This window comes from Leptosomus discolor, unplaced genomic scaffold (genome assembly GCF_034619465.1).
Source record: "Leptosomus discolor isolate bLepDis1 unplaced genomic scaffold, bLepDis1.hap2 HAP2_SCAFFOLD_49, whole genome shotgun sequence".
NCBI lineage: Eukaryota > Metazoa > Chordata > Aves > Leptosomiformes > Leptosomidae > Leptosomus > Leptosomus discolor.
The window spans coordinates 546,685-685,252 of NW_028237886.1; the positions used below are offsets into that span (position 1 = coordinate 546,685).

Genomic DNA, 138,568 nt, shown 5'->3' on the forward strand with positions numbered 1-138,568 from the left:
TGTTTGCGCTGCTTCTTTCCCAGACTCATCCCAGAAGGGTTTGGGCTGGAAGGGGCCTCCAAGGCCACCCAGTGCCACCCGCTGCCCTGGGCAGGGACACCTCCCACCAGCCCAGTCGCTCCCAGCCCCGTCCAGCCTGGCCTGGAGCCCTGCCAGGCAGGGGCAGCCCCAGCCGCTCCGGGCAGCCTGTGCCAGCGCCTCGCCGCCCTCCCGGGAAGAGTTTCCTCCCCGTATCTCACGGGAGGGAAGCGCCCCGCAGCCCCCGGCCCCGCCGCTGTCCCGCAGGGCAAACGCCCCCGCAGCGGCCCCGGCCCCGCGCCCGGCGCCCGGCGCCCCGCTCCGGTCGGAGCCGTTTCTGCCCGCGCTGCCGGTGCCGCCGGGAGCGCGGCCGCGCGGTTCCCTCGGCTCGGGGCCGGCGCCGTCGGGCCCCGGGGGGCCGCGGGAAGGGGCTGCCAGGCCGGGCGGCGGTGCCGCCGCGGGGGAACCCCCAGAGCGCCCGGCCCGGCCCCGGCCCGCCCGTGCCTTGGCCGAGCTGGGCTCTGCCCACGGGGCGGGGGGAGAGAGCCCGGGAAGGGGCAGTGTCCTCCTTCCCTCTCACGCCGCTTTCGCCGCTCCTGCTCCTTCCCCCGGCCCCTCCTCGCCCTCCTCCGGAGCGGCAGGACCCGGGCAACAGGGCCAGAGCCCCTTCCCGGAGGGGCCCGGATAGCGGGCACAGCGGAGCGGAGCGGGGAGGTCGGAGCGAGGGGGCGGGGAGCCGCGGGGCCGCCGGCTGCGGCGCGGGGGAGAGGGGAGAGAGGAGAGGGGGCCGACTGCTCCCCGCTCCCGCGGGGAAACTAGTGCCAGGGACACGAGGGGAGGAGGGGAGCGCCGCTCTCCCGGGCTCCGCGGCGGCAGTGGCCCCCGCGAAAATCAAGTCCCGGAGCTGTCTGGGGATCGGGCGCGCAGCAGCCCACCCACCTCCCGCGGCCCAACCCGGCCCCCGGCCGTTGCCCCTCCAGGCGTTTCTCGAGCCGGCCCGGGATAGTCGACGGCGGGGCCGGGAAGAGGGGACGAGCGGGCGGGGAAGCGCCGCTGCCGCTAGAGCTCGTCACAGCGGAGCGCCGGGTCGGCACGACAGCGCCGGCGAAGCGCTGCCAGCGGGAGGGGAGAGCTTCGGCCGGCAAGTCGCGGCCGGACGGGATCGGGCCCCTCGCCGGTCCCGGCGAGGCCAGCGGCCGACCGGCAGCAGTCGCCTCTCGCTCGGGGGCACCCGCGCCCGTCCCCGACGCGCCCCCTGCAGAGCTCCGCCTTTTACGGCGGCGCCGGGGGGGGCAAAGAAAAGAGGGGGTTTGCGGGGGGTGCAGGGGCGAGAGCCCCCCCGCCCCGGGCACGGCGGGACCGGGGCGCGGCGGGAGCATCCCCGGCACCGGGCAGCCCTGGCGGCGGGTGTCCGTCCGCCCCGCAAACGCCCGGGGAGGGCAGGGTGGGCAGCAGCGGCAGCCCCGAGACCGCCCGCAGCCGTCCCGGGGCGGGCGAGCCCCGCCGGCGCTGCCCCGGGACGGGGAGGCGAGGACGGGCGGGTCCCCCCGCGGGAGCTCGGCCGCCGCCGGCCCCGCCGCCCCCCTCCCTCCCCCCGAGCGGCGGGGACAGCCCGGCCGCCCGCCCAGAGCTCGGCTCTCCCGGGGGGCTCCGGGCCGCCCCTGGCAGCGGGGCTGGAGGAGCAGCGGGGCCCCGGGCGGGCTCAGGGAGAGCATCTCTCCGCTCCGCACCCGGCCCCCGGCCCGGTCCCGAGGAGCGGCGCCGAGGGCTGCTTCCCCCGCCTCGGCCGGAGGACTCGGGTCTCACCGCGCCTCGGAAGGGGCGGCGGATTCCGCCGCCGGAGCCCGCGCGCGGTGCCGGCCTTGCCCGGGACAGCGAGCCGGCAACGGCCGTGGGAGCCGGGTCCCGCCACCGGCAGCCAGAGGAGCCGCGGGGGAGAGCGGGAGGCCGGGCCGGGAGGGCGCGGGCTGCGCAGGGGGAGAGAGCGCAGCGGCTGCCGCCCGCCGGGGCTCCTGCCGGCCCGCCGGGAAAGGAGCCCCGGAGCCCGGACAGCGCGCTGGGTGCGCCTGACGTCACCCCGCCGGGCTGTTCGCCCTTTTTTCCCCTCAATCTGGCCAAGCTCAGCAGCAGCTCGTACACAGGAGTTACCCTTTTCCTCCAGCTGTCGAACAGTCGAATACTGTTTTGTTGTTACCTTTGACATTGCACTACGAATTCCCGTAGATCAACGGCCAGAAAGTCAGAAGAATTGGTGATTCGGGACTTCAGTACCCTTGGGGAAAAAGGGAAAAGGCCGGTGGTTCAGCCCGGCTCTTCCCTGTCTGATTCGTTACTATTATTCTATCTGGTGATGTGGATGGACGGAGAGACTCACTCTGAGCCCAGACGAGCCGGTTTATAAACACCACCGCCTGAAGGGCTCCGTTTATACTTTGTCAAAACGACAAAACGGTGGAGACGTGCGGGGACAGCGCGATGGCGGGACCGCAGGAAAGGTCCTGTAAGAGCATGACCGGCTTGTTAATCGATTAATGTTTATTGAGTGTAAATATTTGGTAAAGTTTTTAGGAAAACAGGCGATTCTAAATGATTAGACCAGTCAGCAGGGCTTTTGAATAACGCATCCCATTAAATACATCTAAATATCTCTGTAGCGATTGCTTTATTCGCAGGGCATCCCCCGCACCTTTCTCTCCCGTTCATTTGTTCTTCCGCCGCCGGCAGCTGGTTTCTTCTTGGCGCCTTCGCCTGAATATCAGGATCCCCAAATACGTGTTTCTCCCTGTACTTATAAACCGAACGTTTACAGAAAATGCTCTTTCAGCCTTGACATCGGGAGCGGTAATCACTTGGAAATTTCGAGTCGGAAGCAAAACTATGAAACTAAGGGGAAACCGAACTGAGCGCGTATACATTTTGCTGGTTGGTGACTTCTGGTTTGTAGACAGCATTTAGTTTAGAGAGATTTGATTAGAGACGTATTTTTCCCAATAAAAGCCTTTTCTTTCTGTTTCAAATTACAAACGCTTTTCTCCTCCCTCCTTCCCTCCCCCCCGCCCCCGCGCCCCAGTGCATGCTTTTCACGTTTCCTTATTTCCACCGGAAAAAGGCGATTATTTCCCATCGCTTTCACCCATCCATCCTCAATCTCGCTACAAAAAGAATGGATATTATTATCACTAATGACGCACCCGAAAGGCGCCTGCGGGGCGCGGGGTGCCGGGGAGCCCGCTCCGCTCCGTCCCCGGCCGCGCTCCCGCTCGGGGGGGGCCGAGGGACGGCCGAGCTCAGGGGACACGCCGAGGGGGCAGGGCCGAGGGCTCGCACCCCGAGGCGCGAATCCTTTTAACGGCAACGACTGACGTGAATCAGCGAGAGACCGGGCCTTCTCCTCGCCCGGCTCCGACCTGGCAGCTCAGCATCGCCCACCGTCCCCAAACCCTCTCCCGGTCCCTGCGCCCGGCGGAGACCAGCCGGGAGCCGGGACCCCCGCAGCGCCCGGGGGACAGAGCCGCGTCCCAGCGCCCGCCCCGGCGGCAGCGCTCAGCCCCGGCCTCGCCGTCACCGCCGCGCCCCTCCCCCGGGACGGTGCGGCTCGGCAGTGACCGACTCCGGCCGGAGCGGCTGCCACCTCCCCCCAAACCGCGCTCGGCCCCTCACAGACACCCCGCTCTCTGCCTGTAAACCGCCCGCGCCAGCGCGCCCCGCGGAGGCGTGCGGAGAGCAGAGCGCTCACGGCAGCCGCTCCCGCCGGCCCCTCCCGCGGACGCGGGGCTCGGGGAGTCCCGCTGCCGTCCCCGCCTCCCGCCCCCGCTCCCCGCCGTTCCCGGGGCCGGTCCGCCCGCGGCAGAGGCGAGCCCGGCCGGCGGCTGAGGGCGCCGGGCGGGACGTGCCGAGCGCCGGGCGAGTCCCCGCCGGCTGCGGCTCCGCTGGGAGCGCGGGGGCGGGCGGGGCAGGGCAGGAGGGAGGAGACCGGCAGGGCGGGGGCTGGGCTGCGGGGGCTGGAAACGCCCCCGACCAGACCGAGGCGCCGCAGGAGCGTTCCACAGCCACGACCCCCTGTCACTCCTCCGGCCGTTCGGCACCCGAGGCCCGTGCTCAGCCTCCGGCCCGGCAAGGCTCCCCTCGGCGGAGCGGGGACGGTCCCGCAGCTCCACCGCGGCGGGCGGCAGAAACCAGCACCGGAGCGCCCCGGGGCAGCACAGACAGCTACCGCGGCCCTCGCTCCGCACCCTGGAACGCAACAGCTCCGCTATTTCAGTCAGAACTGCTGACAGTGAGGGAGAGTTCAAATCCCTGACAGACAGAGGTGCCTCTCTCAAACGGTCCTTCGCCGGCACAGCCCGGCTCACGCACGGGCAGACCAGGCGCCAGCAGGGGCTCCCCGGGGGCCCGCTCTGTCCCGGGAACCGCGCTGCGCACCCCTCTCGCTCAGACGGACACGACCAGCGGCAGCACCGCGGGGGCCGGGGCGTCTCTGCGCGTTCGCCGCGGGGAAAGGAGGTTCGTCAGCGCCTGGGCTCTGCCCCAGCCGATGCTGAACCAGACCCGACGGGACCTCCTGGGCTGCAGCATCTCCCCCCGCAGCGAGGAGCAGGCGAGGCGCAGCGGCTCCCGGCCGGGCTCTCACGCAGAGGGTCGCGGCGAGCGGCTGCAGCCTCCCCCTGCCCCGCGGGGAGGAACTTGCCCAACTTTCGCAGTGTCGCAGCCCGGGGCTTCTTCCAAAGCGCCCCCACCCTCCTTCTGCCCTCGCAGTCATAACCCCTTCGTTATCCTTGTCTGCACTTTGAACAGCAAAACCAACAGCCCGCGCCTCTTCCACACCTAATCCCCTGCCGGCTTTTCCTCTGGGCAGGAACAGCAGCCGTCGGCACAGTTGCCGTTTAACCGCCGCCGGGAGCTCAGCCCCACACAGCCGCTGCTCACTTTCCCCCGGTGGGACGGCGGAGAGAATCGGAGGAGTAAAAGTGAGAGAACTCGTGGGTGGAGATAAAGGCCGTTTAAGAGGCAAAGCAAAAGCTGCGCACACAGGCAAAGCGAGACAAGGGCTCCAGTCACCCCTTCCCATCGGCAGGCAGGCGTGCAGCCCCCTCCAGGAGAGCCGGGCTCCACCACGCCTTACGGGTACTTGGGCAGACAAACGCCACCGCTCCCAACGTGTCCCCCTTCCTTCTTCTTCCCCCAGCTCTTTACTGCCGAGCATGACGTCACACGGTACGGCACAGTCCTCCGGTCAGCTGGGGCCCGCTGTCCCGGCTCTGTCCCCTCCCAAATTCTTCCGCACGGCCGGCCTGCTCGCTGCTGGGGCAGTGGGAGAAGCAGAAAAGACCCGGACGCTGTGCGAGCACTGCTCAGCGGGAATGAAAACTTCCCGGGATTATCGGCTCTGATGCCAGCACAAAGCCATCGTCCTTTGGTCATCAAAGAAAAAAAAAAAAAAAAAAAAGAAAAAGAAAAAAGCGCGGGACAAGCTGTTTTTTCCCCCACAAGGCTCCCAGGCGGGGAGAGCAGGACGGGCTGACCCAAGCTCCAGCCCGGCCATGTCGGAGCCGCCTCACTCCTCGCCACGGCCCGTCCCGACCCTGACGCGAAGCCACCGGAGCCCCAGGGCGCACCCCTGGGGGCCCTGGCTCGGGAGAGAGCGGGGCCGAGCCGGAACGGCTCCCAGACCGCCTGGCCCGCACGGACGGGGCAGCCCCGCGGAAACCTCTACCGCGCCCTTCGCTCCACACCCGCAGCGAAACCGCTCGCCACCCGGGGGGCCCCTCCCCTCCCCGCGCCCGGGCCGGGCCGGGCGGCTCCCGCACAGTCACTGCCGCCGCCTGCCGCCCCCCCCGCCGCTACCCGAGGCCCAAAGACGCCCCTGCCCCGGCCCCGCCGCGGGCACCGCGGCCCCGCCTGCCCCGGTCTCCGGCGCTCCCGCTCGGCCGACGGCTCCTCCTGCCCCGCGGGCACCGGCACCCGCGGCCCGGCCGGCCCCGCGCGGGTCCGCGCTGCGCCTGTGCCGCCCCGCGCCCCGGGCAGCGGAGTCCGGCACCGCCCGCCCGCCGGGAGCCCCGCGACGCCGCCGGGGCCGGGGCCGCCGCTCCCCAGCAGCCCCCAGCGAGCAGCCGGTGGCTCCGCCGCTCTCCGCCGCCCAGCCCGGCCGCCAGCCCAGGCCCGGGCCGGCCCCGCGCTCCCCAGCGGCGGCCCCCGCCGCGGCAGCGCCGCCCCGCCCCCGCCGGCCCTCCTCCAGAGCCATCAGCACCGCTGGCACCGCCCGTGACGTCAGCTGTAAATTCCAGACCCGACTGCCGAGCTGCAGGCATTCCAGTCACAGCCTTGTCAGGCTCATAAGCCTTCACGGGCTGTTTCACCGCCGTCCTGGGCTCCAAGATCCCTCCCAGCACTCCCGCCAGCACACCCTTTCTTCTTGAAGGCTGCCACAAAGGGAACCAAGGAAAAAATCACGTTCAAAAGCCCAACCTAAAGAGTGAGGAGTAAAAGCAAAACCCAGAACTGTTAAGATAATCGCTGTTCAGAGGACAAATTAATGTGCAAGGTGCCTCAGGCACCAACGGTTTGGCTCTTCCCACAACTACCAGGAGCAACCCCGAATGCAGGCAAAGCTCTCAAGGGCAGGGTAAACAGTTTGTTGTTCTTTGTTCTCCTCAGCCCCACTCACCCACTGGTTAGATACCCTTGTTAACTGAAACGGGAGTTCAAGACTTACCTCTTCATTCTCAAAATGTTAAATGCTAAAGGAACATTGTTTAAAAATTCTGCAAATATTCTTTACTTGAAGTTTGTGGTTTACGTTAAATAGATGTACGCTGGTGATTGGCTAATTATTTGAAAGAGTTCCAGGCCATATTTATTACTTCCTTACCAAGCAGCCAGCAGACACCTCATATAAAACGAGAACAACAGAAAGCAGGTCAGGGAGTTTCATCTCCCAAACCACGACACTTTGTCTAGGAAAACATTCTGCTCTACAGGCAGAGGAAGAATGAAGTGTTACACACAGATAATTACTGTTTGATCCCCAAACTGCACAAGTAAAACACAGTTGAATTATTGATGAAATGAGCCTTCAGGGTACATGAAAGCATAAAGTGTAAATATTGCCTGAACTGCCAGAAGTTCAGCCATCTGACAAATACCAAAAAACATGGGGAAATGGGAGACTGAACCTCCCCCCCTTCTGTCTGCTCGTAATGCAGCAAAAGAGAAACTACAAGATCAAGTTGATGTTCAGCTGCTCGGCCAACAGGAAGGGAAAGTGCCTGTCACAGAGCCCTGATAGCGTCACCTTGACAAAAGATACTCCACTGGGTGACACTGGGGTATCATCTCTAATCTGATACAGTCAGTCAAGAAGTGCTCTGAGAGATGCACGGCCAGATTGGAATGCATCCTGTCTGATAGAGAGGAAAATGAAATATGAAGACAATTCTTTCATTTACAGCCCGAGCAAGGAAACCCACCAACTCACATTAAATGCTGGTAACACTACCAAGGATACAGTCACAATTATAATCTCAGCTATAAACAAACATACTCTCATTCAAAATTTCTTAGCTACGTACAATTACAAATAACACGTTATAATGACCCATGAGATTTCCAATCAACAGAATCGCTGTTAAGCTCCATCAGAGAGGCCACACAGAGTAACCCATTGTATCTTTCCATTTTGCATAGTTAAGACCAGAATGAACTACAACTGTTAAAAGAGAACAACAATCATTTATTAACATACAGCCGAATAATACCAGTCCAGTTTGGAAAACAGGGAGTAGATTGATGTGACATTCTAACTTATTCTGAAGCAATAGGAAAAACCGGCCTCTCCACAAGAATGGGACAGCCCTACACACATGGACATACAGAGTTGATTTTTTTTTTTTTTAACAGAACAGTCTAATTCTCGGTTTAATTAAAAATACCTATTGATGTGCATAGGTATGTGTGTGTGCATGCACACACCCACAGGGTAGATTTTTATCATCTCTATTGTGTAGCAGAAAATGGTGCTATTCACACCTGCCCATGGTTTCCAATGACACCCAAGGGTTCTCAGTACCTCTGAAAAGATGCTAAAGTCTCCAGGGAATTCAAGTTTGTGAGAAAAGATGAACCACTCACTTCCCTAAGCTTTCAACTTGTCCCAGGCAGGCTGAAAACCAGTAGCTGTGCGCTATCCCAGCGGAAGGCTCTAACGACTGGAAGGCTCACATGAGAACAGCACTGCCGTAGGAGCGGGATTCTGGCTCCGGTACTGAGGGAGCACATTGCAGGGCTTTCCCTTGAGCTCGCTGCTGGATGCTGGGTGTCCCAGGAACACAATTCGTTGGCTTTGCAATACACAGCACCAGGGACTCCACACGATACTGCACAACAGGTTGGATACAGTCACTGTAATTTCAGAAATGCAGAGTAAACACGGCTGTATCCAACTGTGCGAGTACACACTCACATTTCCTGAACTTAAAGGACGGACAACCAGTTTTCCAAAATAAACAGCCACGCTCTCGCTTTTAAGGTACATTTTCTATCACATACAGTGGAATTTTTCCATGTGTTTCTTCATCATTTAGCCCTAATAACTGAAAATCAAGTACTTCTAATTTTTACCTATGAAAAAATAAACACCCAACAGGCTGCAACAACATGTGCGGATGGCCATGCTGCAGTCAGGGAACAAGCGTTTACTAAACTGTATTTTTGTTGGACTTGCAGAACACTGAAGAAAACACAGTATAACATGCAGCTGGTGAGCATTTTCCCGGTCATCATTCCAGGAATGAGGCACTGCATTATTATTTCAACATCTGGGAAAACAGAGAAATGACACGGGAGCTGTGTCAGCTGGTAATTGTGCCTCCAAGCTTTTAACCGTGAGGAGTAACTAGAACGTGCTTTGCAGCAAGAGAACTAAGGGAAGAATCCAAGTTAGCCCAGTTCAAAAGTCTGCTGCTTTGCTCTGGGTATCGTGCTTTCTCCCTGAGGATGCCACAAGTAGTACAGGAAGCATAAAACCCCCAAAAGTTTAAGAACTGTCACCTTGTTCGAGACATCACAAAATGTTGCATCACAAAACGTAGCAACACGATTAAAAACCAGCCCTATTTATTTATTATTCAATGCTTTAGTAAGGCTTTAAAAGCACTGATAGCCAGGTATTCACTGTGTCCATTCACAATAAAAGCCAAAATAGCTGAAAATTACACACATGGGTGGCAAAGGACTGAAAATCCCAAAATATCAAAGAACAGCCCCATGTAATCCTGATTCTGTTCTTTGTAAGCAACTCAATCACGGCTCAAAAGCCCTCTGCCTCACGCACTACACATTCAAGTATTGTACTGAATGGCTTCGGTCTAATTTCTTTAACTCTGACGTTATCAATGAACTCAGAGAACCAACAGCTTTAACCAGACCCTGCTACCTCACAAACAGGTTGGTGCGGGAGCTGCGTGAGGACACTGGCACGATCAATGTGATCTAACAAGTGAACCTTTATTTCCGTGTTTCCAGTGCAATTTATAACCCTCGACCACACCCAATAAATACTGATTGGCTTCATCGCAAATAACAGCCCATAGTCCAACCTGATTGGCCACATTGCGAGTCATGTTCAAGTCACGTTCACAGATGTTCACACCCATCTTCTTCAAGAATTAAAACTGCGTCATTAATGGGGGCTGTCTCTACTTCTGCACCTGTAAGATGTTGATGCCCCCTGCACTGGAAGTTGTTTATGCTTTCCGCAGTTCCGGTACGTCCCAGCCCAGGCTCTCTGAAAAGGCTGGATTGTTCACATGTCCCTTATTTCATAAATGTCCTCCCACAAATTTGGTTTACAGTTTTAGAAGTAAAAGATGCCTTCTTTTGCCTTCCTCTCCATGAAGCCAGTCAGAAAAGTTTTGCATTCAAGTGGGAAATCCTTAAGAGTGGTTTGAAGACCCAGCTCACAGGGACGGTGTTGCCACAAGGTTTCAAGAACAGCCCTACCATCTTTGGGAACCAACTAGCGAAAGATTTGGAATTACGGGAACCACCATTGGAAGAAGGAAAAATACTACAATACGTGGATGACATCCTCATTGCAACTAAACCCAGAGAAGCCTGTGTCACCTGGACTGTAAGTTTATTAACTTTTCTTGGGCTTCAGGCATACTGAGTGTCCCGAAACAAGGCACAAGTGACTTTGCAGCAGGTTACATACTTAGGGTATGAGATCAGTGCAGGGCAACGGTCCTTGGGGCAAGCCCGGAAAGAAGCCCTATGCCAGACCCCTCGGCCACAGACTGTAAAAGAACTGCGGACCTTCCTGGCAATGATGGCGTGGTGCCGGCTCTGGATACATGACTATGGCCTGCTGGCCAAACCACTGTATTCCCTGATAAAATCCAGTTAAAGTCACCTCCAATGGGATGCTGAGTCAGATCGGGCATTCCATCAGCTGAAGAAGGCCCTGATGTCAGCACCAGCACTGGGACTCCCTGATGTGAGTAGACCATTTCTCCTATTTTCCCATGAAAAGCAGGGAATAGCGTTAGGAGTACTGGCACAAGACCTGGGACCATACAGATGAGCTGTGGCGTACTTCTCCAAACAATTGGACGCTGCTGCCAAAGGGTGGCCTGGCTGCCTAAGGGCGGTAGCAGCAGTCATCCTGAATGTTCAGGAACCTCAGAAGTCTACCCTGGGTCAGAAAATGACTGGTTTCCTATCTCACACAGTGTCTACAGTCCTTGAAGTGAAAGGGGGACATTGGCTCTCCCCACAGAGATTCCTGAAATATCAAGCTATCATGGTCGAGCAGGATGATGTTGAGATTGTGACCACTAACATTGTCAACCCAGCTTCATTTCTTAGTGGGAAGGCTGGAGAACCAGTGGACCAAGATAGCTTCACGACAATTGAGGCCAGGTACTCTAGCCGCATGGACCTAAAGGATACCCCCATGGATGGGGCAGGGCACTGGTTCACAGATGGGAGCAGCTATATCCTGGGCGGAAAACGACATTCTGGGTACGCCATCACCACTGCTGAAAAGGTAATAGAATCTGGACCACTACCGGCTGACACCTCAGCACAAAAGGCTGAGATCATAGCCCTCACTTGAGCCCTGGAGAGGGCCGAAGGAAAGGCTGTGAATATTTGGACTGATTCTAAATACGCCTTTGGAGTGGTACATGCCCACGGAGCAATTTGGAAGGAGCGAGGACTGTTGAACTCCCAAGGAAAGACTATCAAGCATGCAAAGGAAATTTTAAGACTTTTGAATGCAATCCAACTTCCTGAAAAAGTGGCAATTATGCACATCAGGGCACACCAGAAAGCGAGCACTGAATTGGAAAGAGGAAACGAACTGGCGGACAGAGCGGCAGAACAGGCAGCTAAAGAAACAGTACAGGTAGAGGGAGCACTAGTCCCAGACGGACAGATAACCCTAGAAGGTAAGCCAGAATACAGTAAGGAGGATCAAAAGTTAATCACAGATTTGGAAGGAACAGACAATGAGGATGGGTGGGCTGTAACATCACATGGGAAACTCATAGTCCCCTCTTATACGGTTTGGCCATTGGTCCGGGAGGAACACAAGAAGGGACACTGGGGGGCGGAGGCATTACACAAATACCTTATCAGACACGGGACAGCTCGATATTTATACATCACTCTCAGACAAGTGACTCAGCAAGGTGACCTTTGCCTCCAGACTAATCCAAAAATTGTCCCCAAACCAGAAATGGGCCAAATTGGGAAAGGGAATTGTCCAGGACAACATTGGCAAATTGATTTCTCAGAACTTCCTAGAAAAGGGGGGTATAAATACTTGCTTGTACCAACTGATACCTTTTCAGGCTGGCCAGAAGCCTTCCCATGCAGAACAGCTAAAGCTCGAGAGGTGACCAAGGTGTTGCTACAAGAAATCATACCCAGGTTTGGAGTCCCAGCGATGATGTCCTCAGATAGAGGGCCGCACTTCATCTCCAAAGTTGTGCCAAAAATAAACCACCATCTAGGGACAGATTGGCAACTACACACTCCATACCGGCCACAATCCAGTGGCCAGGTGGAGAAAATGAATCACTTGATTAAACAACAGATTGTTACATTAGGACAAGAAACCAATTGGGCCTGGCCACAATCTCTACCCCTAGCAATGCTACGGATACGAACTAGACCCCGAGCTAAAGAAGGGCTAAGCCCATTTGAAATCCTATATGGGCGACCCTATGGGGTACAAAAGGGAACCTCTTCACAAATTGGTGAAGAATTGATGACTTCCTATATGGTGGCATTAGGGAAACAGCTTCGTAAATTTGAAAAACAGGTGTTTGGAACCCGATGCAGGGGTTTGGATGGGCCAGTGCATAACATACAACCTGGAGACTAGGTGTATGTTAAGTCTCTTACAGAGAAAACTGTGGAGCCACAGTGGGAAGGACCATACCAAGTGCTTCTTACCTCTTTCACGGCAATCAAGATCAGGGAACAAAGCGCCTGGATTCACCACTCCTGAGTGAAGAAAGCTCCTAAAACTCCTTGGAAAGTAACACAGGGTGAGGATGAACTGAAACTAAAGCTTTGCCGAGCGAAATGAGTATATTGCACCCAGAAGTGTTTAGTAACTCGTCCTGCCAAGACTTAGTCAGGAAAATTGTTGTATTTGTAGTTATCATAACCCAAGGGTTGAACAGTAACACCCCAGAATGGCCATGGACCCAAGCTCATATTGAATATACTGGGAACATGGGACCGCTCTCTGATAGAAAAAGCTTAAGCCTTGCCGCCGTGGTTGTGCATAAAAATGAAGTATACCCCAAAAATTATTGGAGCACAGACCTTCAGAGAATGATGCCTCAACTGCAGGGAATGCTGGGTCAAAACATAAGCGTAGGATGCCGAGGAATTAACGGAACTTCCTACAAAAGGGCAAACCAGATAGCTGTATCCAATATAATAACAAACACAACAAATAGAAAGCCGTGCAGTATCTTGGATTGTTGGCATAATTTTACTCTAACACAACCTGTCTTTGTAACCTGGGTCTGGGCACGTGGTGAAATAGGATTACCATTGAAATTGAAGATAGATGCTGTACCGTCTACGACAGCGGGGCCCCGCACAACCTATACAGCTGATACCAGCACTCAATCAGTCCGAACCCAAACTAAACTTGAATCTAAGATTTATGAGATTGGTCCGTACGTCATCAGAAATACAGGTCAGCTACAAGTATTATTTAACCCAGAGTGGTCTCTAAAAAGGGTGGAACTGATGATGCAAATTAAGGTTTCAGAAATATAACCATTGTGTTCCCCTTTCTTACGGACTTCCTATGAAGGGTGGACCACTTGGCTATGCAGGAGAACGGGTATTTTTCAAAGGCGAATACTGACGGATGTAACTGGGGTGTTAGGGACAGGACTTGGGGTTCTACATATCACAGATTCAGAAGTGATAATGAACAAATTAGCTGCCTCTACCGCTGATCTGTCCAAATTACAACAGCCATCACAATCCTCCCTATTAGCTCTAGGAGCTCACCAATGGTTGGTGTCAGAAGTTCTACCCGACTGGGAACGGACAAACATAAGGGATCATAATATCATTATAGCTGCAATTGGAGGGCTCCAAAGGAATATCTCATTGGCCCTGAGCTGTATCCAGGCCCAGCTGTAGAAGCAATCAATAACTGCACCTATTGTAAGGGAAGGAGAGGAAGGGGTCTTCCCCACAGAGATACGGAAGATAGTTTGGGATAGTGCCACCGATACGGAAAGAGGGCTCCAGTCCTGCTGGGAAGTGGTAAACTTTACCTATAACCCCACCACACACACAGTCACTGCCCTCGTGTTAACTATCCACAATGCATCAGTGACTGTAATATATCCCATAATAGCCTTGGGAATAAATCACGGTCAAAATTTGCTTTATCCTTTGGAACATAGGACATGGGCCCGAAAGAGAGAGAACAAATGGCAAACAGTTGATTTAGAATCCTGTATTGTACGGGAGCAACAGGGATTTCTCTGCGAAAGCAATACCATGAGGGCACAAGACATTTGCTGGATACCGACCAAAAGGTCTGTCACCTTGAAACTCGCCCGAATGCCAGTCCAAAACCGGTTGTCGTCTATGCAGGAAAAGGTTGTGCTTGTTTAAGAACAACATGTCGCTTTGTGTCTGTAGAAGGAGTAGAAATAGACACCAGGAATCACTCGAATTTCTGTATTTGTAATTTTACCACCATCACAGGATGTGACTTTAGCTACTTTGCTCCTGTGGTTTCTCATCAAATCCTGAGATCAAACTATACGTTGATTTCTGAACTAGAACCCACACCTACAGGGATGGATTTAGCAGTGACAAAAAGGTTGTTGAAACACCCAGACTTAATACGGATATTAGAGGAAGCCAAGAATAATGGACAGGAAACTCTAATAACTGTTCATCATGAGGCAAATGAGGTAAGTAGGGTCTTGAAAAGGGTCAAAAAGGACGGAGAACACAAATGGTGGGATACACTTTTGGGGTGGTCACCTTCAGACACCGGACTTTTTCAACGTCCTAATGCATCCAATAGTAGTGTTGTTGATAGCTACCGCTATTTTGTTATTCTAGTAGTGACCCTATATATGTGGGTTTGGCGCATAGTTAGAAGAATAACTTCAATGTACGAAGCATTGTACCGATCAGATAGAACAGCCAAGTAAAAGAATTCACTTAACTCAATAGAAAAGGGGGGAATTGATAGAGGGACATATGGAAAATATATTTTATAAGCGAAGATATATAGCAAATATTAATAGGGAGCTACATAGAAAAAAGCTAAACCTATTAAAACTTGCTTCCCAGACCTAACATGCATGCAAGTAGGCAATTAGTCACTAACCCCCGCAAATTGCTTGAAAAAGAAGCTGATAAGGGAAACAGAAAAGACAGAAACAATGACCTAATTCATGACTCAAAGGCGTCAAAGGCAGGAGGAGCTAAGGGCTAAGGAGGGCTCACTAACATCCATCTCTAACCAAGAACAAAAAGGAGATAGCCAGGTGTGCACACAGGGACAGACCAGGCTGAAACCAGTCTGGGACTGCAAGCTCAGCCAAATTAGAGATTCCAGGGGAGAGGGGAGGAGTACAGAGCGAGGAAGAACTACGGCCTTCATCCCTGAAGACCCCTGCCCAGGACCACCAGGAGGAACTGCGCAAGCGCCCCGAGGAGGAGCCCGAGGCGGAGATTATGGAAATGGAGTGACAGGAAGGAATGGCCTTTTTGGGGACAGGTCATGAATATGTCTAGGCATTTTGAAATAGGTGATGTTTTAACTGGGTAAATACTGGAGAAGCGGCCACAGTGGGGATGCACGTTTGTGGTGGAGCGATCCCCCGTGCATCTGCGCGCAATAAACACACCTACTGTGTAACCTTTCGGGTTGTAAATTCTTTTCCGCACGTCAGGGTGTCACAGGCCTGGGGGACACAGGATCACCCCGGGGGTGGTGGTGGTGGTGGTGGTGTGTGTGACAGGGCCTGGGGACACAGGATCACCCTGGGGGGGGGCAGCAGGTGGCAGGGCGAGCATGAGGGGCACAACAACCGAGCTGGGGGTGCCCCCCCACCACACACCACTGTCCCAGTTGTGGGACCCCACGGTCACCCCACCATCCCCACCCCTCCTCCTGCCCCACACACAGCCCTGAGGGGGTCGGTCCAGCTGTGACCCCAGCCCCACAGGGCAGCCATCACCCCTTTAAACAGCTCTCCTCTTCCCCCAAGCGCCCCAACCCCACCCTCAAAGCAGGGGGGGACCCCCCGACCCCCCTCAGATTCGCAGCGCAGTCACAGACCAGAGCCAAGGCTTTCCCTCCTCACAGAGTTATCAAACAGAAATGTTTAAAAAAACAATAAAAACAGACAAGACATGGGGGCACAGGGGCCATTCCCCCCTCCCCAGCACGTGGTGCTTTGGCAGCAGCCACTCTGGGGTGGGGGTGAAGCCCCTCCTGCCCCCCCAAAGTTAACCAACGGGGTGGCAAAACACCACAACAACAAGGAACTCCCCAAATAGTGACCGGTACAAGGGGCACCCCCCAGCCCCACCCCCTGCAGCACCCCCTGGCTGCAAAGGAGGTTTAAGCGCTTTTCTGTAACAGTTCTGCCAATTAAGCTTTGCTGACAGGGGGGTCGCAGCCCTCAGGGACGGGGGTCCCCACCTTCCCTGTGGACACCCAGCCTCCCAGAGAGGGTCTGCCCAGCTCCATGGCACCCCCCAGGGCTCGGGGGGGTGGTGGGGGGGACGTGCTGCAGCCCCGTGGCTTTCCCAAAGCTGGCAAAGCCACCCCCCACCCAGCCCAGGGTGCAAGGGGAAGGGGGGCACTGGCTTGGGGGGCTGCCCCACAGCCCCCGAGCCCCATCCCTGATGCTGGGGAGGGGAGGTAGCCTGACCCCCACTCCCAGAGGAAGATTCAACCTGGCAGGGATTGAGCCCCCCTAGGCATTCCCCACCCACATGCTACAGCCCCCAGCCACCATTTGGGGTAAAACCTAAACACCTTTTAGGGTAAAAAAGGGGTAAAACCCCACAACCATGGCCCCCTGCCCCGCGCTGCTGAGGGGGGCGATGCTGGGCAGGGCACCCAGCACAGAGCTGGGAGGGCTGGGGGGGGGGGGGGGAGGCGGGGTGGTGACCAGGTTTTGGGCTGGGCGATGGTGAGCACCGGCAGCCCCGGGTAGGGGGTGGGCAGGGGGCTGCGAGGGTCCCTCAGAAGTTCTTGAGGCGGCTGTAGAGCTCCCGCTTGCTGCGCTCGCCCGCCCAGCTGCGGCTCTTCTGGCGGAACTTGCGCAGGTCCTCCTTGAAGTCCTCGTGCTCCATCGGCCGGTAGTCCTGGGGCTCGCAGTGCATCTGGGCACCCACAGCTCTGTCAGCACCCACAGACCCCCCTCCCCACCCCCTGGGGCAAACCCAGCACCCCCCAGGACCCCCAGCACAACCCCCTTCCCCTGGAGGTACCAACCTCATGGAGGATGCTCAGAGCCAGACCCTTTCCCCTCACAGGGCAGGGTTTTGGGGAGCGGAGAGGGTGTTTTCCCCCCACCCAGCACTCTCACCCTCCTGACAGGGACCGCCCCCCCTCCCACACAGGGGGTGAAAGTTAGGGGGGCTTACCTGGTACTGGGGGAAGAACTCCCGGTACCCCCCCTTCAGGACATAGAGCTCGGGGTAGTGGAGGTGGGGGTACTCATTACAGGCTCGGTCCTTCTCCCTGATGAACCGGCACCTGCGGAACAGGGGACAGGATTGGCATCCAGATAGGATCCTGCCATGTCCAGGGGGTCCGGCAGAACCCAGCGCCCACCCCACCCCCCCCAAACCCCCAAACTCACATCCTGGGCCCCCTCTCGGAGGAGAACTCGCAGTGGAAGATGACGATCACCCTCTTGCTGGCGTTGAAGGGCACGATGGGCTTCTTCAGCAGGAACTCCTCCACGTCCTGCGCCAGCGGCAGGTTGACGGCGCCCTGGCGAGGGAGAGGGGCCCCTTTCAGCCCCCCCATCCTCCCATTTCATCTCGGGGGGGGGGGGGGGTGTGGCCCTCCATACCCTGCCCCCCTTCTGCCCCATCTGCTGGGAATGCCTTCACCCCCCTCCTCCTTCCAGCTGGGGCTCAGCACCTCCGGGGGTGCTCAGCACCTTTGGGGAGGCTCTCAACCCCTCCAGGGGGTTCAGCACCTTTTGGGGGGGGGCATCAGCCCCTCTGAGGTTTGACAGGTTTGTGTCTCCCCCACCCATGACCACCCTGTCCCCAGCCCCGAGGGGCGCAGCGGCGGTTCTGACCTTGATGTGGCCTCCCTCGTACTCGTAGGGGTACCTGCAGTCCACGATCACGCAGCTCTCGATGAGGCTGCTGAACTGCCCCGTCAGCACTGCCACCATCTGTGGGGGGAGCCCGTCACCGGGGCGGGGGGGGGGGAGGGGTGTGGAGCAGGGAGGCAGCCCTGTGGGGGTGTTTTTTTTGGGGAAGAGGTCACTGCTCCCTTACCATTTCGGGAGAAATGTACTTCAGGTCCGGGTGCTTCCCCTCTACCGTCTGCAGAAGGTAAGGCTGGAGGAGAGGCGGGTGCTGGGTCAGGATCTGTCCCCGGGTAGACGTTCTGGCTGCCACCCGCTCCCCCCAGCCCAGAAGACCCCCCACCTGCGAGGTTTGCTCCCTCCCAAGAGGGACGGCGCTGCGGCACTGGAAGAGCAGCGGGTCAGGCTCTTCGGGCTGGAAAGTCTCAGCCCCAAGTCCCCTTGGTCCCAAACAAGGGCCACCAGCTGTATTGGGGCTCTGGCACCAGCGCAGGGCTCCACTGATGGTCCCCTTTGTTTCAGGAGAGGGGGGCAGGCGGCACCCCCAAGCCTGCAGCACCCCCAGCAGCCCTACCTTGGAGAAGTCCCCGATGAGCTCCTGATGGTCGTTGGCCAGCAGGTTCTCCATCTCCTCGTGGCAGAAGGACCTGGAGCACAGCAGCCGCGCTTTCTGCGGGGACATGAACCAGAGACACCCCCCTCGGCGTTAGCGAGGGCGCCGGCAGAGCCGTGGCACCGGGCAGTCCCACCTGGGATGGGCAAGGACGCCTCACCCCGAGGATTCCCCATCACCCACCGGCTCCGCCGCTGCCGCCTCCTCGCCAGGGCTACCGGCCACACTCCTCCGTCGCTTGGTCTTGACGGGGGTGTCCCGGTCCTGGGGTCGGTCTATCTGCTTCAGGATGGGCCTGGTGACGCTGCTGGGCATCGAGGGCGAGCAGAAGAGCTGCCGGCACTTGCCGCGCTTCACCGGACACTGTGTGGGGAGAGAGCCCGTGTCGCTGCCCAAGGGTCCGGCTTTCCCCCCACATACACCCCCCCCCCCAGCACCACGAGAACAAAGGCAAAAGGGTCCCTCTCTAGTGGCTGCACACCACCCAGGACAAGCCCAAAGCCCTGGGGGGTGTGTGCTGTTCGCCAACCAGTGACCCTCACCCCCAGACCCCACCCTGGAGACCCCAGGAAGGGGGAGCCTGGGGCCCCATCCACCCCCCGAGACACCCAACGTACCGGCTCAGCCTCCTCCTTCCTCACCAGGGGCGCAGTCAGTAGGTTCTCCATCCCCTGTGGCCCGTCGGTATCGCTCTTCTGGGGGGGCACCTGGGGGGGCCACAGGGGAGAGACAGAGGAGAGCATGAAGGGAACGAGTCCCACTGCTGCTTCGCACCCCCCGGGCAGGGACGGAGCCCCTGGCCAGGGTCCATCCAGCTGTCCAGATGGAGGAGCCCTCCCTACTTTCATCTCCTCCTCATCCAGGATCTCCACAAAGCCATCATCTTCCTCTTCAGACATGGAGGAGGTCAAGGAGCACCGGCGCAGGATGATGGGGCTCTCGCCCTGGGCGACGTTTTCCTTCTCGGGGGTGTCGAACTGGGGAGGGGACACGACACAGCCCATGGCTCAGGAGTGGGGCCAGCCCCACACCAGCCCTGTTTGCAGACACAGTGACCCCAATCCCCCCAGCTCCCACACCCACAGGTCTCCAGTGCAAACAGGGAGGCTGGAGCAGCAGGTCCCGGCTCAGCAGCCCCTGCAGCAGGACCACCCACCCTCGGTGCCCCCCTCTCAGCGCCCCCAGCCCCTCTCACCAGCAGGCCGGGTGCAGAGCCGAGTCTCTGGCTGAGGGGGTCCCTCCCCGCAGCCCCATCGCTGGCGGGCAGCCGGCTGCGCTGACTTGGCCTCTGCAGCTTCTTGAAGACAAACCCCTCCTGCAGCAGTGGGGGAGGGGGCGGGTGGGCATGGCATCCCCCTGCCCCTTCCCCGGTCCTGCCTCCCTCTCCCCAGCCTTGCTGTCCCCCCTCACCTTGTCCTCGGGCTTCCTTGGGCCCCTCTGCTCCCTGGCCCCGTGGCTGTTGAACTCCCGGCAGTGGGTGATGTTCTTCAGGACCGGGCTGGCCCCCAGGAGCTGTGGCTGCAGGGTGGGTTGGGAGGGGTGAGAGGTGCTGCACAGCCCCTGCGCTCCCCAGCTCCATCCTCCTCCTTCTCCTCCTCCTCCTCCCAGCTCAGCCAGGGGCACAGCAGGATCCAGCTGCCCTCAGCTCAGCCCTGTAGAGCCCCCGGGACTTACCGGCAGTGAGTGGATCCTCCGGATAAGGAGCTTATTGCTGCAAAAAGAAAAGGATTGAATGAGTGAGAAGATGCCCTGGACCAGCAGCGTCCCACCCCCCCCTGCCCCGAAGCTGGCATGGACCCCCTTGTCCCCTGGGTCCCCACAGTGGGGTGAGACCTCCCTGGAAGGACCCCAGGGCAGCAATTCCTCCAGCCACTGAGCAACACCAACAGCTTGATCCAAACCCCAGGGAAGGGCAGACGCACAGCCTGGCTTTCGGGTCTGGGCACAGGGACAGAGCCCCTTCACTTACTCTTTGAGAGCTCTCCTGGATTCTAGGATCGCTGTCTCGAAGCTGCGGGAAGAGAGGAGCCAGGGTTAGGGGGGATGGCACCCCGTGCCCCAGCCTGAGCAGCCCAGAAGCCCCTGGGATGGGCAGCCGCAGCCCTTACAAGGCCCCCACCCCACACAGGGGTCATCAGCCCCCCCAAGGGGAGAACAGCTGAGCGGCTTTCAGCCCCACAAAGGGTTAAAACCCCATCTGGAAATCACTGGTTTCAGATGGGGGGACCCCAATCTGGGCTGGGGGGTTAAGCAGCACCCTGGGGTGGTTCAGGGCACCCCGCTGACCCCGCTCGGGGCCCAGATGTAGCTGGTGGCAGTGGTGCCCGCTCTCCACCTGTATGTAAATCCGGCAGCGGGGATGCTGGGGATGCTGGCCGTCGGCCATATGGCCATGCAGCTGCACACTGCGACAGGACGAAGGGGGCACTGGCGTGTCCCCTGCAGCCCAGCCCACCCAGCCCCAAGGCTGCCCCAGCATCACCATCTGCCCCCAGTTACTCAGTCACCCGACATCTGCCAGAGAGGGGCTCTGCCAACGGCCCTGGGAGTGGGCGAAGCCACCGGCGTGGCACCCAGAGCCCCTCAGCCCCGCAGAGCTCGGCTCTCAGCTGATCCCTGCACCCCAAATCTGCGAGGCCTGGGCAGCAGCACCCCAAGGAGGCTGAGGCGGGGGTGCTGGGAGCCCAGGGAGGTGCTCAGCACCCTCACCCCGCTGCGTGGTGAGGCAGCGAGCCGTCTGCCGGCCGTCCCTGCCAGAGGAGGACTTGGCACGGCAGCACCGCAGAGGCTTCCTGCCTGCACCCGCTGCCAGACCCCTGCCTGCAGCAGGGCTGGGCCGAGCACCAGCACCAACACCCCCACTAGAGGTGGTTTCTCACACCACCCCCCACCAAAAATCAATTTTGGGGTGGAGGGCACAGCCGGAAGCACAGCCCCCCAGCAAGGCTGGGACAGGCTGAGAGTGGGCACTGCAGGCAGCCTGGGGAGGGTGAGCAGGGGGGACACAGTGGGCAAGGGTGGAGACCTCCTGGAGTGGGGGGACGCGGGGCGAGGGACACTCACACTTCCTCCAGTGCCGCGGGGTCCTCCTGCGTGGGGGAGTCCAGCCCCACTCCTGTGGGAACAAGGGGCAGGGGTAGCACCAGGGGGGGCGGGTGGGAGGCACGCCGTGCCCCTGGGACCCTGCTCCAGCACAGGTCCCCCCCCGCTCCTGTGGGGCGCTGGCAAGGTGCAGGGGAGCCCCCCCCACCCCAGCTGTGTTCCCTTCTAGTGCTGGGGAGGGGGCCACAGGGTCGGATCTGCTGTGTGCTCAGGCGGGACCCTCACCCAAAGCTTCTCCCATCCCCCAGCATGGCAAAGGGACGACCCTGGGACCACCCATCCTGGCCAAGATGTCCCACGTCACCCTGCCCAGGGACCCCCACTGGGGTGGTCCACAGCCGAGCCCCCCCCCGGGGTGCAGGCCTGGGCGGGTGGGGGGGCTCCCACCCATCATCCAGCACAGGGAAGGAAGTGCTGGGGAGGAAATCCCCGTTTAAAATCCCAGTTTGACTCAGAGCATGGCCAGGAGCTGAGACAGAGCGGGAGACCCGGCTCCCACGTGCACCCCCAGAAAGACCCTTCCCCACCCTCAAACCCCTCCCCTGCCTTCCCAGCCCCCTCCCTGCATGCAGTGACCCCCTGCCCAACGCCCACCCCCCCGGCACAGCTCCCCCTGCACACCCCCAGCCCCGGGGAGGAGGGGGGTCGGGGCAGGGGCGGGTGTGGCAACAGCACCCATCGCTCACCCGCGTCCGAGGACTCGGAGGAGACGGAGCTGCGGGGGGAGCCCAAGGCTGCCGACCCCCGGCACGGGCTGGCCCGGCGCCTCTGCAAGGACAGCCCCGCCACCCGCCGCTTCGGGGTGTCCCAGTGGCTGCGGGCAGGGCGGGGGCGGCGATCAGCCCGTGGGGACCCACCGGTACCCCTCGGGGTACCCCCCTCGGGTGGGGCGGTGGGTGGTGTCCCCCCCCTCCGCGCTCAGCACTGCCCTGAGCCGGCAGCATTCACGCGTGGGGGGGAGGGGGGTGCGGTGCGGGGCAGCCCCCCCGTCTCCACTCACCTTCCCAGTCCCACCAGCTTGTCCATATCCAGCGTCAGCGGGGTGACCGGCGACATGCCCGCTCGCCTCCTGGCCACTCCGGCTAGCCCACGGCCACCGGGGCCGCCCTGCGCCGCCATGGCGAGTGCAGGAAAGGAAGGGAGGCGTTAATGACACCCGTTGGAGCGACCGTTCCCGGCCCCGGCGGAGCGGAGCGGGGCCGCGCCGATGCTCCGCCGTCCGGTGCGCGAGGGGGGGGGGGCGCGCGCCCGCGGCCGCCCCTATTTATATTCGAAAACTACCAGGGGAGCGGCGCGGCGGGAGCCAATGGGGAGGGGCGGGGGGCGGGGCCACGGCCGGGGCGGGGGCGCGCGGGCAGGGGAGCGGAGCCCGGGGGTGCGGGCAAAGCACGGGGGGAGGGGCCAGCAGGGGTGCAGGGGCATGGCTGGAGGGGCTCAGGAGGCATCGCCCAAAATGGGGGGGGGGGCATGGCTGGGTGGGGGGACATGGCTGGGGAGCACAGGAGAGCTCGGCCCAAAGTGGGTGAGGGGCATGGGGGGGGCACGGCTGAGGGGGTAAATGGAAATGGAGGGGTGCGTAGTTGGGGTCTTGGGGGGCATACGGCTGGGGGGGCACGGAATGGTGCGTGGGTGGGGAGACATCACTGGGGGGCTGCACGTCGGGCGTGCGGCTGGGCAGGATGAGGGGTGGGTGTCTGTCAGTGATTGTGCAGCCCAGGGGGGAGCCCAGTGTTCGGACACTGCCCCCACCCCCAGCCACACGCCCCCAGCCATGTGGAAGTCTTTGCAGTAAAGATCTCCTGGCAATCCGAAAGCCCATCCGCTGTTCGCACCAGGGGGGAAAGCGCTGAACCCCTGCCAAATCTGCTGGGGCTGCTGACACCCACCTCTTGTCCTGTGGTGATGTCGAGTGCTGTATAGACAGTTCCAGACGCCCTAGAAACAAAAGAGCAGCAGAGACATGAGAAGTGGTTTAGACCCTGGAAGTGAAAGCCCTGACAGGAGCTCTCTGCTGCCTGTAGTGTTTCAAAAACACCTTGGTTCCTCCACTCCTTCAGCCAGCAGCGCACAGCGCAGCAGCCCAGAAGCCCCCTGCCATGCAGGCTATCCAAGTGAAAACTTAGGTCCAAGAGGAAGAAAAAGGGCTGGTGCAAATCTCCAGAGTTCATACTAAATTCTTTCAGTCCAAAACTGAAGGGCAGGGTGCCTACAGAGACTGGAAAATAATAGATTTCATTCTTTTCCCCTTTTCTCCAGTTTTGCTCTGTTGGGGTTTAGTTTTTTCCTTTTTCTTTTTCTTTTTTTTTTTTTTTTCTTGCGGGGGTGTGTGTGGTTTTTTTCCAGAGAATGTAACACACGCACAGTCTAGCTGTGCCTTCTTAGACCTCTTCTTTGGATCTATCTGCAAAACTCCGGCAACACCATGCAGTCATTCTGAGAGCCCTGAACACACGTGCCAGCCATCTGAGGAAAGGACAGTGCATTGACACTGCATGTATTACTGAATGGTTGGTTTTCACTACCTCTGCCAGAAAAGATATAATCCTGATCACTAAATACTTTTTTAAAGCAAAAGAGTGGCAAGAAATGTTCTTGAGAAGTGTTATTTACCTGACAGCTATCAGGTTCTAAGTTGCTCTTTCAGGCAATAAAGATTTTTCTCCTTTCTTTAGCGTGGCCGTATTATTTTGAGACACACAAAAATGATTTCCCCTAAGAAAACAAGCAAACGGGTGCTACAAACTTGAGGGACAGTAGATCTTCCAGGTCCTGCCCCTCGCTGCAGACAAGACGTTGCCAGCATCAAGTGCTCTTTGACGACGCCTTCTGACCACAGGCACCAATTCTGATCAGTACTGAGAGACAGGAGAATCTAAGCCCAGGGTCTGAACACGTTTGGAGCTTGCCCGACTTCACGCTTGATATCACACCAGCAAAATACCTGGCCCGTGATTTTGTAGCAGTAACTGTGACTGGACTTACCCTTGCCCGACTTGTTCAAATCGAGTGTATTTCTGCTTAGGATCTGCCACGCTCACAGTGCTCCCTGAAAGAAACAACATCAAAAATGGAGACACCCCCTTCCAGCAGATCAGAAATGCCGCCCCACTGTCTGGGGTTGGGAGCCGTTTGTAGGCAGCTGGGTGACAACAACGATACAGGCAGCTCCGCAGCACAGAGAGTCTCCACGAAGACTGATTTTTACAGTCCTCTGGAGAGTCACCTGGACAGGAAACCAAGAACTTGGAGAAACATTCACAGGAGCCGCAGATCAGAAAAGAACAAGTACCAGTGCAAGTGCTTGTTGTCTCGAAACACTAAGGACAGCTGGAACAACAGAGCCTTCATCTTCTTAGCAAGAAATAGTCTGTGCGATTCCCCAGAAGGTTTAAGACTTCTGGAGGTTAACTGCCCCTTGGGTTCTGGAATCCATTCTGATGAACAGGTGCCACTTGCAGACAGGAAGAATATTGCAGAGTGTTCCCAGGAGGGGATCTTCTCAGCGTTTCAGCGGCTTGCCAAAAGAATGCCGTTATGTTTTTAGAGAACAGTGTCTCCTGTTACAAACAAGAGAGAAAAAGCATCTCAGGCAAGAAGCCAGAGAGATTGGGAACATCAAGGAGGAATGCAGATTGGGACAAAGAGGCAGTGAATGAAAAACCAGCCATGCGCTGCAGGACAGAGACAGAGGAAGGAAAAAAGAGGGGCAGGGAGCAGGACAGAGGGAGAGCAAGGAAAACCAAAGGGGCAGGTAGAATAGCAGAACAAGAGAGGGGCTTGGAAAGCAGAGAGGGACGAAGAGGGAGCAGGGTATGAGAACAGACAGAAGAAGAAAGGTACAGGGAAGCAAAAGAGTGACGCCAGTGATGGAAGGTGGGAGGGCACAGGCACAGGGAGGCACCCGGAGCACAAGAGGGGTGACACGGCCCCAAGTGTGGACGGAGGGTCGCAATCACGACAAATTTATCTACACACTTGCAGATAAGCCGGCACATCTTTATTGCAGCGCTGGGAAGCACGGGGACAGCTCCACCCGACGGGCTTCAAAGTTACATCAAAAATTCAACATCTTATACCCTTTTTCTGCAAAGTCAGGATCTTTAACAGATTTTAACATAAGCATGCATCTTATGCCCGCTATTAATTTTGACAGTTACAATGATTGGTCCGCCCTATTCTATAACTTTCTTAATAGTCCTATCCTAACCTAATCATTGGTTATTTTACTGATCAAAATCTCTGATATACAAATTAGGATGGGGAGGACGGGAGAGTCTTCACAGCAACATTCCTTTGTTTCGATGGTTTCATCACATAAGAGAACTAGCTGAGAACGTACAATTTCACCCCTTGTACCTGCCTCCCTCCCTCCTCGTTCTGTGTTCTGTACAGTTTCCCAATCCACAGCACCTTCAGCTTTGGCCATCTTCCTAAGGCCTGCATCTGCTGTCTCTTAGCATAAGTGAGGTTTTGTCTACTCCTTACCATAATGTAAATTATTTGAATCAGGAAATAATTAACTATAAGAAATTAGTTGTTTATTCAAAACAATTAATTATCAATGAAATTCAAAATTCAGATCTGATTATAACACAAGGGCCCAGGACTCACTGCCGCTCCCGCTCTTGGTGCTGCTGGGAGGATTTTACTGTTGAGACACTTCTGTCTCTGCCTCTCTCAGCTCTTACAATATGAGGCTTCCTACATACACAGCCTCACTGCGCACACACACACACCCCCCGCCCCCACGGCTATACCGTGATTTGGTTACGCACACAGACCCCGCGGTGCATGTTGGTGACCAGCTCTGCTCAGGACTACTCACAGGGACCCTTCCTCACGCCGAGAGGCTGGCTGTCTCTTGTCTGCAGCTGGGGGCAGCTTGCAGCCGGATCCCCTTCGTGTCCTTCTCCGGCTGCTTTTCCTTTTGCCCATCTCTTCAGCTTCAGCCTGAGCTGGATGCAGCTGACGACATCCCCAGGGCAGGAACAGACCACCGAGCCCTGGCACGGCCTCTGGCAGAGGGAAAGAACCCTGACTGTCACAGCTGGCCCCAGGCTGGAGCCCCTCCTGCTGCAGCCGCTCCTGCAGACCCCGCTCCTTCCCCGCACTGCTGCTGAAGGCCCCTGGGTTAACAGAGCCCTGGGCCTGCCCGAGGCCCCGCTCGCCGCTGCCAGGACAGGCCGTGGGGCAGCCTGGGGCTGCGGGACAGGCCTCAGGGGAGGGGCTGGGGACGGGGCAGCTGCAGGGGGGGAGCGGGGCTGGGGGGGCTCAGGGGGGCTCTGAGAGTCGGCGTGTCTAGTGCCTGTGCTGGCTGGCTCCTTCCCCTCCCCAGCTCTCAGGTCACCCCCGGGGATGCCCCAACTGACCCGGCTCCGGTTTGGAGCTCCCACCCACCACCCCCGGGCAGCCAGCAGGCAGGAGACACCCCCTCCCCCGTGCAAGGGCCTCGCTCACCTCAGGGGCAGCCCCAGCCCTCACCTCAGACGGGCCATGGCTGGAGCAGAGCCTGCACCTCCCGGCACCAGCCCCTGTCCCAGGACTACAGCTCCCAGCATGCCCCGGGGCTCCTTCCTGCTGCCTGCCCCTGCAGGGACACTTCCCCCGGCCCTGCCCCGCCCCCGCGGGCCCCATGGCCCCTCCCCCAAGCCAAGAGCAGGGCGGGAAACATCCCCCAGAGCCTGAGGGCCAGCGGGAGGGGGAGTGTGGGGCAGGGCGGCAGAGAGGGACCGAGCAACGGTGGCCGCCGGGGTAGGGGAGCAGGGGGAGCACGAGGGGCCGGGGCAGGCAGGGAGGAGGCTAAAAAAGATGGGGACAAGGAGCCAGAGTGAGGAAGGGGAAGAGAAGCAGCACAACAGGCTTTAAGGCAGAAAGAGAACAGCTGGAAACCAGGGAGCCAGAGCCTGGGAGAAAGGGAGAAAGATCAAAAATACCGGCTGTGGGCACTGCTGCCATTGCTTGAGCACTGCCCAGGAACTGCACGGCCAGGAGCCTCAAAATAGGGGTGGCCTGTGAAAGCCCTGCCCCGGGCCCGCTCCTGCACCCTGCTGGTGGTGGTGAATGTCGCCTGGCAGGGTGGCCAGGGCCTGGGGGAGACAACCCGTTGCAGGGTGGAATTGCCCAGCTTTTTTTTTTGTTTGCTGGTTGCTTTTGCTTTTTTTAAAAAATAGCATTACAGCTCTGAATACAACCTGCAAGGAGAAAGGAACCAGGCGTACCGGGCTGGGCACATTGAAAGCCCAAACCCGTTCAACAGCCGCACAAACCACCGCTGGCTCCCGCTGTGCACACTCCACTGCCCGCCTGCAGGTACAGGCAGCCGCCGTTTCTTGAGCCCTCCCCAGGATCGGCACCACCGGGCAGCTCAACAAACCGGGTGGGCTGCAACCACAGGCCATCTGCACGACTGCAAGGGTCTCTCTCCTTTGCTCGTGAGCTAGTCCAGCTTCTGGTTTCCCTAGTGAATTGCACAAACACACAGCGCTCCGAACAGTAGCTGGCCCGAGACGCTCGCTCTTGCCCACCGCTGGGTCGCCGTGGCCTGTGTTCCCTTCTGCCCTTGCTGGCCGCCAGCCCTCTGGACCCACCCGTGCCCTGGGTGCAGAGTGGGGCCGCACACGAAGGAGTGAGAATCGCTCTCCAAGAGGAGGTAGGACGCACTGCGGTGATCACCTGCAGGGCTCAGTCAAACAAGTACACCAACCAGCAGTTTGCCTCTGTGGGGTTGGCTCCTTGATCCCCCCCTCCCCTCCTTTTTCCATGCCTATACATGCCCCTCAAATGCCTTGACTCCCCTCTTTCTCCGCCCCTGTCTCCTCCCAAGCAAGGGACCTCCCCGCGGGTATTTTTTCCCCCTTGCTCCCAGGTTTGCCACAGCCGTCCACAGGTTTGGTGTTTCAGGCGCTGTTAGCTGGGTCACCTCGGACTTCCACGGCATTACCGATGCAGTTTTTTCCTGGGTACTGCTGTCCCTGCCAGACTGCTCTCCCCAAAACCACCCCAGCTCTTCCTTCAGTTATCTGTCAAGTGTGGCCACCTCCCACACCAATCCCCCTTAACTACCTGTGAAATCCAGCTCTTCCTCATGGCACTCTGACTCCTGTCAGCTTCGCACTTGCTTTGCTACAGTCAGCAATAGCTCTTGGCATGCTCAGGCGTTTCCCACGGTGTGTTCAGTAAGCGAAGGCTCCCGGCAGGCCCTAATCTTCAGCTTGCGTGCCTTAAGGCATACCCCCAACGCTGGCTGCGTGTCACATCATTTCCTCCTCTCCTCTTGCTAGCCTCCCTCTAGCCAGTCTTCTCCACCCCACGGTGGCTCTGAGCACCCTCGTCTCAGACCGGGCACGGTTTCAGCTTTTGGAGTGACTCTTTGCCCGTGTGACCGACTTGTCTGCCTGCAGCCTCGTTCTGCAGGTGCTGGGAGTGGAAGTCCTTGCCTTGCACAGGGGACTGGACTGAAGCATGGTTAGCTGTGAAAATGGTCAACTTTATTTCAAGAACTAAGTCAAGAGCAGCAGTTGTGTGTGCCCTGAGAGGAGCGTGGGCAGGACCGAGCAGGCCACTGGCACTGAGGCTGCCTTTGGATCTCAGCAGGCATTGCCCCAGGAGGAAAGGGTGGTGCTACTCTGCAGCCTGCACTGGATCCTCTTCCTCTTGCTGCTCAAGCCTTTTTCCCCCTTAGCACCTGCAGGAGCTCCTGCACCCGAGTAAAGAACTCCACCAGCTTCTGGAGTGGGAATGGGCAGGAGCTAAACGTGCCCGACTGTGTTGGGATCGGCCTTGGCCTCTGCACGGGGGTGGAGGTGGTGAGAAAATGACTCCATGCCCGCGCCGTTGGAGCAGCCCGGACTGCTGGGTGCAGTCCCATCTGTACCAGGATCCAGTCGTAAAAGTGCTGCGTGGAGGTGTAGACTCCGGGCCGCCTGGCTCTGGCGCAGCCTATCCCCCAGCTGGTCACCCCCACGAGCCAGAAGTAGTCGGCGTGCTTGTCTTGGCAGACGAGAGGACCACCGCTGTCACCCTGCAGCGGAGCGGAGGAGAGTCAGAGGGTTCTGGTGGTGTTGGGTGGCCCCTGTCAGCACTGTGGCTGGCTCCTTCTCTCTCCTGGCACCTGCCAGAGCTGTACCCAGTGCCCAGCAAGGCTCTGCTCAGGTGCTGGAGCCTGCAGGACCTTGTCTGGGAGAGGGTGGTGGGCCTGCAAGGTAGGGCGCTCTCTCCTCTCTGCCCGCTGATCCTGGAGGTGTGGAAGGGGGACGTTCCAGGACTGGGATGCAGACCTCTGCGCTGGGGCAAGAGCACTGGGTGGCCTTTCTGGGCAGAGTGCCGGGGCTCTGGGACAAGAGGCGTGCTGGGCAAGGGCCTGCAGACGGGGAAGGGAAGGCAAGCCCCGACAGCGGTGGGGACCCAGCGGCAGGAGGGCGACTCGGCAGGCGCAACACGCGCCAGGGGATGTTTGGGCGCTGGCGACAGGGCTGCCTGTGCTGCTGGGGGCTGGCGCGGAGCACGCTCCTACCTGGCAGGTGTCGATACCGCCCTGCGGATAGCCGGCACACACGTTGTGGGGGTGGACGGCCCCTCTGTACCAGCGGCTGCTGTTGCAGACCTTGACATCGATGAGGTGGACCTGGGCCTCCTGCAGGACAGCGGTCGATCCTGCAGCTGTGAGCACAGGAAGGAGTTAGCAGCCAGCAGCCCTTCTGTTCCCACTTCTCCTCCCCTGTCTGGGCGAAGCCCTTCCCTAGGGCTCGCCTTTGCCCCTGCAGAGGCCTTGTGCCGGGCTTGCCCTTCCCTCTCGCTTTGGCTAATGGCTCGGGCCCATCTCTCTGTGGCCGTACGTCCCCGCAGCCCGACTCTGGTTTTCGCCGCCGCCGCTGCCCAGAAGCCCAGCCCGCCTCCCCAGCGTGCCGAGCTTACCCTCGGCACAGGAATACTCTTTGGGAACTCACCTCTTGCCATGGTGGCACCCCAACCGCTGACGTAGCAGCTCGTCAGCTCTGACACTCTCAGCGAGGCGTCGGGCACGCAGGCCAGCTGTACGTAGTAGCCGCACTGGACAGGCTGGTCCAGTTCCAGCAAGGCGATGTCGTTCCTCTCCGTGACGTTATTGTAGTGTTCGTGAAGTATCAGCCGATAAATACCGCGCAGTTGGGTCTCAGGGCCCGGCTGAGCCAAGTTGGTGGCCCCGATCACCACACGCCACATGGTGAGGTACCTGGAAGGCAGATGCAGAGAGGCCTCAGAGGGAGCGGAGCCACGTAATGCAGTAGCCCCGCGGTTCCCTGCCTTCTGCTTCCCAAGGCAGGGAGGAAAGCAGCGCTGCGGAGGGTGCCACTGCCCTAGCATGCCTTGGGCACCAGGAACGTGGAGCTGGAGGCTGCTAGGAAGCGGTGGCACGAGCCCAGCCTTCTGCGGAGCAGTCTCTCAGCTGGGCTCGCCAGTGCCCTGGCACCGGGCATACTGCAAGGCAGCGGGATGGCAGGAGCTCGTGGGGCTGCGGACGGGGCGCCTGCTGGTGCTGTGGGGATAGCCCCCTTCCCTGCTCCTCCTTACCTGGCCGCGTTGAAGCAGTGGGCTGCTGTGAGGACCCACTGCGGGCTGATGAGGGACCCTCCGCACACGTGGCCCCAGGGGCTCTGGATGCTGACGATCCAGGGCCAGGCCCCTGGCTGGGCACCCGAGCCACCCACGACGCGCGACATGCCGTAGCTAGCCGCCATGGGCCGGAGCCCGCAGGTCCTGGTGTAAGAAGAAACTCATGAGTGTGCTGCTGGACGGCTGTGCTGCTGTTGAGGCTGAAGGTCAGCCGTCTTCCCTCCCCCCGAGGGGCTGCACGGACGGCAGGGCCAGGGAACCCCGTGGCTGTGCCTCCAGCCCTCTGTCTGCTATAGCCCCGTAGACGGGTTGTGCCAGCAGCCTGGGTGCTGGCAAGGAGCTGAGGCTCCCACAGGGAGTTTGGGAAGCTGTGGAGTGGCCACAGGGGCCGCGCGGGCCCCCTCCAGTGAAGCCCATCAAGGGCTGCCCGAGCTCCCTCCCAGAGCCTCGGCCCACTTACCCACAGCTGTCCCACATGCCGTGCGCAGGCCGGCACACGGCCAGCAGGACGAGGAGGGCGAGCACTTTCATTGCTGCCAGCGGCACGTGTCAGCTGCAAGAAGGAGGTCTGGTTGCCTCCAGCGCAGCCGCCGACGTACTGCCCGCAGCAGTCTCGCTGCCTCTGATGGCCTTGGCCCTGGGGCTGATGTCACAGAGCCGCCGTTTCTGGGCGTGGGGCACGGTGGCCTCTCAAGGGGGGGTGGAGGTGGGGGTGTCAGCAATAGGGGGGGTTTCCAAGCAGGAGGGGAGGCGGAAGCTGGGATCGGACAGCCCTGACAAACCCCTGCTGAACACTCTGCCTGTGGGATGAGGGCATGCAGGCCCCGTGGCTGGCAGCGGCAGAGGCTGGGCTTTCTTTAAAAATGGATGCTGCCCAAAGGAAAAAAAAAAAGAAATGAACCATTACTTTCCAAAGTCAGTTACTGACGGGCTCAAGCAGTGTTCTGCTGGTTACCAGCAATATGCAGAAATGGGACATAGGGGACCACCTGCACCTGCGTCTGCAATTCCAGTCCCTTACTATCCCAGGCCAACATGGCCCGTCATTCGATTAATCCATTTATCAAGGTGTCTTCAGCTTGCTGGCAATTTTGCCCTGCCAGTGCTCTGGGAATGCTGCTTGCTGTCCCAGGGCCTTGTTCCTCTCAGGAACCTCAAAATGCTCACTTAGGTTCCTGTTTGCTACAGACACGGGCTCTTTTAGTGCTCAGAAAAGATGAGGGGCACAAGCCACACCTCAAGGAACTCCAGTACCTCTAGGAAATGTTTATCCCAGCAATATTTAGGCCCACGTGTTCTTCTGAAGGCCACTGAGGTCGAGAGAAGAGCAGGGAGACAAGTGACAGAGCGCTGATGCACTCAGATCTGGGTTGCAGGGACAGCAGTGTCTACCATCCCATGTCCTGCCCCTCCTGCGCTGGCTGGCACCTTCACAGCAGGGACAGTCAAGGGGCACACGGTGCCACCCCCTATCTCCCACAAAACCTAACACCAAACCTGCAGCAGTTTTCATCTACTCAACTATGCCAGGCAATAGAAGGAGTTGTGACAAGTCCTGCTCAGCCATCCCCGTTTCGCTGGCAGAAACCTCTACAAGTGGGGCAGGAGGGACAAGCCGGGGCCCCTCTGATGCTCACAGGGAGCACCCGCAGCCCCTTCCTTCCCACCGCCAAACCTCTGTCCGCTTGGCTGGGACTGACTTCACCGTGTACCTCCCTGCTCATCTCTCGGCATACACCAGTCCCCAACCCCATTTCAGGCCTCTGCGCCTGCTATCGTTCCACTGCAGTTATTTTGCCACCCTGTAAACCTGAACTTCCTACCAAAACACAAAAGAGGGCCACGAAAATGACCAGAGGGATGGAACACCTCCCCTGTGAGCACAAGCCGAGCGAGTTGGGGTTGTTCAGCCTGGAGAAGAGAAGGCTCCGGGAAGACCTTCTAGCACCCTTCCAGTGCTTAAAGGGGGCCTAGAAGAAAGATGGGGACAGACTTTTTAGCAGGGCCTGTTGCAATAGGACAAGGGGCAACGGTTTTAAACTAAAGAGGCCAGATTCGGACTAGATATAAGGAAGAAATTTTTTACGCTGGGGGTGGTGAAACACAGGCACAGGCTGCCCAGAGAGGTGGCAGAAGCCCCATCCCTGGAGACATCCAAGGTCAGGCTGGATGTGGCTCTGAGCAACCTGATGCAGCTAAAGATGTCCCTGCTCACTGCAGGGGGGCTGGACTGGATGGCCTCTAATGGTCCCTTCCAGCCCAAACCACTGTAGGATTCCACTGATTTTTCAGCTGAAAAGCACCCAGAGTGGAGACTAACACGAGGGGGCTCCATCTGATGCCTTCGAGTTCAGCTGATGAGAAAACCAGGACACAGCTCAGCTCTTTCACCTGCAGCCGCTTCGCGTTTTACCTGCAGAAGGTCCTTGGCAGACCCTCGCCTGCCCACGTCCACCTCCAGGTAGCAGCTCCAAAAGGCCCGAAACTCAGCGGACAGTTCCTCGGGGTTCTGCAGCTCTGGTGTCCCGTTGGTCGCTATCAGATCCATCGCCTAGAGTGACAAGAAACACAAGACTCCACCTGTTTCATTCTTACCCAGAACTGCTCATAGAGAGCCCATTTTTTAAGGCCCAGCCTCCAGTGCCATTTTCCTCCCTGGCAGAGGGTTAGAGATGATTTTTCTCTACCTACAAAAAACCTCTGATGCAGCCACAGCTACTCCAACATCAACGTGATCTTGCCTCGACAGCTGATTGCAGTGGCTGACCTAGTTAGGAGGAACTCCATCAGCAAAAGCACATTTGGCTTCTTTGTGCATCGACACCAGCTTTCCTGGCTATTTTAAAGAGTGAACTTGGTCCAGCTGTATTATTTCAAAGGATTCGGACATAAAACGCATCCCTGCAGTGCTCACTGCTCCCTAAAGTACAGCTTCCTTAAAACAAAGGTAGTCCAGATTTTCCCTCTGTTCTAGATAAAAATGGTAACTAGAGGATAAAAAAGTAGATCCATCAGCTTATTCCTTGGCTAAACAGAAACATTTGGAACCTCATTTTCAACACAGACATGTTAGCTGTGTGCACAAATACATTATGAAGAAAACACATAACTGGGCAGACAGGAGCCACCCGCAACTCTGTCTTTCAGCAGTCTCCAAATTCCAGATCAGCAAGTCTTCCTGACAGACCTCAGGCCAAGGAGTTAGAACGTAATTTTGCAAAACATGGGGTGAGCATTATCCGGGGCAGTTCACTTGGAACCAAGGTCTAACACGCTGCGAAGCTGGACAGATGAGTTCATTCTGCTTTTGTAAGACGTTCTTCAGAACGGCAAGACAAATATTTTGAACTGTTTGAACCTAAACTTGCAGAATATGTCCCAAATATACAGCAATAATAATAGAAATAGGCCTAGGAGTCTTCCATACAAATGTCCGCCATGACAAGAACAGCTCTGCGCTACTGGCATTTAAAGAGACGGTGGCCAAAGGGACTTTGCTCTTATCCTCTTAAACACAGAGGAAAAATTCCAGGCCTAAAAAGGCAAATGAACTATCCTAGAGGAAAAACAATAAAAGGAAGTTTCTCTACTTTTCCCACAACAGAAGTGTCACAAAATCAGTCCTGTCCCGTCCCTCTGCAGCTGACCTCAGGCACTGGGCAAAGCGGTGAGCTGGAGGGCCTGTCCTCACTGCGTTTAAATTGTGCTGCCCCAGGGACGTCCCTTCTCCTGCGGTAAAGGAACACAGCACCCATGTCAGCCTTGGGAATTTTATTCCGGCTACATTCGCCTGGCTGTGAAACAGGAATGCCTAGGATTTGGTTTGTTGGGTATTTTTAAAACTGAAACTGGGGAGGTCCAACCAGTGTTTCAAAGGACGTTTATCGCACCAATATTTGTCCCTCAGGCCCCAGGCGTATGCCTGGTGGAAGGAAATCCCAGTGAGAGAAAACAAACACTGTCACAGAATTATCCAGGCCACTCTTGGCTGGAAAATGGTTCATTCCTGTGAGTTCTGCATTGGCTGGAAAGAACGTGAGCAACAGGGGATGCATTTGCTCTACACGTGGAAAACAACAATCATATCTACATTCAGACTGGTGTTAACTCTTTGATCAACGATCCTTTAATGCCCTTAGAGTACATTTAGGTATTTCAACTCCTGTCAGGAACGGAAGCTGCTGCGTGCCTTGCACTGTTAAAACAAGCATTCACGAAAATGTGAAAGAACATCCTTTGGTTTCCAGGCTTCGCAGAACTCCCTGGATGGGGTCTAAATGTGACTATTAAACCCAACAGCTACTGTGTGCCATCAGCTAAAAACCTGACCTGTAAAGACGGGTCTTGCTTATCAGCTCTCCTGTTTGGATGCAGCTGAGAGCTCTCGCTGCACTCTGTGATTCCACACACAACAGCAGAGGGATCCTGTCCCTGTTGGGGCTGATTCACTTTCATAAAACCAGCTGGGAACTGGGGAACTTCAGGCGGTCCGTCACAAGCTGTTCACTGTTCCCAGCTCAGGGGCAACAGCCCCTGCCCAAGAGCCCAGGAAGTGAACACAGATGGGACCAACTCCAGGTGCCTGATTTTAACCTCCTGCAGTTTTACTCAGGCACCTGAAGACACCGTGAAGCTCTGAGTGCTCAAGCTGATCTCAACTCCCGCAGCAGATGAGGCATGTATGAAGAAAAAGAGCATCTCAAATAATCTGGGCAAGGGCAGGAATGGCTGAATGTGAATTTGATCAGAGAGAAAAAATCCAGTTCCCTTCCTCACAGTTGACCTGAGGCTTCTCCAGGAGCCCTAAGCAACCTTTGAGGTTAAGGAAGCTGGGAATTTTCAGCCTGCAAACCAGGGACACAGGCCTACTGCTACCCTGCCAGCTGCGGTGCACTCAGCTGACTCAGCATCAGGCTGAACCCAAACCTCTTTACTTCTTCTCCCCCCTCAGGAGGTGGCACAGTGCACACCGCTCCTCCTGTGTGCACTGGAACCAACAACCCCGGGCACCTACCAAACCAAAACAAGCCTTCCAAGAAAACTCAGGAATCTTTGTTCAAGCAGAGCGGAGGACTGACACTGGTGTAGTTGTTGTATTCCTTTCTTAAGTAGCCTGCCTGGGGGTATGTCCTGACCCTTCTGCTGTTTCTTCTCTCGGCCTGCAGCACACAGTCTGGGTGCCATAGACCAGAGAGAGCACAGCCTTATTGCTATGGGAAAAGCTACACGTCATGCTCTATTTCAATTCCAGCCTCAACACAAACGATCTATCTATACACATGGTCACAATTAATTTCCTCATACATTCCTGCATCCCTCTCAGGAATTCACTGTGCAGCACCTAACTTTGTTCCAGCTACCAGTCATGAGGTTTTATCTTGGTATACATGCCTTCACTATCACACACTCATTTGGGATAAGAGCTGGTCATTTCATTTTAAGGAATGAGGATGAAACGGAAAACCTCAAAACATTAAAAATACATTTGTTTACTCCAAGTTTCTGTGCTAAAACCCATTTTTAGAAAGTCATTTGCTAATGAGTAATTATGGCATTTCTACAAGCAGCAACACTGCTTACCTGAAAGGCTCAGGTGAGCCATCGGCACTGATCCGAGTTTGAAAAGACTTCTCTGCCTGCAGACACAGCTGGAATGCTTTTCAGAAAAAGTCGCCAACTGGAGAAACTTGCCACTGAAAAATCGCTGTCACTCAGAGATACAGCTCAAAGAGATTTCAAAAAGCATACAAGGTATTTCAAGCCCAGTTGAAGGCAGAGATGGCACATCTCTGACCTGGCTACAAGTCACGTCTCTGGAAGTCTTCCCCTTGATGTCACCAAAGCTACAGGAGATGCTGCTGTGCTGCTTTGTTCCAGCTACCAGTCATGAGGTTTTATCTTGGTATACACGCCTTCACTATCACACACTGCAGCTTTAGAAGCGGGCCATGGGGGAACTGGTTCCAGCTGATGCGGCTGGGTTTTTGTCTCACGGGGGACTAACAGGATAGATCTGAAAGACACTGGTATCTGATTTTATGTGCACCTTACCCTGAGAGGATCTTCATCAATAGAAGGAGGCTGTCCTTCCGCCATCTCTATTGCCACGACCCCAAGGGACCAGATGTCCACCTTGGGACCGTAGGCTTCTTTCGTCACCACTTCTGGTGCCAGCCAGTCTGGAGACCCGACCACTGTGCTCCGTCGACTCTGCTCAGGGCTGAGCCGAGCACAGACGCCAAAATCAGCTGAGGAGGAAAACAAGTGGTGTTAAAGGCAGCTCGAATTAGGAAAGCGAGCAAAAGAAATCCCCACTCTATGCCGGAGAACACGTCGTGGAATCTATCTGGAAAAGCGGCCGTGCTCTGTTTGCTCAGTGCTGTAGCCATGGAAATATTGTTGAATTGTCCACTTAAAACCCACCCCCCAAGTTCCTTGCAGTGGCTTTTGTTGACTTGAACCGTTAGACTGTAACTCCCTCCCTCTGGAAGGGCCACACACAAACCCAAGGCACTCTTCACACTTTTCTCCTTTCTGTGCCTCTCTGCACGTTGGAACTGTGCTCGGAGCTGGCAGCAGTGGTCAGCGCACTACCACAGGAATCCCTTCTGGGGAACTGGCTGTCAGTCAAAAGCAGCCCCATGCCACAGTCTGGGAAGGCTGTGCCTGACCAAGAATACCTACCCAGTTTGACAGTCCCATCCACTGCAAGCAGAATGTTGTCGCTTTTGATGTCCCTGTGAATCACTTGCTTTGAATGAGGGAAATCCAGGGCTTGCAGGCACTGATAGGTAAAAAGGAAACATGAGGGTAAAAATTAATGACCTGATTTCATCACTCAAGAAGGAAATGCCTCTAAAACATTTAATTTCCAGATGAATTGCGAGCAATGCCTGAATATTGCGCTGTCAAGAGGAATAGCTTGCTGCTTCAACACTATTAAAGTAACAACTTTCCAAACGAAGGCATATCAGGTTTGGGAAGAGAAATGTCCATTACTGTCACGGACTAGCCCCTGAAAGCACAGGCAGGATGGCTGCTGCCGCAATCAGTGTGCTATCTCCATCCATATGATAAAGTATTGTTTGCCAGAAATGAGAAAGTCCCTTCCTTCGGTGTGAAGTAGATCACTGTTGGGTGGGAGGTTGCAGGACAAAGACTTTATTGTCAGGCTCTACAGCAGATTTGGAAATAGCACCTTAGTCATTTTTCAGGAGCAAACCCCATTTTGGGTGGAATGCTATCCTTTTAAGCTGAGACTCTGACAAAAGAGTCTCTCCTTTGCCTTGCTGTTCTTTTAAAATACTGCCACCAGCATGTTTGCTTTTACAGGCAAGGAATGCAGTACAGACATGCTCCAGGCATGTGTTTAAAGAGGAAAAGTTGAGAAGAGTCAAATTAAAATAAAAAAAGTAAAAAAATGTAATGCAATAACGGTGTTTAAGAGTGTAATCACAGAGTACAGAAAGTGCAGTGACACTGTCAGGCAGTTCACTTAAGATGCCCTTTCTTCTCCATATCATAAAGCAAGGCAGAAACAAAGCTCTCAAGATGAAATCCCTCCTGTTCTTGCCACCTGTTCACCAGTACCATCCCGTCCAAGGGAGAGGAAGCACACGCGGGATCCCTTACCTCCCTACAGACAGCTGCCATCTGCCCTTCCTCCATACAAAACTGGGTAACATCTTCGGTTAAAGCGTCTCCGGCCATGTATTCCATCACCACCCGGAGCTCATCACCGACCAGGTAGCTGAAAGAAGAAAACAAGGGCACTGAGATGAAGAGGCACAGCTAAATTACCTCATCGAAATGACAGCTGGTGATAGGGGGCCACATAGAAAATATATTTTATAACCCAAGATATATCAAAAATATTAATAGGGAGCTACATAGGAAAAAGCTAAACCTATTAAAACTTGCATCCCAGAACTAACATGCATGGAAGTAAGCAATTAGTCACTAACCCCTGCAAACTGCTTGAGAAAGAAGCTGATAAGGAAACAGAAAAGACAGAAACAAGGACCTAATTCATGGCTCAAAGGCGTCAAAGGCAGGAGGAGATAAGAGCTAAGGAGGGCTCGCTAACATCCATCTCTAACCAAGAACAAAAAGGAGACAGCCAGATGTGCACACAGGGACAGACCAGGCTGAAACCAGTCTGGTGCTGCAAGTTCAGCCAAATTAGAGCTTCCAGGGGAGAGGGGAGGAGTACAGAGCGAGGAAGGCCTACAGCCTTCATCCCTGAAGACCCCTGCCCAGGACCACCAGGATGAACTGCGCAAGCGCCCCGAGGAGGAGCCCGAGGCAGAGATTATGGAAATGAAGTGAGAGGAAAGAATGGTCTTTTTGGGGACAGGTCATGAATATGTCTAGGCGTTTTGAAATAGGTGATGTTTTAACTGGATAAATACTGGAGAAGCGGCCACAGTGGGGATGCACGTTTGTGGTGGAGCGATTCCCCGTGCATCTGCACGCAATAAACATACCTACTGTGTAACCTTTCAGGTTGTAAAGTCTTTTCCCTACGTCAGTTTTGGCGAGCCAGCCAGAAGGCTCTCTGCTCGGCTGCGGGATCACCTGGGGAGCAGACGCCCCTGGGAGCGCCCCGAGCACTTTCCTTGGAGGAGCCTCCACTGCCAGCCGCTCACCGTGGGAGCAGACAACAACCTCCTGAAGCCGCGGATCAAACGGTATGTTTTGTGAGAGGGGCCTGTAAGTCGTACGCGTGGCCGGGGCAGCTGGTAAATCGAGCAGAGACATCTGGCGTGCAGCATAGTCCCCGTATGGGAGGAGGGTACCCTGCATGGTAACAGGGGGATTTGCTGACTGATAGGGCGGCCGCTAGCGATCTTGGCAGTAGATCGAGCAAATCCGAGGTTGCCGCTGCATCCCAACATCGGGAGCCAGGACGGACCTGCTAATGACTGGTATATAAGAAGCAGGAGAAGCGTAAGCGGGCCTCTCACAATCATGTCATCTTTCCAATATTTGCAGCTGCTTAGAAGGGTGTTCACTGGGAAGGCTAAACAACTAAACTTAAACCCCACAATCTTGCCAGGGGATATTGGTTATGACTCTTGTCCAGGGAAGTCGGTTTGCCCGTGCCCTGGATGAGTAGTTGGACTCCATTACCTGGCAACAAAAGTAGAGTTAGTTGTATGATTTGCCCGGGGATCAACGTGAGTCGTTTGTGAATGTCTTTATATGTTAGTTGAAGCTTCCTGCGATTATAATTCCTGTTGTTACTATCAAAACTGTCCGGACATTCTAAGTGTATGAGTGAGTGAGACGTACGAAGTGAGTGAGGAGCTCTATCCGTGGTTCCGAGCTGGGGCAACTGAGGCGGCCGGAGAAGAGCGAAACGAGTGTAATAACTTGAAGTATGAATAAGGAGTGCCATGCCCATCCTTGATACGTCTGTGTAACACGTGGATATTGATAAGTAGTAATGTTGGTCCATGGAAAGCAGAGTTGTGCGGAGAAGGAAGGAAAAGATAAGCGAAGGGTTCTGTCTTGGTTTGAAAGACAGGTGTCTGTGGAGGAAGGCAGGAGCCTCCCTTGAAATGGAAAGTGCAACCCCCTTCCCTCCAAATTATTATAATTTTGAAATTAACAGGCTTTCAGGCAAAGATATGGGGAATAGGAATAACAGTTATTTACTAATATATATATATATATAACACAAGGCAGGAAAAAAACAAACAACCCACTGGTTTACACTGACAGAGTCAGGAATACAACCTGACACCCTGTTAGGGTGGCAGTAGCAGTCCGATAAGATGCTGGCTGCAGTCCTCCTGAAGCGATGGATGTAGTTCTGTGGAAGCAGCAATCAGGTAAAAGAGTCTGGTCTTCCTCCGAAGGTCCAGTGGTCGGTAGGTAGCTCTTGTCCTCTGGAACTCCAGTGGGGGGAAAAACTCCTCTGGGAATCCAGTGGAAGAAGGCTGCTAGGGTGTTCAAAATCTCCGTTTTTATTTAGCATGGACAGCTTGGCTCCTTCCTTGATGGGCCATTAAAAGGAGATAGTCCAGGAGAGAGTTATCGATGGGTCAGGCGATAAGGCATTGTTGTGCTCATTAACAGGAGATAGTCCAGAGGGGGGAAGCAGGGAGCACCGCCCCACCTGGTCTCAACAGCTCCTGAAGATGGTAATAGAATATTTTTTTTTTTCCTTTGGCACATTTCACACTGTAACACAGGACAGGTCAGAAGATGCAAACGTGTTGGGGTTTGGCGTTGGGGTTTGGCGTTGGGGTTTGGCGTTGGGGGTTGGCGTTGGGGTTTGGCGTTGGGGTCAGAAGACGCAAACGCGTTGGGGTTTGGCATTGGGGTTTGGCGTTGGGGTTTGGCGTTGGGGTCAGAAGACGCAAACGCGTTGGGGTTTGGCATTGGGGTTTGGCGTTGGAGTTTGGCGTTGGGGTCAGAAGACGCAAACGCAATGGGGTTTGGCGTTGGGGTTTGGCGTGGGGTCAGAAGAGGCAAATGCTTTGGCGTTTGGCGTTGGGGTTTGGTGTTGGGGTCAGAAGACGCAAACGCATTGGGCTTTGGCGTTGGGGTTTGGGGTTGGGTTTAGCGTTTGGGTTTGGTGTTGGGGACAGAAGACGCAAACGCGTTGGGGTTTGGTGTTAGGGTTTGGCGTTGGTCTTTGGTGTTGGGGTTTGGTGTTGGTGTTTGGCCTTGTGGTCAGAAGACGCAAACGTGTTGGGGTTTGACGTTGGGGTTTGGCGTTGGGATTTGACGTTGGGGTTTGGCGTTGTGGTCAGAAGACACAAAAGTGTTGGGTTTTGGAGTTGGGGTTTGGCGTTGGGGTTTGGCCTTGGGGTTTGGCGTTGGGGTCAGAATCGCAAACGCGTTGGGGTTTGGCGTTGGGGTCAGAAGACGCAAACGCGTTGGGGTTTGGCGTTGGGGTTTGGCGTTGGGGTTTGACTTTGGGGTTTGGCATTGGGGTCAGAAGACGCAAACGCGTTGCAGCTTGGCATTGTGGTCTGGCGTTGGGGTAAGAAGACGCAAACGCTTTGGGGTTTCGCGTTGAGGTTTGGCTTTGGAGTCAGAAGATGCAAACGCCTTGGGATTTGGCGTTGGGGCTTGGCGTTTGCTTTGGCGTTGGGGTCAGAAGACGCAAACACGTTGGGGTTTGGCGTTGGGGTTTGGCATTGAGGTCAGAAGACGCAAATGCGTTGGGGTTTGGCGTTGGGGTCAGAACACGCAAACGTGTTCGGGTTTGGCGTTGGGATTTAGTGTTGGGGTCAGAAGACGCAAACGCGTTGGGGTTTGGCGTTGGGGTTTGGCGTTGGGGTTTGACATTGTGGTCAGAAGACGCAAACGCATTGGGGTTTTGCTTTGGGGTCTGATGTAGGCGTTTGGCGTTGTTTGGCGTTGGGGTCAGAAGACAAAAAGGCTTTGGGGTTTGGCGTTGTGACTTGGGGTTGAGGTCAGAAGACGCAAACGCGTTGGGGTTTGGCGTTGGGGTGAGAGGAAGCAAACGCGTTGGGATTTGGCCTTGGGGTTTGGCGTTGGGGTCAGAATATGCAAACGCGTTAGGGTTTGGCGTTGGGTTTTGGCGTTGGGGTCAGAAGACGCAACGCATTGGGGCTTGGCATTGGGGTTTAAAATTGTGGTCAGAAGACGAAAACGCGTTGGGGTTTGCGTTGGGGTCAGAAGACGGAAACGGGTTGGGGTTTGGCGTTGAGGTTTGGCATTGGGTTTTGGCGTTTGGGTTTGGTGTTGGGATTTGGCGTTGGGGTCAAAAGACGCAAACGCGTTGGTTTTGGTGTTGGGGTTAGACGTTGGGGTTTGGTGTTGGGTTTTGGCGTTGGAGTTTGGCGTTGTAGTCAGAAGACGCAAACGTGTTGGGGTTAGGCGTTGGGGTTTGGCGTTGGGGTCATAAGACGCAAACACGTCGGTGTTTGGCATTGGGGTCTGGCGTTGGGTTCAGAAGACGCAAACGTGTTGGGGTTTGACGTTGGGCTTTGGCATAGGCGTTTGGCGTTGGGGTCAGATGACACAAACGCTTTGGGGTTTGGCGTTGTGGCTTGGCGTTGTGGTCAGAAGACGGAAACGCGTTGGGGTTTGGCTTTGGGGTTTGGCGTAGGCGTTTGGCGTTGTTTGGCGTTGGGGTCAGAGGACACAAACGCTTTGGGGTGTGGCGTTGTGGCTTGGCGTTGGCGTCAGAAGACGCAAATGCGTTGGTGTTTGCCTTGGGGTCAGAAGACGCAAATGCGTTGGGGTTTGGCGTTGGGGTTTGGAGTTGGGGTGAGAGGATGCAAACGTGTTGGGATTTGGCCTTGGGGTTTGGCGTTGGGGTCAGAAGACGCAAACGCGTTGGTTTTGGCATTGGGGTTTGACGTTGGGGTTTGGTGTTGGGGTTTGGCGTTGGAGTTTGGCAATATGGTCAGAAGACGCAAACGTGTTGGGGTTAGGCGTTGGGGTTTGGCGTTGGGGTTTGGCGTTGGGCTTTGGCGTTGTGGTTTGGCGCTGGGGTTTGGCCTTGTGATCAGAAGACGCAAATGCTTTGGGATTTGGCGTTGGGGTTTGGCGTTTGGTCTTGGCATTTTGTTTTGGCAGTGCGGTCAGAAGACGGAAAAGCGTTGGGGTTTGGCGTTGGGGTTTGGCGTTGGGGTCTGAAGACGCAAACATGTTGGGGTTTGGCGTTGGGGTTTGCGTTGGGGTCAGAAGACGCAAACATGTTGGGATTTGGCGTTGGGGTTTGGCGTTGGGGTCATAAGACGCAAACGAGTCGGAGTTTGGCGTTTGGGTTTAGCGTTAGAATCAGAAGACGCAAACGCGTTGGCGTTTGGCGTTGGGGTTTGGTGTTGGGCTCAGAAGACACAAACACGTTGGGGTTTGGCGTTGGGCTTTGCCCTTGGGCCTTGGCGTTGGGGTTTGGCCTTGTGGTCAGATGACTCAAACGTGTTGGGGTTTGACGGTGGGGTTTGGCGTTGAGGTTTGACGTTGGGGTTTGGCGTTGTTGTCAGAAGACACAAAAGTGTTGGGTTTGGAGTTGGGGTTTGGCGTTGGGGTTTGGTGTTGGGGTTTGGCATTGAGGTCAGAAGACGCAAACGCGTTAGGATTTGGCGTTGGGGTTTGGCGTTTGGTCTTGGCATTTTGTTTTGGCAGTGCGGTCAGAAGAAGGAAAAGCGTTGGGGTTTGGCGTTGGGGTTTGGTGTTGGGGTTTGGCATTGTGGTCAGAAGACGCAAACATGTTGGGGTTTTGCATTGGGTTTTGGCGTTGGGTTTTGACATTGGTGTTTGGCGTTGGGGTTTGGCGTTGGGGTCAGAAGACGCAAACGTGTTGGGATTTGGCGTTGGGGTTTGGCGTTGGGGTCATAAGACGCAAACGAGTCGGAGTTTGGCGTTTGGGTTTAGCGTTAGAATCAGAAGACGCAAACGCGTTGGCGTTTGGCGTTGGGGTTTGGTGTTGGGCTCAGAAGACACAAACACGTTGGGGTTTGGCGTTGGGCTTTGGCCTTGGGCCTTGGCGTTGGGGTTTGGCGATGGGGTTTGGCCTTGTGGTCAGATGACTCAAACGTGTTGGGGTTTGACGGTGGGGTTTGGCGTTGAGGTTTGACGTTGGGGTTTGGCGTTGTTGTCAGAAGACACAAAAGTGTTGGGTTTGGAGTTGGGGTTTGGCGTTGGGGTTTGGTGTTGGGGTTTGGCATTGAGGTCAGAAGACGCAAACGCGTTGGGATTTGGCGTTGGGGTTTGGCGTTTGGTCTTGGCATTTTGTTTTGGCAGTGCGGTCAGAAGAAGGAAAAGCGTTGGGGTTTGGCGTTGGGGCTTGGCGTTGGGGTCAGAAGACGCAAATGCCATGGGGTTTGGCGTTGGGGTTTGGCGTTGGTGTCAGAAGACGCAAACATGTTGGGGTTTGGCGTTGGGGTTTGGCGTTGGGGTTTGGTGTTGGGGTTTGGCATTGAGGTCAGAAGACGCAAACGCGTTGGAGTTTGGCGTTGGGGTTTAGCGTTGGGTCTTGGCATTGTGTTTTGGCAGTGCGGTCAGAAGACGGAAATGCGTTGGGGTTTGGCGTTGGGGTTTGGCGTTGGGGTCGGAAGACGCAAATGCCTTGGGGCTTGGCGTTGGGGTTTGGCGTTGGGGTTTGGCGTTAGGGTCAGAAGACGCAAACATGTTGGGGTTTTGCATTGGGGTTTGGCGTTGGGTTTTGACATTGGTGTTTGGCGTTGGGGTTTGGCGTTGGGGTCAGAACACGCAAACGCGTTGGGGTTTGGCGTTGGGGTTTGGCATTGGGGTCAGAAGACGCAAACGCGTTGGGATTTGGCGTTGGGGTTTGGCGTTTGGTCTTGGCATTTTGTTTTGGCAGTGCGGTCAGAAGAAGGAAAAGCGTTGGGGTTTGGCGTTGGGGTCCGAACACGCAAACGCGTTGGGGTTTGGCGTTGGGGTTTGCGTTGGGGTCAGCAGACGCAAACGGGTTGGGGTTTGGCGTTGAGGTTTGGCGTTGGGTTTTGGCATTGGGGTTTCGCCTTGGGATTTGGCATTGGGGTCAAAGACGCAAACGCGTTGGTTTTGGCATTGGGGTTTGACCTTGGTGTTTGGTGTTGGGGTTTGGCGTTGGAGTTTGGCAATATGGTCAGAAGACGCAAACGTGTTGGGGTTAGGCGTTGGGGTTTGGCGTTGGGGTTTGGCGTTGGGGTTTGACGTTGGGGTTTGGCGTTGGGGTCAGAATACGCAAACGCGTTGGGATTTGGCGTTGGGGTTTGGCATTGAGGTCAGAAGACGCAAATGCGTTGGGGTTTGATGTTGGGGTTTGGCGTTGGGTCTTGGCATTGTGTTTTGGCAGTGCGGTCAGAAGACGGAAACGCGTTGGGGTTTGGCGTTGGGCTTTGGCGTTGGGCTTTGTCGTTGGGGTCGGAAGACGCAAATGCCTTGGGGTTTGGCGTTGGGTTTTGGCGTTGGGGTCAGAAGACGCAAACGCGTTGGGGTTTGTCATTGGGGTTTGGCGTTGGGTTTTGGCGTTGGTGTTTGGCGTTGGAGTTTGGCGTTGGGGTCAGAAGACGCAAACGCATTGGGGTTTGGCGTTGGGACTTAGCGATGGGGTCAGAAGACGCAAACGCGTTGGGGTTTGGTGTTGGGGTTTGGCGTTGAGGTCAGAAGACACAAATGCGTTGGGGTTTGGCGTTGGGGTTTGGCGTTGGAGTCAGAAGACGCAAATGCCTTGGGGTTTGGCATTGGGGTTTGACGTTGGGGCCAGAAGACGCATATGCCTTGGGGTTTGGCGTTAGGGTTTGGCGTTGGGCTTTGGCGTTGGGGTTTGGCGTTGGGGTTTGGCCTTGTGGTCAGTATACTCAAACGTGTTGGGGTTTGACGTTGGGGTTTGGCGTTGGGGTTTGGCGTTGTTGTTTGGCGTTGTGGTCAGAAGACACAAAAGTGTTGGGTTTTTCAGTTGAGGTTTGGCCTTGGGGTTTGGCATTTTGGTTTGGCCTTGGGTTCAGAAGACGCAAACATGTTGGTGTTTGGTGTTGGGTTTTGGCGCTGGGGTTTGGCGTTGGGGTCAGAAGACGCAAACGCATTGGGGTTTGGCGTTGGGACTTAGCGATGGGGTCAGAAGACGCAAACGCGTTGGCGTTTGGCGTTGGGGTTTGGCATTGAGGTCAGAAGACGCAATTGCATTCGGGTTTGGCGTTGGGGTTTGGCGTTTTTTCTTGGCATTTTGTTTTGGCAGTGCGGTCAGAAGACGGAAAAGCGTTGAGGTTTGGCGTTGGGTGTTGACGTTGGGGTTTGGCGTTGGGGTCAGAAGATGCAAATGCTTTGGGGTTTGGCGTTGGGGTTTGGCGTTGGGGTTTGGCATTGGGGTTTGGTGTTGGGGTTTGGCGTTGGGTTCAGAAGACGCAAATATGTTGGGGTTTGGCGTTGGGGTTTGGCGTTGGATTTTGGCGTTGGTGTTTGGCGATGGGGTTTGGCGTTGGGGTCAGAACACGCAAACGCGTTGGGGTTTGACGTTGGGCTTTGGCATAGGCTTTTGGCGTTGGGGTCAGAGGACACAAACGCTTTGGGGTTTGGCGTTGTGGCTTGGCGTTGTGGTCAGAAGACGGAAACGCGTTGGGGTTTGGCTTTGGGGTATGGCGTAGGCGTTTGGCGTTGTTTGGCGTTGGGGTCAGAAGACACAAACACTTTGGGGTGTGGCGTTGTGGCTTGGCGTTGGCGTCAGAAGACGCAAACGCGTTGGTGTTTGCCTTGGGGTTAGAGGATGCAAACGTGTTGGGATTTGGCCTTGGGGTTTGGCGTTGGGGTCAGAAGACGCAAACGCGTTGTGGCTTGGCGTTGAGGTTTGCGTTGGGGTCAGCAGACGCAAACGGGTTGGGGTTTGGCGTTGAGGTTTGGCGTTGGGTTTTGGCATTGGGGTTTCGCCTTGGGATTTGGCATTGGGGTCAAAAGACGCAAACGCGTTGGTTTTGGCATTGGGGTTTCACGTTGGGGTTTGGTGTTGGGGTTTGGCGTTGGAGTTTGGCAATATGGTCAGAAGACGCAAACGTGTTGGGGTTAGGCGTTGGGGTTTGGCGTTGGGTTTTGGCGTTGGGGTTTGGCGTTGGGGTTTGGCGTTGGGGTCAGAATACGCAAACGCGTTGGGATTTGGCGTTGGGGTTTGGCATTGAGGTCAGAAGACGCAAATGCGTTGGGGTTTGATGTTGGGGTTTGGCGTTGGGTCTTGGCATTGTGTTTTGGCAGTGCGGTCAGAAGACGGAAACGCGTTGGTGTTTGGCATTGGGCTTTGGCGTTGGGCTTTGTCGTTGGGGTCGGAAGACGCAAATGCCTTGGGGTTTGGCGTTGGGTTTTGGCGTTGAGGTCAGAAGACGCAAACATGTTGGGGTTTGTCATTGGGGTTTGGCGTTGGGTTTTGGCGTTGGTGTTTGGCGTTGGAGTTTGGCGTTGGGGTCAGAAGACGCAAACGCATTGGGGTTTGGCGTTGGGACTTAGCGATGGCGTCAGAAGACGCAAACGCGTTGGGGTTTGGCGTTGGGGTTTGGCGTTGGAGTCAGAAGACGCAAATGCCTTGGGGTTTGGCGTTGGGGTTTGACGTTGGGGCCAGAAGACGCATATGCCTTGGGGTTTGGCGTTAGGGTTTGGCGTTGGGCTTTGGCGTTGGGGTTTGGCGTTGGGGTTTGGCCTTGTGGTCAGTATACTCAAACGTGTTGGGGTTTGACGTTGGGGTTTGGCGTTGGGGTTTGGCGTTGTTGTTTGGCGTTGTGGTCAGAAGACACAATAGTGTTGGGTTTTTCAGTTGGGGTTTGGCGTTGGGGTTTGGCGTTTTGGTTTGGCCTTGGGTTCAGAAGACGCAAACATGTTGGTGTTTGGTGTTGGGTTTTGGCGCTGGGGTTTGGCGTTGGGGTCAGAAGACGCAAACGCATTGGGGTTTGGCGTTGGGGTTTGGCATTGAGGTCAGAAGACGCAATTGCATTCGGGTTTGGCGTTGGGGTTTGGCGTTTTTTCTTGGCATTTTGTTTTGGCAGTGCGGTCAGAAGACGGAAAGGCGTTGAGGTTTGGCGTTGGGGGTTGACGTTGGGGTTTGGCGTTGGGGTCAGAAGACGCAAATGCTTTGGGGTTTGGCGTTGGGGTTTGGCGTTGGGGTTTGGCGTTGGGTTCAGAAGACACAAAAGTGTTGGGGTTTGGCGTTGGGGTTTGGCGTTGGATTTTGGCGTTGGTGTTTGGCGATGGGGTTAGGCGTTGGGGTCAGAACACGCAAACGCGTTGGGGTTTGGCGTTGGGGTCATAAGGCGCAAACGCGTTGGGGTTTGGTGTTGGGGTTTGGCGTTGAGGTTAGAAGACACAAATGCTTTGGGGTTTGGCGTTGGGGTTTGGCGTTGGGTTTTGGCATTTTGTTTTGGCTTTGCGGTCAGAAGACGGAAACGCGTTGGGGTTTGGCGTTGTTTTTTGGTATTGGGGTCAGAAGACGCAAATGCCTTGGGGTTTGGCGTTGGGGTTTGCCGTTGGGATCAGAAGACTTATACGTGTTGGGGTTTGCGTTGTGGTTTGGCGTTGAGGTCAGAAGACGCAAACGCGTTGGGGTTTGGCGTTGGGGTTAGAGGACGTAAAGGCGTTGGGGTTTGGCATTGGGGTTTGGCGTTGCGGTCAGAAGACGCAACGCATTGGGGCTTGGCATTGGGGTTTAAAATTGTGGTCAGAAGACGAAACGCGTTGGGGTTTGCGTTGGGGTCAGAAGAAGCAAATGCGTTGGGGTTGTGGCTTTGAGGTTTGGCGTTGGGTTTTGGCGTTTGGGTTTGGTGTTGGGATTTGGCGTTGGGGTCAAAAGACGCAAACGCGTTGGTTTTGGCGTTGGGGTTAGACGTTGGGGTTTAGTGTTGTGTTTTGGCGTTGGAGTTTGGCGTTGTGGTCAGAAGACGCAAACGCGTTGGGGTTTGACGTTGGGCTTTGGCATAGGCTTTTGGCGTTGGGGTCAGACGACACAAACGCTTTGGGGTTTGGCGTTGTGGCTTGGCGTTGTGGTCAGAAGACGGAAACGCGCTGGGGTTTGGCTTTGGGGTTTGGCGTAGGCGTTTGGCGTTGTTTGGCGTTGGGGTCAGAAGACACGAACGCTTTGGGGATGGCGTTGTGGCTTGGCGTTCGCGTGAGAAGACGCAAACGCGTTGGTGTTTGCCTTGGGGTCAGAAGACGCAAATGCGTTGGGGTTTGGCGTTGGGGTTTGGAGTTGGGGTGAGAGGATGCAAACGTGTTGGGATTTGGCCTTGGGGTTTGGCGTTGGGGTCAGAAGACGCAAACGCGTTGTGGCTTGGCGTTGGGGTTTGCGTTGGGGTCAGCAGACGCAAACGGGTTGGGGTTTGGCGTTGAGGTTTGGCGTTGGGTTTTGGCATTGGGGTTTCGCCTTGGGATTTGGCATTGGGGTCAAAAGACGCAAACGCGTTGGTTTTGGCATTGGGGTTTGACGTTGGTGTTTGGTGTTGGGGTTTGGCGTTGGAGTTTGGCAATATGGTCAGAAGACGCAAACGTGTTGGGGTTAGGCGTTGGGGTTTGGCGTTGGGTTTTGGCGTTGGGGTTTGGCGTTGGGGTTTGGCGTTGGGGTCAGAATACGCAAACGTGTTGGGATTTGGCGTTGGGGTTTGGCATTGAGGTCAGAAGACGCAAATGCGTTGGGGTTTGATGTTGGGGTTTGGCGTTGGGTCTTGGCATTGTGTTTTGGCAGTGCGGTCAGAAGACGGAAACGCGTTGGGGTTTGGCGTTGGGCTTTGGCGTTGGGCTTTGTCGTTGGGGTCGGAAGACGCAAATGCCTTGGGGTTTGGCGTTGGGGTTTGGCGTTGAGGTCAGAAGACGCAAACATGTTGGGGTTTGTCATTGGGGTTTGGCGTTGGGTTTTGGCGTTGGTGTTTGGCGTTGGAGTTTGGCGTTGGGGTCAGAAGACGCAAACGCATTGGGGTTTGGCGTTGGGGTTTGGCGTTGGGGTCAGAAGACGCAAACGCGTTGGGGTTTGGTGTTGGGGTTTGGCGTTGAGGTCAGAAGACGCAAATGCGTTGGGGTTTGGCGTTGGGGTTTGGCGTTGGAGTCAGAAGACGCAAATGCCTTGGGGTTTGGCATTGGGGTTTGACGTTGGGGCCAGAAGACGCATATGCCTTGGGGTTTGGCGTTAGGGTTTGGCGTTGGGCTTTGGCGTTGGGGTTTGGCGTTGGGGTTTGGCCTTGTGGTCAGTATACTCAAACGTGTTGGGGTTTGACGTTGGGGTTTGGCGTTGGGGTTTGGCGTTGTTGTTTGGCGTTGTGGTCAGAAGACACAAAAGTGTTGGGTTTTTCAGTTGAGGTTTGGCCTTGGGGTTTGGCATTTTGGTTTGGCCTTGGGTTCAGAAGACGCAAACATGTTGGTGTTTGGTGTTGGGTTTTGGCGCTGGGGTTTGGCGTTGGGGTCAGAAGACGCAAACGCATTGGGGTTTGGCGTTGGGACTTAGCGATGGGGTCAGAAGACGCAAACGCGTTGGCGTTTGGCGTTGGGGTTTGGCATTGAGGTCAGAAGACGCAATTGCATTCGGGTTTGGCGTTGGGGTTTGGCGTTTTTTCTTGGCATTTTGTTTTGGCAGTGTGGTCAGAAGACGGAAAAGCGTTGAGGTTTGGCGTTGGGTGTTGACGTTGGGGTTTGGCGTTGGGGTCAGAAGACGCAAATGCTTTGGGGTTTGGCGTTGGGTGTTGACGTTGGGGTTTGGCGTTGGGTTCAGAAGACGCAAATATGTTGGGGTTTGGCGTTGGGGTTTGGCGCTGGATTTTGGCGTTGGTGTTTGGCGATGGGGTTTGGCGTTGGGGTCAGAACACGCAAACGCGTTGGGGTTTGGCGTTGGGGTTTAGCGTTGGGGTCATAAGGCGCAAACGCGTTGGGGTTTGGTGTTGGGGTTTGGCGTTGAGGTTAGAAGACACAAATGCTTTGGGGTTTGGCGTTGGGGTTTGGTGTTGGGTTTTGGCATTTTGTTTTGGCTTTGCGGTCAGAAGACGGAAACGCTTTGGGGTTTGGCGTTGTTTTTTGGTATTGGGGTCAGAAGACGCAAATGCCTTGGGGTTTGGCTTTGGGGTTTGGCGTTGGGGTCAGAAGACTTATACGCGTTGGTGTTTGCGTTGTGGTTTGGCGTTGAGGTCAGAAGACACAAATGCGTTGGGGTTTGGCGTTGGGGTTTGGCGTTGGAGTCAGAAGACGCAAATGCTTTGGGGTTTGGCGTTGGGGTTTGGCGTTGGGGTTTGGCGTTGGGTTTAGAAGACGCAAATATGTTGGGGTTTGGCGTTGGGGTTTGGCGTTGGATTTTGGCGTTGGTGTTTGGCGATGGGGTTTGGCGTTGGGGTCAGAACACGCAAACGCGTTGGGGTTTGGCGTTGGGGTTTAGCGTTGGGGTCATAAGGCGCAAACGCGTTAGGGTTTGGCGTTAGGTTTTGGCTTTGGGGTTTGGCGTTGAGGTTTGTCCTTGTGGTCAGAAGACGCAAAAGTGTTGGGGTTTGGCGTTGAGGTTTGGCGTTGGGGTCATAAGACGCAAACGCGTCGGAGTTTGGCGTTTTGGTTTGACGTTGGGGTCAGAAGACGCAAAAGCTTTGAGGTTTGGCGTTGGGGTTTGGCGTTGGGTCTTGGCATTGTGTTTTGGCAGTGCGTTCAGAAGACGGAAACGCGTTGGGGTTTGGTGTTGGGGTTTGAAGTTGGGGTCAGAAGACGCAAATGTGTTGGGGTTTGGCGTTGGGGTTTGGCGTTGGGGTCAGAAGACGGAAACGCGTTGGGGTTTGGCGTTGGGCTTTCGCGTTGGGCTTTGGCGTTGGGGTCGGAAGACGCAAATGCCTTGGGGTTTGGCGTTGCGGTTTGGTGTTGGGGTTTGGCGTTGGTGTCAGAAGACGCAAACGCGTTGGGATTTGGCATTGGGGTTTGGCGTTTGGGTTTGGCGTTATGGTCAGGAGACGCAAATGCATTGGGGCTTGGCATTGGTGTTTGGCGTTGGGGTCCAAAGACTCAAACGCATTGGGGTTTGGTGTTGGGGTTTGGCGTGGGGGTTTGGCTTTGGGGTTTGGCGTTGGGGTCAGAAGACGCAAACGCGTTGCGCTTTGGCATTGGGGTCTGGAGACGCAAACGCGTTGCTGTTTGGCGTTAGGGGTTGGGCGTTGGGGTCAGAAGACAAAACACATTGGGGTTTCGCGTTGGGGTTTGGCTTTGGAGTCAGAAGACGCAAACGCTTTGGGGTTTGGCGTTGGGGTTTGGCGTTGGGGTTTGGCGTTCGGTTTGGCATTGGGGCTACAAGACGCAAACGCGTTGGGGTTTGGCGTTGGGGTCAGAAGATGCAAACGCGTTGCCGTTTGGCGTTGCGGTTTGGCGTTGGGGTCAGAAGAGGTAAACACCTTTGGGTTTGGCGTTGGTATTTCGCGTTGAGGTCAGAAGACGGAAACGCGTTGGGGTTTGGCGTTGGGGTTTGGCGTTGGGGTCAGAAGACGCAAACGCGTTGGGGTTTGGCGTTGGGGTTAGAGGACGCAAAGGCGTTGGGGTTTGGCATTGGGGTTTGGCGTTGGGGTTTGGCTTTGGGGTTTGGCGTTGGGGTCAGAAGACGCAAACGCGTTGGGGTTTGGTGTTGGGTTTTGGCATTTTGTTTTGGCTTTGCGGTCAGGAGACGGAAACGCTTTGGGGTTTGGCGTTGTTTTTTGGTATTGGGGTCAGAAGACGCAAATGCCTTGGGGTTTGGCGTTGGGGTTTGCCGTGGGGATCAGAAGACTTATACGTGTTGGGGTTTGCGTTGTGGTTTGGCGTTGAGGTCAGAAGACGCAAATGCGTTGGGGTTTGGCGTTGGGGTTTGGCGTTGGAGTCAGAAGACGCAAATGCCTTGGGGTTTGGCGTTAGGGTTTGGCGTTGGGTTTTGGCGTTGGGGTTTGACGTTGAGGTTTGTCCTTGTGATCAGAAGACGCAAAAGTGTTGGGGTTTGGCGTTGAGGTTTGGCGTTGGGGTCATAAGACGCAAACGCGTCGGAGTTTGGCGTTTTGGTTTGACGTTGGGGTCAGAAGACGCAAAAGCTTTGGGGTTTGGCGTTGGGGTTTGGCGTTGGGGTTTGGCGTTCGGTTTGGCATTGGGGCTACAAGACGCAAACGCGTTGGGGTTTGGCGTTGGGGTCAGAAGATGCAAACGCGTTGCCGTTTGGCGTTGCGGTTTGGCGTTGGCGTCAGAAGAGATAAACACCTTTGGGTTTGGCGTTGGTATTTCGCGTTGAGGTCAGAAGACGGAATCGCGTTGGGGTTTGGCGTTGGGGTTTGGCGTTGGGGTCAGAAGATGCAAACGCGTTGGGGTTTGGCGTTGGGGTTAGAGGACGCAAAGGCGTTGGGGTTTGGCATTGGGGTTTGGCGTTGGGGTTTGGCTTTGGGGTTTGGCGTTGGGGTCAGAAGACGCAAACGCGTTGGGGTTTGGTGTTGGGGTTTGGCGTTGGTCTTTGGTGTTGGGGTTTGGCGTTGGTGTTTGGTCTTGTGGTCAGAAGACGCAAACGTGTTGGGGTTTGACGTTGGGGTTTGGCGTTGGGGTTTGACGTTGGGGTTTGGCGTTGTGGTCAGAATCGCAAACGCGTTGGGGTTTGGCGTTTGGGTCAGAAGACGCAAACGCGTTGGGGTTTGGCGTTGTGGTCTGGCCTTGGGTTCAGAAGACGCAAACATGTTGGTGTTTGGTGTTGGGTTTTGGCGCTGGGGTTTGGCGTTGGGGTCAGAAGACGCAAACGCATTGGGGTTTGGCGTTGGGACTTAGCGATGGGGTCAGAAGACGCAAACGCGTTGGGGTTTGGCGTTGGGGTTTGGCATTGAGGTCAGAAGACGCAATTGCATTCGGGTTTGGCGTTGGGGTTTGGCTTTTTTTCTTGGCATTTTGTTTTGGCAGTGCGGTCAGAAGACGGAAAAGCGTTGAGGTTTGGCGTTGGGTGTTGACGTTGGGGTTTGGCGTTGGGGTCAGAAGACGCAAATGCTTTGGGGTTTGGCGTTGGGGTTTGGCGTTGGGGTTTGGCATTGGGGTTTGGTGTTGGGGTTTGGCGTTGGGTTCAGAAGACGCAAATATGTTGGGGTTTGGCGTTGGGGTTTGGCGTTGGATTTTGGCGTTGGTGTTTGGCGATGGGGTTTGGCGTTGGGGTCAGAACACGCAAACGCGTTGGGGTTTGACGTTGGGCTTTGGCATAGGCTTTTGGCGTTGGGGTCAGACGACACAAACGCTTTGGGGTTTGGCGTTGTGGCTTGGCGTTGTGGTCAGAAGACGGAAACGCGTTGGGGTTTGGCTTTGGGGTTTGGCGTAGGCGTTTGGCGTTGTTTGGCGTTGGGGTCAGAAGACACAAACACTTTGGGGTGTGGCGTTGTGGCTTGGCGTTGGCGTCAGAAGACGCAAACGCGTTGGTGTTTGCCTTGGGGTGAGAGGATGCAAACGTGTTGGGATTTGGCCTTGGGGTTTGGCGTTGGGGTCAGAAGACGCAAACGCGTTGTGGCTTGGCGTTGGGGTTTGCGTTGGGGTCAGCAGACGCAAACGGGTTGGGGTTTGGCGTTGAGGTTTGGCGTTGGGTTTTGGCATTGGGGTTTCGCCTTGGGATTTGGCATTGGGGTCAAAAGACGCAAACGCGTTGGTTTTGGCATTGGGGTTTGACGTTGAGTTTTGGTGTTGGGGTTTGGCGTTGGAGTTTGGCGTTGGGATCAGAAGACGCAAATGCTTTGGGGTTTGGCGTTGGGGTTTGGCGTTGGGCTTTAGCATTGGGGTTTGGCGTTGGGGTTTGTCCTTGTGATCAGAAGACGCAAAAGTGTTGGGGTTTGGCGTTGGGGTTTGGCGTTGGCGTCAGAAGACGCAAACGCGTCGGAGTTGCCGTTTGGGTTTGGCATTGGGGTCAGAAGACGCAAACGCGTTGGGGTTTGGCGTTGGGGTTTGGTGTTGGGGTCAGAAGACACAAACGCGTTGGGGTGTGGCGCTGGGGTTTGGCATTGGGGTGAGAAGACACAAACGCGTTGGGATTTGGCTTTGGGGTTTCGCGTTGGGGTTTGGCGTTGGGGTCAGAAGACTTATACGCGTTGGGGTTTGCGTTGTGGTTTGGCGTTGAGGTCAGAAGACGCAAATGCGTTGGGGTTTGGCGTTGGGGTTTGGCGTTGGAGTCAGAAGACGCAAATGCCTTGGGGTTTGGCGTTAGGGTTTGGCGTTGGGTTTTGGCGTTGGGGTTTGACGTTGAGGTTTGTCCTTGTGATCAGAAGACGCAAAAGTGTTGGGGTTTGGCGTTGAGGTTTGGCGTTGGGGTCATAAGACGCAAACGCGTCGGAGTTTGGCGTTTTGGTTTGACGTTGGGGTCAGAAGACGCAAAAGCGTTGGGGTTTGGCGTTGGGGTTTGGTGTGGGGGTCAGAAGACGCAAACGCGTTGGGGTTTGGCGTTGGGGTTTGGCGTTGAGGTCAGAAGACGCAAATGCGTTGGGGTTTGGCATTGGGGTTTGGCGTTGGAGTCAGAAGACGCAAATGCCTTGGGGTTTGGCGTTGTGGTTTGGCGTTGTGGTTTGGCGTTGGGCTTTAGCATTGGGGTTTGGCGTTGGGGTTTGTCCTTGTGATCAGAAGACGCAAAAGTGTTGGGGTTTGGCGTTGGGGTTTGGCGTTGGCGTCAGAAGACGCTAACGCGTCGGAGTTGCCGTTTGGGTTTGGCATTGGGGTCAGAAGACGCAAACGCGTTGGGGTTTGGCGTTGGGGTTTGATGTTGGGGTCAGAAGACACAAACGCGTTGGGGTGTGGCGTTGGGGTTTGGCGTTGGGGTGAGAAGAAACAAACGCGTTGGGATTTGGCTTTGGGGTTTGGCGTTGGGGTCAGAAGACGGAAACGCGTTTAGGTTTGGCGTTGGGGTTTGGCTTTGGGTTCAGAAGACGCTAACGCGTTGGGGTTTGGCGTTGGGGTTTGGTGTTGGGGTCAGAAGACGCAAAAGCGTTGGGGTTAGGCGTTGGGCTTTGGCGTTGGTGTTTGGCATAGGGGTTTGGCGTTGGTGTCAAACGACGCAAAGGCGTTGGGGTTTGTCATTGGGGTTTGTCATTGGGGTTTGTCGTTTGTGTTTTGCATTGGGGTTTGGCGTTAGGATCAGAGGAGGCAAACACTTTGGGGTTTGGCGTTGGGGTTTGGCGTTGGGGTCAGAAGACGCAAATGCGTTGGGATTTGGGGTTTGGCGTTGTGGTCAGAAGACGCAAACGCGTTGAAGTTTGGTTTGGCGGTTGGCGTTGGGATTTGTCGTTGGGGCCAGAAAACGCAAACGCGTTGCGTTTGGCTTTGGGTTATGGCGTTGGGGTCAGAAGAGGCAAACGCGTTGGGGTTTGGTGTTAGGCTTTGGCGTTGGGGTTTGGCTTTGGGGTTTGGCGTTTTGGTCAGAAGACACAAACGCGTTGGGGTTTGGCGTTGGCGGTTGGCGTTGGGGTTTGGCGACGGGGTCAGAAAACGCAAAAGCGTTGGGTTTGGCTTTGGGGTTTGACATGGGGGTCAGAAGACGCAAACGCGTTGCGCTTTGGCGTTGGGGTTTGGCGTTGGGGTTTGGCGTTTGCGTCAAAGGGCGCAAAGGCGTTGGGGTTTGTCGTTGGGTTTTGGCGTTGGGGTTTGGCGGTGGGGTTTGGCGGTGGGCTCGGAAAACGCAAAAGCGTTGGGTTTGGCATTGTGTTTTGGCGTTGGGATCAGAAGACAAAAACGCTTTGGGGCTTTGCGTTGGGGTTTGGCGTTGGGGTTTGACACTGTGGTTTGGCGTTGGGGCTTGGCCTTGGGTTTGGCCTTGGGGTGAGTATACACAAACGTGTTGGGGTTTGGAGTTGGGGTCAGAAGTCGCAAAGGCATTGGGTTTTGGTTTGAGTGTTTGGCGTTGGGGTCAGAATACACAAACGCTTTGGGGTTTGTCCTTGGGGTTTGGCCTTGGGGTTTGGTGCTTGGGTTTGGTTTTGCGGTTTGGCCTTGGGGTCAGAAGACACAAACGTGTTGGGTTTTTGCGTGGGGCTTTGGTGTTGGGGTCAGAAGACGCAAACGCGTTGGGGTTTGGCGTTGGGGTTTGTCGTTGGGGTCAGAAGACGCTAACGCGTTGGGGTTTGGTGTTGGGTTTAGACGTTGTGGTCAGAAGATGCAAACGCGTTGGTGTTAGGCGTTGGGATTTAACTTTGGGGTTTTGCGTTGTGGTCAGAAGATGGAAACGTGTTGGGGTTTGGCGTTGGGTTTTGGTGTTGTGGTCAGAAGACGCAAAAGAGTTGGGCTTTGGTGTTGGGGTTTGGCGTTGGGGTTTGGCGTTTGTGTCAGAGGACGCAAAGGCGTTGGGGTTTGGCGTTGGGGTTTGTCGTTGGGGTTTGTCATTGGTGTTTGGCGTTGGGTTTTGGCGTTGGGATCAGAGGAGGCAAACGCTTTGGGGTTTGACGTTGGAGTTTGGCGTTGGTCTTTGGCCTTGGGGTTTGGCCTTGGGTCAGAAGACACAAACGTTTTGGGGTTTGGCGTTGGGGTTTGACGTTGGGGTCAGAAAACGCAAACGCGTTGGGTTTGGCTTTCGGGTTTGGCGTTGGGGTCAAAATACACAAACGCGTTGGGGTTTGGCTTTGGGGTTTGACGTTGGGGTTTGGCGTTGTCGTCAGAAGATGCAAATGCGTTGGTGTTTGGCGTTGGGGTCTGGTGCTGGGGTCAGAAGACGCAAAAGCGTTGGGGTTTGGCTTTGGGGTTTGACGTTGGGGTCAGAAGACGCAAACGCCTTGGGGTTTCGCATTGGTTTAGGCGTTGGGGTTTGGCGTTGGGGTCAGAAGACACAAACGCTTTGGGGTTTGTCCTTGGGGTTTGGCCTTGGGGTTTGGTGCTTGGGTTTGGTTTTGCGGTTTGGCCTTGGGGTTTGGCCTTGGGGTCAGAAGACACAAACGTGTTGGGTTTTTGCGTGGGGCTTTGGTGTTGGGGTCAGAAGATGCAAAAGCGTTGGGGTTAGGAGTTGGGCTTTGGTGTTGGGGTTTGGCGTTGGGGTTTGGCGTTTGTGTCAGAGGACGCAAAGGCGTTGGGGTTTGGCGTTGGGGTTTGTCGTTGGGGTTTGTCATTGGTGTTTGGCGTTGGGTTTTGGCGTTGGGATCAGAGGAGGCAAACGCTTTGGGGTTTGACGTTGGAGTTTGGCGTTGGTCTTTGGCCTTGGGGTTTGGCCTTGGGTCAGAAGACACAAACGTGTTGGGGTTTGGAGTTGGGGTTTGGCGTTGGGGTTTGACGTTGGGGTCAGAAAACGCAAACGCGTTGGGTTTGGCGTTGGGTTATGGCGTTGGGGTCAGAAGACGCAAACGCTTTGGGGTTTGGTGTTGGGCTTTGGCGTTGGGGTTTGGCTTTCGGGTTTGGCGTTGGGGTCAGAATACGCAAACGCGTTGGGGTTTGGCTTTGGGGTTTGACGTTGGGGTTTGGCGTTGTCGTCAGAAGATGCAAATGCGTTGGTGTTTGGCGTTGGGGTCTGGTGCTGGGGTCAGAAGACGCAAACGCGTTGGGGTTAGGCGTTGGCGGTTGGCGTTGGGTTTGGCATTGGGTTCAGAACACGTCAACGCGTTCGGGTTTGGCGTTTGGGTTTGGCATTTTGGTTTGGTGCTGGGGTTTGGCATTGGGGTTTGGCCTTGTGTTTTTGCCTTGGGGTCAGAAGACACAAACGTGTTGGGTTTTGGAGTTGGAGTTTGACGTTGGAGTCAGAAGACACAAACGCGTTGGGGTTTGACGTTGGGGTTTGGCGTTGGGCTTTGGCGCTGGGGTCACAAGAAGCAAACTGGTTGGGGTTTAGCGTTGGGCTTTGGCGTTGGCGTCAGAAGACGCAAAGGCGTTGTGATTTGACTTTGGGGTGAGACGTTGGGGCAAAGACGTAAACGCGTTGGAGTTTCGCGTTGGGGTTTGGCGTTGGGGTCAGAAGACGGAAACGCGTTGGGGTTTGGCGTTGGGGTTTGGCGTTGGGGTCAGAAGACGCAAACGCGTTGGGGTTTGGCGTTGGAGTTTGGCCTTGGGTTCAGAGGACGCAAAGGCATTGGGGTTTGTCATTGGGGTTTGTTGTTGCGGTTTGGCGTTGGGATTTGGCATTGCTGTTTAGCGTTGGGGTTTGGCGTTGGGGTCAGAAGACGCAAACGCGTTGGTGTTTGGCGTTTGGGGTTGGTGTTGGGTTCAGAGGACGCAAAGGCGTTGGAATTTGTCATTGGGGTTTGTTGTTGCGGTTTGGCGTTGGTCTTTGGCGTTGGGGTTCAGCGTTGGGGTTTGGCCTTGGGGTCAGAGGAGGCAAACACTTTGGGGTTTGGCGTTGGAGTTTGGCAATGGAGTTTGGCGTTGGTGTTTGGCGTTGGGGTTTGGCATTGGGGATGTCGTTGGTGTTTGGCGTTGGGGTTTGGCGTTGGGGTGAGAGAAGGTAAATGCGTTGGGTTGGCGTTGGGTTATGGCATTGGGGTCAGAAGACGCAAACGCGTTTGACTTTGGCGTTGGGGTTTGGCGTTGGGGTCAGAAGACGCAAACGCGTTGGGGTTTGGCATTGGCGGTTGGCGTTGGGCATTGGCGTTGGGGTTTGGCGTTGGGGTTTGGCGTTGGCGTGAGAGGACGCAAAGGCGTTGGGGTTTGTCTTTGGGGTTTGTCGTTGGGGTTTGGCTTTGCGGTTTGACATTGGGGTCAGAAGACGCAAACGCGTTGGGGTTTGGCGTTGGCGGTTCGTGTTGGGGATTGGCGTGTGGGTCAGAAAACGCCAATGCGTTGAATTTGGTGTTGGGGTTTGGCGTTGGGGTCAGAAGATGCAAACGCGTTGGGGTTTGGCGTTGGGCTTTGGCGTTGGGGATTGTCGTTGGTGTTTGGCGTTGGGGTCAGAGGACGAAAATGCGTTGGGTTTTGGCGTTGGGGTTTGGCGTTGGGGTTTAGCGTTGCGGTTTGACGTTGGGGTTTATCGTTTGGGTCAGAAGACACTAACGCTTTGGGGTTTGGCGTTGGGCTTTGGCGTTGGGGTTTAGCGTTGGTGTTTGGCGTTCTGGTCAGAAGACGCAAACGTGTTGGGGTTTGTAGTTGGGGTTTGGCATTGGGGTTTGGCGTTGAGGTTTGGCGTTGGGGTCAGAGGAGGCAAATGCTTTGGGGTTTGGCGTTGGAGTTTGGCGTTGGGGTTTTGCGTTGGGATCTGAAGTCACAAAGGCGTTTGGTTTTGTCGTCTGGGTTTTGCGTTGCGGTCACAAGACGCAAAAGCGTTGGTGTTTTGCATTGCGGTTTGGCGTTTTGGTCACAAAATGCAAAAGCGTTGGGTTTGGCGTTGCGGTCAGAAGACAAACATTTTGGGGCTTGGCGTTGAGGTTTGTCGTTGGGGTTTGGCGCTGGGGTTTGGCGTTGGGTTTTGGCCTTGTTTTCAGAAGACACAAACGTGTTGGGCTTTGGATTTGGGGCTTGTCATTGGGGTCAGAAGACGCAAACGTGTTGGGGTTTGGCGTTGGGGTTTGGCGTTGGATTTTGGCGTTGGTGTTTGGCGATGCGGTTTGGCGTTGGGGTCAGAACACGCAAACGCGTTGGGGTTTGGCGTTGGGGTTTAGCGTTGGGGTCATAAGGCGCAAACGCGTTAGGGTTTGGCGTTAGGTTTTGGCTTTGGGGTTTGGCGTTGAGGTTTGTCCTTGTGGTCAGAAGACGCAAAAGTGTTGGGGTTTGGCGTTGAGGTTTGGCGTTGGGGTCATAAGACGCAAACGCGTCGGAGTTTGGCGTTTTGGTTTGACGTTGGGGTCAGAAGACGCAAAAGCTTTGAGGTTTGGCGTTGGGGTTTGGCGTTGGGTCTTGGCATTGTGTTTTGGCAGTGCGTTCAGAAGACGGAAACGCGTTGGGGTTTGGTGTTGGGGTTTGAAGTTGGGGTCAGAAGACGCAAATGTGTTGGGGTTTGGCGTTGGGGTTTGGCGTTGGGGTCAGAAGACGGAAACGCGTTGGGGTTTGGCGTTGGGCTTTCGCGTTGGGCTTTGGCGTTGGGGTCGGAAGACGCAAATGCCTTGGGGTTTGGCGTTGCGGTTTGGTGTTGGGGTTTGGCGTTGGTGTCAGAAGACGCAAACGCGTTGGGATTTGGCATTGGGGTTTGGCGTTTGGGTTTGGCGTTATGGTCAGGAGACGCAAATGCATTGGGGCTTGGCATTGGTGTTTGGCGTTGGGGTCCAAAGACTCAAACGCATTGGGGTTTGGTGTTGGGGTTTGGCGTGGGGGTTTGGCTTTGGGGTTTGGCGTTGGGGTCAGAAGACGCAAACGCGTTGCGCTTTGGCATTGGGGTCTGGAGACGCAAACGCGTTGCTGTTTGGCGTTAGGGGTTGGGCGTTGGGGTCAGAAGACAAAACACATTGGGGTTTCGCGTTGGGGTTTGGCTTTGGAGTCAGAAGACGCAAACGCTTTGGGGTTTGGCGTTGGGGTTTGGCGTTGGGGTTTGGCGTTCGGTTTGGCATTGGGGCTACAAGACGCAAACGCGTTGGGGTTTGGCGTTGGGGTCAGAAGATGCAAACGCGTTGCCGTTTGGCGTTGCGGTTTGGCGTTGGGGTCAGAAGAGGTAAACACCTTTGGGTTTGGCGTTGGTATTTCGCGTTGAGGTCAGAAGACGGAAACGCGTTGGGGTTTGGCGTTGGGGTTTGGCGTTGGGGTCAGAAGACGCAAACGCGTTGGGGTTTGGCGTTGGGGTTAGAGGACGCAAAGGCGTTGGGGTTTGGCATTGGGGTTTGGCGTTGGGGTTTGGCTTTGGGGTTTGGCGTTGGGGTCAGAAGACGCAAACGCGTTGGGGTTTGGTGTTGGGTTTTGGCATTTTGTTTTGGCTTTGCGGTCAGGAGACGGAAACGCTTTGGGGTTTGGCGTTGTTTTTTGGTATTGGGGTCAGAAGACGCAAATGCCTTGGGGTTTGGCGTTGGGGTTTGCCGTGGGGATCAGAAGACTTATACGTGTTGGGGTTTGCGTTGTGGTTTGGCGTTGAGGTCAGAAGACGCAAATGCGTTGGGGTTTGGCGTTGGGGTTTGGCGTTGGAGTCAGAAGACGCAAATGCCTTGGGGTTTGGCGTTAGGGTTTGGCGTTGGGTTTTGGCGTTGGGGTTTGACGTTGAGGTTTGTCCTTGTGATCAGAAGACGCAAAAGTGTTGGGGTTTGGCGTTGAGGTTTGGCGTTGGGGTCATAAGACGCAAACGCGTCGGAGTTTGGCGTTTTGGTTTGACGTTGGGGTCAGAAGACGCAAAAGCTTTGGGGTTTGGCGTTGGGGTTTGGCGTTGGGGTTTGGCGTTCGGTTTGGCATTGGGGCTACAAGACGCAAACGCGTTGGGGTTTGGCGTTGGGGTCAGAAGATGCAAACGCGTTGCCGTTTGGCGTTGCGGTTTGGCGTTGGCGTCAGAAGAGATAAACACCTTTGGGTTTGGCGTTGGTATTTCGCGTTGAGGTCAGAAGACGGAATCGCGTTGGGGTTTGGCGTTGGGGTTTGGCGTTGGGGTCAGAAGATGCAAACGCGTTGGGGTTTGGCGTTGGGGTTAGAGGACGCAAAGGCGTTGGGGTTTGGCATTGGGGTTTGGCGTTGGGGTTTGGCTTTGGGGTTTGGCGTTGGGGTCAGAAGACGCAAACGCGTTGGGGTTTGGTGTTGGGGTTTGGCGTTGGTCTTTGGTGTTGGGGTTTGGCGTTGGTGTTTGGTCTTGTGGTCAGAAGACGCAAACGTGTTGGGGTTTGACGTTGGGGTTTGGCGTTGGGGTTTGACGTTGGGGTTTGGCGTTGTGGTCAGAATCGCAAACGCGTTGGGGTTTGGCGTTTGGGTCAGAAGACGCAAACGCGTTGGGGTTTGGCGTTGTGGTCTGGCCTTGGGTTCAGAAGACGCAAACATGTTGGTGTTTGGTGTTGGGTTTTGGCGCTGGGGTTTGGCGTTGGGGTCAGAAGACGCAAACGCATTGGGGTTTGGCGTTGGGACTTAGCGATGGGGTCAGAAGACGCAAACGCGTTGGCGTTTGGCGTTGGGGTTTGGCATTGAGGTCAGAAGACGCAATTGCATTCGGGTTTGGCGTTGGGGTTTGGCGTTTTTTCTTGGCATTTTGTTTTGGCAGTGCGGTCAGAAGACGGAAAAGCGTTGAGGTTTGGCGTTGGGTGTTGACGTTGGGGTTTGGCGTTGGGGTCAGAAGACGCAAATGCTTTGGGGTTTGGCGTTGGGGTTTGGCGTTGGGGTTTGGCATTGGGGTTTGGTGTTGGGGTTTGGCGTTGGGTTCAGAAGACGCAAATATGTTGGGGTTTGGCGTTGGGGTTTGGCGTTGGATTTTGGCGTTGGTGTTTGGCGATGGGGTTTGGCGTTGGGGTCAGAACACGCAAACGCGTTGGGGTTTGACGTTGGGCTTTGGCATAGGCTTTTGGCGTTGGGGTCAGACGACACAAACGCTTTGGGGTTTGGCGTTGTGGCTTGGCGTTGTGGTCAGAAGACGGAAACGCGTTGGGGTTTGGCTTTGGGGTTTGGCGTAGGCGTTTGGCGTTGTTTGGCGTTGGGGTCAGAAGACACAAACACTTTGGGGTGTGGCGTTGTGGCTTGGCGTTGGCGTCAGAAGACGCAAACGCGTTGGTGTTTGCCTTGGGGTGAGAGGATGCAAACGTGTTGGGATTTGGCCTTGGGGTTTGGCGTTGGGGTCAGAAGACGCAAACGCGTTGTGGCTTGGCGTTGGGGTTTGCGTTGGGGTCAGCAGACGCAAACGGGTTGGGGTTTGGCGTTGAGGTTTGGCGTTGGGTTTTGGCATTGGGGTTTCGCCTTGGGATTTGGCATTGGGGTCAAAAGACGCAAACGCGTTGGTTTTGGCATTGGGGTTTGACGTTGAGGTTTGGTGTTGGGGTTTGGCGTTGGAGTTTGGCGTTGGGATCAGAAGACGCAAATGCTTTGGGGTTTGGCGTTGGGGTTTGGCGTTGGGCTTTAGCATTGGGGTTTGGCGTTGGGGTTTGTCCTTGTGATCAGAAGACGCAAAAGTGTTGGGGTTTGGCGTTGGGGTTTGGCGTTGGCGTCAGAAGACGCAAACGCGTCGGAGTTGCCGTTTGGGTTTGGCATTGGGGTCAGAAGACGCAAACGCGTTGGGGTTTGGCGTTGGGGTTTGGTGTTGGGGTCAGAAGACACAAACGCGTTGGGGTGTGGCGCTGGGGTTTGGCATTGGGGTGAGAAGACACAAACGCGTTGGGATTTGGCTTTGGGGTTTCGCGTTGGGGTTTGGCGTTGGGGTCAGAAGACTTATACGCGTTGGGGTTTGCGTTGTGGTTTGGCGTTGAGGTCAGAAGACGCAAATGCGTTGGGGTTTGGCGTTGGGGTTTGGCGTTGGAGTCAGAAGACGCAAATGCCTTGGGGTTTGGCGTTAGGGTTTGGCGTTGGGTTTTGGCGTTGGGGTTTGACGTTGAGGTTTGTCCTTGTGATCAGAAGACGCAAAAGTGTTGGGGTTTGGCGTTGAGGTTTGGCGTTGGGGTCATAAGACGCAAACGCGTCGGAGTTTGGCGTTTTGGTTTGACGTTGGGGTCAGAAGACGCAAAAGCGTTGGGGTTTGGCGTTGGGGTTTGGTGTGGGGGTCAGAAGACGCAAACGCATTGGGGTTTGGCGTTGGGGTTTGGCGTTGAGGTCAGAAGACGCAAATGCGTTGGGGTTTGGCATTGGGGTTTGGCGTTGGAGTCAGAAGACGCAAATGCCTTGGGGTTTGGCGTTGTGGTTTGGCGTTGTGGTTTGGCGTTGGGCTTTAGCATTGGGGTTTGGCGTTGGGGTTTGTCCTTGTGATCAGAAGACGCAAAAGTGTTGGGGTTTGGCGTTGGGGTTTGGCGTTGGCGTCAGAAGACGCTAACGCGTCGGAGTTGCCGTTTGGGTTTGGCGTTGGGGTGAGAAGAAACAAACGCGTTGGGATTTGGCTTTGGGGTTTGGCGTTGGGGTCAGAAGACGGAAACGCGTTTAGGTTTGGCGTTGGGGTTTGGCTTTGGGTTCAGAAGACGCTAACGCGTTGGGGTTTGGCGTTGGGGTTTGGTGTTGGGGTCAGAAGACGCAAAAGCGTTGGGGTTAGGCGTTGGGCTTTGGCTTTGGTGTTTGGCATAGGGGTTTGGCGTTGGTGTCAAACGACGCAAAGGCGTTGGGGTTTGTCATTGGGGTTTGTCATTGGGGTTTGTCGTTTGTGTTTTGCATTGGGGTTTGGCGTTAGGATCAGAGGAGGCAAACACTTTGGGGTTTGGCGTTGGGGTTTGGCGTTGGGGTCAGAAGACGCAAATGCGTTGGGATTTGGGGTTTGGCGTTGTGGTCAGAAGACGCAAACGCGTTGAAGTTTGGTTTGGCGGTTGGCGTTGGGATTTGTCGTTGGGGCCAGAAAACGCAAACGCGTTGCGTTTGGCTTTGGGTTATGGCGTTGGGGTCAGAAGAGGCAAACGCGTTGGGGTTTGGTGTTAGGCTTTGGCGTTGGGGTTTGGCTTTGGGGTTTGGCGTTTTGGTCAGAAGACACAAACGCGTTGGGGTTTGGCGTTGGCGGTTGGCGTTGGGGTTTGGCGACGGGGTCAGAAAACGCAAAAGCGTTGGGTTTGGCTTTGGGGTTTGACATGGGGGTCAGAAGACGCAAACGCGTTGCGCTTTGGCGTTGGGGTTTGGCGTTGGGGTTTGGCGTTTGCGTCAAAGGGCGCAAAGGCGTTGGGGTTTGTCGTTGGGTTTTGGCGTTGGGGTTTGGCGGTGGGGTTTGGCGGTGGGCTCGGAAAACGCAAAAGCGTTGGGTTTGGCATTGTGTTTTGGCGTTGGGATCAGAAGACAAAAACGCTTTGGGGCTTTGCGTTGGGGTTTGGCGTTGGGGTTTGACACTGTGGTTTGGCGTTGGGGCTTGGCCTTGGGTTTGGCCTTGGGGTGAGTATACACAAACGTGTTGGGGTTTGGAGTTGGGGTCAGAAGTCGCAAAGGCATTGGGTTTTGGTTTGAGTGTTTGGCGTTGGGGTCAGAATACACAAACGCTTTGGGGTTTGTCCTTGGGGTTTGGCCTTGGGGTTTGGTGCTTGGGTTTGGTTTTGCGGTTTGGCCTTGGGGTCAGAAGACACAAACGTGTTGGGTTTTTGCGTGGGGCTTTGGTGTTGGGGTCAGAAGACGCAAACGCGTTGGGGTTTGGCGTTGGGGTTTGTCGTTGGGGTCAGAAGACGCTAACGCGTTGGGGTTTGGTGTTGGGTTTAGACGTTGTGGTCAGAAGATGCAAACGCGTTGGTGTTAGGCGTTGGGATTTAACTTTGGGGTTTTGCGTTGTGGTCAGAAGATGGAAACGTGTTGGGGTTTGGCGTTGGGTTTTGGTGTTGTGGTCAGAAGACGCAAAAGAGTTGGGCTTTGGTGTTGGGGTTTGGCGTTGGGGTTTGGCGTTTGTGTCAGAGGACGCAAAGGCGTTGGGGTTTGGCGTTGGGGTTTGTCGTTGGGGTTTGTCATTGGTGTTTGGCGTTGGGTTTTGGCGTTGGGATCAGAGGAGGCAAACGCTTTGGGGTTTGACGTTGGAGTTTGGCGTTGGTCTTTGGCCTTGGGGTTTGGCCTTGGGTCAGAAGACACAAACGTTTTGGGGTTTGGCGTTGGGGTTTGACGTTGGGGTCAGAAAACGCAAACGCGTTGGGTTTGGCTTTCGGGTTTGGCGTTGGGGTCAAAATACACAAACGCGTTGGGGTTTGGCTTTGGGGTTTGACGTTGGGGTTTGGCGTTGTCGTCAGAAGATGCAAATGCGTTGGTGTTTGGCGTTGGGGTCTGGTGCTGGGGTCAGAAGACGCAAAAGCGTTGGGGTTTGGCTTTGGGGTTTGACGTTGGGGTCAGAAGACGCAAACGCCTTGGGGTTTCGCATTGGTTTAGGCGTTGGGGTTTGGCGTTGGGGTCAGAAGACACAAACGCTTTGGGGTTTGTCCTTGGGGTTTGGCCTTGGGGTTTGGTGCTTGGGTTTGGTTTTGCGGTTTGGCCTTGGGGTTTGGCCTTGGGGTCAGAAGACACAAACGTGTTGGGTTTTTGCGTGGGGCTTTGGTGTTGGGGTCAGAAGATGCAAAAGCGTTGGGGTTAGGAGTTGGGCTTTGGTGTTGGGGTTTGGCGTTGGGGTTTGGCGTTTGTGTCAGAGGACGCAAAGGCGTTGGGGTTTGGCGTTGGGGTTTGTCGTTGGGGTTTGTCATTGGTGTTTGGCGTTGGGTTTTGGCGTTGGGATCAGAGGAGGCAAACGCTTTGGGGTTTGACGTTGGAGTTTGGCGTTGGTCTTTGGCCTTGGGGTTTGGCCTTGGGTCAGAAGACACAAACGTGTTGGGGTTTGGAGTTGGGGTTTGGCGTTGGGGTTTGACGTTGGGGTCAGAAAACGCAAACGCGTTGGGTTTGGCGTTGGGTTATGGCGTTGGGGTCAGAAGACGCAAACGCTTTGGGGTTTGGTGTTGGGCTTTGGCGTTGGGGTTTGGCTTTCGGGTTTGGCGTTGGGGTCAGAATACGCAAACGCGTTGGGGTTTGGCTTTGGGGTTTGACGTTGGGGTTTGGCGTTGTCGTCAGAAGATGCAAATGCGTTGGTGTTTGGCGTTGGGGTCTGGTGCTGGGGTCAGAAGACGCAAACGCGTTGGGGTTAGGCGTTGGCGGTTGGCGTTGGGTTTGGCATTGGGTTCAGAACACGTCAACGCGTTCGGGTTTGGCGTTTGGGTTTGGCATTTTGGTTTGGTGCTGGGGTTTGGCATTGGGGTTTGGCCTTGTGTTTTTGCCTTGGGGTCAGAAGACACAAACGTGTTGGGTTTTGGAGTTGGAGTTTGACGTTGGAGTCAGAAGACACAAACGCGTTGGGGTTTGACGTTGGGGTTTGGCGTTGGGCTTTGGCGCTGGGGTCACAAGAAGCAAACTGGTTGGGGTTTAGCGTTGGGCTTTGGCGTTGGCGTCAGAAGACGCAAAGGCGTTGTGATTTGACTTTGGGGTGAGACGTTGGGGCAAAGACGTAAACGCGTTGGAGTTTCGCGTTGGGGTTTGGCGTTGGGGTCAGAAGACGGAAACGCGTTGGGGTTTGGCGTTGGGGTTTGGCGTTGGGGTCAGAAGACGCAAACGCGTTGGGGTTTGGCGTTGGAGTTTGGCCTTGGGTTCAGAGGACGCAAAGGCATTGGGGTTTGTCATTGGGGTTTGTTGTTGCGGTTTGGCGTTGGGATTTGGCATTGCTGTTTAGCGTTGGGGTTTGGCGTTGGGGTCAGAAGACGCAAACGCGTTGGTGTTTGGCGTTTGGGGTTGGTGTTGGGTTCAGAGGACGCAAAGGCGTTGGAATTTGTCATTGGGGTTTGTTGTTGCGGTTTGGCGTTGGTCTTTGGCGTTGGGGTTCAGCGTTGGGGTTTGGCCTTGGGGTCAGAGGAGGCAAACACTTTGGGGTTTGGCGTTGGAGTTTGGCAATGGAGTTTGGCGTTGGTGTTTGGCGTTGGGGTTTGGCGTTGGGGATGTCGTTGGTGTTTGGCGTTGGGGTTTGGCGTTGGGGTGAGAGAAGGTAAATGCGTTGGGTTGGCGTTGGGTTATGGCATTGGGGTCAGAAGACGCAAACGCGTTTGACTTTGGCGTTGGGGTTTGGCGTTGGGGTCAGAAGACGCAAACGCGTTGGGGTTTGGCATTGGCGGTTGGCGTTGGGCATTGGCGTTGGGGTTTGGCGTTGGGGTTTGGCGTTGGCGTGAGAGGACGCAAAGGCGTTGGGGTTTGTCTTTGGGGTTTGTCGTTGGGGTTTGGCTTTGCGGTTTGACATTGGGGTCAGAAGACGCAAACGCGTTGGGGTTTGGCGTTGGCGGTTCGTGTTGGGGATTGGCGTGTGGGTCAGAAAACGCCAATGCGTTGAATTTGGTGTTGGGGTTTGGCGTTGGGGTCAGAAGATGCAAACGCGTTGGGGTTTGGCGTTGGGCTTTGGCGTTGGGGATTGTCGTTGGTGTTTGGCGTTGGGGTCAGAGGACGAAAATGCGTTGGGTTTTGGCGTTGGGGTTTGGCGTTGGGGTTTAGCGTTGCGGTTTGACGTTGGGGTTTATCGTTTGGGTCAGAAGACACTAACGCTTTGGGGTTTGGCGTTGGGCTTTGGCGTTGGGGTTTAGCGTTGGTGTTTGGCGTTCTGGTCAGAAGACGCAAACGTGTTGGGGTTTGTAGTTGGGGTTTGGCATTGGGGTTTGGCGTTGAGGTTTGGCGTTGGGGTCAGAGGAGGCAAATGCTTTGGGGTTTGGCGTTGGAGTTTGGCGTTGGGGTTTTGCGTTGGGATCTGAAGTCACAAAGGCGTTTGGTTTTGTCGTCTGGGTTTTGCGTTGCGGTCACAAGACGCAAAAGCGTTGGTGTTTTGCATTGCGGTTTGGCGTTTTGGTCACAAAATGCAAAAGCGTTGGGTTTGGCGTTGCGGTCAGAAGACAAACATTTTGGGGCTTGGCGTTGAGGTTTGTCGTTGGGGTTTGGCGCTGGGGTTTGGCGTTGGGTTTTGGCCTTGTTTTCAGAAGACACAAACGTGTTGGGCTTTGGATTTGGGGCTTGTCATTGGGGTCAGAAGACGCAAACGTGTTGGGGTTTGGCGTTGGTTTTGGCTTTGGGGTTTCGTGTTTGAATTTGGCGTTGGGTTTTGGCGTTGGGCTTTGGCGTTGGGTTTTGGAGTTGGGGTTTGGCGTTGGGGTCAGAGGACGCAAAGGCCTTGCTTTTTGACGTTGGGGTTTGGCGTTGGGTTTTGTTGTTGGTGTTTGGCGTTCGGGTTTGGCGTTGGGGTCAGAGGAGGGATACAATTTGGGGTTTGGCGTTGGAGTTTGGCGATGGAGTTTGGCGGTGGTGTTTGGCGTTGGGGTTTGACGTTGGGGTCAGAAGACGGAAACGCGTTGGGTTTTGGCGTGGGGGTTTGGCGGTGGGGTCAGGAGATGCAAACGCGATGGAGTTTGGCGTTGGCGGTTGGGGTTGGGGTTTGGCGTAGCAGTCAGAAAACGCCAACGCGTTGGATTTAGTGTTGCGTTTGGCGTTAAGGTCAGAACACGCAAACACGTTGGGGTTTGGCGTTGGGGTTTTATCATTTTGGTTTGGTGCTGCGGTTTGGCGTTGGTGTTTGGCCTTGGGTTTTGGCCTTGGGGTCAGAAGACACAAACATCTTGGGGTTTTGATCTGGGGTTTGGCGTTGTGGTCAGAAGATGCATTCGTGTTGGTGTTTGGCGTTGGGTTTTGGCGTTGGGCTTTGGCGTTGGGGTCAGAAGACGCAAACTGGTTGGGGTTTACCGTTGGGCTTTCGTGTTGGGGTCAGAAGATGCAAACTCGTTGGGGTTTGGCTTTGGAGTTTGACGTTGGCATCAGAAGACTTAAACGCGCTGGGTTTTGGGTTGAGGTTTGGCGTTGGGGTCAGAAAACGCAAAAGCGTTTGTTTTGGCATTGGGGTTTGGCGTTGGGGTCAGAAGACGCAAACGTGTTTGGGTTTGGCGTTGGGCTTTGGCGTTGGGGTTTGGCGTTGGGGTCAGAAGACACAAACGCTTTGGGGTATATAGTTGGGGTTTGCGTATGGGTTTGGCGCTGAGGTTTGGCGTTGGGGTTTGGCGTTGGGGTTTGGCGTAGGGGTTTGGCGTTGGGGTTTGGCGTTGGGGTCAGAAGTCGCAAAGGCGTTGGCGTTTGGCTTTGTGGTTTGTCGTTCGGGTCAGAGGACGCAAACGCGTTGGGGTTTGTCGTTGGGGTTTGTCGTTGGGGCTTGGCGTTGCGGTTTGACGTTGGTGTTTGGCGTTTGGGTCAGAAGACTCTAAACCTTTGGGGTTTGGCGTTGGGGTCAGAAGTCGCAAAGACGTTGGGGTTTGGCGTTGGAGTTTGGCTTTGGGCTTTGGCGTTGGGGTCAGAAGACGCAAACGCAGTGGGGTTTGGCTTTGGTGTTTCACATTGGGGTCAGAAGAAGTAAACTCGTTGGGTTTTGGCATTGGGGTTTGGCGTTAGGGTCAGAAGCCGCAAACGCGTTGGGGATTGGCGTTGGGGTTTGGCGTTGTGGTCAGAAGACGCAAACGCAGTGGGGTTTGGCGTTGGGTTTTCACATTGGGGTCAGAAGAAGTAAGCACGTTGGGTTTTGGCGTTGGGGTTTGGCGTTGGGGTCAGAAGACGCAAAAGCATTGGGGTTTATTGTTGGGCTTTGGCGTTGGATTTTGGCGTTGGGGTTTGTCCTTGGGGTCAGAGGACGCAAAGGCGTTGGGGTTTGTCGTTGGGGTTTGTCGTTGCGGTTTGGCGTTGGTGTTTGGCGTTGGGGTTTGTCTTTGGTGTCAGAGGAGGCAAACACTTTGGGGTTTGGCGTTGGAGTTTGGCGATGGAATTTGGCGTTGGTGTTTGGCGTTGGGGATTGGCCTTGTGGTCAGAAGACGCAAACGCGTTGGGTTTTGGCTTGGGGGTTTGGCGTTGCGGTTTGTCGTTGGGGTTTGGCTTTGAGGTTTGGCGTTCGGGTCAGAAGACGCAAACGCGTTGGGGTTTGGCGTTGGGGTTTGGCGTTGGGTTTTGCCGTGTGGGTCAGAAAACGCCAAAGCATTGGGTTTGGTGTTGGGTTTTGGCATTGGGGTCAGAACACGCAAACGCGTTGGGGTTTGGCGTTGCGGTTTGGTGTTGGGGTCAGAAGACGCAAACGCGTTGGTTTTGGCATTGGGTTTTGCTTTGGGGTCAGAAGACGCAAACGCGTTTGGGTTTGGCATTGGGTTTGGCATTGGGTTTGGCGTTGGGGTCAGAAGACACAAACGCTTTGGGGTATAGCGTTGGGCTTTGGCGTTGGGCTTTGGCATTGCTGTCAGAAGACGCAAACGCGTTGTGGTTTGATGTTGGGTTTCGGCATTGGGGTTTGGCTTTGGGGTTTGGCGTTGGGGTTTGCCGTTAGGGATTGGCCTTGGAGTTTGGCGTTGGGGTCAGAGGTCGCAAACGCGTAGGGGTTTGACGTTGGGGTTTGGCGTTACTGTTTGGCATTGGGGTTTGGCGTTGGGGTCAGAAGACACAAACGCGTTGGGTTTTGGTGTGGGGGTTTGGCGTTGTGGTTTGTCGTTCGGGTCAGAAGACGCAAATGCGTTGGGTTTGGTGTTGGGTTTTGCCGTGTGGGTCAGAAAACGCCAAAGCGTTTGGTTTGGTGTTGGGTTTTGGCATTGGGGTAAGAACACGCAAACGCGTTGGGGTTTGGCGTTGCGGTTTGGTGTTAGGGTTTGGCGTTGGGGTTTGACGTTGGGGTCAGAGGACGCAAAGGCGTTGGTGTTTGTTGTTGGGGTTTGTCGTTGGGGTTTGTCGTTGGTGTAAGGCATTGGGTTTTGACGTTGGGGTCAGAGGAGGCAAACACTTTGGGGATTGGCGTTGGAGTTAGGCGATGGAGTTTGGCGTTGGTGTTTAGAGTTGGGGTTTTGTTGTTGGGGTCAGAAGACGCAAACGCTTTGGGGTTTGACGTTGGAGTTTGGCGTTGGAGTTTGGTGTTGGGTTTTGGCCTTGGGGTTTGGCCTTGGGGTCAGAAGGCACAAACGTGTAGGGGTTTGGAGTTGGGGCTTTGCGTAGGGGTCAGAAGACGCAAAGGCGTTGGAGTTTGGCGTTGGGCTTTGGCGTTGGGGTCAGAAGACGCAAAAGGCTTGGGGTTTAGCGTTGGGCTTTGGCGTTGGGGTCAGAAGACGCAAACGCAGTGGGGTTTGGCTTTGGGGTTTGACATTAAAGTCAGAAGAAGCAAACGCGTTGGGTTTTGGCATTGGGGTTTGGCGTTGCGGTCAGAAGACGCAAACGCGTTGGGGTTTGGCGTTGGGGTTTGGCGTTGGGGTCAGAAGACGCTAACTCATTGGGGTTTGGTGTTGGGGTTTGGCGTTGGGGTCAGAAGACGCAAACGCGTTGGGGTTTGGCGTTGGGTTTTGGCATTGTGGTCAGAAGACGCAAAAGAGTTGGGGTTTGGTTTTGGGCTTTGGCGTCGGAGTTTGGCGTTGGGGTCAGAAGACGCAAACGCGTTGGGGTTTGGCGTTGGCGGTTGGCGTTGGGGTTTGCCGTGTGGGTCAGAAAACGCCAAAGCGCTGGGTTTGGTGTTGGGTTTTGGCGTTCGGGTCAGAACACACAAACGCGTTGGGGTTTGGCGTTGGGCTTTGGCATTCGGGATTGGCGTCGGGGTTTGTCGTTCGGGTCAGAGGAGAAAAACGCGTTGGGGTTTGTCATTGGGGTTTGTCGTTGGGGCTTGGCGTTGCGTTTTGACGTTGGGGTTTGGTGTTTGGGTCAGAAGACGCTAACGCTTTGAGGTTTGGCTTTGGGGTTTGGCGTAGGGGTTTGGCGTTGGGGTTTGGTGTTGGGGTCAGAAGTCGCAAAGGCGTTGGCGTTTGGCTTTGTGGTTTGTCGTTCGGGTCAGAGGACGCAAACGCGTTGGGGTTTGTCGTTGGGGTTTGTCGTTGCAGTTTGGCGTTGGTGTTTGGTGTTGGGGTTTGGCGTTGGGGTCAGAAGACGAAAACGCGTTAAGTTTTTGCATTGGGGTTTGGCGTTGGGGTGAGAAGACGCAAACGCGTTGGGGTTTGGCGTTGGGGGTTGGTGTTGGGGTCAGAAGACGCAAAAGCGTTGGGGTTTGGTGTTGGCCTTTGGCATTGGGGTTTGGCTTTGGGGTTTGGCGTTGGGGTGAGAAGAAGCAAACGCGTTGGGATTTGGCGTTGGGGTTTGGCGTTGGGGTCAGAAGACGCAAACGCGTTGGGGTTTCGCGTTGGGGTTTGGCATTGGTGTTTTCCGTTGCGGTCAGAGGAGGCAAACACTTTGGGGTTTGACGTTGGAGTTTGTCGTTGGAGTTTGGCGTTGGGGTTCGGCGTTGGGGTTTGGTGTTGGGGTTAGTAGACGCAGCGTTGGGTTTTGGCTTGGGGTTTTGGCGTTTTGGTTTGTCGTTGGTGTTTGGCGTTGGGGTGTGGCGTTGAGGTCAGAGGAGGCAAACACGTTTAGTTTGGCGTTGGTTTATGGCGTTGGGGTCAGAAGACGCAAACGCGTTGGGGTTTGGCGTTGGCGGTTGGCGTTGGGGTTTGCCGTGTGGGTCAGAAAACGCCAAAGTGTTGGGTTTGGTGTTGGGTTTTGGCGTTGGGGTCAGAACACGCAAACGCGTTGGCGTTTGGCGTTGGGCTTTGGTGTTGGAGATTGGCGTTGGGGTTTGGCTTTGGGGTCAGACGACGCAAACGCGTTGGAGTTTGGCGTTGGGGTTTGGCGTTGGGGTCAGAGGAGGGAAACACTTTGGGGTTTGGCGATGGAGTTTGGCGTTGGGGTTTGGCGTTGTGGTTTGACATTGGGGTCAGAAGACGCAAAAGCATTGAGTTTTGGCGTTGGGCTTTGACGTTGGGGTTTGGTGTTGGGGTTTGGCGTTGGGGTCAGAGGACGCAAAGGCGTTGGTTTTTCTCGTTGGGGTTTGTCGTTGGGTTTTGTCGTTGGCGTTTGGCGTTGGGGTTTGGCGTTGGGTCAGAAGACCCAAACGCGTTGGGTTTTGGCGTCGGGGTTTGGCGTTGGTGTCAGAAGATGCAAATGCGTTGGAGTTTGGCGTTGGCGGTTGGAGTTATGGTTTGGCTTTGGGGTTTGGTGTTGGGGTTAGAAGACGAAAACGCGTTGGGGTTTGGCGTTGGGGTTTGCCGTGTGGGTCAGAAGACGAAAACGCGTTGGGGTTTCACGTTGGGGTTTGGCATTGGGCTTTGGCGCTGGGGTCACAAGAAGCAAACTGGTTGGGGTTTAGCGTTGGGCTTTGGCGTTGGCGTCAGAAGACGCAAAGGCGTTGTGATTTGACTTTGGGGTGAGACGTTGGGGCAAAGACGTAAACGCGTTGGAGTTTCGCGTTGGGGTTTGGCGTTGGGGTCAGAAGACGGAAACGCGTTGGGGTTTGGCGTTGGGGTTTGGCGTTGGGGTCAGAAGACGCAAACGCGTTGGGGTTTGGCGTTGGAGTTTGGCCTTGGGTTCAGAGGACGCAAAGGCATTGGGGTTTGTCATTGGGGTTTGTTGTTGCGGTTTGGCGTTGGGATTTGGCATTGCTGTTTAGCGTTGGGGTTTGGCGTTGGGGTCAGAAGACGCAAACGCTTTGGTGTTTGGCGTTTGGGGTTGGTGTTGGGTTCAGAGGACGCAAAGGCGTTGGAATTTGTCATTGGGGTTTGTTGTTGCGGTTTGGCGTTGGTCTTTGGCGTTGGGGTTCAGCGTTGGGGTTTGGCCTTGGGGTCAGAGGAGGCAAACACTTTGGGGTTTGGCGTTGGAGTTTGGCAATGGAGTTTGGCGTTGGTGTTTGGCGTTGGGGTTTGGCGTTGGGGATGTCGTTGGTGTTTGGCGTTGGGGTTTGGCGTTGGGGTGAGAGAAGGTAAATGCGTTGGGTTGGCGTTGGGTTATGGCATTGGGGTCAGAAGACGCAAACGCGTTTGACTTTGGCGTTGGGGTTTGGCGTTGGGGTCAGAAGACGCAAACGCGTTGGGGTTTGGCATTGGCGGTTGGCGTTGGGCATTGGCGTTGGGGTTTGGCGTTGGGGTTTGGCGTTGGCGTGAGAGGACGCAAAGGCGTTGGGGTTTGTCTTTGGGGTTTGTCGTTGGGGTTTGGCTTTGCGGTTTGACATTGGGGTCAGAAGACGCAAACGCGTTGGGGTTTGGCGTTGGCGGTTCGTGTTGGGGATTGGCGTGTGGGTCAGAAAACACCAATGCGTTGAATTTGGTGTTGGGGTTTGGCGTTGGGGTCAGAAGATGCAAACGCGTTGGGGTTTGGCGTTGGGCTTTGGCGTTGGGGATTGTCGTTGGTGTTTGGCGTTGGGGTCAGAGGACGAAAATGCGTTGGGTTTTGGCGTTGGGGTTTGGCGTTGGGGTTTAGCGTTGCGGTTTGACGTTGGGGTTTATCGTTTGGGTCAGAAGACACTAACGCTTTGGGGTTTGGCGTTGGGCTTTGGCGTTGGGGTTTAGCGTTGGTGTTTGGCGTTCTGGTCAGAAGACGCAAACGTGTTGGGGTTTGTAGTTGGGGTTTGGCATTGGGGTTTGGCGTTGAGGTTTGGCGTTGGGGTCAGAGGAGGCAAATGCTTTGGGGTTTGGCGTTGGAGTTTGGCGTTGGGGTTTTGCGTTGGGATCTGAAGTCACAAAGGCGTTTGGTTTTGTCGTCTGGGTTTTGCGTTGCGGTCACAAGACGCAAAAGCGTTGGTGTTTTGCATTGCGGTTTGGCGTTTTGGTCACAAAATGCAAAAGCGTTGGGTTTGGCGTTGCGGTCAGAAGACAAACATTTTGGGGCTTGGCGTTGAGGTTTGTCGTTGGGGTTTGGCGCTGGGGTTTGGCGTTGGGTTTTGGCCTTGTTTTCAGAAGACACAAACGTGTTGGGCTTTGGATTTGGGGCTTGTCATTGGGGTCAGAAGACGCAAACGTGTTGGGGTTTGGCGTTGGTTTTGGCTTTGGGGTTTCGTGTTTGAATTTGGCGTTGGGTTTTGGCGTTGGGCTTTGGCGTTGGGTTTTGGAGTTGGGGTTTGGCGTTGGGGTCAGAGGACGCAAAGGCCTTGCTTTTTGACGTTGGGGTTTGGCGTTGGGTTTTGTTGTTGGTGTTTGGCGTTCGGGTTTGGCGTTGGGGTCAGAGGAGGGATACAATTTGGGGTTTGGCGTTGGAGTTTGGCGATGGAGTTTGGCGGTGGTGTTTGGCGTTGGGGTTTGACGTTGGGGTCAGAAGACGGAAACGCGTTGGGTTTTGGCGTGGGGGTTTGGCGGTGGGGTCAGGAGATGCAAACGCGATGGAGTTTGGCGTTGGCGGTTGGGGTTGGGGTTTGGCGTAGCAGTCAGAAAACGCCAACGCGTTGGATTTAGTGTTGCGTTTGGCGTTAAGGTCAGAACACGCAAACACGTTGGGGTTTGGCGTTGGGGTTTTATCATTTTGGTTTGGTGCTGCGGTTTGGCGTTGGTGTTTGGCCTTGGGTTTTGGCCTTGGGGTCAGAAGACACAAACATCTTGGGGTTTTGATCTGGGGTTTGGCGTTGTGGTCAGAAGATGCATTCGTGTTGGTGTTTGGCGTTGGGTTTTGGCGTTGGGCTTTGGCGTTGGGGTCAGAAGACGCAAACTGGTTGGGGTTTACCGTTGGGCTTTCGTGTTGGGGTCAGAAGATGCAAACTCGTTGGGGTTTGGCTTTGGAGTTTGACGTTGGCATCAGAAGACTTAAACGCGCTGGGTTTTGGGTTGAGGTTTGGCGTTGGGGTCAGAAAACGCAAAAGCGTTTGTTTTGGCATTGGGGTTTGGCGTTGGGGTCAGAAGACGCAAACGTGTTTGGGTTTGGCGTTGGGCTTTGGCGTTGGGGTTTGGCGTTGGGGTCAGAAGACACAAACGCTTTGGGGTATATAGTTGGGGTTTGCGTATGGGTTTGGCGCTGAGGTTTGGCGTTGGGGTTTGGCGTTGGGGTTTGGCGTAGGGGTTTGGCGTTGGGGTTTGGCGTTGGGGTCAGAAGTCGCAAAGGCGTTGGCGTTTGGCTTTGTGGTTTGTCGTTCGGGTCAGAGGACGCAAACGCGTTGGGGTTTGTCGTTGGGGTTTGTCGTTGGGGCTTGGCGTTGCGGTTTGACGTTGGTGTTTGGCGTTTGGGTCAGAAGACTCTAAACCTTTGGGGTTTGGCGTTGGGGTCAGAAGTCGCAAAGACGTTGGGGTTTGGCGTTGGAGTTTGGCTTTGGGCTTTGGCGTTGGGGTCAGAAGACGCAAACGCAGTGGGGTTTGGCTTTGGTGTTTCACATTGGGGTCAGAAGAAGTAAACTCGTTGGGTTTTGGCATTGGGGTTTGGCGTTAGGGTCAGAAGCCGCAAACGCGTTGGGGATTGGCGTTGGGGTTTGGCGTTGTGGTCAGAAGACGCAAACGCAGTGGGGTTTGGCGTTGGGTTTTCACATTGGGGTCAGAAGAAGTAAGCACGTTGGGTTTTGGCGTTGGGGTTTGGCGTTGGGGTCAGAAGACGCAAAAGCATTGGGGTTTATTGTTGGGCTTTGGCGTTGGATTTTGGCGTTGGGGTTTGTCCTTGGGGTCAGAGGACGCAAAGGCGTTGGGGTTTGTCGTTGGGGTTTGTCGTTGCGGTTTGGCGTTGGTGTTTGGCGTTGGGGTTTGTCTTTGGTGTCAGAGGAGGCAAACACTTTGGGGTTTGGCGTTGGAGTTTGGCGATGGAATTTGGCGTTGGTGTTTGGCGTTGGGGATTGGCCTTGTGGTCAGAAGACGCAAACGCGTTGGGTTTTGGCTTGGGGGTTTGGCGTTGCGGTTTGTCGTTGGGGTTTGGCTTTGAGGTTTGGCGTTCGGGTCAGAAGACGCAAACGCGTTGGGGTTTGGCGTTGGGGTTTGGCGTTGGGTTTTGCCGTGTGGGTCAGAAAACGCCAAAGCATTGGGTTTGGTGTTGGGTTTTGGCATTGGGGTCAGAACACGCAAACGCGTTGGGGTTTGGCGTTGCGGTTTGGTGTTGGGGTCAGAAGACGCAAACGCGTTGGTTTTGGCATTGGGTTTTGCTTTGGGGTCAGAAGACGCAAACGCGTTTGGGTTTGGCATTGGGTTTGGCATTGGGTTTGGCGTTGGGGTCAGAAGACACAAACGCTTTGGGGTATAGCGTTGGGCTTTGGCGTTGGGCTTTGGCATTGCTGTCAGAAGACGCAAACGCGTTGTGGTTTGATGTTGGGTTTCGGCATTGGGGTTTGGCTTTGGGGTTTGGCGTTGGGGTTTGCCGTTAGGGATTGGCCTTGGAGTTTGGCGTTGGGGTCAGAGGTCGCAAACGCGTAGGGGTTTGACGTTGGGGTTTGGCGTTACTGTTTGGCATTGGGGTTTGGCGTTGGGGTCAGAAGACACAAACGCGTTGGGTTTTGGTGTGGGGGTTTGGCGTTGTGGTTTGTCGTTCGGGTCAGAAGACGCAAATGCGTTGGGTTTGGTGTTGGGTTTTGCCGTGTGGGTCAGAAAACGCCAAAGCGTTTGGTTTGGTGTTGGGTTTTGGCATTGGGGTAAGAACACGCAAACGCGTTGGGGTTTGGCGTTGCGGTTTGGTGTTAGGGTTTGGCGTTGGGGTTTGACGTTGGGGTCAGAGGACGCAAAGGCGTTGGTGTTTGTTGTTGGGGTTTGTCGTTGGGGTTTGTCGTTGGTGTAAGGCATTGGGTTTTGACGTTGGGGTCAGAGGAGGCAAACACTTTGGGGATTGGCGTTGGAGTTAGGCGATGGAGTTTGGCGTTGGTGTTTAGAGTTGGGGTTTTGTTGTTGGGGTCAGAAGACGCAAACGCTTTGGGGTTTGACGTTGGAGTTTGGCGTTGGAGTTTGGTGTTGGGTTTTGGCCTTGGGGTTTGGCCTTGGGGTCAGAAGGCACAAACGTGTAGGGGTTTGGAGTTGGGGCTTTGCGTAGGGGTCAGAAGACGCAAAGGCGTTGGAGTTTGGCGTTGGGCTTTGGCGTTGGGGTCAGAAGACGCAAAAGGCTTGGGGTTTAGCGTTGGGCTTTGGCGTTGGGGTCAGAAGACGCAAACGCAGTGGGGTTTGGCTTTGGGGTTTGACATTAAAGTCAGAAGAAGCAAACGCGTTGGGTTTTGGCATTGGGGTTTGGCGTTGCGGTCAGAAGACGCAAACGCGTTGGGGTTTGGCGTTGGGGTTTGGCGTTGGGGTCAGAAGACGCTAACTCATTGGGGTTTGGTGTTGGGGTTTGGCGTTGGGGTCAGAAGACGCAAACGCGTTGGGGTTTGGCGTTGGGTTTTGGCATTGTGGTCAGAAGACGCAAAAGAGTTGGGGTTTGGTTTTGGGCTTTGGCGTCGGAGTTTGGCGTTGGGGTCAGAAGACGCAAACGCGTTGGGGTTTGGCGTTGGCGGTTGGCGTTGGGGTTTGCCGTGTGGGTCAGAAAACGCCAAAGCGCTGGGTTTGGTGTTGGGTTTTGGCGTTCGGGTCAGAACACACAAACGCGTTGGGGTTTGGCGTTGGGCTTTGGCATTCGGGATTGGCGTCGGGGTTTGTCGTTCGGGTCAGAGGAGAAAAACGCGTTGGGGTTTGTCATTGGGGTTTGTCGTTGGGGCTTGGCGTTGCGTTTTGACGTTGGGGTTTGGTGTTTGGGTCAGAAGACGCTAACGCTTTGAGGTTTGGCTTTGGGGTTTGGCGTAGGGGTTTGGCGTTGGGGTTTGGTGTTGGGGTCAGAAGTCGCAAAGGCGTTGGCGTTTGGCTTTGTGGTTTGTCGTTCGGGTCAGAGGACGCAAACGCGTTGGGGTTTGTCGTTGGGGTTTGTCGTTGCAGTTTGGCGTTGGTGTTTGGTGTTGGGGTTTGGCGTTGGGGTCAGAAGACGAAAACGCGTTAAGTTTTTGCATTGGGGTTTGGCGTTGGGGTGAGAAGACGCAAACGCGTTGGGGTTTGGCGTTGGGGGTTGGTGTTGGGGTCAGAAGACGCAAAAGCGTTGGGGTTTGGTGTTGGCCTTTGGCATTGGGGTTTGGCTTTGGGGTTTGGCGTTGGGGTGAGAAGAAGCAAACGCGTTGGGATTTGGCGTTGGGGTTTGGCGTTGGGGTCAGAAGACGCAAACGCGTTGGGGTTTCGCGTTGGGGTTTGGCATTGGTGTTTTCCGTTGCGGTCAGAGGAGGCAAACACTTTGGGGTTTGACGTTGGAGTTTGTCGTTGGAGTTTGGCGTTGGGGTTCGGCGTTGGGGTTTGGTGTTGGGGTTAGTAGACGCAGCGTTGGGTTTTGGCTTGGGGTTTTGGCGTTTTGGTTTGTCGTTGGTGTTTGGCGTTGGGGTGTGGCGTTGAGGTCAGAGGAGGCAAACACGTTTAGTTTGGCGTTGGTTTATGGCGTTGGGGTCAGAAGACGCAAACGCGTTGGGGTTTGGCGTTGGCGGTTGGCGTTGGGGTTTGCCGTGTGGGTCAGAAAACGCCAAAGTGTTGGGTTTGGTGTTGGGTTTTGGCGTTGGGGTCAGAACACGCAAACGCGTTGGCGTTTGGCGTTGGGCTTTGGTGTTGGAGATTGGCGTTGGGGTTTGGCTTTGGGGTCAGACGACGCAAACGCGTTGGAGTTTGGCGTTGGGGTTTGGCGTTGGGGTCAGAGGAGGGAAACACTTTGGGGTTTGGCGATGGAGTTTGGCGTTGGGGTTTGGCGTTGTGGTTTGACATTGGGGTCAGAAGACGCAAAAGCATTGAGTTTTGGCGTTGGGCTTTGACGTTGGGGTTTGGTGTTGGGGTTTGGCGTTGGGGTCAGAGGACGCAAAGGCGTTGGTTTTTCTCGTTGGGGTTTGTCGTTGGGTTTTGTCGTTGGCGTTTGGCGTTGGGGTTTGGCGTTGGGTCAGAAGACCCAAACGCGTTGGGTTTTGGCGTCGGGGTTTGGCGTTGGTGTCAGAAGATGCAAATGCGTTGGAGTTTGGCGTTGGCGGTTGGAGTTATGGTTTGGCTTTGGGGTTTGGTGTTGGGGTTAGAAGACGAAAACGCGTTGGGGTTTGGCGTTGGGGTTTGCCGTGTGGGTCAGAAGACGAAAACGCGTTGGGGTTTCACGTTGGGGTTTGGCATTGGGCTTTGGCGCTGGGGTCACAAGAAGCAAACTGGTTGGGGTTTAGCGTTGGGCTTTGGCGTTGGCGTCAGAAGACGCAAAGGCGTTGTGATTTGACTTTGGGGTGAGACGTTGGGGCAAAGACGTAAACGCGTTGGAGTTTCGCGTTGGGGTTTGGCGTTGGGGTCAGAAGACGGAAACGCGTTGGGGTTTGGCGTTGGGGTTTGGCGTTGGGGTCAGAAGACGCAAACGCGTTGGGGTTTGGCGTTGGAGTTTGGCCTTGGGTTCAGAGGACGCAAAGGCATTGGGGTTTGTCATTGGGGTTTGTTGTTGCGGTTTGGCGTTGGGATTTGGCATTGCTGTTTAGCGTTGGGGTTTGGCGTTGGGGTCAGAAGACGCAAACGCTTTGGTGTTTGGCGTTTGGGGTTGGTGTTGGGTTCAGAGGACGCAAAGGCGTTGGAATTTGTCATTGGGGTTTGTTGTTGCGGTTTGGCGTTGGTCTTTGGCGTTGGGGTTCAGCGTTGGGGTTTGGCCTTGGGGTCAGAGGAGGCAAACACTTTGGGGTTTGGCGTTGGAGTTTGGCAATGGAGTTTGGCGTTGGTGTTTGGCGTTGGGGTTTGGCGTTGGGGATGTCGTTGGTGTTTGGCGTTGGGGTTTGGCGTTGGGGTGAGAGAAGGTAAATGCGTTGGGTTGGCGTTGGGTTATGGCATTGGGGTCAGAAGACGCAAACGCGTTTGACTTTGGCGTTGGGGTTTGGCGTTGGGGTCAGAAGACGCAAACGCGTTGGGGTTTGGCATTGGCGGTTGGCGTTGGGCATTGGCGTTGGGGTTTGGCGTTGGGGTTTGGCGTTGGCGTGAGAGGACGCAAAGGCGTTGGGGTTTGTCTTTGGGGTTTGTCGTTGGGGTTTGGCTTTGCGGTTTGACATTGGGGTCAGAAGACGCAAACGCGTTGGGGTTTGGCGTTGGCGGTTCGTGTTGGGGATTGGCGTGTGGGTCAGAAAACACCAATGCGTTGAATTTGGTGTTGGGGTTTGGCGTTGGGGTCAGAAGATGCAAACGCGTTGGGGTTTGGCGTTGGGCTTTGGCGTTGGGGATTGTCGTTGGTGTTTGGCGTTGGGGTCAGAGGACGAAAATGCGTTGGGTTTTGGCGTTGGGGTTTGGCGTTGGGGTTTAGCGTTGCGGTTTGACGTTGGGGTTTATCGTTTGGGTCAGAAGACACTAACGCTTTGGGGTTTGGCGTTGGGCTTTGGCGTTGGGGTTTAGCGTTGGTGTTTGGCGTTCTGGTCAGAAGACGCAAACGTGTTGGGGTTTGTAGTTGGGGTTTGGCATTGGGGTTTGGCGTTGAGGTTTGGCGTTGGGGTCAGAGGAGGCAAATGCTTTGGGGTTTGGCGTTGGAGTTTGGCGTTGGGGTTTTGCGTTGGGATCTGAAGTCACAAAGGCGTTTGGTTTTGTCGTCTGGGTTTTGCGTTGCGGTCACAAGACGCAAAAGCGTTGGTGTTTTGCATTGCGGTTTGGCGTTTTGGTCACAAAATGCAAAAGCGTTGGGTTTGGCGTTGCGGTCAGAAGACAAACATTTTGGGGCTTGGCGTTGAGGTTTGTCGTTGGGGTTTGGCGCTGGGGTTTGGCGTTGGGTTTTGGCCTTGTTTTCAGAAGACACAAACGTGTTGGGCTTTGGATTTGGGGCTTGTCATTGGGGTCAGAAGACGCAAACGTGTTGGGGTTTGGCGTTGGTTTTGGCTTTGGGGTTTCGTGTTTGAATTTGGCGTTGGGTTTTGGCGTTGGGCTTTGGCGTTGGGTTTTGGAGTTGGGGTTTGGCGTTGGGGTCAGAGGACGCAAAGGCCTTGCTTTTTGACGTTGGGGTTTGGCGTTGGGTTTTGTTGTTGGTGTTTGGCGTTCGGGTTTGGCGTTGGGGTCAGAGGAGGGATACAATTTGGGGTTTGGCGTTGGAGTTTGGCGATGGAGTTTGGCGGTGGTGTTTGGCGTTGGGGTTTGACGTTGGGGTCAGAAGACGGAAACGCGTTGGGTTTTGGCGTGGGGGTTTGGCGGTGGGGTCAGGAGATGCAAACGCGATGGAGTTTGGCGTTGGCGGTTGGGGTTGGGGTTTGGCGTAGCAGTCAGAAAACGCCAACGCGTTGGATTTAGTGTTGCGTTTGGCGTTAAGGTCAGAACACGCAAACACGTTGGGGTTTGGCGTTGGGGTTTTATCATTTTGGTTTGGTGCTGCGGTTTGGCGTTGGTGTTTGGCCTTGGGTTTTGGCCTTGGGGTCAGAAGACACAAACATCTTGGGGTTTTGATCTGGGGTTTGGCGTTGTGGTCAGAAGATGCATTCGTGTTGGTGTTTGGCGTTGGGTTTTGGCGTTGGGCTTTGGCGTTGGGGTCAGAAGACGCAAACTGGTTGGGGTTTACCGTTGGGCTTTCGTGTTGGGGTCAGAAGATGCAAACTCGTTGGGGTTTGGCTTTGGAGTTTGACGTTGGCATCAGAAGACTTAAACGCGCTGGGTTTTGGGTTGAGGTTTGGCGTTGGGGTCAGAAAACGCAAAAGCGTTTGTTTTGGCATTGGGGTTTGGCGTTGGGGTCAGAAGACGCAAACGTGTTTGGGTTTGGCGTTGGGCTTTGGCGTTGGGGTTTGGCGTTGGGGTCAGAAGACACAAACGCTTTGGGGTATATAGTTGGGGTTTGCGTATGGGTTTGGCGCTGAGGTTTGGCGTTGGGGTTTGGCGTTGGGGTTTGGCGTAGGGGTTTGGCGTTGGGGTTTGGCGTTGGGGTCAGAAGTCGCAAAGGCGTTGGCGTTTGGCTTTGTGGTTTGTCGTTCGGGTCAGAGGACGCAAACGCGTTGGGGTTTGTCGTTGGGGTTTGTCGTTGGGGCTTGGCGTTGCGGTTTGACGTTGGTGTTTGGCGTTTGGGTCAGAAGACTCTAAACCTTTGGGGTTTGGCGTTGGGGTCAGAAGTCGCAAAGACGTTGGGGTTTGGCGTTGGAGTTTGGCTTTGGGCTTTGGCGTTGGGGTCAGAAGACGCAAACGCAGTGGGGTTTGGCTTTGGTGTTTCACATTGGGGTCAGAAGAAGTAAACTCGTTGGGTTTTGGCATTGGGGTTTGGCGTTAGGGTCAGAAGCCGCAAACGCGTTGGGGATTGGCGTTGGGGTTTGGCGTTGTGGTCAGAAGACGCAAACGCAGTGGGGTTTGGCGTTGGGTTTTCACATTGGGGTCAGAAGAAGTAAGCACGTTGGGTTTTGGCGTTGGGGTTTGGCGTTGGGGTCAGAAGACGCAAAAGCATTGGGGTTTATTGTTGGGCTTTGGCGTTGGATTTTGGCGTTGGGGTTTGTCCTTGGGGTCAGAGGACGCAAAGGCGTTGGGGTTTGTCGTTGGGGTTTGTCGTTGCGGTTTGGCGTTGGTGTTTGGCGTTGGGGTTTGTCTTTGGTGTCAGAGGAGGCAAACACTTTGGGGTTTGGCGTTGGAGTTTGGCGATGGAATTTGGCGTTGGTGTTTGGCGTTGGGGATTGGCCTTGTGGTCAGAAGACGCAAACGCGTTGGGTTTTGGCTTGGGGGTTTGGCGTTGCGGTTTGTCGTTGGGGTTTGGCTTTGAGGTTTGGCGTTCGGGTCAGAAGACGCAAACGCGTTGGGGTTTGGCGTTGGGGTTTGGCGTTGGGTTTTGCCGTGTGGGTCAGAAAACGCCAAAGCATTGGGTTTGGTGTTGGGTTTTGGCATTGGGGTCAGAACACGCAAACGCGTTGGGGTTTGGCGTTGCGGTTTGGTGTTGGGGTCAGAAGACGCAAACGCGTTGGTTTTGGCATTGGGTTTTGCTTTGGGGTCAGAAGACGCAAACGCGTTTGGGTTTGGCATTGGGTTTGGCATTGGGTTTGGCGTTGGGGTCAGAAGACACAAACGCTTTGGGGTATAGCGTTGGGCTTTGGCGTTGGGCTTTGGCATTGCTGTCAGAAGACGCAAACGCGTTGTGGTTTGATGTTGGGTTTCGGCATTGGGGTTTGGCTTTGGGGTTTGGCGTTGGGGTTTGCCGTTAGGGATTGGCCTTGGAGTTTGGCGTTGGGGTCAGAGGTCGCAAACGCGTAGGGGTTTGACGTTGGGGTTTGGCGTTACTGTTTGGCATTGGGGTTTGGCGTTGGGGTCAGAAGACACAAACGCGTTGGGTTTTGGTGTGGGGGTTTGGCGTTGTGGTTTGTCGTTCGGGTCAGAAGACGCAAATGCGTTGGGTTTGGTGTTGGGTTTTGCCGTGTGGGTCAGAAAACGCCAAAGCGTTTGGTTTGGTGTTGGGTTTTGGCATTGGGGTAAGAACACGCAAACGCGTTGGGGTTTGGCGTTGCGGTTTGGTGTTAGGGTTTGGCGTTGGGGTTTGACGTTGGGGTCAGAGGACGCAAAGGCGTTGGTGTTTGTTGTTGGGGTTTGTCGTTGGGGTTTGTCGTTGGTGTAAGGCATTGGGTTTTGACGTTGGGGTCAGAGGAGGCAAACACTTTGGGGATTGGCGTTGGAGTTAGGCGATGGAGTTTGGCGTTGGTGTTTAGAGTTGGGGTTTTGTTGTTGGGGTCAGAAGACGCAAACGCTTTGGGGTTTGACGTTGGAGTTTGGCGTTGGAGTTTGGTGTTGGGTTTTGGCCTTGGGGTTTGGCCTTGGGGTCAGAAGGCACAAACGTGTAGGGGTTTGGAGTTGGGGCTTTGCGTAGGGGTCAGAAGACGCAAAGGCGTTGGAGTTTGGCGTTGGGCTTTGGCGTTGGGGTCAGAAGACGCAAAAGGCTTGGGGTTTAGCGTTGGGCTTTGGCGTTGGGGTCAGAAGACGCAAACGCAGTGGGGTTTGGCTTTGGGGTTTGACATTAAAGTCAGAAGAAGCAAACGCGTTGGGTTTTGGCATTGGGGTTTGGCGTTGCGGTCAGAAGACGCAAACGCGTTGGGGTTTGGCGTTGGGGTTTGGCGTTGGGGTCAGAAGACGCTAACTCATTGGGGTTTGGTGTTGGGGTTTGGCGTTGGGGTCAGAAGACGCAAACGCGTTGGGGTTTGGCGTTGGGTTTTGGCATTGTGGTCAGAAGACGCAAAAGAGTTGGGGTTTGGTTTTGGGCTTTGGCGTCGGAGTTTGGCGTTGGGGTCAGAAGACGCAAACGCGTTGGGGTTTGGCGTTGGCGGTTGGCGTTGGGGTTTGCCGTGTGGGTCAGAAAACGCCAAAGCGCTGGGTTTGGTGTTGGGTTTTGGCGTTCGGGTCAGAACACACAAACGCGTTGGGGTTTGGCGTTGGGCTTTGGCATTCGGGATTGGCGTCGGGGTTTGTCGTTCGGGTCAGAGGAGAAAAACGCGTTGGGGTTTGTCATTGGGGTTTGTCGTTGGGGCTTGGCGTTGCGTTTTGACGTTGGGGTTTGGTGTTTGGGTCAGAAGACGCTAACGCTTTGAGGTTTGGCTTTGGGGTTTGGCGTAGGGGTTTGGCGTTGGGGTTTGGTGTTGGGGTCAGAAGTCGCAAAGGCGTTGGCGTTTGGCTTTGTGGTTTGTCGTTCGGGTCAGAGGACGCAAACGCGTTGGGGTTTGTCGTTGGGGTTTGTCGTTGCAGTTTGGCGTTGGTGTTTGGTGTTGGGGTTTGGCGTTGGGGTCAGAAGACGAAAACGCGTTAAGTTTTTGCATTGGGGTTTGGCGTTGGGGTGAGAAGACGCAAACGCGTTGGGGTTTGGCGTTGGGGGTTGGTGTTGGGGTCAGAAGACGCAAAAGCGTTGGGGTTTGGTGTTGGCCTTTGGCATTGGGGTTTGGCTTTGGGGTTTGGCGTTGGGGTGAGAAGAAGCAAACGCGTTGGGATTTGGCGTTGGGGTTTGGCGTTGGGGTCAGAAGACGCAAACGCGTTGGGGTTTCGCGTTGGGGTTTGGCATTGGTGTTTTCCGTTGCGGTCAGAGGAGGCAAACACTTTGGGGTTTGACGTTGGAGTTTGTCGTTGGAGTTTGGCGTTGGGGTTCGGCGTTGGGGTTTGGTGTTGGGGTTAGTAGACGCAGCGTTGGGTTTTGGCTTGGGGTTTTGGCGTTTTGGTTTGTCGTTGGTGTTTGGCGTTGGGGTGTGGCGTTGAGGTCAGAGGAGGCAAACACGTTTAGTTTGGCGTTGGTTTATGGCGTTGGGGTCAGAAGACGCAAACGCGTTGGGGTTTGGCGTTGGCGGTTGGCGTTGGGGTTTGCCGTGTGGGTCAGAAAACGCCAAAGTGTTGGGTTTGGTGTTGGGTTTTGGCGTTGGGGTCAGAACACGCAAACGCGTTGGCGTTTGGCGTTGGGCTTTGGTGTTGGAGATTGGCGTTGGGGTTTGGCTTTGGGGTCAGACGACGCAAACGCGTTGGAGTTTGGCGTTGGGGTTTGGCGTTGGGGTCAGAGGAGGGAAACACTTTGGGGTTTGGCGATGGAGTTTGGCGTTGGGGTTTGGCGTTGTGGTTTGACATTGGGGTCAGAAGACGCAAAAGCATTGAGTTTTGGCGTTGGGCTTTGACGTTGGGGTTTGGTGTTGGGGTTTGGCGTTGGGGTCAGAGGACGCAAAGGCGTTGGTTTTTCTCGTTGGGGTTTGTCGTTGGGTTTTGTCGTTGGCGTTTGGCGTTGGGGTTTGGCGTTGGGTCAGAAGACCCAAACGCGTTGGGTTTTGGCGTCGGGGTTTGGCGTTGGTGTCAGAAGATGCAAATGCGTTGGAGTTTGGCGTTGGCGGTTGGAGTTATGGTTTGGCTTTGGGGTTTGGTGTTGGGGTTAGAAGACGAAAACGCGTTGGGGTTTGGCGTTGGGGTTTGCCGTGTGGGTCAGAAGACGAAAACGCGTTGGGGTTTCACGTTGGGGTTTGGCATTGGGGTTTTGCGTTGGGGTCAGAGGAGGCAAACACTTTGGGGTTTGGCGTTGGAGTTTGGCGTTGGTGTTTGGCGTAGGGTTTTGGCGTTGGGGTCAGTAGACGCAGCATTGGGTTTTGGCTTGGGGTTTGGCGTTTTGGTTTGTCGTTGGTGTTTGGCGTTGGGGTGTGGTGTTGAGGTCAGAGGAGGCAAACACGTTTTGTTTGGCGTTGGTTTATGGCGTTGGGGTCAGAAGATGCAAAAGCGTTGGGGTTTGGTGTTGGGCTTTGGCGTTGGGGTTTGGTATTAGGGTCAGAAGACGCAAACGCGTTGAGGTTTGGCGTTGGCGGTTGGCGTTGGGGTTTGCCGTGTGGGTCAGAAAACGCCAAAGCGTTGGGTTTGGTGTTGGGTTTTGGCGTTGGGGTCAGAAGACGCTAATGCTTTGGGGTTTGGCGTTGGGGTTTGGTGTTGCGGTCAGAAGACGCAAAAGTGTTGGGGTTTGGCGTTGGGGTTTGGCGTTGGGGTTTGGCGTTGGGCTCACAGGAGGCAAATGCTTTGGGGTTTGGCGTTGGGGTTTGGCGTTGGTGTCAGAAGTAGCAAAGGCGTTGGTGTTTGACTTTGGGGTTTGACGTTGGGGTCAGAAGACGCCAATGCGTTGGGTTTTGGCGTTGGGGTTTGGCGTTTGGGTTCAGAAGAAGCAAACGCATTGGGGATTGGCGTTGGGGTTTGGCGTTGGGGTCAGAAGACAGAAACGCATTGGGGTTTGGCGTTGGGCTTTGTCGTTGCGGTTTGGACATGTGGTTTGGCGTTGGGGTGAGAAGACACAAACGTGTTGGTGTTTGGCGTTGAAGTTTGGCGTTGTGGTCAGAAGTCGCAAATGCGTTGCGGTTTGGCGTTGGGGTTTGGCATTGGTGTCAGAAGACGCAAACCCGTTGGGGTTTGACATTGGGATTTGGTGTTGTGGTCAGAAGACGCAAAAGCATTGGGGTTTGGCGTTGCGATTTGGCGTTGGGTTTTGGCGTTGGGCTTTGGCGTTGGTTTTTGGCGTTGGGGTTTGGCGTTGGGATCAGAAGACGCAAACACGTTGGGGTTTGACATTGCGTTTTGGTGTTGGGGTTTAGCGTTGAGGTTTGGCGTTTTGGTCAGAAGACGCAAACGTGTTGGGCACTGGCGTTGGGGTTTGGCGTTGGGATCTGGCGTTGGGCTTTGGCGTTGGGTTTGGCGTTGGGGTTTGGCGTTGCTGTCAGAGGACGCAAAGGCGTTGGGGTTTGTCGTTGGGGATTGGCTTTGGGGTTTGGCGTTCGGGTTTGGCGTTGGGGTTTGGCGTTGTGGTCAGATGAGGCAAACGCTTTGGGGTTTAGGCTTGGAGTTTGGCGTTGGAGTTTGGCGTTGTTGTTTGGCGTTGGGGTTTGGCATTGGGTTCAGAAGACGCAATTGCGTTAAGTTTTGGCTTGGGGTTTTGGCGTTGGGGTCAGAAGACGCAAACGTTTTGAAGTTTGGAGTCGGCGGTTGGCGTTGGGGTTTGGCGTTGGGGTTTGGCGTTGGGGTCCGAAAACGCAAACGCGTTGGGTTTGGCGTTGGCTTATGCCGTTGGGGTCAGAAGACGCAAACGCGTTGGGGTTTGGCGTTGGGGTTTGGCGTTGGGGTCAGAGGACGCAAAGGCGTTGGGGTTTGGCGTTGGGATTTGGCGTTGCAGTTTGGCGTTGGGCTTTGGCGTTGGGGTCAGAAGACGAAAACGCGTTGGGATTTGGCATTGGGGTTTGGCGTTGGGGTCAGAAGACGCAAACGCGTTGGGGTTTGGCGTTGGGGGTTGGTGTTGGGGTCAGAAGACTCAAAAGCGTTGGGGTTTGGTGTTGGGCTTTGGCGTTGGGGTTTGGCGTTGGGGTGAGAGGAGGCAAACACTTTGGGGTTTGCGTTGGAGTTTGGCGTTGCATTTTGGCGTTGGGGTTTGGCGTTGGGGTGAGAAGACGCAATCGCGTTGGGGTTTGTCGTTGGGGTTTGGCGTTGGGGTTTGGCGTTGGGGTTTGGCGTTGTGGTCAGATGAGGCAAACTCTTTGGGGTTTAGCGTTGGGCTTTGGCGTTGGGGTTTGGCGTTGGGGTTTGGCGTTGGGGTCAGAAGACGCAAACGCGTTGGGCTTTGGCGTTGGGGTTTGGCGTTGGGGTCAGAAGACGCAAACACGTTGGGGTTTGATGTTGCGTTTTGGTGTTGGGCTTTAGCATTGAGGTTTGGCGTTTTGGTCAGAAGACGCAAACGTGTTGGGCTCTGGCATTCGGTGTTGGCGTTGGGGTCTGGCGTTGGGCTTTGGCGATGGGTTTGGCGTTGGGGTTTGGCGTTGGTGTCAGAGGACGCAAAGGCGTTGGGGTTTGTCGCTGGGGTTTGGCGTTGGGGTTTGGCGTTGGGGTCAGTAGACACAAAACCGTTGGGGTTTGGCGTTGGGGTTCGGCGTTGGGGTTTGATGTTGGGGTCTGAGAAGGCAAACGCGTTGGGGTTTGGTGTTGGGGTTTGGCATTGGGGTCAGAAGAAGCAAACACGTTGGGGTTTGGCGTTGGGGTTCGGCATTGGGGTTTGGCGTTGGGGTGAGAAGACACAAACGTGTTGGGGTTTGGCGTTGGGGTTTGGCCTTGGGGTAAGAAGACGCAAACGTGTTGGTGTTTGGCGTTGAGGTTTGGCGTTGGGGTCAGAAGACGCAAAAGCGTTGGGGTTCTGCGTTGGGGTTCGCGTTCAGTTTCAGTGTTGGGTTTTGGCATTGGGGTTTGTCGTTGGGGTCAGAAGACACAAACGCGTTGGGATTTGGCGTTGGTGTTTGGCGTTGGGGTCTGAAGACTCAAACGGGTTGTGGTTTGGCGTTGGGGTTTGGTGTTAGGGTTTGGCGTTGGGGTCAGAAGACGCTAATGCTTTGGGGTTTGGCGTTGGGGTTTGGTGTTGCGGTCAGAAGACGCAAAAGTGTTAGGGTTTGGCGTTGGGGTTTGGCGTTGGGGTTTGGCGTTGGGCTCACAGGAGGCAAATGCTTTGGGGTTTGGCGTTGGGGTTTGGCGTTGGTGTCAGAAGTAGCAAAGGCGTTGGTGTTTGACTTTGGGGTTTGACGTTGGGGTCAGAAGACGCCAACGCGTTGGGTTTTGGCGTTGGGGTTTGGCGTTTGGGTTCAGAAGAAGCAAACGCATTGGGGATTGGCGTTGGGGTTTGGCGTTGGGGTCAGAAGACAGAAACGCATTGGGGTTTGGCGTTGGGCTTTGTCGTTGCGGTTTGGACATGTGGTTTGGCGTTGGGGTGAGAAGACACAAATGTGTTGGTGTTTGGCGTTGAAGTTTGGCGTTGTGGTCAGAAGTCGCAAATGCGTTGGGGTTTGGCGTTGGGGTTTGGCATTGGTGTCAGAAGACGCAAACCCGTTGGGGTTTGACATTGGGATTTGGTGTTGTGGTCAGAAGACGCAAAAGCATTGGGGTTTGGCGTTGCGATTTGGCGTTGGGTTTTGGCGTTGGGCTTTGGCGTTGGTTTTTGGCGCTGGGGTTTGGCGTTGGGATCAGAAGACGCAAACGCGTTGGGGTTTGACATTGCGTTTTGGTTTTGGGGTTTAGCGTTGAGGTTTGGCGTTTTGGTCAGAAGACGCAAACGTGTTGGGCACTGGCGTTGGGGTTTGGCGTTGGGGTCTGGTGTTGGGCTTTGGCGTTGGGTTTGGCGTTGGGGTTTGGCGTTGCTGTCAGAGGACGCAAAGGCGTTGGGGTTTGTCGTTGGGGATTGGCTTTGGGGTTTGGCGTTCGGGTTTGGCGTTGGGGTTTGGCGTTGTGGTCAGATGAGGCAAACGCTTTGGGGTTTAGGCTTGGAGTTTGGCGTTGGAGTTTGGCGTTGTTGTTTGGCGTTGGGGTTTGGCATTGGGTTCAGAAGACGCAATTGCGTTAAGTTTTGGCTTGAGGTTTTGGCGTTGGGGTCAGAAGACGCAAACGTTTTGAAGTTTGGAGTCGGCGGTTGGCGTTGGGGTTTGGCGTTGGGGTCCGAAAACGCAAACGCGTTGGGTTTGGCGTTGGCTTATGCCGTTGGGGTCAGAAGACGCAAACGTGTTGGGGTTTGGCGTTGGGGTTTGGCGTTGGGGTCAGAGGACGCAAAGGCGTTGGGGTTTGGCGTTGGGATTTGGCGTTGCAGTTTGGCGTTGGGCTTTGGCGTTGGGGTCAGAAGACGAAAACGCGTTGGGATTTGGCATTGGGGTTTGGCGTTGGGGTCAGAAGACGCAAACGCGTTGGGGTTTGGCGTTGGGGGTTGGTGTTGGGGTTTGGCGTTGGTGTCAGAAGACGCTAACGCGTTGGGGTTTGTCGATGGGGTTTGGCGTTGGGGTCAAAAAACGCAAACGCGTAGGGGTTTGGCGTTGGGGTTTGGCGTTGGGGTCAGAAGACGCAAACGCGTTGGTGTTTGGCGTTGAGGTTTGGCGTTGGGGTCAGAAGACGCAAAAGCTTTGGGGTTCTGCGTTGTGGTTCGCGTTGAGGTTCAGCGTTGGGTTTTGGCGTTGGGGTTTGGCGTTGGGGTCAGAAGACGCTAACGCCTTGGGGTTTGGCGTTGGGGTTTGGCGTTGGGGTCACAAGACTCAAACGCGTTGCGGTTTGGTGTTGGGGTTTGGCGCTGGGGTCAGAAGACGCAAACACGTTGGGGTATGGTCTTGGGGTTTGGCGTTGGGGTTTGGCGTTGGGGTCACAAGACTCAAACGCGTTGGGGTATGGTGTTGGGGTTTGTCGTTGGTGTTTGGCATTGGGGGCAGAAGATGCAAACGCGTCGGGGTTTGGCTTTGGAGTTTGGCGTTGGGCTTTGGCGTTGGGGTCAGAAGACGCAAACGCATTGGGTTTTGGCATTGGGTTTTGGCGTTAGGGTCAGAAGACAAACGCGTTGGGGTTTGGCGTTGGGGTTTGGCGTTGGGGTCAGAAGACGCAAACGGGTTGGAGTTTGGCGTTGATGTTTGTCGTTGGGGTTTGGCGTTGAGGTCACAATACGCAAACGCTTTGCGGTTTAGCGTTGGGGTTTGGCGTTGGGGTTTGGCGTTGGGGTCAGAAGACGCAAACGCTTTGGGGTTTGTCGTTGGGCTTTGGCGTTGGGGTCAGAAGACGCAAACGCGTTGGGCTTTGGCTTTGGAGTTTGGCGTTGGGGTTTGGCGTTGGGGTCAGAAGACGCAAATGTGTTGGGGTTCTGCGTTGGGGTTCGCGTTGAGGTTCGGCGTTGGGGTTTCGCTTTGGGATTTGGCCTTGGGTTCAGAAGACACAAACGCTTTGGGATTTGGCATTGGTGTTTGGCGTTGGGGTCTGAAGACACATACGGGTTGCGGTTTGGCGTTGGGGTTTGGTGTTAGGGTTTGGCGTTGGGGTCAGAAGACGCTAACGCCTTGGGGTTTGGCGTTGGGGTTTGGCGTTGGGGTCACAAGACTCAAACGCGTTGCGGTTTGGTGTTGGGGTTTGGCGCTGGGGTCAGAAGACGCAAACACGTTGGGGTATGGTCTTGGGGTTTGGCGTTGGGGTTTGGCGTTGGGGTCACAAGACTCAAACGCGTTGGGGTATGGTGTTGGGGTTTGTCGTTGGTGTTTGGCATTGGGGGCAGAAGATGCAAACGCGTCGGGGTTTGGCTTTGGATTTTGGCGTTGGGCTTTGGCGTTGGGGTCAGAAGACGCAAACGCATTGGGTTTTGGCATTGGGTTTTGGCGTTAGGGTCAGAAGACAAACACGTTGGGGTTTGGCGTTGGGGTTTGGCGTTGGGGTCAGAAGACGCAAACGGGTTGGAGTTTGGCGTTGATGTTTGTCGTTGGGGTTTGGCGTTGAGGTCACAATCCGCAAACGCTTTGCGGTTTAGCGTTGGGGTTTGGCGTTGGGGTTTGGCGTTGGGGTCAGAAGACGCAAACGCTTTGGGGTTTGTCGTTGGGCTTTGGCGTTGGGGTCAGAAGACGCAAACGCGTTGGGCTTTGGCTTTGGAGTTTGGCGTTGGGGTTTGGCGTTGGGGTCAGAAGACGCAAATGTGTTGGGGTTCTGCGTTGGGGTTCGCGTTGAGGTTCGGCGTTGGGGTTTCGCTTTGGGATTTGGCGTTGGGGTCAGAAGACACATACGGGTTGTGGTTTGGCGTTGGGGTTTGGTGTTAGGGTTTGGCGTTGGGGTCAGAAGACGCTAACGCCTTGGGGTTTGTCGTTGGGGTTTGGCGTTGGGGTCACAAGACTCAAACGCGTTGCGGTTTAGCGTTGGGGTTTGGCGATCTGCTTTGTCGTTGGGGTCAAAAGACGCAAACGCTTTGGGGTTTGGCGTTGGGGTTTGGCGTTGGGGTCAGAAGACACAAACGGGTTGGGGTTTGGCTTTGGAGTTTGGCGTTGGGGTCAGAAGACGCAAACGCGTTGGGGTTTGGCTTTGGAGTTTGGCGTTGGGGTTTGGCGTTGGGGTCAGAAGACGCAAACGTGTTGGGGTTCTGCGTTGGGGTTCGCGTTGAGGTTCGGCATTGGTGTTTCGCTTTGGGGTTTGGCGTTGGGGTCTGAAGACACAAACGCTTTGGGATTTGGCATTGGTGTTTGGCGTTGGGGTCTGAAGACACATACGGGTTGTGGTTTGGCGTTGGGGTTTGGTGTTAGGGTTTGGCGTTGGGGTCAGAAGACGCTAACGCCTTGGGGTTTGGCGTTGGGGTTTGGCGTTGGGGTCACAAGACTCAAACGCGTTGCGGTTTGGTGTTGGGGTTTGGCGCTGGGGTCAGAAGACGCAAACACGTTGGGGTATGGTCTTGGGGTTTGGCGTTGGGGTTTGGCGTTGGAGTCAGAAGACTCAAACGCGTTGGGGTATGGTGTTGGGGTTTGTCGTTGGTGTTTGGCATTGGGGGCAGAAGATGCAAACGCTTCTGGGTTTGGCTTTGGAGTTTGGCGTTGGGCTTTGGCGTTGGGGTCAGAAGACGCAAACGCATTGGGTTTTGGCATTGGGTTTTGGCGTTAGGGTCAGAAGACAAACGCGTTGGGGTTTGGCGTTGGGGTTTGGCGTTGGGGTCAGAAGACGCAAACGGGTTGGAGTTTGGCGTTGATGTTTGTCGTTGGGGTTTGGCGTTGAGGTCACAATACGCAAACGCTTTGCGGTTTAGCGTTGGGGTTTGGCGTTGGGGTTTGGCGTTGGGGTCAGAAGACGCAAACGCTTTGGGGTTTGTCGTTGGGCTTTGGCGTTGGGGTCAGAAGATGCAAACGCGTTGGGCTTTGGCTTTGGAGTTTGGCGTTGGGGTTTGGCGTTGGGGTCAGAAGACGCAAATGTGTTGGGGTTCTGCGTTGGGGTTCGCGTTGAGGTTCGGCGTTGGGGTTTCGCTTTGGGATTTGGCCTTGGGTTCAGAAGACACAAACGCTTTGGAATTTGGCATTGGTGTTTGGCGTTGGGGTCTGAAGACACATACGGGTTGCGGTTTGGCGTTGGGGTTTGGTGTTAGGGTTTGGCGTTGGGGTCAGAAGACGCTAACGCCTTGGGGTTTGGCGTTGGGGTTTGGCGTTGGGGTCACAAGACTCAAACGCGTTGCGGTTTGGTGTTGGGGTTTGGCGCTGGGGTCAGAAGACGCAAACACGTTGGGGTATGGTCTTGGGGTTTGGCGTTGGGGTTTGGCGTTGGAGTCAGAAGACTCAAACGCGTTGGGGTATGGTGTTGGGGTTTGTCGTTGGTGTTTGGCATTGGGGGCAGAAGATGCAAACGCGTCGGGGTTTGGCTTTGGAGTTTGGCGTTGGGCTTTGGCGTTGGGGTCAGAAGACTCAAACGCATTGGGTTTTGGCATTGGGTTTTGGCGTTAGGGTCAGAAGACAAACGCGTTGGGGTTTGGCGTTGGGGTTTGGCGTTGGGGTCAGAAGACGCAAACGGGTTGGAGTTTGGCGTTGATGTTTGGCTTTGGGGTTTGGCGTTGAGGTCACAATACGCAAACGCTTTGCGGTTTAGCATTGGGGTTTGGCGTTCTGCTTTGGCCTTGGGGTCAAAAGACGCAAACGCTTTGGGGTTTGGCGTTGGGGTTTGGCGTTGGGGTCAGAAGACGCAAACGCTTTGGGGTTTGTCGTTGGGCTTTGGCGTTGGGGTCACAAGACGCAAACGCGTTGGGGAATGGTGTTAGAGTTTGGCGTTGGGGTTTGGCGTTGGGGTCAGAAGACCCAAGCGCGTTGGGGTTTGGTGTTGGGGTTTGGCGTTGTGCTTTGCCGTTGGGGTCAGAAGACGCAAACGCGTTGGGGTTTGTCATTGGGGTTTGGCGTTGGGGTCAGAAGACGCAAGCGCATTGGGGTTTGGCGTTGAGGTTTGGTGTTGGGGTCAGAAGACGCAAAAGCGTTGGGGTTCTGCGTTGGGGTTCGCGTTGAGGTTCAGCGTTGGGTTTAAGCGTTGGGGTTTGGCGTTGGGGTCAGAAGACACAAATGAGTTGCCGTTTGGCATTGGGGTTTTGTGTTAGGGTTTGGCGTTGGGGTCTGAAGACGCAAACGCGTTGGGGTTTGGCTTTGGAGTTTGGCGTTGGGGTTTGGCGTTGGGGTCAGAAGACGCAAATGTGTTGGGGTTCTGCGTTGGGGTTCGCGTTGAGGTTCGGCGTTGGGGTTTCGCTTTGGGATTTGGCGTTGGGGTCAGAAGACACAAACGCTTTGGGATTTGGCATTGGTGTTAGGCGTTGGGGTCTGAAGACACATACGGGTTGCGGTTTGGCGTTGGGGTTTGGTTTTAGGGTTTGGCGTTGGGGTCAGAAGACACTAACGCCTTGGGGTTTGGCGTTGGGGTTTGGCGTTGGGGTCACAAGACTCAAACGCGTTGCGGTTTGTTGTTGGGGTTTGGCGCTGGGGTCAGAAGACGCAAACACGTTGGGGTATGGTCTTGGGGTTTGGCGTTGGGGTTTGGCGTTGGAGTCAGAAGACTCAAACGCGTTGGGGTATGGTGTTGGGGTTTGTCGTTGGTGTTTGGCATTGGGGGCAGAAGATGCAAACGCGTCGGGGTTTGGCTTTGGAGTTTGGCGTTGGGCTTTGGCGTTGGGGTCAGAAGACGCAAACGCATTGGGTTTTGGCATTGGGTTTTGGCGTTAGGGTCAGAAGACAAACGCGTTGGGGTTTGGCGCTGGGGTTTGGCGTTGGGGTCAGAAGACGCAAACGGGTTGGAGTTTGGCGTTGATGTTTGGCTTTGGGGTTTGGCGTTGAGGTCACAATCCGCAAACGCTTTGCGGTTTAGCGTTGGGGTTTGGCGTTCTGCTTTGGCCTTGGGGTCAAAAGACGCAAACGCTTTGGGGTTTGGCGTTGGGGTTTGGCGTTGGGGTCAGAAGACGCAAACGCTTTGGGGTTTGTCGTTGGGCTTTGGCGTCGGGGTCAGAAGACGCAAAAGCATTGGGGTTTGGCTTTGGAGTTTGGCGTTGGGGTTTGGCGTTGGGGTCAGAAGACGCAAACGTGTTGGGGTTCTGCGTTGGGGTTCGCGTTGAGGTTCGGCGTTGGGGTTTCGCTTTGGGGTTTGGCGTTGGGGTCTGAAGACACATACGGGTTGCGGTTTGGCGTTGGGGTTTGGTGTTAGGGTTTGGCGTTGGGGTCACAAGACGCAAACGCGTTGGGGAATGGTGTTGGAGTTTGGCATTGGGGTTTGGCGTTGGGGTCAGAAGACCCAAGCGCGTTGGGGTTTGGTGTTGGGGTTTGGCGTTGTGCTTTGCCGTTGGGGTCAGAAGACGCAGACGCGTTGGGGTTTGTCATTGGGGTTTGGCGTTGGGGTCAGAAGACGCAAGCGCATTGGGGTTTGGCGTTGAGGTTTGGCGTTGGGGTCAGAAGACGCAGACACGTTGGGGTTTGGTGCTGGGGTTTGGCGTTGGGCTTTCGCGTTGGGGTCAGAAGACGCAAACGCATTGGGTTTTGGCATTGGGTTTTGGCGTTAGGGTCAGAAGACTCAAACGCGTTGGGGTATGGTGTTGGGGTTTGTCATTGTGGTTTGGCATTGGGGGCAGAAGATGCAAACGCGTCAGGGTTTGGCTTTGGAGTTTGGCGTTGGGCTTTGGCGTTGGGGTCAGAAGACGCAAACGCATTGGGTTCTGGCATTGGGTTTTGGCGTTAGGGTCAGAAGACAAACGCGTTGGGGTTTGGCGTTGGGGTTTGGCGTTGGGGTCAGAAGACGCAAACGGGTTGGAGTTTGGCGTTGATGTTTGTCGTTGGGGTTTGGCGTTGAGGTCACAATACGCAAACGCTTTGCGGTTTAGCGTTGGGGTTTGGCGATCTGCTTTGTCGTTGGGGTCAAAAGACGCAAACGCTTTGGGGTTTGGCGTTGGGGTTTGGCGTTGGGGTCAGAAGACACAAACGGGTTGGGGTTTGGCTTTGGAGTTTGGCGTTGGGGTCAGAAGACGCAAACGCGTTGGGGTTTGGCTTTGGAGTTTGGCGTTGGGGTTTGGCGTTGGGGTCAGAAGACGCAAACGTGTTGGGGTTCTGCGTTGGGGTTCGCGTTGAGGTTCGGCATTGGGGTTTCGCTTTGAGGTTTGGCGTTGGGGTCTGAAGACACATACGGGTTGCGGTTTGGCGTTGGTGTTTGGTGTTAGGGTTTGGCGTTGGGGTCAGAAGATGCTAATGCTTTGGGGTTTGGCTTTGGGGTTTGGCGTTGGGGTCACAAGACTCAAACGCCTTGGGGTTTGGCGTTGGGGTTTGGCGTTGGGGTCAGAAGACGCAAACGGGTTGGAGTTTGGCATTGGGTTTTGGCGTTAGGGTCAGAAGACTCAAACGCGTTGGGGTTTGGGGTTGGGGTTTGGCGTTGGGGTCAGAAGACGCAAACAGGTTGGAGTATGGCGTTGATGTTTGGCTTTGGAGTTTGGCGTTGAGGTCAGAATATGCAAACGCTTTGCAGTTTGGCGATGGGGTTTGTCGTTGGGCTTTGGCGTTGGGGTCAGAAGACGCAAACGCTTTGGGGTTTGTCGTTGGGCTTTGGCGTTGGGGTCAGAAGATGCAAACCGGTTGGGGTTTGGCTTTGGGGTTTGGCGTTGGGGTCAGAAGACGCAAACAGGTTGGAGTTTGGCGTTGATGTTTGGCTTTGGAGTTTGGCGTTGAGGTCAGAATATGCAAACGCTTTGCGGTTTGGCGTTGGGCTTTGGCGTTGGGCTTTGGCGTTGGGGTCAGAAGACGCAAACGCTTTGGGGTTTGTCGTTAGGCTTTGGCATTGGGGTCAGAAGATGCAAACGGGTTGGGGTTTGGTTTGGGGTTTGGCGTTGGGGTCAGAAGACGCAAACGCATTGGGTTTTGGCGTTGGGTTTTGGCATTGGGGTCAGAAGACGCAAACGGGTTGGGGTTTGGCTTTGGGGTTTGGTGTTGGGGTTTGGCGTTGGGGTCAGAAGACGCACACGCGTTGGGGTTTGGCTTTGGGGTTTGGCGTTTGGGTCAGAAGACGCAAACGCGTTGGTGTTTGTCGTTGAGGTTTGGCGTTGGGGTCAGAAGACAAAAAAGCGTTGGGGTTCTGCGTTGGGGTTAGCGTTGAGGTTCAGCGTTGGGTTTTGTCGTTGGGGTTTGGCGTTGGGGTCAGAAGACTCAAACGCGTTGGGGTTTGGCGTTGGGGTTTGGCGTTGGGGTCAGAATACGTAAACGGTTTGGAGTTTGGCGTTGATGTTTGGCTTTGGGTTTTGGCTTTGAGGTTAGAATACGCAAACGCTTTGCGGTTTGGCGTTGGGATTTGGCGTTCGGCTTTGTCGTTGGGGTCAGAAGACGCAAACGCTTGGGGTTTGTCGTTGGGCTTTGGCATTGGGGTCAGAAGACGCAAAAGCGTTGGGGTTTGGCTTTGGGGTCGGAAGACGCAAACGTGTTGGGTTTTTGCATTGGGGTTTGGCGTTGGGTTCAGAAGACACTAACGCGTTGGGGTTCTGCGTTGGGGTTCGTGTTGAGGTTCGGCGTTTGGGTTTGGCGTTGGGGTCAGAAGACACAAACGCGTTGGGATTTGGCGTTGCTGTTTCGCGTTGGGGTCTGAAGACACATACGGGTTGCGTTTTGGCGTTAGGGTTTGGTGTTAGGGTTTGGCGTTGGGGTCAGAAGACGCTAATGCATTGGAGTTTGGCGTTGGGGTTTGGTGTTGGGGTCAGAAGACGCAAACACATTGGGGTTTTGCATTGGGCTTTTGCGTTGGGGTCAGAAGAAGCAAACGCGTTGGGGTTCTGTTCGGTTTCGAATTGAGGTTCAGCGTTGGGGTTTGGCGTTGGGGTTTGGCGTTGGGGTCAGAAGACACAAACGTGTTGGGATTTGGCGTTGCTGTTTCGCGTTGGGGTCTGAAGACACATACGGGTTGCGGTTTGGCGTTAGGGTTTGGTGTTAGGGTTTGGCGTTGGGGTCAGAAGACGCTAATGCATTGGGGTTTGGCGTTGGGGTTTGGCGTTGGGGTCAGAAGACGCAAACGCGTTGGGCTTTGGCTTTGGAGTTTGGCGTTGGGGTTTGGCGTTAGGGTCAGAAGACGCAAACGCGTTGGGGTTCTGCGTTGGGGTTCGCGTTGAGGTTCGGCGTTGGGGTTTCGCTTTGGGGTTTGGCGTTGGGGTCTGAAGACACATACGGGTTGCAGTTTGGCGTTGGGGTTTGGCATTGGGGTTTGGCTTTGGGGTCAGAAGACGCAAACACGTTGGTGTATGGTGTTGGGGTTTGGCATTGGGGTTTGGCGTTGGGGTCAGAAGACTCAAACGCGTTGGGGTATGGTGTTGGAGTTTGGCATTGGGGTTTGGCGTTGGGGTCAGAAGACCCAAGCGCGTTGGGGTTTGGCGTTGGGGTTTGGCGTTGTGCTTTGCCGTTGGGGTCAGAAGACGTAAACGCGTTGGGGTTTGTCGTTGGGGTTTGGCGTTGGGGTCAGAAGACGCAAAAGCGTTGGGGTTCTGCGTTGGGGTTCGCGTTGAGATTCAGCGTTGGGTTTTGGCGTTGGGGTTTGGCTTTGGGGTCAGAAGACACAAATGAGTTGCCGTTTGGCATTGGGGTTTTGTGTTAGGGTTTGGCGTTGGGGTCAGAAGACGCAGACACGTTGGGGTTTGGCGCTGGGGTTTGGCGTTGGGCTTTGGCGTTGGGGTCAGAAGACACAAACGCATTGGGTTTTGGCATTGGGTTTTGGCGTTAGGGTCAGAAGACTCAAATGCTTTGGGGTTTGTTGTTGGGGTTTGGCGTTGGGGTCAGAAGACGCAAACAGGTTGGAGTTTGGCGTTGATGTTTGGCTTTTTAGTTTGGCGTTGAGGTCAGAATATGCAAACCCTTTGCGGTTTGGCGATGGGGTTTGGCGTTGGGCTTTGGCGTTGGGGTCAGAAGACGCAAACGCTTTGGGGTTTGTCATTGGGCTTTGGCGTTGGGGTCAGAAGATGCAAACGGGTTGGGGTTTGGCTTTGGAGTTTGGCGTTGGGGTCAGAAGACGCAAACGCATTGGGTTTTGGCATTCGGCTTTGGCGTTGGGGTCAGAAGACGCAAACGGGTTGGGGTTTGGCTTTGGGGTTTGGTGTTGGGGTTTGGCATCGGTGTCAGAAGACGCTAACGCGTTGGGGTTTGTCGTTGGGTTTTGGCGTTGGGGTCAGAAAACGCAAACGCCTTGGTGTTTGGCGTTGGGGTTTGGCGTTGGGGTCAGAGGGCGCAAACGTGTTGGGGTTTGGCGTTGGGGTTTGGCGTTGGGATCAGAAGACACAAACGTGTTGCGGTTTGTCATTGGGGTTTGGCGTTGGGGTGAGAAGACGCAAAATCGTTGGGTTTTGGCCTTGCGTTTTGGCATTGGGGTCAGAAGACGCAAACAGGTTCGGGTTTGACTTTGGGGTTTGGCGTTTAGGTCAGAAGACGCAAACGCGTTGGGGTTTGGCGTTGGGGTTTGGCGTTGGGGTCAGAAGACGTAAACGGTTTGGAGTTTGGCGTTGATGTTTGGCTTTGGGTTTTGTCGTTGAGGTCAGAATACGCAAACGCTTTGCTTTTTGGCGTTGGGGTTTGGTGTTCGGCTTTGGCGTTGGGGTCAGAAGACGCAAACGCTTGGGGTTTATCGTTGGGGTCAGAAGAGGCAAACGCATTGGTTTTTGGCGTTGGGTTTTGGCGTTGGGGTCAGAAGACGGAAACGGGTTGGGGTTTGACGTTGGGGTTTGGCGTTGGGGTCAGAAGACTCAAACGCGTTGGGGTTTGACGTTGGGGTTTGGCGTTGGGGTCAGAAGAAGCAAACGCGTTGGGGTTCTGTTGGGTTTCGAATTGAGGTTCAGCGTTGGGGTTTGGCGTTGGGGGTTGGCGTTGGGTTCAGAAGACACAAACACGTTGGGATTTGGCATTGGGGTTTGGCGTTGGGGTCTGAAGACACAAACGGGTTGCGTTTTGGCGTTGGGGTTTGGTGTTAGGGTTTGGCGTTGGGGTCAGAATACGCAAACACGTTGTGGTTTGGCGTTGGGGTTTGGCGTTTAGCTTTGGCGTTAAGGTCAGAAGATGCGAAATCGTTGGGGTTTGGCGTTGGGGTTTGGCGTTGGGTTCAGACGACGCAAACACGTTGGGGTTTGGCTTTGGAGTTTGGCGTTCGGGTTTGGCGTTGGGGTCAGAAGAATCAAATGCGTTGGGGTTTGGCGTTGGGGTTTGGCATTGGGGTTTGGCGTTGCGTTTTGGCGTTGGGGTCAGAAGAAGCAAACGAGTTGGGGTTTGGCCTTGGGGTCAGAAGAAGCAGATGCGTTGGGGTTTGGCGTTGGGGTCAGAAGAAGCAAACGCCTTGGGGTTTGGCTTTTGTTTTGCGTTGTTTGGCGTTGGAGTTTGGTGTTGAGTTCAGAAGAAGCAAACGCTTTGGGTTTTGGCATTGGGGTCAGAAGAACAAACGCATTGGGCTTTGGCGTTGGGGTTTGGCGTTTGGCTTTGACGTTGGGTTTTGGCATTTGGGTCAGGAGAAGGAATCGCGTTGGGGTTTGGCGTTTTGTTTTGCGTTGGAGTTTGTCGTTGGGGTTTGGCGTTTGGGTTTCGCTATTTGGCTTGGCGTTTGTTTTTGGCTTTTGGGTTTGGCTTTTATCTCAGAAGAAACAAACAGTTTTTGGTTTGGCGTTTGGGTTTTGCATTTGGATTTGGCGTTTTGGGTATGGCGTTTGGGTTTGGCTTTTAGCCCAGAAGAACCAAACAGGTTTGGGTTCGGCGTTTGGGTTTGGATCTGACCTGCCTGTTTCAGGGTGAGCTTTTTGGTTCGGCTTTTAGCTCAGAATATACAAACAGGTTTGGGTTCAGCCTGATGCTGAGTAAGCTGAGTGCACTGCAGCTGGCAGGGTGGCAGTAGGCCTGTGTCCCTGGTTTGGAGGCTGAAAATTCCCAACTTCCTTAACCTCAACTGTTGAGGCTCCTCAAGAAGCCTCAGGTCAACTGTGAGGAAGGGAACTGGATTTCTTACCCCTGATCAAATTCACATTCAGCGATTCCTGCCCTTGCCCAGATTACTAGAGATGCTCTTTTTCTCCATACATGCCTCATCTGCTGCGGGAGTTGGGATCAGCTTGAGCACTTGGAGCTTCAAGGCGTCTTCAGGTGTCTGAGGAAAACTGCAGGAGGTTAAAATCAGGCACCTGGAGTTGGTCCCGTCTGTGTTCACTTCTTGGAGTCTTGGGCAGAGGCTGTTGTCTCTGAGCTGGGAACAGTGAACAGCTTGTGGTGGACCGCCTGAAGTTCCCCAGCTCCCAGCTGGTTTTATGAAAGTGAATCATCCCCAACAGGGACAGGATCCTTCTGCTGTTGTGTGTGGAATCACAGAGTGTAGCGAGAGCTCTCAGCTGCACCCAGACACGAGAGCTGATAAGCAAGACCTGTGTTTGCAGGTCAGGTTTTTAGCTGATGGCACACAGTAGCTCTTGGGTTTAATAGTCACATTTAGACCCCATCCAGGGAGTTCTGCGAAGCCTGGAAACCAAAGGATGCTCTTTCACATTTTTGTGATTTCTTGTTTTAATAGTGCAAGGAACGTAGCAGCTTCCGTTACTGACCTGAATTGAAATACCAAAATATACTATAAGGCATTAAAGGATCATTGATGGTAGAGTTAACACCAGCCTGAATGTCGATGTGTTTATTGTTTTCCACGTGTAGAGCAAACGCGTCCCCTGGTGCTCAGGTTCTTCCCAACCGATGCAGAATTCCCAGGAATGAATCATTTTCCAGCCAAGAGTGTCCTGGATATTTCTGTGACGGTGTTTGTTTTCTCTCACTGGGATTTCCTTCCAGCAGGCGTAGGCCTGGGGCCTGAGGGACAAGTATTGGTGCGATAAATATCCTTTGAAATGCCGGTTGGACCTCCTCAGTTTCAGTTTTAAGAAAACCCAACAAACCAAATCCTAGGCATTTCTGTTTGCTTTTTCATTTATTAACCACAGTGCATCAGTGTTCCTCAAAATTGTATCAATTTTCCAAATGCTGTGGATCTTCTACAGTTTCAGGCTGCTAAATCATCTGTATGTTGTTCTGTCATGTATGTGGGAGCCCTGGATAACTTGAGGGTCTCATTTTCACAGACTACAGCTGCAGCTGTATGCCAAATCCCTTCTTGTTTCTGGGTACATTAAAGAAATTGAGGAGCTTATTGCCCCTTTGCAGCTACTGCAAACACTCATTTCCTTTGGACTGTACTTGCTTTTCTCTGCCAGCTGGATCACATGAAAGCAAAAGAGACGTGACAAGAAGGTACTTGAGCTTCCCCTAGAGCTTTTGCTGTGGTCGTAAAACTGTTTAAAAGGTGCAGTACCCAGCCACAGATGACTCTGTTGATTGGAGTTCTGTGAAGAAAGGAGCAGCTGAAAGAGCTCCATTTGTCCCGGCACTCCTGTTTCACAGCCAGGTGAATGGAGCCAGAATAAAATTCCCAAGGCTGACATGGGTGCTGTGTTCCTTTACCGCAGGAGAAGGGACGTCCCTGGGGCAGCACCATTTAACCGCAGTGAGGACAGGCCCTCCGGCTCACCGCTGTGCCCCGTGCCTGAGGTCAGCTGCAGATGGGTGGGACAAGGCTGATTTTGTGACACTTCTCTTGTGGGAAGAGTAGAGAAACTTTCTTTTGTTGTTTTTCTCTAGGATGGTTCACTTGCCTTGTTAGGCCTGGAAATTTTCCTCTGTGTTTAAGAGGATAAGAGCAAAGTCCCTTCGGCCACTGTCTCTTTAAATGCCAGTAGCACAGAGCTGTTCTTGTCTTGGCAGATATTTTTATGGAAGACTCCTAGATCTATTTCTATTATTATTGCTGTATATTTGAGACATATTCTGCAAGTTTAGGTGCAAACAGTTCAAAACATTTGTCTTGCCGTTCTGAAGAACTTTTTACAAAAGCAGAATGAACTCATCTGTCCAGCTTCGCAGCGTGTTAGACCTTGGTTCCAAGTGAACCGCCCTGGATAATGCTCACCCGATGTTTTGCAAAATTACGTTCTAATTCCTTGGCACGAGGTCTGTCAGGAAGACTTGCTGATCTGGAATTTGGAGACTGCTGAAAGACAGAGTTGCGGGTGGCTCCTGTCTGCCCAATTACATGTTTTCTTCATAATATATTTGTGCACGCAGCTAACATGTCTGTGTTGAAAATGAGGTTCCAAATGTTTCTGTTTAGCCAAGGAATAAGCTAATGGATCTACTTTTTTTTTTCCTCTAGTTATCATTTTTATCTAGAACAGAGCAAAAATCTGGACTGCCTTTGTTTTAAGGAAGCTGTACTTTAGGGAGCAGTGAGCACTGCAGGGATGCATTTTATGTAATCATCCTTTGAAATAATACAGCTGGACCAAGTTCACTCTTTAAAATAGCCAGGAAAGCTGGTGTCGATGCACAGAGAAGCCAAATGTGCTTTTGCTGATGGAGTTCCTCCTAACTAGGTCAGCCACTGCAATCAGCTGTCGAGGCAAGATCACGTTGATGTTGGAGTAGCTGTGGCTGCATCAGGGTTTGTTTTTTGTAGGTATAGAAAAATCAAGTCTAACCCTCTGCCAGGGAGGAAACTGGCACTGGAGGCTGGGCCTTAAAAAATGGGCTCTCTGTGAGCAGTTCTGGGTAAGAAAGAAACAGGTGGAGTCTCATGTTTCTTGTCTCTCTAGGCGATGGATCTGATAGCGACCAACGGGACACCAGAGCTGCAGAACCCCGAGCAACTGTGCGCTGAGTTTCGGGCCTTTTGGAGCTGCTGCCTGGAGGTGGACGTGGGCAGGCGAGGGTCTGCCCAGGACCTTCTGCAGGTAAAACGCGAAGCGGCTGCAGGTGAAAGAGCTGCGCTGTGTCCTGGTTTTGTCATTAGCTGAACTCGAAGGCATCAGATGGAGCCCCCTCGTGTTAGTCTCCACTCTGGGTGCTTTTCAGCTGAAAAATCAGTGGAATCCTACAGTGGTTTGGGCTGGAAGGGACCATTAGAGGCCATCCAGTCCAGCCCCCCTGCAGTGAGCAGGGACATCTTTAGCTGCATCAGGTTGCTCAGAGCCGCATCCAGCCTGACCTTGGATGTCTCCAAGGATGGGGCTTCTGCCACCTCTCTGGGCAGCCTGTGCCTGTGTTTCACCACCCTCAGCGTAAAAAATTTCTTCCTTATATCTAGTCCGAATCTGGCCTCTTTAGTTTAAAACCGTTACCCCTTGTCCTATTGCAACAGGCCCTGCTAAAAAGTCTGTCCCCATCTTTCTTCTAGGCCCCCTTTAAGCACTGGAAGGGTGCTAGAAGGTCTTCCCGGAGCCTTCTCTTCTCCAGGCTGAACAACCCCAACTCGCTCGGCTTGTGCTCACAGGGGAGGTGTTCCATCCCTCTGGTCATTTTCGTGGCCCTCTTTTGTGTTTTGGTAGGAAGTTCAGGTTTACAGGGTGGCAAAATAACTGCAGTGGAACGATAGCAGGTGCAGAGGCCTGAAATGGGGTTGGGGACTGGTGTATGCCGAGAGATGAGCAGGGAGGAACGCGGTGAAGTCAGTCCCAGCCAAGCGGACAGAGGTTTGGCGGTGGGAAGGAAGGGGCTGCGGGTGCTCCCTGTGAGCATCAGAGGGGCCCCGGCTTGTCCCTCCTGCCCCACTTATAGAGGTTTCTGCCAGCGAAATGGGGATGGCTGAGCAGGACTTGTCACAGCTCCTTCTGTTGCCTGGCATAGTCGAGTAGATGAAAACTGCTGCAGGTTTGGTGCTAGGTTTTGTGGCAGATAGGGGGTGGCACCGTGTGCCCCTTGGCTGTCCCTGCTGTGAAGGTGCCAGCCAGCGCAGGAGGGGCAGGACATGGGGTGGTAGACACTGCTGTCCCTGCAACCCAGATCTGAGTGCATCAGCGCTCTGTCACTTGTCTCCCTGCTCTTCTCTCGACCTCAGTGGCCTTCAGAAGAACACGTGGGCCTAAATATTGCTGGGATAAACATTTCCTAGAGGTACTGGAGTTCCTTGAGGTGTGGCTTGTGCCCCTCATCTTTTCTGAGCACTAAAAGAGCCCGTGTCTGTAGCAAACAGGAACCTAAGTGAGCATTTTGAGGTTCCTGAGAGGAACAAGGCCCTGGGACAGCAAGCAGCATTACCAGAGCACTGGCAGGGCAAAATTGCCAGCAAGCTGAAGACACCTTGATAAATGGATTAATCGAATGACGGGCCATGTTGGCCTGGAATAGTAAGGGACTGGAATTGCAGACGCAGGTGCAGGTGGTCCCCTAAGTCCCATTTCTGCATATTGCTGGTAACCAGCAGAACACTGCTTGAGCCCGTCAGTAACTGAGTTTGGAAAGTAATTGTTCATTTCTTTTTTTTTTTTCCTTTGGGCAGCATCCATTTTTAAAGAAAGCCCAGCCTCTGCCGCTGCCAGCCACGGGGCCTGCACGCCCTCATCCCGCAGGCAGAGCGTTCAGCAGGGGTTGGTCAGGGCTGTCCGATCCCAGCTTCCGCCTCCCCTCCTGCTTGGAAACCCCCCCTATTGCTGACACCCCCACCTCCACCCCCCCTTGAGAGGCCACCGTGCCCCACGCCCAGAAACGGCGGCTCTGTGACATCAGCCCCAGGGCCAAGGCCATCAGAGGCAGCGAGACTGCTGCGGGCAGTACGTCGGCGGCTGCGCTGGAGGCAACCAGACCTCCTTCTTGCAGCTGACACGTGCCGCTGGCAACAATGAAAGTGCTCGCCCTCCTCGTCCTGCTGGCCGTGTGCCGGCCTGCGCACGGCATGTGGGACAGCTGTGGGTAAGTGGGCCGAGGCTCTGGGAGGGAGCTCGGGCAGCCCTTGACGGGCTTCACTGGAGGGGGCCCGCGCGGCCCCTGTGGCCACTCCACAGCTTCCCAAACTCCCTGTGGGAGCCTCAGCTCCTTGCCAGCTCCCAGGCTGCTGGCACAACCCGTCTACGGGGCTACAGCAGACAGAGGGCTGGAGGCACAGCCACGGGGTTCCCTGGCTCTGCCGTCCATGCAGCCCCTCGGGGGGAGGGAAGACGGCTGACCTTCAGCCTCAACAGCAGCACAGCCGTCCAGCAGCACACTCATGAGTTTCTTCTTACACCAGGACCTGCGGGCTCCGGCCCATGGCGGCTAGCTACGGCATGTCGCGCGTCGTGGGTGGCTCGGGTGCCCAGCCAGGGGCCTGGCCCTGGATCGTCAGCATCCAGAGCCCCTGGGGCCACGTGTGCGGAGGGTCCCTCATCAGCCCGCAGTGGGTCCTCACAGCAGCCCACTGCTTCAACGCGGCCAGGTAAGGAGGAGCAGGGAAGGGGGCTATCCCCACAGCACCAGCAGGCGCCCCGTCCGCAGCCCCACGAGCTCCTGCCATCCCGCTGCCTTGCAGTATGCCCGGTGCCAGGGCACTGGCGAGCCCAGCTGAGAGACTGCTCCGCAGAAGGCTGGGCTCGTGCCACCGCTTCCTAGCAGCCTCCAGCTCCACGTTCCTGGTGCCCAAGGCATGCTAGGGCAGTGGCACCCTCCGCAGTGCTGCTTTCCTCCCTGCCTTGGGAAGCAGAAGGCAGGGAACCGCGGGGCTACTGCATTACGTGGCTCCGCTCCCTCTGAGGCCTCTCTGCATCTGCCTTCCAGGTACCTCACCATGTGGCGTGTGGTGATCGGGGCCACCCACTTGGCTCAGCTGGGCCCTGAGACCCAAGTGCGCGGTATTTATCGGCTGATACTTCACGAACACTACAATAACGTCACGGAGAGGAACGACATCGCCTTGCTGGAACTGGACCAGCCTGTCCAGTGCGGCTACTACGTACAGCTGGCCTGCGTGCCCGACGCCTCACTGAGAGTGTCAGAGCTGACGAGCTGCTACGTCAGCGGTTGGGGTGCCACCATGGCAAGATGTGAGTTCCCAAAGAGTATTCGTGTGCCGAGGGTAAGCTCGGCACGCTGGGGAGGCGGGCTGAGCTTCTGGGCAGCGGCGAAAACCAGAGTCGGGCTGCGGGGACGTACGGCCACGGAGAGATGGGCCCGAGCCATTAGCCAAAGCGAGATGGAAGGGCAAGCCCGGCACAAGGCCTCTGCAGGGGCAAAGGCGAGCCCTAGGGAAGGGCTTCGCCCACACAGGGGAGGAGAAGTGGGAACAGAAGGGCTGCTGGCTGCTAACTCCTTCCTGTGCTCACAGCTGCAGGATCGACTGCTGTCCTGCAGGAGGCCCAGGTCCACCTCATCGATGTCAAGGTCTGCAACAGCAGCCGCTGGTACAGAGGGGCCGTCCACCCCCACAACGTGTGTGCCGGCTATCCGCAGGGCGGCATCGACACCTGCCAGGTAGAAGCGTGCTCCGCGCCATCCCCCAGCAGCACAGGCAGCCCTGTCACCAGCGCCCAAACGTCCCCCGGCGCGTGTTGCGCCTGCCGAGTCGCCCTCCTGCCGCTGGGTCCCCACCGCTGTCGGGGCTTGCCTTCCCTTCCCCGTCTGCAGGCCCTTGCCCAGCACCCCTCTTGTCCCAGAGCCCCGGCACTCTGCCCAGAAAGGCCACCCAGTGCTCTTGCCCCAGCGCAGAGGTCTGCATCCCAGTCCTGGAACGTCCCCCTTCCACACCTCCAGGATCAGCGGGCAGAGAGGAGAGAGCGCCCTACCTTGCAGGCCCACCACCCCCTCCCAGACAAGGTCCTGCAGGCTCCAGCACCTGAGCAGAGCCTTGCTGGGCACTGGGTACAGCTCTGGCAGGTGCCAGGAGAGAGAAGGAGCCAGCCACAGTGCTGACAGGGGCCACCCAACACCACCAGAACCCTCTGACTCTCCTCCGCTCCGCTGCAGGGTGACAGCGGTGGTCCTCTGGTCTGTCAAGACAAGCATGCCGACTACTTCTGGCTCGTGGGGGTGACCAGCTGGGGGATAGGCTGCGCCAGAGCCAGGCGGCCCGGAGTCTACACCTCCACGCAGCACTTTTACGACTGGATCCTGGTACAGATGGGACTGCACCCAGCAGTCCGGGCTGCTCCAACGGCGCGGGCATGGAGTCATTTTCTCACCGCCTCCACCCCCGTGCAGAGGCCAAGGCCGATCCCAACACAGTCGGGCACGTTTAGCTCCTGCCCATTCCCACTCCAGAAGCTGGTGGAGTTCTTTACTCGGGTGCAGGAGCTCCTGCAGGTGCTAAGGGGGAAAAAGGCTTGAGCAGCAAGAGGAAGAGGATCAGTGCAGGCTGCAGAGTAGCACCACCCTTTCCTCCTGGGGCAATGCCTGCTGAGATCCAAAGGCAGCCTCAGTGCCAGTGGCCTGCTCGGTCCTGCCCACGCTCCTCTCAGGGCACACACAACTGCTGCTCTTGACTTAGTTCTTGAAATAAAGTTGACCATTTTCACAGCTAACCAGGCTTCAGTCCAGTCTCCTGTGCAAGGCAAGGACTTCCATGCCCAGCACCTGCAGAACGAGGCTGCAGGCAGACAAGTCGGTCACACGGGCAAAGAGTCACTCCAAAAGCTGAAACCGTGCCCGGTCTGAGACGAGGGTGCTCAGAGCCATCGTGGAGTGGAGAAGACTGGCTAGAGGGAGGCTAGCAAGAGGAGAGGAGGAAATGATGTGACACGCAGCCAGCGTTGGGGGTATGCCTTAAGGCACGCAAGCTGAAGATTAGGGCCTGCCGGGAGCCTTCGCTTACTGAACACACTGTGGGAAACGCCTGAGCATGCCAAGAGCTATTGCTGCCTGTAGCAAAGCGAGTGCGAAGCTGACGGGAGTCAGAGTGCCATGAGGAAGAGCCAGATTTCACAGGTAGTTAAGGGGGATTGGTGTGGGAGGTGGCCACACTTGACAGATAACTGAAGGAAGAGCTGGGGTGGTTTTGGGGAGAGAAGTCTGGCAGGGACAGCAGTACCCAGGAAAAAACTGCATCGGCAATGCTGTGGAAGTCCGAGGTTACCCAGCTAACAGCGCCTGAAACACCAAACCTGTGGACGGCTGTGGCAAACCTGGGAGCAAGGGGGAAAAAATACCGGCGGGGAGGTCCCTTGCTTGGGAGGAGACAGGGGCGGAGAAAGAGGGGAGTCAAGGCATTTGAGGGGCATGTATAGGCATGGAAAAAGGAGGGGAGGGGGGGGATCAAGGAGCCAACCCCACAGAGGCAAACTGCTGGTTGGTGTGCTTGTTTGACTGAGCCCTGCAGGTGATCACCGCAGTGCGTCCTACCTCCTCTTGGAGAGCGATTCCCACTCCTTCGTGTGCGGCCCCACTCTGCACCCAGGGCGCGGGTGGGTCCAGAGGGCTGGCGGCCAGCAAGGGCAGAAGGGAACACAGGCCACGGCGACCCAGCGGTGGGCAAGAGCGAGTGTCTCGGGCCAGCTGCTGTTCGGAGCGCTGTGTGTTTGTGCAATTCACTAGGGAAACCAGAAGCTGGACTAGCTCACGAGCAAAGGAGAGAGACCCTTGCAGTTGTGCAGATGGCCTGTGGTTGCAGCCCACCCGCTTTGTTGAGCTGCCCGGTGGTGCCGATCCTGGGGAAGGCTCAAGAAACGGCGGCTGCCTGTACCTGCAGGCGGGCAGTGGAGTGTGCACAGCGGGAGCCAGCGGTGGTTTGTGCGGCTGTTGAACGGGTTTGGGCTTTCAATGTGCCCAGTCCGGTACGCCTGGTTCCTTTCTCCTTGCAGGGTGTATTCAGAGCTGTAATGCTATTTTTTAAAAAAAGCAAAAGCAACCAGCAAACAAAAAAAAAAGCTGGGCAATTCCACCCTGCAACGGGTTGTCTCCCCCAGGCCCTGGACACCCTGCCAGGCGACATTCACCACCACCAGCAGGGTGCAGGAGCGGGCCCGGGGCAGGGCTTTCACAGGCCGCCCCTATTTTGAGGCTCCTGGCCGTGCAGTTCCTGGGCAGTGCTCAAGCAATGGCAGCAGTGCCCACAGCCGGTATTTTTGATCTTTCTCCCTTTCTCCCAGGCTCTGGCTCCCTGGTTTCCAGCTGTTCTCTTTCTGCCTTAAAGCCTGTTGTGCTGCTTCTCTTCCCCTTCCTCACTCTGGCTCCTTGTCCCCATCTTTTTTAGCCTCCTCCCTGCCTGCCCCGGCCCCTCGTGCTCCCCCTGCTCCCCCACCCCGGCGGCCACCGTTGCTCGGTCCCTCTCTGCCGCCCTGCCCCACACTCCCCCTCCCGCTGGCCCTGAGGCTCTGGGGGATGTTTCCCGCCCTGCTCTTGGCTTGGGGGAGGGGCCATGGGGCCCGCGGGGGCGGGGCAGGGCCGGGGGAAGTGTCCCTGCAGGGGCAGGCAGCAGGAAGAGGCCCCGGGGCATGCTGGGAGCTGTAGTCCTGGGGCAGGGGCTGCCGGGCGGCCATGCTGGTGCCGGGAGGTGCAGGCTCTGCTCCAGCCATGGCCCGTCTGAGGTGAGGGCTGGGGCTGCCCCTGAGGTGAGCCAGGCCCTTGGGTGGGTGACGGGGTGTCTTCTGCCTGCTGGCTGCCCGGGGGTGGTGGGTGGGAGCTCCAAGCCGGAGCCGGGTCAGTTGGGGCATCCCCGGGGGTGACCTGAGAGCTAGGGAGGGGAAGGAGAAGGGAGACAGACCCCCCATCAGAGGCACTGGGCACGCCGACTCTCAGAGCCCCCCTGATCCCCTCCAGCCCCGCTCCCCCCCTGCAGCTGCCCCGTCCCCAGCCCCTCCCCTGAGGCCAGTCCCGCAGCCCCAGGCTGCCCCGCGGCCTGTCCTGGCAGCGGCGAGCGGGGCCTCGGGCAGGCCCAGGGCTCTGTTAACCCAGGGGCCTTCAGCAGCCGTGCGGGGAAGGAGCGGGGTCTGCAGGAGCGGCTGCAGCAGGAGGGGCTCCAGCCTGGGGCCTGCTCTGACAGTCAGGGTTCTTTCCCTCTGCCAGAGGCCGTGCCAGGGCTCGGTGGTCTGTTCCTGCCCTGGGGATGTCGTCAGCTGCATCCAGCTCAGGCTGAAGCTGAGGAGATGGGAAAAAGGAAAAGTGGCTGGAGAAGGACATGAAGGGGATCCGGCTGCGAGCTGCCCCCAGCTGCAGACAAGAGACAGCCAGCCTCTCGGCGTGAGGAAGGGTCCCTGTGAGTAGTCCTCAGCAGAGCTGGTCACCAACATGCACTGCGGGGTCTGTGTGTGTAACCAAAGCACGGTATAGCTGTGGGGGCGGGGGTTGTGTGTGTGTGCGCAGTGAGGCTGTGTATGTAGGAAGCCTCATATTGTAAGAGCTGAGAGAGGCAGAGACAGAAGAGTCTGAAGAGTAAAATCCTCCCAGCAGCACCAAGAGTGGGAGCGGCAGTGAGTCCTGGGCCCTTGTGTTATAATCAGATCTGAATTTTGAATTTCATTGATAATTAATTGTTTTGAATAAACAACTAATTTCTTATAGTTAATTATTTCCTGATTCAATTATTTTACATTATGGTAAGGAGTAGACAAAACCTCACTTATGCTAAGAGACAGCAGATGCAGGCCTTAGGAAGATGGCCAAAGCTAAAGGTGCTGTAGATTGGGAAATTGTACAGAACACAGAACGAGGAGGGAGGGAGGCAGGTACAAGGGGTGAAATTGTACGTTCTCAGCTAGTTCTCTTATCTTATGTGATGAAACCATCGAAACAAAGGAATGTTGCTGTGAAGACTCTCCCGTCCTCCCCATCCTAATTTGTATATCAGAGATTTTGATCAGTAAAATAACCAATGATTAGATTAGGATAGGACTATTAAGAAAGTTATAGAATAGGGCGGACCAATCATTGTAACTGTCAAAATTAATAGCGGGCATAAGATGCATGCTTATGTTAAAATCTGTTAAAGATCCTGACTTTGCAGAAAAAGGGTATAAGATGTTGAATTTTTGATGTAACTTTGAAGCCCGTCGGGTGGAGCTGTCCCTGTGCTTCCCAGCGCTGCAATAAAGATGTGCCGGCTTATCTGCAAGTGTGTGGATAAATTTGTCGTGATTGCGACCCTCCGTCCACACTTGGGGCCGTGTCACCCCTCTTGTGCTTCGGGTGCCTCCCTGTGCCTGTGCCCTCCCACCTTCCATCACTGGCGTCACTCTTTTGCTTCCCTGTACCTTTCTTCTTCTGTCTGTTCTTGTCCCCTGCTCCCTCTTCGTCCCTCTCTGCTTTCCAAGCCCCTCTCTTGTTCTGCTATTCTACCTGCCCCTTTGGTTTTCCTTGCTCTCCCTCTGTCCTGCTCCCTGCCCCTCTTTTTTCCTTCCTCTGTCTCTGTCCTGCAGCGCATGGCTGGTTTTTCATTCACTGCCTCTTTGTCCCAATCTGCATTCCTCCTTGATGTTCCCAATCTCTCTGGCTTCTTGCCTGAGATGCTTTTTCTCTCTTGTTTGTAACAGGAGACGCTGTTCTCTAAAAACATAACGGCATTCTTTTGGCAAGCCGCTGAAACGTTGAGAAGATCCCCTCCTGGGAACACTCTGCAATATTCTTCCTGTCTGCAAGTGGCACCTGTTCATCAGAATGGATTCCAGAACCCAAGGGGCAGTTAACCTCCAGAAGTCTTAAACCTTCTGGGGAATCGCACAGACTATTTCTTGCTAAGAAGATGAAGGCTCTGTTGTTCCAGCTGTCCTTAGTGTTTCGAGACAACAAGCACTTGCACTGGTACTTGTTCTTTTCTGATCTGCGGCTCCTGTGAATGTTTCTCCAAGTTCTTGGTTTCCTGTCCGGGTGACTCTCCAGAGGACTGTAAAAATCAGTCTTCGTGGAGACTCTCTGTGCTGCGGAGCTGCCTGTATCGTTGTTGTCACCCAGCTGCCTACAAACGGCTCCCAACCCCAGACAGTGGGGCGGCATTTCTGATCTGCTGGAAGGGGGTGTCTCCATTTTTAATGTTGTTTCTTTCAGGGAGCACTGTGAGCGTGGCAGATCCTAAGCAGAAATACACTCGATTTGAACAAGTCGGGCAAGGGTAAGTCCAGTCACAGTTACTTCTACAAAATCACGGGCCAGGTATTTTGCTGGTGTGATATCAAGCGTGAAGTTGGGCAAGCTCCAAACGTGTTCAGACCCTGGGCTTAGATTCTCCTGTCTCTCAGTACTGATCAGAATTGGTGCCTGTGGTCAGAAGGCGTCGTCAAAGAGCACTTGATGCTGGCAACGTCTTGTCTGCAGCGAGGGGCAGGACCTGGAAGATCTACTGTCCCTCAAGTTTGTAGCACCCGTTTGCTTGTTTTCTTAGGGCAAATCATTTTTGTGTGTCTCAAAATAATACGGCCACGCTAAAGAAAGGAGAAAAATCTTTATTGCCTGAAAGAGCAACTTAGAACCTGATAGCTGTCAGATAAATAACACTTCTCAAGAACATTTCTTTCCAATCTTTTGCTTTAAAAAAGTATTTAGTGATCAGGATTATATCTTTTCTGGCAGAGGTAGTGAAAACCAACCATTCAGTAATACATGCAGTGTCAACGCACTGTCCTTTCCTCAGATGGCTGGCACGTGTGTTCAGGGCTCTCAGAATGACTGCATGGTGTTGCCGGAGTTTTGCAGATAGATCCAAAGAAGAGGTCTGAGAAGGCACAGCTAGACTGTGCGTGTGTTACATTCTCTGGAAAAAAACCACACACACCCCCGCAAGAAAAAAAAAAAAAAAAAGAAAAAGAAAAAGGAAAAAACTAAACCTCAACAGAGCAAAACTGGAGAAAAGGGGAAAAGAATGAAATCTATTATTTTCCAGTCTCTGTAGGCACCCTGCCCTTCAGTTTTGGACTGAAAGAATTTAGTATGAACTCTGGAGATTTGCACCAGCCCTTTTTCTTCCTCTTGGACCTAAGTTTTCACTTGGATAGCCTGCATGGCAGGGGGCTTCTGGGCTGCTGCGCTGTGCGCTGCTGGCTGAAGGAGTGGAGGAACCAAGGTGTTTTAGAAACACTACAGGCAGCAGAAAGCTCCTGTCAGGGCTTTCACTTCCAGGGTCTAAACCACTTCTCATGTCTCTGCTGCTCTTTTGTTTCTAGGGCGTCTGGAACTGTCTATACAGCACTCAACATCACCACAGGACAAGAGGTGGGTGTCAGCAGCCCCAGCAGATTTGGCAGGGGTTCAGCGCTTTCCCCCCTGGTGCGAACAGCGGATGGGCTTTCGGATCGCCAGGAGATCTTTACTGCAAAGACTTCCACATGGCTGGGGGCGTGTGGCTGGGGGTGGGGGCAGTGTCCGAACACTGGGCTCCCCCCTGGGCTGCACAATCACTGACGGACACCCACCCCTCATCCTGCCCAGCCGCACGCCCGACGTGCAGCCCCCCAGTGATGTCTCCCCACCCACGCACCATTCCGTGCCCCCCCAGCCGTATGCCCCCCAAGACCCCAACTACGCACCCCTCCATTTCCATTTACCCCCTCAGCTGTGCCCCCGCCATGCCCCTCACCCACTTTGGGCCGAGCTCTCCTGTGCTCCCCAGCCATGTCCCCCCACCCAGCCATGCCCCCCCCCCATTTTGGGCGATGCCCCCTGAGCCCCTCCAGCCATGCCCCTGCACCCCTGCTGGCCCCTCCCCCCGTGCTTTGCCCGCACCCCCGGGCTCCGCTCCCCTGCCCGCGCGCCCCCGACCCGGCCGTGGCCCCGCCCCCCGCCCCTCCCCATTGGCTCCCGCCGCGCCGCTCCCCTGTTAGTTTTCGAATATAAATAGGGGCGGCCGCGGGCGCGCGCCCCCCCCCCTCGCGCACCGGACGGCGGAGCATCGGCGCGGCCCCGCTCCGCTCCGCCGGGGCCGGGAACGGTCGCTCCAACGGGTGTAATTAACGCCTCCCTTCCTTTCCTGCACTCGCCATGGCGGCGCAGGGCGGCCTCGGTGGCCGTGGGCTAGCCGGAGTGGCCAGGAGGCGAGCGGGCATGTCGCCGGTCACCCCGCTGACGCTGGATATGGACAAGCTGGTGGGACTGGGAAGGTGAGTGGAGACGGGGGGGCTGCCCCGCACCGCACCCCCCTCCCCCCCACGCGTGAATGCTGCCGGCTCAGGGCAGTGCTGAGCGCGGAGGGGAGGGACACCACCCACCGCCCCACCCGAGGGGGGCACCCCGAGGGGTACCGGTGGGTCCCCACGGGCTGATCGCCGCCCCCGCCCTGCCCGCAGCCACTGGGACACCCCGAAGCGGCGGGTGGCGGGGCTGTCCTTGCAGAGGCACCGGGCCAGCCCGTGCCGGGGGTCGGCAGCCTTGGGCTCCCCCCGCAGCTCCGTCTCCTCCGAGTCCTCGGACGCGGGTGAGCGATGGGTGCTGTTGCCACACCCGCCCCTGCCCCGACCCCCCTCCTCGCCGGGGCTGGGGGTGTGCAGGGGGAGCTGTGCCGGGGGGGTGGGCGTTGGGCAGGGGGTCACTGCATGCAGGGAGGGGGCTGGGAAGGCAGGGGAGGGGTTTGAGGGTGGGGAAGGGTCTTTCTGGGGGTGCACGTGGGAGCCGGGTCCCCCGCTCTGTCTCAGCTCCTGGCCATGCTCTGAGTCAAACTGGGATTTTAAACGGGGATTTCCTTTCCAGCGCTTCCTTCCCTGTGCTGGATGATGGGTGGGAGCCCCCCCACCCGCCCAGCCCTGCACCCCGGGGGGGGGGCTCGGCTGTGGACCACCCCAGTGGGGGTCCCTGGGCAGGGTGATGTGGGACATGTTGGCCAGGATGGGTGGTCCCAGGGCGGTCCCTTTGCCATACTGGGGGACGGGAGAAGCTTTGGGTGAGGGTCCCGCCTGAGCACACAGCAGATCCCACCCTGTGGCCCCCTCCCCAGCACTAGAAGGGAACACAGCTGGGGTGGGGGGGCTCCCCTGCACCCTGCCAGCGCCCCACAGGAGCGGGGGGGGACCTGTGCTGGAGCAGGGTCCCGGGGGCACGGCGTGCCTCCCACCCGCCCCCCCCGGTGCTATCCCTGCCCCTTGTTCCCGCAGGAGTGGGGCTGGACTCCCCCACGCAGGAGGACCCCGCGGCACTGGAGGAAGTGTGAGTGTCCCTCGCCCCGCGTCCCCCCACTCCGGGAGGTCTCCACCCTTGCCCACTGTGTCCCCCCGCTCACCCTCCCCGGGCTGCCTGCAGTGCCCACGCTCAACCTGTCCCAGCCTTGCTGGGGGGCTGTGCTTCCAGCTGTGCCCTCCACCCCAAAATTAATTTTTGGTGGGGGGTGGTGTGAGAAACCACCTCTAGTGGGGGTGTCGGTGCTGGTGCTCGGCCCAGCCCTGCTGCAGGCAGGGGTCTGGCAGCGGGTGCAGGCAGGAAGCCTCTGCGGTGCTGCCGTGCCAAGTCCTCCTCTGGCAGGGACGGCCGGCAGACGGCTCGCTGCCTCACCACGCAGCGGGGTGAGGGTGCTGAGCACCTCCCTGGGCTCCCAGCACCCCCGCCTCAGCCTCCTTGGGGTGCTGCTGCCCAGGCCTGGCAGATTTGGGGTGCAGGGATCAGCTGAGAGCTGAGCTCTGCGAGGCTGAGGGGCTCTGGGTGCCACGCCGGTGCCACGCCGGTGGCTTCGCCCACTCCCGGGGCCGTTGGCAGAGCCCCTCTCTGGCAGATGTTGGTGACTGAGTAACTGGGGGCAGATGGTGATGCTGGGGCAGCCTTGGGACTGGGTGGGCTGGGCTGCAGGGGACACGCCAGTGCCCCCTTCGTCCTGTAGCAGTGTGCAGCTGCATGGTCATATGGCCGACGGCCAGCATCCCCAGCATCTCCGCTGCTGGATTTACATACAGGTGGAGAGTGGGCGCCACTGCCACCAGCTACATCTGGGCCCTGAGTGGGGTCAGCGGGGTGCCCTGGACCACCTCAGCGTGCTGCTTAACCCCCCAGACCAGATTGGGGTCCCCCCGTCTGAAACCAGTGATTTCCAGATGGGGTTTTAACCCTTTGTGGGGCTGAAAGCCGCTCAGCTGCTCTCCCCTTGGGGGGGCTGATGACCCCTGCGTGGGCTGGGGTCCCTGTAAGGGCTGCGACTGCCCATCCCCGGGGCTCCTGGGCTGCTCAGGCTGGGGCACGGGGTGCCATCCCCCCTAACCCTGGCTCCTCTCTTCCCGCAGCTTTGAGACAGCGATCCTAGAATCCAGGAGAGCTCTCAAAGAGTAAGTGAAGGGGCTCTGTCCCTGTGCCCAGACCCGAAAGCCAGGCTGTCTGTCTGCCCTTCCCTGGGGTTTGGATCAAGCTGTCAGTGTTGCTCAGTGGCTGGAGGAATTGCTGCCCTGGGGTCCTGTCCGGGGAGGTCTCACCCCACTGTGGGGACCCAGGGGACAAGGGGGTCCATGCCAGCTTTGGGGCGGTGGGGGGGGTGGGATGCTGCTGGTCCAGGGCATCTTCTCTCCTCATTCAATCCTTTTCTTTTTGCAGCAATAAGCTCCTTATCCGGAGGATCCACTCACTGCCGGTAAGTCCCGGGGGCTCTGCAGGGCTGAGCTGAGGGCGGCTGGATCCTGCTGTGCCTCTGGCTGAGCTGGGAGGAGGAGGAGGAGAAGGAGGAGGATGGAGCTGGGGAGCGCAGGGGCTGTGCAGCACCTCTCACCCCTCCCAACCCGCCCCGCAGCCACAGCTCCTGGGGGCCAGCCCGGTCCTGAAGAACATCTCCCACTGCCAGGAGTTCAACAGCCACGGGGCCAGGGAGCAGAGGGGCCCAAGGAAGCCTGAGGACAAGGTGAGGGGGGGCAGCAAGGCTGGGGAGAGGGAGGCAGGACCGGGGAAGGGGCAGGGGGATGCCGTGCCCACCCCCCCCCTCCCCCACTGCTGCAGGAGGGGTTTGTCTTCAAGAAGCTGCAGAGGCCAAGTCAGCACAGCCGGCTGCCCGCCAGCGATGGGGCTGCAGGGAGGGACCCCCTCAGCCAGAGACTCGGCTCTGCACCCGGCCTGCTGGTGAGAGGGGCTGGGGGCGCTGAGAGGGGGGCACCGGGGGTGGGTGGTCCTGCTGCAGGGGCTGCTGAGCCGGGACCTGCTGCTCCAGCCTCCCTGTTTGCACTGGAGACCTGTGGGTGTGGGAGCTGGGGGGATTGGGGTCACTGTGTCTGCAAACAGGGCTGGTGTGGGGCTGGCCCCACTCCTGAGCCATGGGCTGTGTCGTGTCCCCTCCCCAGTTCGACACCCCCAAGAAGGAAAACGCCGCCCAGGGCGAGAGCCCCATCATCCTGCGCCGGTGCTCCTTGACCTCCTCCATGTCTGAAGAGGAAGATGATGGCTTTGTGGAGATCCTGGATGAGGAGGAGATGAAGGTAGGGAGGGCTCCTCCATCTGGACAGCTGGATGTACCCTGGCCAGGGGCTCCGTCCCTGCCCAGGGGGGTGCGAAGCAGCAGTGGGACTCGTTCCCTTCACGCTCTCCTCTGTCTCGCCCCGTGGCCCCCCCGGGTGCCCCCCCGGCAGAGCAATGCTGACGTGCCACAGGGGACGGAGAACCTGCTGACCGTGCCGCTGGTGAGGAAGGAGGAGGCCGAGCCGGTACATTGGGTGTCTCGGGGGGTGGATGAGGCCCCAGGCTCCCCCTTCCTTGGGTCTCCAAGGTGGGGTCTGAGGGTGAGGGTCACTGGTTGGCGAGCAGCACTCACCCCAGGGCTGTGGGCTTGTCCTGGGTGGTGTGCAGCCACTAGAGAGGGACCCTTTTCCCTTTGTTCTCGTGGTGCTGGGGGGGGGGGGTATGTGGGGGGAATGCCGGACCCTTGGGCACCGACACGGGCTCTCTCCCCACACAGTGTCCGGTGAAGCGCGGCAAGTGCCGGCAGCTCTTCCGCTCGCCCTCGATGCCCAGCAGCGTCATCAGGCCCATCCTGAAGCGGATAGACCGACCCCAGGACCGGGACACCCCTGTCAAGACCAAGCGACGGAGGAGCATGGCCGGTAGCCCTGGCGAGGAGGCGGCAGCGGCGGAGCCGGTGGGTGATGGGGAATCCTCGGGGTGAGGCGTCCTTGCCCGTCCCTGGTGGGACTGCCCGGTGCCACGGCTCTGCCGGCGCCCTCGCTAACGCCGAGGGGGGTGTCTCTGGTTCATGTCCCCGCAGAAAGCGCGGCTGCTGTGCTCCAGGTCCTTCTACCACGAGGAGATGGAGAACCTGCTGGCCAACGACCACCGGGAGCTCATCGGGGACTTCTCCAAGGTAGGGCTGCTGGGGGTGCTGCAGGCTTGGGGGTGCCGCCTGCCCCCCTCTCCTGAAACAAAGGGGGACCACCAGTGGAGCCCTGCGCTGGTGCCAGAGCCCCAATACAGCTGGTGGCCCTTGTTTGGGACCAAGGGGACTTGGGGCTGAGACTTTCCAGCCTGAAGAGCCTGACCCGCTACTCTTCCAGTGCCGCAGCGCCGTCCCTCTTGGGAGGGAGCAAACCTCGCAGGTGGGGGGTCTTCTGGGCTGGGGGGAGCGGGTGGCAGCCAGGACGTCTCCCTGGGGACAGATCCTGACCCAGCACCCGCCTCTCCTCCAGCCTTACCTTCTGCAGACGGTAGAGGGGAAGCACCCGGACCTGAAGTACATTTCCCCCGAAATGGTAAGGGAGCAGTGACCTCTTCCCCAAAAATACACCCCCACAGGGCTGTCTCCCTGCCCGCCCCCCCCCGCCCCCCCCTCGGTGACGGGCTCCCCCCACAGATGGTGGCAGTGCTGACGGGGCAGTTCAACAGCCTCATCGAGAGCTGCGTGATCGTGGACTGCAGGTACCCCTACGAGTACGAGGGAGGCCACATCAAGGTCAGAACCGCCGCTGCGCCCCTCGGGGCTGGGGACAGGGTGGTCATGGGTGGGGGAGACACAAACCTGTCAAACTTCAGAGGGGCTGATGCCCCCCCCAAAAGGTGCTGAACCCCCTGGAGGGGTTGAAAGCCTCCCCAAAGGTTCTGAGCACCTCCGGAGGTGCTGAGCCCCAGCTGGAAGGAGGAGGGGGGTGAAGGCATTCCCAGCAGATGGGGCAGAAGGGGGGCAGGGTATGAAGGCCCCCCCCCCCTGCCCCGAGATGAAATGGGAGGAGGGGGGGGCTGAAAGGGGCCCCTCTCCCTCGCCAGGGCGCCGTCAACCTGCCGCTGGAGCAGGACGTGGAGGAGTTCCTGCTGAAGAAGCCCATCGTGCCCTTCGACGCCAGCAAGAGGGTGATCGTCATCTTCCACTGCGAGTTCTCCTCCGAGAGGGGGCCCAGGATGTGAGTTTGGGGGGGTTGGGGGAGGTGGGGTGGGCGCTGGGTTCTGCCGGACCCCCTGGACATGTCAGGATCCTATCTGGGTGCCAATCCTGTCCCCTGTCCCGCAGGTGCCGGTTCATCAGGGAGAAGGACCGAGCCTGTAACGAGTACCCCCACCTCCACTACCCCGAGCTCTATGTCCTGAAGGGGGGGTACCGGGAGTTCTTCCCCCAGTACCAGGTAAGCCCCCCTACCTTTCACCCCCTGTGTGGGAGGGCGGGCGGTCCCTGGCAGGAGGGTGAGAGTGCTGGGTGGGAGGAAAACACCCTCTCCGCTCCCCAAAACCCTGCCCTGTGAGGGGAAAGGGTCTGGCTCTGAGCATCCTCCCTGAGGGTGGTATCTCCAGGGGAAGGGGGTTGTGCTGGGGGTCCTGGGGGGTGCTGGGTTTGCCCCAGGGGGTGGGGAGGGGGGCCTGCAGGTGCTGACAGAGCTGTGGGTGCCCAGATGCACTGTGAGCCCCAGGACTACCGGCCGATGGACCATGAGGACTTCAAGGAGGACCTGCGCAAGTTCCGCCAGAAGAGCCGCAGCGGGGCGGGCGAGCGCAGCAAGCGGGAGCTCTACAGCCGCCTCAAGAACTTCTGAGGGACCCCCGCAGCCCCCTGCCCACCCCCTACCCAGGGCTGCCGGCGCTCACGGTTGCCCAGCCCAAAACCTGGTTGCCCCCCTCCCCCCACCCCCCCCAGCCTTCCCAGCTCTGTGCTGGGTGCCCTGCCCAGCATCGCCCCCCTCAGCAGCGTGAGAACCGGGGGGTATGGTTGTGGGTTTTTACCCCTTTTTTAACCTAAACAGGGTTTAGGTTTTACCCCAAATGGTGGCTGGGGGCTGTAGCATGTGGGTGGGGAATGCCTAGGGGGGCTCAATCCCTGCCAGGTTCAAACTTCCTCTGGGAGTGGGGGTCAGGCTACCTCCCCTCCCCAGCATCAGGGATGGGGCTCGGGGGCTGTGGGGCAGCCCCCCAAGCCAGTGCCCCCCTTCCCCTTGCACCCTGGGCTGGGTGGGGGGTGGCTTTGCCAGCTTTGGGCAAGCCACGGGGCTGCAGCACATCACCCCCCCCCCCCCCCCCCCCCGGGTGATCCTGTGTCCCCAGGCCCTGTCACACACACCACCACCACCACCCCGTCCATAAGGGCTGCGACCCCCCGTCAGCAAAGCTTTATTGGCAGAACTGTTACAGAAAAGCGCTTAAACCTCCTTTGCAGCCAGGGGGTGCTGCAGGGGGTGGGGCTGGGGGGTGCCCCTTGTACTGGTCACTGACTATTTGGGGAGTTCCTTGTTGTTGTGGTGTTTTACCACATTGTTGGTTAACTTTGGGGGGGCGGGAGGGGCTTCACCCCCACCCCAGAGTGGCTGCTGCCAGAGCACCACATGCTGGGGAGGGGGGAATGGCCCCTGTGCCCCCATGTCTTGTTTGTTTTTATTGTTTTTTTTAACATTTCTGTTTAATAACTTTGTGAGGAGGGAAAGCCTTGGCTCTGGTCTGTGACTGCGCTGCGAATCTGAGGGGGCTCAGGGGTCCCCCCCTGCTTTGAGGGTGGGGTTGGGGCGCTTGAAGGAACGGGAGAGCTTTCTAAAGGGGTGATGGCTGCCCTGTGGGGCTGGGGTCACAGCTAGACCAACCCCCTCAGGGCTGTGTGTGGGGCAGGAGGAGGGGTGGGGATGGTGGGGTGACCGTGGGGTCCCACAACTGGGACAGTGGTGTGTGGTGGGGGGGCACCCCCAGCTCCGTTGTTGTGCCCCTCATGCTCGCCCTGCCACCTGCTGCGTCGTCCCCCCCCCCCCCCAGGGTGATCCTGTGTCCCCAGGCCCTGTCACACACACCACCACCACCACCCCGCCCCCGGGGTGATCCTGTGTCCCCCAGGCCTGTGACACCCTGACGTGCGGAAAAGACTTTACAACCCGAAAGGTTACACAGTAGGTGTGTTTATTGCGCGCAGATGCACGGGGGATCGCTCCACCACAAACGTGCATCCCCACTGTGGCCGCTTCTCCAATATTTATCTAGTTAAAACATCACCTATTTCGAAATGCCTAGACATATTCATGACCTGTCCCCAAAAAGGCCATTCCTTCCTGTCACTTGTCATTTCCATAATCTCCGCCTCGGGCTCCTCCTCGGGGCGCTTGCGCAGTTCCTACTGGTGGTCCTGGGCAGGGGTCTTCAGGGATGAAGCCCGTAGATCTTCCTCGCTGTATACTCCTCCCCTCTCCCCTGGAATCTCTAATTTGGCTGAGCTTGCAGTCCCAGACCGGTTTCAGCCTGGTCTGTCCTTGTGTGCACACCTGGCTATCTCCTCTTTGTTCTTGGTTAGAGATGGATGTTAGCGAGCCCTCCTTAGCCCTTAGCTCCTCCTGCCTTTGACGCTTTTGAGCCATGAATTAGGTCCTTGTTTCTGTCCTTTCTGTTTCCCTTATCAGCTTCTTTCTCAAGCAATTTGCAGGGGGTAGTGACTAATTGCTTACTTGCATGCATGTTAGGTCTGGGAAGCAAGTTTTAATAGGTTTAGCTTTGTTTTTCTATGTAGCTCCCTATTAATATTTTTGATATATCTTGGGTTATAAAATATATTTTCTATATGTCCCCCTACCAATTCCCCCCTTTTCTATTGAGTTAAGTGAATTCTTTTACTTGGCTATTCTGGTTGGTATAATGCTTCGTACATTGAAGTTATTCTTCTAACTATACGCCAAACCCACATATACAGGGTCCCTACTAGAATTAATAAAATAGCGGTAGCTATCAACAACACTACTATTGGATGCATTAGAACGTTGAAAAATCCGGTGGCTGAAGGTGACCACCCAAAATGTGTATCCCACCATTTGTGTTCTCCATCCTTTTTGACCCTTTTCAAGACCCTACTTACCTCATTTGCCTCATGATGAACAGTTATTAGAGTTTCCGGTCTATTATTCTTGGCTTCCTCTAATATCCTTATTAAGTCTGGGTGTTTCAACAATCTTTTTCTCACTGCTAAGTCTATCCCTATAGTTGTGGGTTCTAGTTCAGAAATCAGTGTATAGTTTGATCTCAGGATTTGATGAGAAACCACAGGAGCAAGGTAGCTAAAGTCACATCCTGTGATGGTGGTAAAATTACAAATACAGAAATTCGAGTGATTCCTGGTGTCTGTTTCTACTCCTCCTACAGACACAAAGCGACATGTTGTTCTTAAACAAGCACAACCTTTTCCTGCATAGACGACAACCGGTTTTGGACTGGCATTCGGGCGAGTTTCAAGGTGACAGACCTTTTGGTCGGTATCCAGCAAATGTCTTGTGCCCTCATGGTATTGCTTTCGCAGAGAAATCCCTGTTGCTCTCGTACAACGCAGGATTCTAAGTCAACTGTTTGCCGTTTGTTCTCTCTCTTTCGGGCCCATGTCCTATGTTCCAAAGGATAAAGCAAATTTTGACCGTGATTTATTCCCAAGGCTATTATGGGATGTATTACAGTCACTGATGCATTGTGGATAGTTAACACGAGGGCAGTGACTGTGTGTGTGGTGGGGTTATAGGTAAAGTTTACCATTTCCCACCAGGACTGGAGCTCTCTTTCCCTATCAGTGGCACTATCCCAAACTATCTTCCGTATCTCCGTGGGGAAGACCCCTTCCTCTCCTTCCCTTATAATAGACGCAGTTATTGATTGCATCCACAGCTGGGCCTGGATACAGCTCAGGGCCAATGAGATATTCCTTTGGAGCCCTCCAATTGCAGCTATAATGATATTATGATCCCTTATGTTTGTCCGTTCCCAGCCGGGTAGAACTTCCGACACCAACCATTGGTGAGCTCCTGGAGCTAATAGGGAGGATTGTGATGGCTGTTGTAATTTGGACAGATCAGCAGTAGAGGCAGCTAATTTGTTCATTATCACTTCTGAATCTGTGGTATTTAGAACCCCAAGTCCTGTCCCTAACACCCCAGCTACATCCCTCGGTATTCGCCTTTGAAAAATACCCGTTCTCCTGCGTAGCCAAGTGGTCCACCCTTCATAGGAAGTCCGTAAGAAAGGGGAACACAATGGTTGTATTTCTGAAACCTTAATTTGCGTCATCAGTTCCACCCTTTTTAGAGACCACTCTGGGTTAAATAATACTTGTTGCTGACCTGTATTTCTGATGACATACGGACCAATCTCATAAATCTTAGATTCAAGTTTAGTTTGGGTTCGGACTGTTTGAGTGCTAGTATCAGCTGTATAGGTTGTGCAGGGCCCCGCTGTCGTAGACGGTACAGCATCTATCTTCAATTTCAATGGTAATCCTATTTCACCATGTGCCCAGACCCAGGTTACAAAGACAGGTTGTGTTAGAGTAAAATTATGCCAACAATCCAAGATACTGCAAGGCTTTCTATTTGTTGTGTTTGTTATTATATTGGATACAGCTATCTGGTTTGCCCTTTTGTAGGAAGTTCCATTAATTCCTCGGCATCCTACGCTTATGTTTTGACCCAGCATTCCCTGCAGTTGAGGCATCATTCTCTGAAGGTCTGTGCTCCAATAATTTTTGGGCTACACTTCATTTTTATGCACAACCACGGTGGCAAGGCTTAAGCTTTTTCTATCAGAGAGCGTTCCCATATCCCCAGTATATTCAATATGAGCTTGGGTCCATGGCCATTCTGGGGTGTTACTGTTCGACCCTTGGGTTACGATACCTACAAATACAACAGTTTTCCTGACTAAATCTTGGCAGGACGAGTTACTAAACACTTCTGGGTGCAATATACTCATTTCGCTCAGCGGAGCTTTAGTTTCAGTTCATCCTCACCCTGTGTTACTTTCCAAGGAGTTTTAGGAGCTTTCTTCACTCAGGAGTGGTGAATCCAGGCGCTTTGTTCCCTGATCTTGATTGCCGTGAAAGAGGTAAGAAGCACTTGGTATGGTCCTTCCCACTGTGGCTCCACAGTTTTCTCTGTAAGAGACTTAACAGACACCTAGTCTCCAGGTTGTATGTTATGCACTGACCCATCCAAACCCCTGCATCGGGTTCCAAACACCTGTTTTTCAAATTTACGAAGCTGTTTCCCTAATGGCACCATATAGGAAGTCATCAATTCTTCACCAATTTGTGAAGAGGTTCCCTTTTGTACCCCATAGGGTCGCCCATATAGGATTTCGAATGGGCTTAGCCCTTCCTTAGCTCGGGGTCTAGTTCGTATCCATAGCATTGCTAGGGGTAGAGATTGTGGCCAGGCCCAATTGGTTTCTTGTCCTAATTTAACAATCTGTTGTTTAATCAAGTGATTCATTTTCTCCACCTGGCCACTGGATTGTGGCTGGTATGGAGTGTGTAGTTGCCAATCTGTCCCTAGATGGTGGCTTATTTTTGGCACAACTTTGGAGATGAAGTGCGGCCCTCTATCTGAGGACATCACCGCTGGGACTCCAAACCTGGGTATGATTTCTTGTAGCAACACCTTGTTCACCTCTCGAGCTTTAGCTGTTCTGCATGGGAAGGCTTCTGGCCAGCCTGAAAAGGTATCAGTTGGTACAAGCAAGTATTTATACCCCCCTTTTCTAGGAAGTTCTGAGAAATCAGTTTGCCAATGTTGTCCCGGACAATTCCCTTTCCCAATTTGGCCCATTTCTGGTTTGGGGACAATTTTTGGATTAGTCTGGAGGCAAAGGTCACATTGCTGAGTCACTTGTCTGAGAGTGATGTGTAAGTTTCGAGTCGTCCCGTGTCTGATAAGGTATTTGTGTAATGCCTCCGCCCCCCAGTGTCCCTTCTTGTGTTCCTCCCGGACCAATGGCCAAACCGTATAAGAGGGGACTATGAGTTTCCCATGTGATGTTATAACCCACCTGTCCTCATTGTCTGTTCCTTCCAAATCTGTGATTAACTTTCGATCCTCCTTAGTGTATTCTGGCTTACCTTCTAGGGTTATCTGTCCGTCTGGGACTAGTGCTCCCTCTACCTTTACCATTTCTTTAACTGCCTGTTTTGCCTCTCTGTCTGCCAGTTTGTTTCCCCTTTCCAATTCAGTGCTCACTTTCTGGTGTGCCCTGATGTGCATAATCGCCACCTTTTCAGGAAGTTGGATTGCATTCGAAAGTCTTAAAATTTCCTTTGCGTGCTTGATAGTCTTTCCTTGGGAGTTCAACAGTCCTCGCTCCTTCCAAATTGCTCCGTGGGCATGTACCACTCCAAAGGCGTATTTAGAATCAGTCCAAATATTCACAGCCTTTCCTTCGGCCCTCTCCAGGGCCCGAGTGAGGGCTATGATCCCGGCCTTTTGCGCTGAGGTGTCAGCCGGTAGTGGTCCAGATTCTATTACCTTTTCAGCAGTGGTGATGGCGTACCCAGAATGTCGTTTTCCGCCCAGGATATAGCTGCTCCCATCTGTGAACCAGTGCTCTACCCCATCCATGGGGGTATCCTTTAGATCCATGCGGCTAGAGTACGTGGCCTCAATCGTCTCGATGCAGTCGTGGTCCACTGGTTCTCCAGCCTTCCCACTAAGAAATGAAGTGGGGTTGACAATGTTAGTGGTCACAATCTCAACATCATCCTGCTCGACCATGATAGCTCGATATTTCAGGAATCTCTGTGGGGAGAGCCAGTGTCCCCCTTTCACTTCAAGGACTGTAGACACTGTGTGAGATAGGAAACCAGTCATTTTCTGACCCAGGGTAGACTTCTGAGGTTCCTGAACATTCAGGATGACTGCTGCTACCGCCCTTAGGCAGCCAGGCCACCCTTTGGCAGCAGCGTCCAATTGTTTGGAGAAGTACGCCACAGCTCGTCTGTATGGTCCCAGGTCTTGTGCCAGTACTCCTAACGCTATTCCCTGCTTTTCATGGGAAAATAGGAGAAATGGTCTACTCACATCAGGGAGTCCCAGTGCTGGTGCTGACATCAGGGCCTTCTTCAGCTGATGGAATGCCTGATCTGACTCAGCATCCCATTGGAGGTGACTTTAACTGGATTTTATCAGGGAATACAGTGGTTTGGCCAGCAGGCCATAGTCATGTATCCAGAGCCGGCACCACGCCGTCATTCCCAGGAAGGTCCGCAGTTCTTTTACAGTCTGTGGCCGAGGGGTCTGGCATACGGCTTCTTTCCGGGCTTGCCCCAAGGACCGTTGCCCTGCACTGATCTCATACCCTAAGTATGTAACCTGCTGCAAAGTCACTTGTGCCTTGTTTTGGGACACTCAGTACCCCTGAAGCCCAAGAAAAGTTAATAAACTTACAGTCCAGGTGACACAGGCTTCTCTGGGTTTAGTTGCAATGAGGATGTCATCCACGTATTGTAGTATTTTTCCTTCTTCCGATGGTGGTTCCCGTAATTCCAAATCTTTCGCTAGTTGGTTCCCAAAGATGGTAGGGCTGTTCTTGAAACCTTGTGGCAACACCGTCCCTGTGAGCTGGGTCTTCAAACCACTCTTAAGGATTTCCCACTTGAATGCAAAACTTTTCTGACTGGCTTCATGGAGAGGGAGGCAAAAGAAGGCATCTTTTACTTCTAAAACTGTAAACCAAATTTGTGGGAGGACATTTATGAAATAAGGGACATGTGAACAATCCAGCCTTTTCAGAGAGCCTGGGCTGGGACGTACCGGAACTGCTGAAAGCATAAACAACTTCCGGTGCAGGGAGCATGAACATCTTACAGGTGCAGGAGAAGAGACAGCCGCCAGTAATGACGCAGTTTTAATTCTTGAAGAAGATGGGTGTGAACATCTGTGAACGTGACTTGAACATGACTCGCAATGTAGCCAATCAGGTTGGACTATGGGCTGTTATTTGCGATGAAGCCAATCAGTATTTATTGGGTGTGGTCGAGGGTTATAAATTGCACTGGAAACACGGAAATAAAGGTTCACTTGTTAGATCACATTGATCGTGTCAGTGTCCTCACGCAGCTCCCGCAAGTGGCGCCCGAACAGGGACCCTCAGATTCCTCAGAACAAAGTTGCAAGACTTGGAGAGGAAGAGGGTGGAAGGCCGACCGAAAGAGATCCGCTGCCCCGGCGGAGTAATAAAGAAAAAAGAGATAAAAAGAGTATCAGCGATCCACCCAGTCGCTAAGCGGTGACTCACATAGTTACCAGGAAGGAGGAGAGAAAAGGAAGGTGCGCACCTCATCGTGAAACGATTACGGAATCTCACCCTGATCAGGTGAGCAGTCGGGGAGACAGATGGGGTTGGACAAGCAACAGGAGGCTGTCCTAAATCTGCTCCAACACATACTCTCAGTGAGAGGACTCAAGTATGAATCCTCGGCTCTTAAAGGGCTGTTATTATGGGCATGGAATAGAAGTTTAATCTCTTCCGTGGCAGTTGCTTTTGAACTCGCTACGTGGGAGGCCATAGATAAAGAGTTATTGGAAGATATAAGTTCGGGGGGAGCGAGAGCAAAAGAAGCAGGCAAGTACACCACATTATGGAAATTGCTTATGGAGAAGTTGCATAGTATGAATGCTGAAAGAGCTGCTGCAGCTTCTGCCTTTGCTGCCTTTACCCCCTCCTCTGGCGATTCCTCGCCAACAACTACTACTTCTATTTTTTCTACGCAAATTTCTGTTCCTGTTCCACCTCCCTTTACCCCTGCTGATCAGACACAGACCACGAGTTCGGGGGCTGGTGGGGCCACCGCGGGGACCGCACCCTCGGAGGAGGAGGTGCGCCATAATGGTGCCGACCCGATAGCATTAAGAAGGGACTCGGAAGAGAATGCGGAAAAACTACAAGGGGATGTGGGCAAAGAAAAGGGGGAAGTACGTGAACCAGCAGACCCACCCAAATCCCACCCCTATCCTGAATACACAGCGACCCACCCAACATCCCGCCCTTATGGCAACGTCACAACAACCCGCCCAAAATCCCGCCCTTATCCCACCGTCACAACGGCCCGCCTACAGGAAGACTCTCTTTCTCCAGGGATCATGTTGAAACAAAAGCAGAAAAAGGAGCTGCTTGATGAAGTCCTACAGCAACTCATAAACAAACTATCGGCACTCAATACGGCAGCGGACAGCAACAAGAAGACTCCAGAAAACGCTGCGACTCATAATCCTTTTGCTGTACCGTCATCACTACCAGTGCCTTTGTCGTAAATGCCTGTGCCAACTACTTCATTGTCAAATACGCTATTAAGTGAACAAGAAGCAGGACGAAGATGGAAAGGAGTTATTCGTGATGCCCTAATTGAAGGAAATTTTCTTCCTTCTGCCTTTCCTATCGTTACAGATCAGGCAGGAGGTGGAAAATGGGAACCGTTTGATTGGAAAATCCTTGAAACATTCAGCAGTATCACAATATGGGCTTCAATCTAGTTATACTCAACAATTATTACAATTTATTTTTACAGCAGGTGTTCTGTTACCATATGATTCACAACAGGTTGCTAACATTCTTTTGTCCCCTTCTCAACAGCTTATGTTCTCCAAGGCCTGGCAACAGCTCTGCGACCGCGAAGCTGCACGACCTCGGCAGCAGGGAGATCCATTGTATGGTATACAAGCCCAAATGTTAATGGGCCAAGGTCCTTTTGCAAATACAGGCTTACAACACGGTTTTATAGGAGAGGTATTACAATTGTCACAGCAGTTAGCTTACCAAGCAATGATTTCAATCAGGGAACCAGGAAAGATATATACCTTTGCCAATATTAAGCAGGGTCCACAAGAAAGTTTTCCTTCTTTTATTGATCATTTAGATCAGGTTATTAAAAGTCATCCAGATTTGGATGAGGGAATGAAGAAAAAGGTTTTTAAAATGTTTGCCTTTGAGAATGCTAATGATACAACAAAAAGAGCTCTAAGTACCCTACCCAGAGATGCACAAGTAGCTGATATGCTTAAAGTTATAGAACGCACCAATGGTACCGCGTCCTTACTTGCTGCTGCTGTATACAGTGCGGTTCAGCCCCTCATAGATAGAAAGCAGGGAGGCAAGCAAAAGAGATGCTTCAATTACGGGACAATGGGTCACCTTATGAGCCAATGTAAACTCATTTCAGTCCCTCTGTAAATCAAACTTCCGCAGTTACACGGCGTACCAAATTCTAATCGCACTGTAGGTTTGTGCTTGCCAGGCAGGTTTAAAAAGTGCTTAATTTTTCAGTCATTGCAATAGGGTCAAAGCAGGTCCTTGTTTTAAAACTATTTTTTTTGAACTGTCTTATGATCTGTATGTGTCTGGTCAAAGATAAAGCTTCATAATGCTATTTTTATTCATGATGTTAACTGGCTGTAAAATATGAGACATTTTATCTAAAGCAGGCAAAGAAATTCAGGATTCATTTACAGGTTGCCTATAAAGTTGTGTAATTTGAAAAGCAGTGTTCATTATGAAAGAGCTCAAGTTGCTTGTAAAGATAATCTAATTAAAAAAGATGATGGAAAAAGGGGGATCTGCATAAAACATATAAAAGCCTTTGACAGATTTCTTGAAGTGCAATGGAGAGTGGAAAATACCTGCTTGATAACACGTAGTTGTTATTGAGTTTTCTCAGATTCAGTTGACAACCCAGAGGTGACAATCTCTGTCCGGCTGCAGGAGCCGCTGAGGACCGGGACTCCCTAAGCGCGCCCCGGGACCCTTTCTCGGAGGGGCTCCCTGACTCATCTGGCTCGCTGCAGGGGCAGACACGGTCCATCTACGGAAAAAGGTATTCTTTCTGGTCTGTTTCTGTAATTTGCTAAATGTTCACACTGTGCACCGATCGGCATTGATGTCAACGTGTATTTTCACCCCTCGCACTGATATTTAACTACGTGAATGGGGTTAGTCTGCTTAATGCTATAGTTGCTATTGTAGTAATCATATTTGCAAGCGTCTTCTGATGTCTTTTGTGTGAATGGTGTAAAGGAGCTCCTTGTGTGATAGTGTAAAACTGGTTATCAATATTTGAATGTGTGAGTGAGTGAGACACAGTGTTATTGTTATCATTATATAGAAGATATTTTGTTAACCGCACTTTGCCGCTTTTCACAAAAAAAAAAAAAAAAAAAAAAAGACACGTGGGACAGGTACTGCACAGACTGGTGAAACTACACGACATGTTGAGCGACAGCTTTATGCATGCTTTGCTGTTTTAGGCATTCCACTTGAAATTAAGACAAACAACGCACCTGCTTATGCTTTGCTTCGCTTTGCACGTTTTTGCAATCTTTGGGGTATTAACCATCGTACAGGTACACCTCACTCTCCTACTGTCAGGCAATTGTTGAGCGCTCTCACCAGACACTAAAAGCAACATTGTTAAAATAAAAAAGGGGAACCCAGGGTTGGTTGCCTAATGATCAACTGATGAAAGCATTGTATGTTTTGAATTTTTTAAGTCTAGCAGGTAACAGTGAGGAGCCACCAATGTTAATACACAGCAAAGGAATGGGTTCATTCTGGGAAGGGCTTCTAGAATTGCTTTATCATTATTTTTGCCAGGAGCTGTTGGGGGCAATGCCTTGCGTGAACTATTGCATTTAGCATGCTGGACTGCTAAGAAAATTAATCTGACTTCAAGCATACTAACAGAATTGCTGGAAGATGTAGATAGTGTTAGACGTGCAGTATTACAGAATAGAGCGGCCATAGATTTCTTGTTATTGGTATTAGGTCATGGGTGCGAAGATTTTGAGGGATTGTGTTGCATGAATCTTTCTGATCATTTCACAAGCATATATAAAATCTGCAAAAGAATATTAAAAAGATTGGCATTGATCATTCTCCGCTGGACGCGGGGTTGAGTTCTTGGGGTATAAGTGAATGGTTACTACACTGGGTAAAGTATGGTATCCTTATTGTTATCATGATATGAATTGTACTGCTGATGCTACCTTGTATCCTACGGTACATAAGCTCAATGATCGAGCGGGCTGTAAAACAAGTCTGGATTGTTCAAAAAAAAAAGAAGGGGGCTGTGTGGGAGGACATTTATGAAATAAGGGACATGTGAACAATCCAGCCTTTCCAGAGAATCCGAGCTGGGACGTACCGGAACTGCGGAAAGCATAAACAACTTCCGGTGCAGGGGGCATCAACATCTTGCAGGTGCAGGAGAAGAGACAGCCACCATTAATGACGCAGTTTTAATTTCTTGAAGAAGATGGGTGTGAACATCTGTGAACGTGACTTGAACATGACTCGCAATGTGGCCAATCGAGTTGGACTATGGGCTGTTATTTGCGATGAAGCCAATCAGTATTTATTGGGTGTGGTCGAGGGTTATAAATTGCACTGGAAACACGGAAATAAAGGTTCACTTGTTAGATCACATTGATCGTGTCAGTGTCCTCACGCAGCTCCCACACAGCTCCAAGAATTCAAGTGGTGTTCAGTAGCTTGTTTTCTTAAACTGTGACCCATTTAACCTGAGTCATCACCCTGAAGCAGCAGTTCTACTCTAAAGAGGCTTTTTAGCAAGATGGGTCATCATCCTCTAGGCTGAACACACATTTAGGAGATCCGAGACACAGAGTAAATCAGATCCTGGCTGTTACACAGGCACCACTTACTACAGGAAGACACACGGTCGCTCTCTGCTTCAACTTCGGAGTGAATCTGCAATGGTCAACAACAAAAATCCTCAGGATTTAGCCCCACTGATGGAAGGACTGAGGCCACAGACTGACTTCAAACTTGACCTTTGCAGCATGGCCTGGAAGCCCCCCACCCTTTAAGTATATCGAGCTACATAATCTATCCTCTGTGCCCTCTCTTCTCTCCTATAAAATAGGGGGTCATTCAGAACATGAACAGGTGAAATATTTCAGCCCCCATATTTTAATAAATCTGTGTTTCCAAATCTTTCTCCTCCATTTTTGCTTATTCAAGTTCTCCTAAGTTTTTACCTGCATTTGAGAGACTTTTGGGATTCACTTGTTGCTGATGCCTCTCTCAGTCAAATGTAGGATTGGCATAATGAAAAATGCTCTAATTCTCTATTACATTGCATACGACTTTTCCTCTTAAAAAAGGGATGCTGACACAGTGTGATGAACTTGTTTTCCTTTGGATTGCTTCATCTACCATATTGCTACCACGCTTCATGGGCATGTCTGTCACAATTGTTGATATATTCACATACTATTATATAACTATGAGAGAAGCTGTCCCATCAAAAAAATTAAATCCAATCAAATGCAAAAGCAGCTAACATGGAGACTTTCATTAATTTTTTTTGCATATGGAAGGTTTTGGCAAGACATAGCGTAACTACTTAGATAAGGCACTCCATGGTTACGTGAATGCACATATGATTATATAACAGCACAAGTTTTACTGGCATTATTTACTTTTTGAATGGCAAAACATCAGTGGAATCCATTTAGAGGACTTTTCAGATTCTATTTATTTACCCGATTTTTTTTCCCCTCAACACATCATCAGTACCATGTTAGTTGCTTGTTTTGTATGGGAGATGGGAAGCTGGCAGACAGAAGCAAGCGAAAATACCGACTCCTGCTCTCCCTCTCAGGGATCCCTGAGTGCTGGCAAGCACCCTACCAGCAGGCTTTTGGGAAGAGAGCTGGACCTGGACTGTACCAGAACGGAAGCATGCGTTTAAGCTTGGCTGTTAAATAGTTCCCTGGAAAGTCACAGTCTTTGCAGGATTTAGGGCTTAAAAGTATAGAAGCCTGTCCCAGTTTGGCTGGGACAGAATCACAGCCCAGCCACGCTAGGCAGTTCCAGGGCAGCCAGGGCAGCCGACCTGAGTTAGCTCCTGGGGTAGCCCACACCATGATGGCATGGTCATTCTAAAGGGGGAAGGTTTGCTGAGGAGAGGGAGCTCCTGTGGGGTTCCTCTGGCTTCTCCTCAGGACTGCCCTCTGGCCAATGGGGACAGCTGCATATTCCCTTGGCTAAGCACATCTCTGGTGGTATTGGTGGTGTTTTCACTAAATCTGCTGCACTTCTACCCCAGGTCTGCTCTCCTTTTTCCCAATTCCCCTCCCTGGCTGGTGAGGGTTCACCAGGTGACAGAGTGACTGTTACAGCTTAGCCCCGGGTACAGGCTCAATGTAGACAAGGATACATGAAACCCAAAGTGCAAAGTCTGCAATAACTGGAATTTATGAACCATATCACAAAAAAAGTCTTTTCTTCTAAAGTACGAGTAAAAATACCATGTATCTTTTAAGGAAGACACAATGGCTTTTAAAAGTTAGCAGGAGGGCAGACAATTAAAACCAGCTAATGAGATTTTACAAGACATTTCTCAGCGTAAGGATGACAAGGGAGAGATGCTATGGAAAAAGTAGGAATACTCCAACAAGACAAGACAAAAGTACGGACAGCTTTGTTTACAGGAAGCCATAGATGCTTTATAACAGCACCAGAGGATGCTTGTCAAGGCTGACATTCATGATCCACTGACAGCAAGAGATACCTTCAGGGCGACGTTCTACACCTCCCTTTGGTGCAGATACAGATCGAATAGAAGAGAGATATTACACCAGTAAAAAAAATTAACAATTCCATTTCTTTTTTTTTGTGTGTGTGTGTGTGCTGGCTGTATTATTTCCTTTCTAGTCCTTGAAACATTAACCAAAGAATGACAGTTTTATTGGATGACTAAGAAATACGTACACCTAATAGGGATTCAGAGACAAAAAAAAATAGATTCCTTAAGAAAAGAGCTGGATGATGGGGTGGAGCAGGGGAGAAGAATAATTGTTCAGGTTTTTTACAGCATATGTTTCTATTTCAATGAGACAACTGTATGCAGGTCTTCTTTTTTTTGAGTGTTCATTAAAAACAAGTGTTTGATTACCTTCATGAACATTAAGTTTTGTTTTCCTCCTATCATCCTCTGTTATTTACAAAACCTGATAACAGACAGCAGACTGACTTCTGCGGTCCTCGTTTTGGGACTATCTCACCCCACAGTTGACCTGTCACCAAGAATGCTGCTAGTGGTTGTGCTGAACCAGCTGCACTCACCAGGCATTGCCCAAACTACGTCTACAGACACAGAAATCCTTACAAAGCTCTTCAAAAGCAACCAGGCGCCGTAAGGCACACAGTGATACAGGCTAGAAAGAAATCCAACACCTGCAGAAGCAGAACCCTGGAGATGTGAATTTTGACTACGGTGGTTTTGACTTCCCTGTGGGAAGGTTCTCTGTGGAAGAATGTCTGAACTTCAGCAACGCTCATCTTACCTCCATGAGGACAGTGGAAATGAATTTCTGGTTTCCTGTTACCTTAAAACCCCATTTCCTGGAGTCCAGCTGGGCCCTCAGCTGACTCCATGCAGATAACCGGTACAAAGGAACAAAGGGAAAGTTTCAAGTGGATTTCCCACACCTTCTGCTCTGTTTTACACGATCTAATTCTCTACTACCTTATAAAAACAAATACCAAAGAGAGAAAAGGGGACCAAACTACGGCACTAATGGCTTGGTGTACTGGGGGTGACCGAGTCAGTGACCTGAGCTGTTCCAACGAAGAAGCAGGCGACTGGGACATGAGTTCATGTTCTCACAGGTCTAGTGGGCTGAAGAGGTATTTGAATTTTCAAATAAATGCAAAAGGAGATTGCTGACAGTAAAATACACCTACATCATGCAACAAGTTTTTTTAAAATAAATTTATTTTCACTCTGGAATAACTGAACCA

At 54.9% G+C, this 138,568-nt stretch overlaps 1 protein-coding gene across 1 annotated transcript; it reads right to left on the reverse strand.

The window, feature by feature from the left end:
* Positions 1-16,779: 16,779 nt before the first annotated feature.
* LOC147412481 (M-phase inducer phosphatase 2-like) lies at positions 16,780-120,983 on the reverse strand. The gene is made up of 13 exons (XM_086481333.1): positions 120,912-120,983; positions 20,450-20,491; positions 19,891-19,965; positions 19,676-19,795; positions 19,323-19,457; positions 19,089-19,172; positions 18,664-18,831; positions 18,442-18,537; positions 18,058-18,120; positions 17,853-17,951; positions 17,403-17,536; positions 17,185-17,296; positions 16,780-16,920 (listed from the first exon to the last, which is right to left on the reverse strand). The coding sequence occupies exons 1-13, from the start codon at positions 120,981-120,983 to the stop codon at positions 16,780-16,782; spliced, it is 1,341 nt and encodes a 446-aa protein (XP_086337459.1).
* Positions 120,984-138,568: the final 17,585 nt, after the last annotated feature.

Bases quoted from the DNA above. Each gene is read 5' to 3' on its own strand.
- LOC147412481 (XM_086481333.1), bottom strand. From the start codon at position 120,983: ATGGAGGAGGTCAAGGAGCACCGGCGCAGGATGATGGGGCTCTCGCCC. The intron at 18,832-19,088 runs GTGTCTCGGGGG...TGTCCGGTGAAG, and splicing joins AGGCTGAGCCGGTACGTTGG to CGCGGCAAGTGCCGGCAGCT. The intron at 18,121-18,441 runs GTAGGGCTGCTG...CCTCTCCTCCAG, and splicing joins TCATCGGGGACTTCTCCAAG to CCTTACCTTCTGCAGACGGT.